This window comes from Onychostruthus taczanowskii, unplaced genomic scaffold (genome assembly GCF_017590055.1).
Source record: "Onychostruthus taczanowskii isolate IOZ18803 unplaced genomic scaffold, ASM1759005v1 scaffold14, whole genome shotgun sequence".
Classification (NCBI taxonomy): Eukaryota; Metazoa; Chordata; class Aves; order Passeriformes; family Passeridae; genus Onychostruthus; species Onychostruthus taczanowskii.
Window position 1 is genome coordinate 7,003,166 of NW_024498573.1, and position 137,547 is coordinate 7,140,712.

General features: G+C 46.0%; 5 protein-coding genes across 8 annotated transcripts; 2 read left to right on the forward strand and 3 right to left on the reverse strand.

Moving 5' to 3' along the window:
- Positions 1–6,533: 6,533 nt before the first annotated feature.
- Positions 6,534–57,474, forward strand: MGAT4B (alpha-1,3-mannosyl-glycoprotein 4-beta-N-acetylglucosaminyltransferase B). Its single transcript, XM_041397816.1, has 15 exons — positions 6,534–6,709; positions 41,801–41,980; positions 42,671–42,811; positions 43,640–43,773; positions 46,232–46,278; positions 48,359–48,472; positions 48,910–48,985; positions 49,359–49,473; positions 50,226–50,356; positions 53,223–53,330; positions 54,265–54,458; positions 54,845–54,923; positions 55,379–55,466; positions 56,304–56,416; positions 56,492–57,474. Exons 1-15 carry the CDS (start codon positions 6,613–6,615, stop codon positions 56,513–56,515), a joined length of 1,641 nt encoding a protein of 546 aa, XP_041253750.1. The 5' UTR covers positions 6,534–6,612; the 3' UTR covers positions 56,516–57,474.
- A 692-nt stretch (positions 57,475–58,166) lies between these two features.
- On the reverse strand, positions 58,167–65,378 carry LOC121332400 (leukotriene C4 synthase-like). The gene is made up of 5 exons (XM_041397830.1): positions 65,321–65,378; positions 61,182–61,281; positions 59,327–59,397; positions 58,571–58,652; positions 58,167–58,323 (listed from the first exon to the last, which is right to left on the reverse strand). The coding sequence occupies exons 1-5, from the start codon at positions 65,376–65,378 to the stop codon at positions 58,176–58,178; spliced, it is 459 nt and encodes a 152-aa protein (XP_041253764.1). The 3' UTR covers positions 58,167–58,175.
- A 3,990-nt stretch (positions 65,379–69,368) lies between these two features.
- MAML1 (mastermind like transcriptional coactivator 1) lies at positions 69,369–90,455 on the reverse strand. Of its 2 annotated transcripts, none has more exons than XM_041397560.1 (5): positions 89,612–90,455; positions 79,516–80,913; positions 77,304–77,564; positions 74,285–74,399; positions 69,369–72,209 (listed from the first exon to the last, which is right to left on the reverse strand). In XM_041397560.1, the coding sequence occupies exons 1-5, from the start codon at positions 89,978–89,980 to the stop codon at positions 71,218–71,220; spliced, it is 3,135 nt and encodes a 1,044-aa protein (XP_041253494.1). In that variant the 5' UTR covers positions 89,981–90,455; the 3' UTR covers positions 69,369–71,217. The 2 variants fall into 2 exon arrangements, with proteins under 2 accessions (XP_041253494.1, XP_041253493.1); XM_041397559.1 differs by having other exon boundaries at positions 79,516–80,916.
- Positions 90,456–90,750: 295 nt separating this feature from the next.
- Positions 90,751–110,607, reverse strand: CANX (calnexin). 3 transcript variants are annotated; one of them, XM_041397590.1, is made up of 15 exons: positions 110,583–110,607; positions 102,477–102,665; positions 101,944–102,017; positions 101,365–101,423; positions 100,992–101,133; positions 99,604–99,685; positions 98,279–98,471; positions 97,179–97,368; positions 96,784–96,897; positions 96,153–96,309; positions 95,625–95,840; positions 95,105–95,224; positions 94,862–95,000; positions 94,615–94,703; positions 90,751–94,038 (listed from the first exon to the last, which is right to left on the reverse strand). In XM_041397590.1, exons 2-15 carry the CDS (start codon positions 102,660–102,662, stop codon positions 93,985–93,987), a joined length of 1,815 nt encoding a protein of 604 aa, XP_041253524.1. In that variant the 5' UTR covers positions 102,663–102,665; positions 110,583–110,607; the 3' UTR covers positions 90,751–93,984. The 3 variants fall into 3 exon arrangements, with proteins under 3 accessions (XP_041253524.1, XP_041253523.1, XP_041253522.1); XM_041397589.1 differs by having other exon boundaries at positions 110,541–110,598; XM_041397588.1 differs by lacking the exon at positions 110,583–110,607 and adding an exon at positions 105,358–105,378.
- Positions 110,608–124,467: 13,860 nt separating this feature from the next.
- LOC121332393 (leukotriene C4 synthase-like) lies at positions 124,468–127,592 on the forward strand. The gene is made up of 5 exons (XM_041397820.1): positions 124,468–124,632; positions 125,418–125,517; positions 126,524–126,594; positions 126,827–126,908; positions 127,342–127,592. Exons 1-5 carry the CDS (start codon positions 124,575–124,577, stop codon positions 127,466–127,468), a joined length of 438 nt encoding a protein of 145 aa, XP_041253754.1. The 5' UTR covers positions 124,468–124,574; the 3' UTR covers positions 127,469–127,592.
- The last annotated feature ends 9,955 nt before the right edge of the window (positions 127,593–137,547 follow it).

Genomic DNA, 137,547 nt, shown 5'->3' on the forward strand with positions numbered 1-137,547 from the left:
TTCAGTTTCTAGGTATGACATGGCTAATATTTCCACTGTAAAGCAGTGGGTTAAAGTTTAAACACCAGCAGACTCAGGTGGAAGCATGGAGGATGCTGTGTAGGAAATGATTCAGCGGCTTTTACAGCAGGAAATATTGAAAGGTTTGGGCAGGCAGCGAAGTTGTATGGTGTTCACCTTCCCTTTTGCCTGTTTGCAGTGTGTACCCTTATGTCTGAAAATATCAGTGAAAGCTGATGACTTGACATTGTTGGATTACGTTTTTTCTCCATAAAATCTGATGTGGCACCAGGAGAAGCAGGAGATGCAGTACAGGACACTCTGCCAGTGTTGGATGTGCCTCACCAAGCAGCACCTCCAGCATGCCCATCTCATGTCCTGTTTCTGAGGACCCCAAGGGCCACTTTTGTCCCATCTATAAAGCCAGAGTGTGTGTTTTGAGACCCAGCTCCAGCACATTCATTCCTTAGGTTCCAAGCTGTCCCAGACAGCTCCAGTTCCTATTCCCCTCTCCATCCCTGCCAGTGTTTGAGGGGTGTTTGAGGCATGGGGGGTTGTCCTCAAGTTGCTGTGTCTTTTTACATCAGTTCTGTCTCCAGGCTAATTGATTGTTGTATTTATCAAGCAATGTGCTAAAGTAAAATCCGAAATCTGAGTTTTCCTCTGTGTCCACTTGAGTCCATTTCTCCTGGTGGGACATGCTGAGTCACGCTCAGCCTTCTGCCTGTGACATCATGCACTTTTACAAAGCATAAGGCAAACAGGCTTTCACCGGTCTGTTGTTGGCTTACCTCACCGATCACGGGACGGGGGTGACTCAGTGAATCTCCTCCTCCTCCTCGAGGTCGGGGATTTCCTCCTAGCACGCCCTTCTCCAGCTCACACCTCCCCCGTTACCTCCGGCCCCTGCCCGGTTCCTCACCCCCTGGAGAAGCCGTGTGAGGAGCGGTGCTCTATTCCCACATCCACTTGAGAAGTTTCTCCTTCTGTTTGTAAGTGGATCTGGATTTTGGCATTCTCAGCATCAAGCAGTGGCTGTGTGGATATTTTCTTATGATTCCTTAGGAATCCCATATCAGCACAGCAACCCCTGCCCAAAAAAGTGCCTTGTTGGCCCAGGGTGCTGGGCAGCCAGCTTCACAGATGGATGTAGCAAAGGAACAGTAAAGGGAACAGGGAAAAAAAGCTGTTAGAGTTTTAAAATTCAAGTTAGAGAGGAAAGGCTTAAAAAGGAGCAATTAGCATCCCTTCAGTGCTCTGCTTTCTCTCTACACCCACTTCTGCTGGGAAATGTTTAAAAATATTTGGTGAGGTTTTTGTTCTGAGGGCACAATCACCAGAAATACGCCTTCTGTCCAAACTTCTTATGTTTGCAATAAAGCCCTGGGGGGAAGAAGGTGGGTTGGAGGTGGGGAAATGTCCAATCTTTTCCTTGCTTGCAAACCACAGCAGAGGCTGATGAGGAAATTTTCCAGAGGAAATTTTCCCCCAGATTGCTCCAGCCTGAGGCTCCCATCACTGTCCCAGCACTCCTGGTGAGGAGGGGAGGGTTTGACCCCTGTGTCCCCCGGCTCTGCAGGACGTGTGTGGTGATGGAGTGACCATGCTCAGCTCTCCAGGCTGCACCAAATCCCCTATCCACACTCAGCAATCCCAGACGCTCTTCCAGAGGCTTCTGGAGAGCTACAGAGTGCTCCAGACACATCGGGTCGGACACCGGTGACTCAGCCCGGTCCCATGACCTCTGCTTTCCTCCTCTAGCCCAGTGAGAACCCTGCTCATGCCTCGGAAGCAGAACCCTCCTTCCTCCTCGGCACAGGCAGAGCACAAAGCCGAGCGGGGAGTTTTTGCTGTCTCATTTCTGAGGCTGAGCTTTCCTGAAGTTTGGCTGTGCCACGTCAGGTGTTTACACAGGCTCAGCAGCTCCTCACTGCTGTGGCGTGGAACTGTTCAAGGCAGAGAACTCTGGCACAGTTTTTTCACTGAGGCACAAGAAAAAATAGGAAGAATGGGTGGAGATCAGGCACAAGGTACAAGCACACTCAGAAGTGTCATGCAGCTCCATTAGGATTTTGTGTTCCTGGAGGTGAGAAAGAGTTTTTTGCAACCTATGAAATTGCTTGGAGCTAGTGTGGCTTTGAGAATCTGACTTGTAGCTTTTGCCCTGAATTAAAGCATCAATATGTCAACATTTTGAAGGTAAAGCACTGTGTTGTCATTTTCCTCTCTCATGGCTGAGGAGATTTGGAAACATTTATACTGCAGTGAAACAAGCCGTGGTGAAGTTTGAACACAGCAGCCTATGAAACACATAGAAAATGAAATTATTTTGTTTCGTGCATAAAGCAGCCTGGGGAGGATCAAGCCTAAAGATGGGCCAAACTCCAGAGCCAAGCTCTTTAGAGCACTAGATAAAATCAGCTATAAATCTGGATTACATTTTATACCTAGACCTAATAAATGTTTTTTCTTTCTAATTTTTGTAATGACCTCAGGACCTGTGGATTGCTATGGGAGTGTTTCCTATGAAGGCCCCTCATTTCTGCAGCACGCTCAGCATTGCAAACATCATCTGTACAAAGATCATGAGATCACCTGAAAAAAAAAAAAAAACCTAACCTTTTCTCTGTATTTGCCATTTGCCAGGGGTTTGGTTCTCTGCAGTTCACATTTTAATCTTTGCTCTGCAAAAGGACCAAAGCTCAAAAACTTGCTCAAAATTTGTTCAAAACTTGCTCAAAACTTTAAAAACAGAATAAAAGACAAAACTGGGAAAAGAGGAATGGACGTCAAGAATAAAAGAGACCTTTGCAGATCTGAGAGAAAAATGGCAGGTGCTACAATTTGGCTTAGTCCCTCATTTTTTCCAAGAGAACCCAAGGTTTCTATCATGAGAGGGTGGTATAAAGCTCATTAATTTCTTCAGACTTTAATGAAGACAAAGTATAACAGCAGAAATTAGATTAAACTTTATCCTTGGGAAAGAGTCTAATTAATTGTCTTGGAGAAATTATTAATGTTCCTCTCTTCTCTTCTGCTGCTGACACACCAGATAACCCGAGTGGTGGGAGCATTTTGCACCTCTGAAAACAATCAGCCAGCATTTAATGGAGTACAGTGTTTCCCCACCAGCAGCTCTTACTTGTTTGGCACCTTTAGGGAGGGCTGCCCTTAATTCCTGCGGGCTCGCTGCTGGCTCACACCCTGATGGGGGCAACGCTTTGTAAAATCCGTGTCGGGATGCGCAGGTCCAGAGCCCGCCCCGCGGGGTTTTTTCAGCGTTCCCGAGAGTTCTGCTCAGGGTATTTCCCTGCTCGGGGCATTTCCCTGCTCGGGGCATTTCCCTGCTCGGGGGTGTGCTCCGTGCTCGGCCCTGTCGCTCCTCCCCGGCTCCTGGCAGAGGAGGGAGGCAGAAACTTTTGATGCTGTCCAAAGGGCTCCCTCTGCCGATTTCCTTCCCGGATTTTCTGACCACCGGCAGAGGCCATTTCAAGATTTGAAAAACGTGCTTTATTTCATGAACTGAGGGATATTCTAAGGATGCAGTTAGGCAAGACTGCAGAAATGGGCGAGTCGTGCTTTTCCTCATGAACGAGGCACCCAGAGCGCCTGGAGGCAGCCCCTGCGCCTTCCTGAGTGCCGGGCTCCCTTCACCATCACCTTCCCGGGAGGAAACAGAGCGGACGCCTGAGCACCCATGTGGCAGATCTTCCTTTCCAGGAGAATTCCAGAATGTGGAAGATGTGCCCGCGGAGGGCAGCTGGCTCCCAGCTCCTCCCCGCCCGGGATGGCACCCGAGCCGATCTTCCTTTTCAGGAGAATTCCCGTGTCTGCTGGAGCGTTGCTGGGAGGGGATGTGCCCGCGGAGGGCAGCTGGCTCCCAGCTCCTCCCCGCCCGGGATGGCACCCGAGCCCTGCCAGCGCCCCTGGCACGGGCGCACGCCTCGCTGTACATCGCACCCCACCGGTCCAAACACTGCAAGCAGCAGACCTTGATTGCTGGAAGCCAGTCCTACAGTATTTACATGTCTGAGAAATGTTTACTTGCTAAAAGAGCTCTGGGGAATGGGAGATGACAGCTTTCGCTGGTTCAGGAGTCTGTACCCATGTACAGGGCGCCTGAGCTGCCTGACCTCGTGCCCACGCACAGAAACAAGTTCAGATGATGAAGGCAAACAAATGCCTGTGGAGCCTGACCTCACAGTACGGTCTATAATGAAATAAGCTGAACCCATTAACAGAAGAAAACAGAAGCAAAATAATTTTGTAATCGGATTTCTTCTGTCCTTCACCCAGGCAAGCAGCTTGAGGTCATAACCCCTGAATGCCAGGTGCTTTGGAAGAGGGATAACGTCCTTCCAGGCAGCAGCTTCCGTTTGTGATGTTCTTCTGGCATTGATTTTCTCTCAATAAACATTGGATGCTGTTTCCTTAACCAAGATGAAACACTTCTGTGGGAATGGCAGCGGGGGTGCACTGCACGGCTCCTCATCCTGCACCCCCAGCTGTGCACACCCCGTGGGGACATCCCTGTGCCCAGGGGCTGAGCACACACCTCCATCCAGGGCACCCACCCGTGACACCGCAGGGACCGGGCCATTCCCGGGGCTCCACGTGCAGGGGTGTGCAAAAGCCTGGCACAGCCACAGGTACTGCACACCCCCACTCTCTGCAGACAGATGGACCTGGTGCATGCTCACACATACAGACAGACAGACATATGGACACGGAGCGGCACATATGGACACAGCCACGCACACACACACACACACGTGTGCAGACCCACGCAGGCACACACAGGTACATCTGTGGCTTTGTAGGGACACATGGATGGCATGAGGAGGCAGGCGTGCAGCGATAGGAGCAAGCCAAGGTTACAGGTGTGTACATTGAGCCATGTAACCCGTGAACTTGCACTCCTGCACACACAGACACACGTACACGCATGGACACGGACAGACACACACACACAAGGGCACGCACACTCTTACACACACACAGACACACACACACAGACGTGTACAGAGATGTGCAGACACACACAGACACACGCACTTACAGTCACACACACTCACTCATGCTCATACTCACACACTCATGCACACCCATACTCTCACATACTCATACACACACGTTCTCACACACACACACACTCACACACACTCATACCCTCACATACTCATAAACACACACGTTCTTACATGTTCACACTCACACACTCACACACACTCCAACTCACACATTCTCATACACTCATATTCTCACACACACACTTACACTCAGATACTCATAAACACATGTTCTCACACACACATTCACACACACACACATTCACACACACTCACACACACACTCACACACTCACACACACACTCACATTCACACTCACACTCACACACACACACACTCTCACTCACACACTCATTCTCACACTCACACTCACGCAGCTCACAACTCTCACACACACTCACTCTCATACTCACACTCACACTCACACACACACATTCTCTCACACACACTTTCTCACTCACACTCACGCAGTTCACAGCTCTCACCCTCACACACACCCTCACACACTCACACTCACACACTCACCCACACTCACACACACTCCCACACACACACACACTCTCTCACACACACTTTCTCACTCACTCTCACGCAGTTCACAGCTCTCACCCTCACACACACCCTCACACACTCACACTCACACACTCACCCACACTCACACACACTCCCACACACACACACACTCTCTCACACACACTTTCTCACTCACTCTCACGCAGTTCACAGCTCTCACCCTCACACACACCCTCACACACTCACACTCACACACTCACCCACACTCACACACACTCCCACACACACACACACTCTCTCACACACACTTTCTCACTCACTCTCACGCAGTTCACAGCTCTCACCCTCACACACACCCTCACACACTCACACTCACACACTCACCCACACTCACACACACTCCCACACACACACACACTCTCTCACACACACTTTCTCACTCACTCTCACGCAGTTCACAGCTCTCACCCTCACACACACCCTCACACACTCACACTCACACACTCACCCACACTCACACACACTCCCACACACACACACACTCTCTCACACACACTTTCTCACTCACTCTCACGCAGTTCACAGCTCTCACCCTCACACACACCCTCACACACTCACACTCACACACTCACCCACACTCACACACACTCCCACACACACACACACTCTCTCACACACACTTTCTCACTCACTCTCACGCAGTTCACAGCTCTCACCCTCACACACACCCTCACACACTCACACTCACACACTCACACACACTCACTCACACTCACGCAGTTCACAGCTCTCACACTCACACATTCTCACTCACACTCACGCAGTTCACCTCACACTCACCCCGCCCCTCTGCACTCCCGCATTCCCCCGCACGAGGGCGCCCTTCACCCGCTGCCGCCCCGCCCCTCGGCCCCGCCCCTCGGCCCCGCCCCGGTCGCTGCGGCCTCACCGTGTCCGCTCCGCTCCGCCGGGGCCGCCGAGGCCGCGCCGCGCCCGGGACATGCGGCCGCCCCCGCCGGCGAGGAGGCGATGAGGCTCCGCAGCGGCACGGCGCTCACGCTGCTGCTCGGCTGCCTGTGCGCGCTGCTCTCGCTCTCCTGGTACGGCGCCTTCGGCGGGCACAAAGGTAAGGGGGGCTCGGCCGCCTCCGCGGGGACCCGGCCGCCGCCCCGCCGCCGGGGAGGGCGTGCGGGGACTCCGCGAGTCGGGCCCGGCTGGACCCCGGGGGTGCGTTGGGATCCAGAGCCGGTGAGCATCCTGCGGGAGCTGGGGGATCCCTAAGGGCAGGATCCTGCTGGAGCCCCACGGGTGCGGACTCGGCGGGATTCTGTGCGCCCCTGGCCCCGCGGTACCCCCTGGTCCCCAGGGGACCGTGACCCGTGGAACCCCCGGAGCGACTGCCCGTGCCCGGCTGGGCGGGAGGTGCCCCAGCCAGGCTTGCTGTGGCCAGGGGTGCCCACGGAGGGTCGGGGGGCTCTGGGTGATGGGCGGGCTGTTGTGCAGGTCGGGGTGCGCTTGGCTTGGCTTTGGTGATGTGCTTCTTTGCATCCCCATGCTTATGGCCAAAACCTTCATGGGCGATGGAGCCAGGTGGGTTAAATCTGCGTGGTAGTGCCAGCAACTGGGGGGAGCTCTCAAATGCTGGGGATTCTTTGGGCAAACTAGTGAGGGGAGATCTGAGCATCTCTGCCTTCTCTGCATGTGTCTCTTGTGGCTCCAGGCTGAGTCCGGTAACTTCAGTGGATGTGGGACAGGTGTGACAGCTGTGGCTTCAGCACACAAGTATTGGTGCTGGCTTTGCACTGAGTAGGCAGCTGCAGAGCAAAGGTGCAGGGCCCTGTCCCACCGAGGCTGCAGAAGAATCCTGTGCAGGTGTTACAGAGATGCTTGCTGCTGCTTTTTCCTGACAGCACAACAGTTGCTTTTCTCCACCCAGTCTCTCACTCAAGCAGTGCACTGGACTTATTCTGGCCTGGAGGACAATTGTGACAATCTCTTCTGGATTGTGTCTCTGTACTGTGTATGAGTGTGTAACCTTCTACACCTGTGGTAATTGCTCAGCTCTTCCAGTTCCTGCACTTTTAGAGGTCATTAAAGGTGTGTGCTCTGACCAGCCAGGCCTCGACTCTCTCCTCCCACTTGCTGTAGAAGCATCTCTCCCTGCTACAGGTGAGAAGCAGCTTTTGCTGAGCAGAAGCTGTGACTTGCTGGCTTTGCAGTCCTGTGGCACACCATGCACCATCACAAGGTGCAGCTTGTGTGTAGTGCAAGGCCGGCATCAGGGCTGGGCAGCTCTTGGGGAAGGTTTTTGGGGCAGGATGACATGAACGCACCCAGCCCCTTCCTTGGCAGCAGGCTTGGAGTGCCTGGGATTTTGTCCTGGCAGCTGCAGGTGTCTGACAGGTGGCTGCTTGGAATCCTCTGCCTCATTTATCACTGAAGGCTTTCCTGTTGTGCTGCTAAGGTGATTTAAATCCCACCAGAGCTGCCTCCTGCAGAGGTTTCTGTGTGGTGGGCGTTTGCAGCGCAGGGGTGCTGCCTCTGTACCAGCAGGGATTGCTTTGCTTCTGCTGGTGATATTTTTAACTGGCCAAAGTGTTTGCAGACTCAGGTGTTGCTGTTGTGTGTTGCTTTCAGACAGAAGTACTAGACCACAGTAGTTGTGCAGGGGCAGAGGAATGCTCTGAGAACTGCCCTGTGGTTACCACTGAGCAGTGGCTTTGCTTGCAGCTTCCTCCCATGAATAAAAAGCAGCGTGCAGTGCTGTGTGGGCTCTGAGCAGCCCCTCCTGCTTCCAGAAGCAGGGTGGCCAACCCCACTAGGCAGTCTGGGCTGTGTTGTCCTTTGACACACTTTAATTTTTTAACAAGCAGCTTTTCCCTGTGGCTCATGCAAGTGCCAAAACAGCACCCCTGGGTACCGCTGTCCCTGTCCCTCTCGGCAGGTCCTTCTCTGGGATGTGCCTTTTCCTCTGGCAGCAGCAGATTGTGGCTGCAGCAGGGCACGGCCAGCACGGCCGGCTGTGGCAGCACAGCAGCTTTCAGCTCTTGTGGACATTTACCTACCAGTAAATGTTTCAGTACAGAGCTGGAGAAGACCTTGAGAGGTCATTCAGTCCATCTCCTGCCCTCCGCAGGATCGCTGACAACCAGCCCCTTCCTGACAGATGTTTGTCGTGTTTGTTCTTACAAACCTTCGATGACGGCGACTCCTAAGCTCCCCAGACAATCTGTTTGACATTTAGCAGCCCTCATATTAGGCTTTTCTTATGATTTGTACTGAAATGTCTTTTTCTTCAGTTTAGTTTCAGGATTGCTCTTCTTTTTTTCCATCTGTTGGGAATAGGCAGAAAAGTTCCTTCTGTCCTTCTTTGCAGCAGGCCAGTAGATATTTGGAAGTTGCTACCATTTCCCTTACTGATACAGATTAAACCACACTGGTTCCTTTGATCTCTCTTTTTTAGGTCATGTATTCTTGGTCTGCAGTTGCTCGTTACTCTCTTCTGGGCCATCATCCTTAGTGAGGGGTGATGCTTAACCTGGGATAAAGGACCGAAGTTGCTGCTGTATTTTTGCTCAGAAGACTTAAGTGTTACTTTGTAGCTTTTACTAACAATTGTCCTGTTTATACGTCCACTGTGTGTGCTTTTCACTTTTGCCATAGGTGACTCATGTTTATTTTTTATCCCATCAGCCTTTCAACTATTCCTCTCCAGATGCTGTCCTGCTTTTCATTCCTTATCTTGTGTTTGCCTGGTTAATTATTCTTACCAAATTGCATTACCTCACGCTTGTCCTTCTTGAACTGTATCCTTTTTTTTTTCCCCAGACTGCATCTCCTAAATTATTGTGATTGTTTTGAATTCTGATCTTGTCCTCCTGTGTGCTTGCAATCCCTCTCAGTTTGGTGTAGCCTTCCAGGGCAGTTAGCCTGTTGTCTCTGCCATCAGCCAAGTTGTGGATGAAAACACCAATTGTTGTTGGATCTGGGATGGGTTCCACTGGAAGATGCTTCAGCAGAGCCCCCCCAGTCTGTGCTCAAAGAGCAGTGCCCCAATCACAGGTGGTCTCCCCAGCAGTGGTGGTCCTACCTCCTACCTTCGGGCAGCTCAGGCCAGTCCCTGCATCCCTGGCTTCATTGTGGGGATGTCCCATCAGACACTATCAGAGATATCTGAAATCTTTGTTTCTTCTCCCCTTCCTGCAAGTCCTGACACCCTGTCACAGAAATAAATATGACAGATTTGATGTGATTTGTTCTTGATGAACAGAGGTTATCTCTTGCTGAAGTTCTCCTTGTCTTCTAAGCATTTCGACTGAAGTTAACCTGATTATTCTATAAATTCCTGCTTCCTTATTCCCATACCTGTATTTTTCAAAGATAGGCTTTGTATTTGCCAGTCCTGTGACATCAGTCATGCCCTGTGAGTGATGAGACAGTTCCCAGTGCTCCTGAGTTGCTGATGTCGTTGAGTTCTGGGGAAGTCTGGCAAGGTGTCCGCATTGCCTCTAGTGGGGAATAATGTGATTTTAAAATGTAAGGCATTGCAGAGTCTGCTTGTCTTCCCACTCTTGTGTTGGGAGGACAAAGCAATTAATTGAAAGAAAAAAACCAGAACAAACCATCTCTAGAGCTGCTTTTCCGAGATCAGCTCAGGGCTTGTTTACCTGCTAATGGTGTTCTGCTGTGCTGTGGTTATTAGTAAAGTTTTGACCTCATGGTTTGCAAAAACAGATGCTGCCTCTTTCCTATTATAAATGGGGTTTGAAATAGTCTGCTGGAGTGGGAAGAGAAGGGCAGCCTCAAATAGCACAGCCACTCACCCAGGCAGCAGGTGTCCAGCATCACGTCCTGTTCGGAGGTGGGCCACGTGCTGTGCGTCATGGTGGTGGGTGTCTTGGCCAAAGTCTGGTATTCTCTCTTTGCTGATTTTAGATTTAAGTATGGTTTCACTTCCTAAAACTGTGAGCTGCCATGCAGAAAGCTCTTTTGTAACCTGGTGCCAGGTGTTGGATGTGTAGGACTTGACTGTGGAGGATGAGGCTTTGGGAAGGGGCAGGCAGGTTCAGGTGCCCAATGTGGGGACTCCGGGGGACTCAGGACTTACTGAGGGATTGGTAAAACCAAGAAAGTTTCATGACTTTAGGTGAGTCACAAGTACAGATAGGATGAAGGCAAACAATTTAACCTACCAATTAAATTGTTGTGGTTTTTTTCATTTCCAGTGGTGAAAACTGTTCAGTTCTCATCCATAATGTTTGTGCCTATCTTGACTGACTGACCAGCCATGTGCTGTTTATGCAACCCTTCTCTTTGCCCTTTGCAGCTTATGCCAGAGCCATAAATGCTGCAGGATATGTGATTTTTAATTGGATAGGAAATTTTAAATCTTGTGTTGAACCTCTTAGGAGACTCCCATTGGAAATGCTATGTGTGGAGGCTGGCATGATACCTCCTCAGTATGGCTGTGTAGCTCAGGGCAGGCTCTGTACCCATGTTGCCTGTGCAGGCTTCCCCTGGCAAGTTTTTTCTCTGTCAGCTTTTAATGATTTCTGGTTGCTCACTGCCAGCCAGCTCCTGGCATCCATTGTAAATCCCAGCTGCAGCCAGCTCTGTACCTGTAGGTTTCCCTGCAAAGTGGGGTTACTGTTTGCGTGGTGGCTTCACACCCCTGAGACAGTTGTGGCTATCTGGTATTTTGGATGCTGACCTTGTGGGAGCTGTTTTTCCTGTGGATGTTGTGGAAGTGCTTCAGAACAGGCATGCAGAGCTCCTTGAAGGACTCAGCACACGCATCCTGGCTGGGTGTCTCGGTGCCGGTCTGAGCACAGGGTTTCTCCCTTGGTCTGTGGCTGTGTGAGGAGCAGGATGCTGGGTCCCTTGGTCTGTGGCTGTGGTGAGGAGCAGGATGCTGGGTCCCTTGGTCTGTGGCTGTGGTGAGGAGCAGGATGCTGGGTCCCTTGGTCTGTGGCTGTGTGAGGAGCAGGATGCTGGGTCCCTTGGTCTGTGGCTGTGTGAGGAGCAGGATGCTGGGTCCCTTGGTCTGTGGCTGTGTGAGGAGCAGGATGCTGGGTCCCTTGGTCTGTGGCTGTGGTGAGGAGCAGGATGCTGGGTTTGGTGGCTGTGGGGCACTGGCTGCAGCGTGGCTGTTTCTCTGGAGCAGCAGGGAGGGCTCTGTAAGGAAATATCCCTCGTGCGGTGCCGCGCACGGCGGGATGCTCTGCTCACTGGGGGTGTCCTTTGTGGGAAGCAAACTTTGTCCTGGAGGGATGTTCCTCTGGGTGTGTTTACAAAGTCTTCTTCTATAGTGCATAAAAGCCGTGAACACTAATCCGCTCTGGAAGCAGCAGAGTCAAAGCTTGATATTGTTAAATACGAGCTGTGTCCTGCGGCATGTGGGGTTCCCGCTGCTTTTTCATTTCTGTTGCCTGCACCAGCTTGACTTCAGGTTTTTGTAGTTTCTTTGCGGTCTTGGGCACTGCCTGCAGTGAAATGGATACGAGTGAAAGCCCTGGTTTGAGCTGGGATCACTTCACGGCAACCCTTGCAAACGTTTCCCAGGAGGAGAGATGCCAGCAGGAGACCCAGCAAGGGCTTTTGAGGGCTGAGAGGTGCAGGCAAGGACCTGGCTGGGGAGCCATGGAGTTTGGAAATCTGTCATTAAAATGCATGGTGAATAAAAAGGAGTGCAGGAGCATTTCTGAGACTTTATGTGGCCTGGGTGGTGCTCAGCAGACATTGTGTGAAATCGGTGGCTGGAATGCAGCAGCATTTGCAAAATTACAGCACCTGTGACTTGAACAAATCCATCCCAAGAGCGAGGGGCACTGTGTAATCTATTGAAATGCATTTATTAAAATAAGTTGTTCATGGTCTGGAGTCACCTGTATATCTGTTTTCATTTATTTGCAGTTTTTTAAAGGCCTTTAAATGGGCCTCTTGACCTGTATTGTGTGTGTGGTTGCTGTGTCCCATTGCTGCTCCCATGCTAAGAGCTGTGGTTGTGTGATGGAGGTGAAGTTACAAGGGCTCTCTGCTAGCCTGTGCTCTCCAGCATAGACTTGGATTCATGTCCCTCCCAGTCTTGGAACAATTGACTGCCTGGTTTCATGCCTCAGTTCCCATCTGCTCTCTGGGGACAGTGACATCTCTTGTCACAGGGGTTTGGAGGACACTGCCATGCTTCTGTGACAGCAGGGTCTGTGTCAGTGCACAGAGAGGAGGAGTCAGAGGAGGTTAACACACACACCCCCAATTACATCAAGTACTTCTCTTGGTTTACTTCTGTTGCAGAACAAAACTCATTTGTGATTCCCTTTGATTCATCTAAAACAAATCATTGATTTGTACTTATATCCTGAATGTTCATTGATTATTCACTTAGTGTTTAATGTAAAACACATCTGTAGCTGGCTAATTTAAGTGAAGCTGCCAGTCTTTTCCAGAAAGCCTTGAAGACACTAAGTGCTAGAGAAATTGCTTTAGCAAGGCTGCTGCAGGTAGGCTTGGATTATCCATGGTTCTCCCTGTCCACAAAACCCAAACCAGTCACCAAAGGACCAGTTTTTGTGTTCATGGTATAAAGAAACACAAATATCCCTACTGGGGTGTCTGGCTCAGCACAGGCATCCACATCCACCAGGACCTTGAAGGAAGCCCTTGAGGCTGAGCTACCTGCCTAAAAATACTTGGAGATGATGCTTAATGTTCTGGGTGAAGGTTTTCCATATCATTATTGTGCCAATTCTAATGTTCAAGTTTTCTTTTTCATAAGACAGAGATCAAGAGGTTGGGAGATTGGGTGGCTGAAGAGGGCTGCTGTGGTGGCAGAACTCACTGGGCAAATTAAAGGATTGTGGAAAGTATTAAAATAATCAAAGAGCTTCAGCGGAGGCAGGAAGGTTAGCATTGTTAGGAGGAGAGGCTTTTCAGGGAGGGCTGATCAAGTATCTGCTTAGCAGCTTCCCAATACAGGCAGAGGATTGTTGTCTTTGATGGAGGGGAAAAAAATTTCTGCCTTTTCCATTTGAATTGCAGCATAGGGGGCTTTTTATTCAGCAGTGCCCTTCTTGGGTTTATTTTCAAGCTTATGTCAGGCTTCCCTTTCAAAGCAGGAAAGTCTGGGAGTGGTAGATTCCTGTATTAAATAATCTCTTTCTGCATTAATTGTGTCACTGGCCAATTCTCCTTCTGTTTTTGTCCCGGTGTCAAGTCACATTTGAGTCTCCAGGATCAGTGCATTAGCATGGATGCATCTCTGATGCACAGAGACAGCTCTATAACTCTGTCTTCTCTCCTGCCTGCCCCTGCCTTGCCAGTGTTTAAATATTCCATCCCTCCTGTGTTACATACAGGATAAATGCTTACCTAAAGGTTAATCTGTATTTTGAGGTGACCAGACATGCACATAAAAATGTCTTTGATGCAAGATATTTTAGTTTCTGCTTATGTTAAAGTGGACAGCAGTAGTGTTAAAATGTAAATCATTAGGCTTTAAATAAGTTTCTGGGCAAAAATTAATCTCCACCTGTCTTTTATGTTCATGATGAGTTTTGTTGCATCTCAGTGTCTATTTACTTGTGGCTATAGTCATCATTCTGGTGGTTTAGGAGTTAGTAATGGGATGGATGCTGAACTGTGGGAAGAGCAAGGTGCTGGCTTGTGTCATTGCTGCTGTCCGCTCCATACCTGCTCATCAATGAGTTTTTAGTGATCACATTTTCAAGTCTGCCTTAGGTTTTTCTTCTCTCCCTGTGATGCCAGGAGCTTTCTGGAAGGTTCAGCCTGGAGACCCTTTTTTGTCACTCACTGCTTGTACTTACGTGGCAGTAAATCCTCTGTGTGTTGTCAGTGTTCTGAGGAATGTCATGGCTTAGGGAGGAGGCCTGTAGAAGCTCTTGTAAATAATCAAAGAAACACTTCTAGTCCTGAGAAATTAGCTCCTTGAAGATCTCTGTGTATATATTTTGTGTAGTGGAAACATGTAGTGGTTTAGTTAAAGTGCAGTAGTAAGGCCAGCCCTGCCAGTACCAAGAACTTCATGCAGAAGCTGGAGATTTCTGAGGGAGAACTAAATTTCTTTATTCCTTCCCAAAAGACAGACAGGGGAGCCGAGCTGCTGTGCAGTGTCCCCAAGGTGTGTCCCCATGTGAAAAACAAGAGCAGTGTTTGTCTGTGTGCTTTGCTGGGTGAATGGACGGATCTGTGGTGGCTGAGCTCTCTCAGACTCAACCACAGACAAGTACCTGTCAGATGAATTATTCAGTTAATGCTGGCAGAAGTGTTGGGGTGGTCTCCCCTCCCTCTGCTCTGTGCCCAGACTGTGATCTTTTACTTTTATTTGATCTCACCTTTCATGTTTTAACTATTCCTTTTTCCTGCCATCTCTCATTGCGCTCTCTGGAGCTGGCTTTGATATCTTTTCTCTTTGTCTTCTATTTCCCTCAGTTTCCTCCCTTTCTTCTTCCTTTGATATTGTAGAAAATGACCAGGATGGAGATCTTCCCTTGTCTTCTCTCTCTTAATCTTGACCAGTTCAAGTTACCCACTTTTTGATGAACTTTGCCAGGTACTTACCTAATAGCGTGGCTTCGTTAACACCAAGCAATGATTTTGGCTAGAAGCTGGTTTAGGCTGCTGTTGAAGAAGATGGTGCTGGTCCTTGTACTGAGCTTCAGGGGTTGTTCTGGGTCCCTGGAGTGGTGGTGAGGCCAGGCACAGCCCCAGGACAAACCATCCTGGCCCCAGAGTGAGGATATGCCGTGGGGATGTTTCCAGGGGTGTCCCTGTGGGGGTCTGGTGCTGATGGGCAGCAGGAGCTCATCCTGCATTTCACAGAGCTTCAACTAAATTGAAGGAAAAGCAAAAACTGTGTTTAAAAGGAGATTAATTTGCTAACTTTGAGGAGTGAGGAGTATTTAGGGAAAAAAGCTGGAAATGCAAATTCTGGTTAAGCACAAGCTTTGTCATTTGATGGGTGAAATTCTCCACTTTGTTGTGCCAGTGAATCCACATGAAACATTTAGTTTCCCCGAGCTAAAGAGCTGACCTGGGTGGGGGAGGTAAGTACTCAGAGTGGTGGATGAGCATAATTAGGACATGGATTGTGGGCTGGCTCCGTATAGATCAGTTTGTGTTTCGTTAATGTCTGGTTCCACCCTGTCTGTCTGTTTTATTGGATTAATTTATTAGTTTCTGAAAGTGTCTCTCCAGTGAGCTAAAATATCTATTTACTGTAAGTATTTGGTTACCACGAAAAAGTGTATTTGGCATGTGTTTGGCAAATATTAAGTACTTTCTTCTGTTTCTTTTGCAATTTAATCTTCTATTTATCTTGGGTATTGATTACTGAAGGTCTTGGTAATTATTTGCTGATCTTGAAAACAAATGATTTTAGAGGCTCGAATTACTTTTGTAATATTAATCATTACCTTGGTGTGTTTGCTTTAAAGGACGGGGTCCCTCTGACAGCTCCAGGGTGGACACTTACTGTCTGAAACGATGCTGCCATCTTAAAATAACAAAATCATTAGTGGTGTTTTGTTCCCAGAACTAAGCAGACACTTGCAGAGATGCAGACCTGGCAGTTGCAGTCAGCTCATGAATTCACTGTTCCTCTTGACGGGAGGAGTGGCCAGATTCTGAAGTCAAATAAAAATATGGTTGTATTCAGTTTCCAAAATAATTTCATGGTGTGTCGGTGCAGGGCTGGGGGGGCGAGGGGCAGCCCCACTCTGGTGGCAGTGGAGCTCTGCTGGGAGGGAGAGAAGCCACATTCCAAAGGGTCTCACACTTGCAAGTGAATGTGGTGCCATACAGAGGCACATCTTGCTTTGGGGGAAGGTGAGAAATTGAAAAGTCTCTGCTGGGAGCTGAGTAATTGGCACCTGCTATTATTGTGTCCCTCCTCCCCCTTTTAATAACTTGTTTATAGAGATACCTCTCCTACAGATCTCATTACACAGCCATAAAGCACGATTCTTTAAAAAAATACATGCATTCCTATTCATGTCGGGTCTGAATACCTACCCCCTTCACGTTCCTTAAGGAGAAGGGATGGTTTTTGTGGTGCCCAGGCATCTTTCCTCACTGCTGGTCAGAGTCACAGCTGCCCATGAGGAGACGAGCTGTGTCCTTGCCATACCTAGATGGAGATGTAATTCTTCCATTAATACAAAAACTGGCAGGCAGGCTGGGAGGGGAATTTTGTCTTTTTGTTATTTTAGGCCTTGAAGCAAGGGGCTGTGTTGGGTGTTTGAGTGACGTTGGCCTGCTCTCCAGCAGAGCTTGCACAGTGCCATGAGGAGAGCACGAGAGGCGACGTTTGGCATGCGCCCCTGGGATCTCCAGTGCCCTGCATCCCAGTTCCTGCTCCTGCACCAAGTGATATGTTTAATTGGTTCTAACAGTTTCATCCTTGTTCTTTTATTAGCGGATCATGGTGCAAAAGGAAGCGTTTTTGGATCCTGCCCTGGGTAATTTGATGAGTAAGTCTCACTGAGCTTCATCTCTCTGCAGGTGCACTGATGCATCTCCTGCAGGGGATGCAATGGGAAGAACGTCTCCTACTCCTCCTCCCAAACACATATGTGAGGAGGGAAGAGGAGGAGAGGGCAAAATCATGTCCATGACAATTCTTTTCTGATTCTTTTCATCACCTTATAGAACAAGAATGATAAGGGGAGCCTCAGAAAAGAGGGCATTCCAGCAAGCCCTGGCAGGGATGTAATCTCTTTTCTTCATACTGAGGTATAAAGATAATTCCAATCGGGTTTGAAACAGCGGATGGCAAATAATTCTTGAGCAATCCGCTTATGGTGTTCCAGGATGCGAATGAAAACCACTAATGGGATAAAGAAGGATCTAGATAATTATCTCGACTGCATTAAATCCCATCCTTTCAGGAGAATACTCTTGTGTGGACACTGATTTCATGTGTATCAAATGCTAAAGCTGACTAGACATTTTCAGAAGCTGGTTGATTCCAACACAGCCATCCTCTCTTGGTGATCATCTATCTTTTATTTACCTGGTTGGTCATAATAAATCTGATTTCTGGTCTCCGCTGCCCTGTTTCCTTTTTTACCCCTCCCCACAGCAGGTTAAAGCTGTGACACACATTCTCTCCAGGACAGATTTGAAACCTCCTTCATCTTTTTCTCCTTTCATTTGGTCTGCTGTTTTGAGAGACTTCCTGGGGTTTTTTTCCCCTGTTTTACAGATGGTAATGCTGTTGTTTTAAGTCTGACAGAAGAACTGCATGTAACATTTAGGTGTGCAGGATATTTTTTAAATGGATCAATTTTTATCCCCCCATCAAGAACTCTGCCTTGCAGTGTGGGGGACAGCGCTGTGCTGCAAAACAAATCCAGTTGTACAGTCAGCTAATGAGGCTCTTGTGGTAGGCTCTTTGTGTTTGAATCTAATGGACACCCCATGGATGGAATGGAGGATGGCAGAAAGAGAAAGGAACAGTTTTGCAGTGACTGAGACCATGACATTTAGATGGGGTTGGCTCAGTTAACAGTGTTCAAAGCTTTGCATTATGGAAACTGCTCTCTGAGACCCCATGGTCAGAGGAAAGGGTGACACAAATGCACCTCTAATAATGTGGGTGACAGAAAAGCACCTGTAGGAAGTGGCTGATTCTTCATTATCCTCCAGCAGCTCAGGCAACTCCATTTTCCAGCTGTCAGAGAGGCATTTCTCTCCAGCCTCACATCGAGTGTTTCCCAAGTGAACTGAGGCATGTCTGAGCTGGCTGCAGCCTCTTTTGGTGAGCCAGGCTGTGTGTCCCACAATGGGAGCAATCTGGAGACTCTCAGCTGAGATGGCTGCCCACGAGCTGTCCTCCAGCTGGAAGAGGAGGATTGGCAGTTGGCACCATTCCTTTGCACTCCAGAGGACAGATGCTGTTCATGGCTCTTTTGTCAGGGAGAGAGTCCCATCATTCGTTTGGAGAGTGCCCAAATGCAGCTTCTCAGTAGCAGACCCTCTGAAATCACAAGGTTCCCATCTTTACTTGCTGGCATGGCAGCCTTGTTAAGGCTCAGTTGTCTTTAGAAGTACAGAAGGGTTTCCTCGTTCTTAGTCAGAAGTCAAAGAAGAAATTCTGTCTTGTCCAAGGTGGACTTGGGCTTCCAGCCTCCCTCATGTGGCAGAGAGAGGTTACAAGGGCCAGTTTTGTGCTGAAATCCGAGGAGTTGGTGTATCTCTTTTTGCTGTGAGCTCTAAGTTGCTCTTGACACCAGAATTGCTATTCACACCAGCGTGAGCTGTCACTTGCCTGTCCCAACTGGAGGATATCCTTAGAGGCACATGAGGCTCAGCCCTTCCATATCAGGCTTGGATTTGGGACAGGTAGACTGCACAAGGATGTGATGTGCAGCTGGGCATACCCTGATAAGGCACTTGCCAAACAGGTCTGTGTGTAGAGAAAAGGATACATGGGATCCTTGCAGCCTCTGGAAGGCTCTTTAGGAAACGAGTCATGTTTAAAAATTGTGGTCATTTTTTGTTTTGGTGGCATACTTCTTAAACAGCAACTCTTAAATTTAAATGCTCACACAGAAGAGTCAGTATCAAGGTTTCTTCACCTTCTGATCACAGGTGTGTGCCCTGTGGCTCTAGGAACAGGGCTGAACTTAACAGTGATGACTGGTGCAGGCTTTTGTCTAAAAATACTGACATTCTGCAAGAGGAGTCTGGCAAGGTCCAACAGCTGATTCCTTAAAATCAATTGGTTGCTGTTTAAAATAACATATCCATCCCACACACTCGTGACTTGCACAGAGATCTTGATGAGCATTTTCACCTGGGTCTTGGTATCACTGCACACCCTTCAGATGAGGCACTCATTAAGAAATCTCATTACTTGCTCCGTTAAAGGTGTCTGGTTAGCTGAGTTGCTAATTGAAGTGTCCTTTCTTCAACCCAGTGTTGTGATGGAGCTGTTCGTGGGGCTGTTATGCCAAGTGTTACCTCCACAGAGCATTATAAATGATCTCCTGCCATCTCCTGCTTGGGTGAGTGCTACCCAGAGAGAAACTGTGTTTTTTTCCGGATGTCTGCACAGCTCTCAAGTGACTTGCACGATGCACACACACAGAAAGGCAGATATTTCATGTCTCTTTGGAAATCTGTCAAGACAGTGGCAGATTGCTTAGCCTGGGTTGTGCTGTCTGCTCATAACTTCTAAAATGCAGGTCAAGGAATACTGCTGTAATAGTTAAAGGTCAGGCAAAATTACAGCCTTTAGCTCTTTGTAGCAGCTGTGGTCATCAAAGGAGGTGTTTTCCTCCTGGGATTGAAACTTTCAGCACTTTTCTGTTGTTCCAGAGTGCTGGTTAGTTGTTCTGCAAGCCTGCAAACCAAAGGTGGTCATTTCTGCACGTACCCCTGATGGTGCTCAGAGGCCCCAGCTGAGATCATGATCCTCTCTAGTGTGCCCTGAATGTCCTGGGTGCTCTGGGAACCCTCTCAGAGGGTTCACCATGAAAGGCTGGGCCAGGAGGAGTGCGTCCCTGTGGGTGAGGTGCTTGTCAGTGGCAGAATTTGAAATCCACATTGACTCATCAGCATTGTTTGGTTACCAAGGTCACTGCAGTGCTGGGATGTACATGGGGATCATTTGCATCAGACTTGAGGATTTCATGGAGAGCAGGAAAGGGAAGATGTTGACAAGAGAGCTGGTAGGTGGGTAGAATTCAGATCACTGCCAGCCAGTGCAGAAAAGGTCAAGAAATTCTTTAGTCTGCTGGTGTGTGGCGCAGCACACAGGCAAGGTGTGGATTCTGTACACGCACTTGTGTTTGGTTTGGCTTCAGGAGAAGTCCTTATCTCTTCTCCTGCTGCCAGCTCCTTTGGAGGTGTCCTCCTTCCCTCTGCTCTGCCTACATTTCTTGCTGTGATTTCAATTATTTATACCATTTCTCTTCCCCTTAAACTGCTCCAGTGCCTGTGCACTGTGGCAGCAGCTGTCGCTCCCCCAGCCTGCTCCGCTGATGTGTGAAGAGCTGATCCCTGTGCACACAACTCGTTAAGAGCATTTCAGGGCTCTTCAGTGTGGGCAACTATGTGGATGTAAAATTGCAATTGGGTCTTACCTTACAGAAGATTTTAAGTGCTGCTGGTGAAGTAATGATCTCCTTATTGATGTCAAATAGCAAGAAGGAGCTGCTCAGAGTAACAAGGGGAGAGGAGGAAGAGTTTGCAGAGGAGTATGTCCCCTTCTGATGCAAATGAAGTAGCTTAAAACTAGAGGTTATTCTTCTCTTGGTTCCACCTGTGTGCATTCAGCAGAACCTCATTAAAATAATTTCATTTCTTTTTGACACAGGCTGACGTCACAGAGGTGACAGGGAGGTGCAGCCTCACCTGGCTGGTCTGGATCCAGAGATGAGGCTGAGAGGGCAACTTCAGCCATTCAATTTAGTCCTCCCTCATTTTTACCTCTGCAGTATTAAGCTTGGAGAATGAGCAGAAAATGTTTAAATCCCTTTCCTCACTGCTGCCATGTTCAAACTGAATTAAATTTCATCCAAAGGCAGCCTGTGCTGCAGGAAACATCTGCCATGGTCCAAATTATGTTTTGAGGTCAGAATTAAAATGTATGTAACTGTTGAGCAGTGAGTAATGAATACTCAAATCCTGCTCTTTGCCAACAGTTGTTTTGCAAGATGTGATTTGTACACATCCTTTGTACCTATGCAGGTACATGAATGTGTTATTAGAATACGAATCAGCACAACATGTCACAGGAAAGAATGGTTATAAGGTGAAGTGGCTTGCTAGAGATTTAAATAATTTTTTATTTCAAGCTTGCATTTATTTATTTGACTTCTACAAATGTAGCTTCTGGAGTGTAATTGATGTGAGGATGCAATTGTATTCACAACACATGTGTCAGGGGCAATATTTATGTGCAATGGCTGCTCCATGAAATATCTGTTCTGTCCTCTTGGCTCCTCCATCCAATAAGTAAACGTGAGCTCTCAGGGAAAGTACAGACAATTTTTAGAGCTGTTCTAGATACAGTCCTTAAGGAATTTTTTGATTGTGTAACTGAAAAGAGCTTTTGAAAAGATAGAAGTCTCAAGTAGAGAATGGCCAGAGTGAGGCTGGTGCCCTACTGTATTTGATGGGCTTTCAGTCTGCTGAAGAAAAACTAAAGCTCCCTCTTCACAGCATGTCTGAGGACTGAGACTCTCAGGGTGTGTTTGAGTGCATGGGCTTCCTTTGGGTAGAGACCATTCAAGTTTGAAAAAATCGCTCAAGTTCCTTAAATTGTGTCCTGTCTTTGTGTCAGTGGGAATTGCAGAGATAATTGCAAAGTAAACTGAGGAGAGGCTGACAAAAATGAATGAGGCAGAAGGTTGGGCAGGTGTGCTGCAGTCATACTTGTGGTGCACCGTGCCCAGCGCTGGTGCCACGTGTGTTTCAGGGGTTGCTTACATGGTCCTGCCAGATTCCCAGTGGATGAATGGATGTGTCTGTTCAGAGTGAGGGCTCCTGAGGCCCCCCAGCAGTGGGGTGAGGGTGGGGTAGGTGACTCCTGGACAGGGAAGTGGATTGATGGAAAGCAGAGCCCTCTGCGAGGCTGTCTGGGTGGCATTCAGCCCGTTTCTCAGCTGGGCACAGGAGAGGTTCCCCACCAAATCCCTTTGGAACCTCGCTCTGAGCATCCTTCCTGCAGCCCCTCAGACAGAAGGATGGGTTTGCATTTCTCTTGCTGCTGGAGGAATGGCATTTATGGGTTTTTTTCTGGGAGATCTAACCTTGTTCTGGGCTGTCTGGGGAGTCTGTGGGACTCGGGGCAGGAACCTCGAGGTGTGCCAGGAGGGCAGACAGAGGGAGCATCCCCTCTGCAGCATCTCACCCTGCTCAGCCCTGTGTTCTTCAGCAAGGCTCCAGTGCCAGACAAAATACACATGTGGGAGGCAGCTGGTGCCAAAGCTGCTCGAGGAGAGCAGCCATTGGAGTGCTCAGAGCTGGGGTGGATTGACTGTGCTGCTGTGGAAACCCGGGGCCAGGGGTGGGAGGTCACACCACAGGCTGCTGTCGGCGCAGAAGAATGAGAGAGATTTTTATGTTTTGTGGCGCCTCTTTTCCTACTTTGGAAAAAGCTTTTATTTTATGTGTCTGTGTAAATGCTTTATAACCCAAGCGCAGTGAGTACTTTGAGTAATTGCTCAAAAATTGATGGTGAATTTTGACCATGTACAGACAGTGCCTTCAAGTTCCAAGGATTCTTCTCTCAGATTGTGATGCATTCTTTTTTACTGCATTTAAATGAGTTATTTTATATAAATTCTGAGTGCTGGCAGGCTTACAATAACTGGGTTTTTTTAAGCTTGTTTTTCCTAAGGGACTAAAACAATGCCCTTCTTCCCAACAGCTTTCAAAATCTTAGTCTCACTTCAGCCCAGTTAGGCCATGGTATGGAAACCCCAGAGGTGACTTAAAGTCCTCTGGGTATTTTGAAGGTAGCCAGGAGGGTAGAAAAGAGATCTCTTGATGGTTCTGTCAGGTGTGGGTGAATCTGTACAGAAAGTGTCATCTTCATAGCCCAAGCCACAAGAAGTTCTTTAACCAAAGCTTTTGGTGAGTGCAGGATGCCCAGATGTTGGGTTCCCCCCAGGGATAGGGCAGCATTCTCTGTGCCTGGTCAGCAGCTCAGCCCATCCCTCATAAAGTCCTGCCAGTGCAGAAAATAAACAAGACCGAGTTTTTTGTGCTTTCTCAGACTTGTAGCAAGAGTTAGAATTAATCACAGAAAGAAAATATTCGGGGGGGGGGGGCAGCATTGATGGGCCTATCCATTTCAGTATTCCTACCTATGGCCAGAGCCTCATTCTCTAATTTTGTTGCTCTGGCTGCTTTGTTTTTCTTTCATTGCAATCAAGATAATGCAGTACAATAGTGCACTAAGAATTCCAGCTATTCAATTACCTTTCAGAAGTTGACTTAATTGGCTCTTTAAGTGATAGCTCTCTATTGTGTGCAATCAGCACCACTCAAGGAGGGAGCAGGAAGAGGAGAAGGACTTTTTTTCTAATCAATAAACAGAGGTCTTTGAAATAATGCTGCTTGCAATTTGTATCACTGGTTAAATTACAATGAAGATGATCATCTGCACCTTCCTGGGGGAGCACGGCTCTAACAGAGTAATAAAGCTTTGCTATCCACAAACATGGACTATTTTACTCTGTGCTTCAAGTTAATCCAGTATTCTCCCCTTGAACTTTTATTTCTCCCCAAGTATTAAAGAAAACCAAAACCAAGCTGCTGCAGAGCCTGGCACAGATGGTTTAGGAAAGTCTAATATGGAGTGACTAATCATTTGGTTTTGCACCTCATAAAGTATGCAAATGAATGTGATACCTGATGATAAATAATTCAAAGTTGAGATGCAAGGCAAGGGGAGATTATAGAAGGAATAAATATATGTAAACCGACCTTAAGAAAAATAAGCAATCTGAAAAGCTTAAGCTCATCTTCCAAGCTGGTCCATAGAAACAGCTGCTTCTTGGTGCAGGTTTGCTTCCAGTGTTTGAATCTAGGGGATTTTAGGCCAGCAGAATTTCCAGTTTGTAGTCAGAGTTTGGCCAAAACTACAAATCTAAGGAGCTGCCCTCCTTGCTGTTGCCCTTCAGGTCACCACTGATCCTGGTTTAGGCAGCAGGAAAGCTTTGCCTAGCAGACCAGATTTCTTTTAGATATATGGTTTTTGGTTTATTTTTTCCTAGTTATGGGGTTAAAAGTAATTGTCTGCTTCATAGTTGCATTAAAGTGAAATGCTAAAATTACTAGTCATAATTAACTATTCAGTCATAATTAAAAATATTTTGAATCCAGAAGGGTCTTGCAAGAGGCACAAGACTGGAAGTCATGCTCAGACTCCTGGTGCTACCAGTGCCCGGGGTAATTCCAGCTCCCATCCCCTAATCCATCCCCTTCCATGGAGGCAGGTGAGAACTGCAGATGCAGATCTGTATGGAACCACAGGTTTTAATGGTGAAGCATCCAGCACACTCCTGGTAGGGTGCATGCCTCTCTGCCCTCCGTTTTCAGCACCTTCTATAGGGAATGTTGTTTGATTTGTGGGAGCAGCCATGGGATGTCCTTTGCAGGGACTGGCTCGCTCAGACCAAGCTGGGATTTAATTGATGAAAGATCCTTCTTCCCCACTCCCTGCCCCATCCTGGTAAGAGATGGATAATCACCCTTCAGAGCAATGTTCCTGCAGCAGGAGGGAAGGCGGTGTTGAGCCGGAGTTACAATCCTGCACCGAAGAACACCTTCAAGATCATTTCACCTGCCAGCTTTGTAGGAGCTTTCACTAAACTGTGGAGGTGGCTGGATTTTGCCCTTTTTTCAGCCAGAAATAGCGATGCTACAGTGCCCTGCTGCAGCTCAGCATTTGGCAGCGTTCCTGAAGCTGCCAGCAGCCTCCTCGCTGGCGGTGTCAGGCGCGCGACAAGGCAGCGTTTGTTCGCCGAGCGTGGTACGGTCCTGCCTGGCTGGAGGAGTGCAGTCAGTGGTCGTTTTGTGATGGCAGTAATTACAGCAGCCCTGCAGTTCCACCCTCCAAGTGTTTCACTGACGATCCCAAGAGAGCCCTTCTATAAAGACCTTTTTGGTTGCTTGGTTCCATACTGACTCCGCAGAGCGCCGTGGTGCTGGGACAGTGTGTGGCCTCTCTTCACCAGATGAGCTGACTTGATTTGCTCGTAATTTTGTCTGTGTTGAGTTAAACAATATAGGCCAAGGAGGGAAAGGAAGCAAATTTTTTGTTGCAAATTTACTCTGTGGCTTCTTCAGCTCCTGGGAGGGGCTGTTATGATAAAGTCTGATATATTTTCACATCTGCCTACGAAAAATGTAGGATTTATCTTTCAAATGAAATTTGCTCTGCTGCGCTGCCAGCAGGGTTTTTTTGAGTAGCTATTTTTGTGAAATAGAACCCGAGAATTTGTATTGGCTTAACACTTAAAATGTAGCCAGGGGAAGATGGAATATTCATCTTTATTGTATTTGTTTCTCCTGTAATGAGACGTTAGTGTCTGTCGTAAAGGAAGTGGTTCTCCAGCCCAGGGAGCATGCCCAGTGATTTTCTGTTTGCTCCATTAGCTCGTGTGCAGACCTCCTGATTTTTTATGTGCATGTGCTTTTCTACTTGTTTAATCCTGCCAACTGCTCTTCTGGTTGGAAATCCATTTCTATAATGCTGGGTATTACACAAATTTGTTGAAGCTCTTAATGCAGATATCGGGGAAGGGGGGTGAGCCTGCTTTGCCCGGTCAGCCTGAGTCAACTTTCTCCTTCCCATCAGTCATGTAGAGCTTTAGCTGCAGCTCACTGAGGGCACAAAATGCACGCAGCAAAGAAAAATAAAGTTTAAGGAACAGCTAGAGTGCTGTAAATGTCGCTTGGTTTTTGATTTATGAAGTCCAAGCACAGCACAAATTGGATGGCTCGCTGTGCCCTGTGGAAATCTCTTTGTCTGCCTTTTTTTGAAATATTTCCCTAACTAGTAATCATGGTATTGTAGCGGAGAGCCCTTCTGTAAAGGGATTTTTGGTCACTGCTGCTGTTTACTGTGACTCTGTACTGTGTGTTAATTCTCATTCATGGGAATATTCATCAGGAATTGCAGAGTGGATGCCAGCAGTGATGCTCTGGATTTTGGGGTTCTAGTGTGCATGATGCTTTGGGGACCAGAGCTGGAGCAGCGAGAGGCATCCTCCCTCTGTGTGTGATTTGCAGTGTTTGTGGAGCTGTTTCCAGCAGGACTGAGCACATCCCTGCCTGTTGTACTGTTCTGGTTGTTTTAATCTGTTGAATTCATCCGTGGCACTTTGCCTGCTGGAGAGTGGTGGGAATGTTGTCAGCAGTGGCAGAGAAGGATGCCAGGCTGCTTTTTTTTATTATTATTATTTGTAGTAAAGGCATACAAAGTCCATCCAGGGCCTCATGACGAGTGGCTGTCAAGCATGCATGTACTTTTTGTTTAAGCAATGGAGCAGGCAACCTGCTGGAAGTTTAGTGTGAGTTTATATCCTGGTGTTAACTTCTGACTTAACTATCCAGTTCTATTAAAAATAAAAGGAGTAAAATTATTCTGGCGCACTTTGGTAGCTACAGCATTTGGAACCTCTTCAACTTCTCTCTCTTCTCTTTCCTGATTTCTTCCCAAGAATAGTCACAACACTTTCTTTTTTAGGACTTTGCCCTAATAATTACATCTGCAAAGATCTGCTGGGATGGGCTATCCCACAAGCAGGATTATGTCCTTAAATGGAAAATAAGCCACCACAACAGCCAAAGTTTGGGAAAAAAATATTATTGTGGGAAAACAAGGTTGCTAAATGTGTTATTCCATGTTGTAGAGCTGCACAGTCAGGAAATGCTTGTTTGTGCAGAGGGGAAATGCTCATATCTTCTAAATGCTTCTTGCATTCCTTTTTAATTGTTGTTATAGCAGAAAAACGTGGCTCTAATAAAATACCATCTACTACCCCATCTGTAAAAGGGACAAGGAGGTGTGAGAAATTGGAGGGAGACAGGGAGGCCAGTCTTGCTTCATGAACTCTTTATTTGCTGGGTTCTGCTCCTCCCTTCCCCCCAAGCTCCTCTCCAGGCTGCCTGTCCAGCTCTCCAGCCCGGCTGCCTCTTGGCCAAAGGTTTGGGCTAAATAATCCAATTAAGCTTTGCAGCTTATATAACTCTCTTGGCTTGCGGCAGCAGCCGGGCTGACGGGGAGAGAGGCACATCTGGAAATGGAGTTTAAAGACGCTGCCGCGGCCGGAGCCAGAAGGGTCTGGACAAATCTGCTCGTACGCACAAGATGTCCTTTGAACAGCAAGAGGAGGGTGCACGGTCTCCTTGCTGAAGAAGTTGAAGTAAATGCTCCTACCCATAAATTGTTTCCCTGGCTGGGAAACTTAGCTGGCTTTTTTCCTTCCTCTCCCTTCTCCTTTGGAAGATCATCCAGCTTTTCCTTTTCAGCTCCAGAGGATCAGCCAGGCCCTGTAGTACACTGATCATAAATAACACATATGTTGGGGTTTTTTTATTTCAAAGGTGGGAAGGACCACCTCCAGCATTATTTAATCTGACTTCTTATCTGCTACCCATCCTAAGAGTTGCTTTTTATTTCATCTGAAATACAGCTTGGTGTATAAACTGGAACACAGCTCTGAAGACACAAGTATTTTTTCTGAGAATTCATTATAACCCTGGTAATTTATCCTAATGCTTAATGACAGTATTAAAACATGGGCATTTTATGTTGGCTTGAGGGTTGAGGAGAAAATAGAATTCAGCCATTCTGTATTTCAAGTAGCATGCCCAACACAAGCTTAGGGAAAAAAAAAAAAGCAGTGCATGTTTTGGCATTCTTGGATGTCTCTTCTTTTGTTGGTATCCATTACTGTCACTAGGGAAGTTATGGGCATTAACAGCAGAATGCATTTTCCTTCATGTGCAGTGATATGTGCTTATAGCTTCGTTTTATAGTCTGCTGTCTAACCTTAAAGAATTTATTTGTCAGGTGTGCAGGGCTGGCTTAGCACTCAGATCCTGCCTGTTTGTGGGTGCTTGGATGGCTGCTTGTCCAAACCTTCCAAATCTGTGCTGGGGGAGGGTTTTAGAAACATCACCTCCCTGAAATCTGATATCAAACATACACACACACGGAGTTCCTGGGCTTGTCCTCATGCCCAAGGAGTTGGCTGCAGTGTGTGCACTGGCCAGGCTGCCAATGAGCGGTGCCAGAGCTGCAGAGGTACTGGAGGTGGTTTGGCAGAGGCTGTGTTTTGGTCCCAAGAGGGGACATTGCTGTGGCACAGCACTGCTGAGGCAGCTCTCTGTGGCATCCTGACCCCTCTGTGGCTTTTTAAGTGGTTTAGCCACTTGTGGGTGGTGCACAAGGATATGTACCTTGGCAAAACCCTCCAAGCCAGGGAGGTGGTGCAGAGCACTGGGTGGCTCTGCTGGGGCTGCTCCAGTCTGCAGCAATGTAGGGCTAATATGATATTTGTTCCAGTGTATGGATTTATAAGGCTGTCAGAATGCCCCTGCTCTCACCAGGCTTTGGACATGGCCATGGGAACCTTGTAGGATTGTCTTTGTAGTCATGAATTCCTACGTGCAAAGTCGTGATGTTATAGTTTGCACATTTTGGGGTTTTCCATGGTCATAAAACTAAATAATGAGTTCCCCAAAAGAGGCTGTGTGTCTTGAACCACTCCTCCCAGCCCATGCCAGTGCTGGAGCTCCCCCATCTCCACTGCTCCCTCAGCTATGGGTTTGCTGGCAGTGATAACACAGCTGTGCTGCCACACTTCCACATTGCTGCTGTATCTGTCTGACTGCCTGTGCTTGATGTTTTATTCCTAAAGAAGAAAGAAATTGGATTAGATTTTTCTCAGCCATGCACAGCGGTGATCCTGGGTAACAAAGCTGATCCGTATGCAGGAAGCTTTGGGAAGCTGGGTGTGAGGATAGGTTATTAACTGGGGACTCACCCAGGGTGATTTGCTTGATGGATATACCAGCAAGGCATTCCAGGAGGTGCTGAGCAGCCTCCATGGCCCTTCAGAGACTGTTTCGAGTGCACCAGGGGTACCTGAAGCACCTCAGTACAGAAATTACCTCCCTGGACACTGAAGTCCAATAAACCTCTTTGTAGAGAGGGAGCAAAGGCTCGGATGTTGCTCTCCATGGTGGTGCTGCAGCTACCAGGGCAGGTTCTATGGTTCTGCTGTTTTCCCTGTGCCTGCTGTGCCTGGCTCCCCCGTGGTGGGATTTTCCCTGAGTTTTGATCTCCTGGCACCCCTGGGACAGGCCCTGCAGTCCCTCCTGGTGTAGTTTGCTGTGATTTCTGCACTTTAACTCCTTCAGTACCAACTGTGGCTTTGCTCGGCTGTGCTGGGGTGATTCTTGTGCAAAAGCCCTGTCCCTTCCATGCCTTTGCTGGGCAGCCGTGGCCTCTCCAGCCCTCTGTGCCCTCTCTTGTCCTTCCCTCACACCTCCCTGAGCTGACAGCCTGACCCGATGTCACCCTTGGCATGCTGCTGGGAGGATGTGCAGCTGCACTGGTGCTTTCTGGGCTGCGAGAGATGCAACTGTTCAATCATGGAAAACTCCCCGTGGGCTCTTAGCGCAGGCTGCTGGGCTCAGCTTCTGGCAGCCCATCTTGCATTCTCTTGCAGCACCTAGACATGTCAAATTTCTGTAACAAAGTTTCGGGGTGAAAGGGCTGGAAAACTGATCGGCAGCAGCCCGTAGCAATGAGGTTACCTTATGGGTGGCACCAGTGAAGGTAACGGTGTGTGAAATACTGAAAAGCCAAATCCATTTAAATAGACATGTTCGAAGGGAAGGTGAGGTGTGAACAGCGTGCCTTTGCTCACAGGGAGTGTGAAGTGTCTTCTGCCAGGACTCAGCAGCATTTTAAGAATAGTTGTGAAATTAAGCAGAAATACCATGGTCCTGTGGTCCAGGCTCCCGGAATCACACCTATTTTTGGAGGTGGTGAGCAGCAGGCTGCAAGGCTCAGTGCACTCACTGCCTTTAAGCCTTTAGGTAAACCTGACATTGCAAGAAAGCAAAACCTCCAGGGATGTGGTTTCACAGACACTTAAACTGTTCTCCTTTCGGGCTGCTGTCCAAAAGGGCATCCTGGTTCCCTTGTGCTTCCTTTGTATCACTGGCTCGGTCAGCAGGATGATCTGACCCAAAATTAAGCCTGCAGCAAGGATGCTAAATTTCCATCTGGCTCAGGCCATGGGACTGTGGGGCTGACTGGGTTTTGGTGCCCTCTGAGGAGGTTCAGGAGCACCCTGCACATTGTGGCACTCCTGGCTCGCCGAAAGCCACTCGTGACACCTTGCCTGGGGCTCGGCACAGGGGAGAGGGAGATGCCAATAACATTTCAGAGCAGCAGCTTGTTGAGAAGCTTTCAGGCATCATTTAATAAGCAACCAAAGGTCTTAGCAGTAGGACACCCGTGTAGTCAGCATCCTCCTCCCCTCCAGCTGTTTATTTTCTACCCTTGAAACGTCCTGCAACCCCCACCTTGTGCTGTGCCATCACCAGCATCTGTGTTGCCTCTCAGCAGAGCTGATCTGCTGGAATAATGCTGCTGCTGCTGCTGCTGGCACGGGCTGGCAGGCAGCTCTGCAGCTGGGCTGGTGTGGGGTGTGGAACCAAGGCTGTCTGGTTCTGGGTTAGTCCCTGCACTTTGAAATAGCGAAAAGTTAATTTACTTCAGGCTGCTGTTGGGGGAATTCTGTCTTTGTACTTCCAGTGATGTGTTTTCTGCAAGAGGAAGAAATAAGGGCGGGTTTTACGTATTCTAAAGCAGCTGGTCTGGCTTTGTGGAAGAGGGTGTTGACATTATTTGATAACCCTTTCTCATGTTTTCTTGGCTGGTCAATGACAAAAGGGAGAAGTGGGTCTTCCCACTCTTTTAGTGATATGTTTTTCTTCCCAGGAACTATCCTAGCATATAAAATGAAACAAGAGCCCTCAGATAGCATCAACAGCTATAGTTGGCCTAAGTGTGCTATTTTATGGCAATGTCTTGTTTTTTCTCTGGAGAAAAGAAAATGTACCCCATTAAGTGCTCATGTTACAAGTCTGCACCCCAGGAGATAAATATTTCAAATATTAATGCTGAGCAATTTTTAAAAGGTTCTGCATGCATTTTATTTTGAGCATTCTGCAAATTACTTGAGACTACTAAAACAAAATGCAATTTAGATCGGCTCACCCTGTGATCAGTATGTGGTGATTTTAAAATCTGCTCTGCCCAGCAGCACGGTCATGCAGCTGATCAGGCGTTGGTGCAATCGGGAAATTGGCATCTGGTGGTAGCTGTGGATCTGCAGGTAGACAAGATGTACAATTTACATAAACAGCGGAGTGAGGGGAGTGCTCTCAATATCCTTTCACTCCAGTACAGTCACATGCATTGCAAATGAGTTACTCCTTTGGAAAAAGAGCTCAAACCTGACTTGCATTGAAGTTCTCAGCTGTTAACAACAGTGGAGCCAGGGACTCCAGCCAGAACTTCTGTGATTTCCTTGATATCCCTCTTAGTACATCACTAACTTTTCCATATGTGTTCTCTGATTTATAACACAGCAATACTTTATTTCGCTGTTGTAAAATTCTTTCATACACTGAGCCCTGCCAAAAGCTTCATATGTTATTGATTAAACAAATTCCCACTGTTCCAGGATCTCGGCTGCTCTGAGTCTGGTGGTAACTTTAGTGGAATGATGAGTGCACTGGTCGATTGTACAGGAGGTGGGGAAATACAAGGCACCAGCACTTACTGCTGCTAATCAATAAATTCACCTTCAATTCGTAAAGTGGAGCTGCTTTTTCCACCGGTCAGTGCCACATCTCTCCTGAGATGGGCTGAGCTTGTCCATCAGCTGCAAAGTGCTGGTGGCTCAGGGTCATTTGTTGGGGAGATAATGATGATGTTTGATTTTAGTAATGTTGGGAGAAAGATTAACAAGACTTTCATTTCGACTCCTTCACAGGCAATTACCAACAGCTGCTGCTAGAGAAAGGGTGTGATGATTAACACAGTGACCTTTGCAAGGATTGACTTCCCTTCTTGGAGGGATTCCTTTTGGATGGACTTGTGAGCCATTAGCACTAAGCACAGAGCAGGATCCGTGGGGGCTATGGGTTTTTGTGGAACAAGGTCTCTGTTTCACTATTAACTTAATTAGGTTATAATAGAAAGGGTTTTCCTGTTGGACTGCAAGGCATTTGCTCTGCCTCAGGGTTTTCTGCTCCTGTAAAACTCCAGAGCTGGGCCTTGCCAGCACCAGTGGGGACATGGTCCTGCAGCTCCAGCCATCAGCTCTTCCTTTGGGGCTGTTTTGGTTCATGAGATTTTACTCACTGGTTTTGCTGCTTGTTGTGAGAACAAGGTGAAAGGGAGAGAAATGCAGTCTGGAGGGTTTGGCGAGAGCCAAGCAAACCCAGTTTGGGCTCTTCCTGCATTGTGATGGTTCACAGTCCAGCGTGACAAGTGACATGGCCCATGGCATGGTAAGTGCCCAGAGCTGTGCCTGGACCCCAGGGATGCACAGATGAGGCTGCTGCAGGCTCCTGCATGTTCATGTTCAGAGCAGGAGAACGACACCCTCCCCACTGCCAGGCTGTTCCTGCTGCCCTTAGGTGCATCCAAGAGCATTTTCCATGCCCATGCCATGTAAGGAAAGTGCATCAGGCAAATGCATCTCCTTTGAAACCATACACAGGTTTGCTTGGTAGGATTGGCCACATGTACAAGCTCCCAGCTTTTCCCAGTCCCCTTTTCCCTCTTTCCTTTCCACCCCTCGCCCAGGTTTGGCTGTGTAATGTCCTCACTTAAAAATCCTGTCGAGCTTCAATTATTTCGAGGTTTAATGACTCATGATTTCTATAATGCTTTATTTTGTTCACTTTCAGCATGTTTTTACTCCCCAGTCAAATAAAGGCTATTAAAAAACCCACCAAGTACAAAGCCTTCACATTTCATTTGAGAGAAAAATGCTTCGAAAGCTGTATTGGTGCTACACAGGTAAATAATTAGATTGCTAATGAATTAGCTTTGCTTTGAAGACAAAAGCTTCAGTGTTCCTAATTAGGTTGTGAGGAGAGACATAGAAATGCATGGTCTTTCTCCCAAGGAAAAGGGGAGAAAAGGGGGCTCCCAACCCAGCTGAGACCAGGGACCACTGGCAGGGCAGTATTTTACCTGACCTTGGGCTCAGCACCTTCCAGCTCTTTGATATTGTTTAAATTCCTCAGTGAATTCAGAGAAATAATACACTTTGTCTGTGCAACGCGTTTCCTTTTCAGTTTCAAATTAATATTTGAATGAAATGGTTACTTAGTGCTACGTTTTGAAACAGGGAGAATGGAAGCCTGTGGTATATTTTCGTTATATCACTCTATTATTTATGCTTTTCATCATAAGCCCTATTATCATGCCCATCCTAAAATGAATTATGTCATATATTTTTTTCTTTCCTCACAGAGGAGGATTTTTTCCCAGGCCTTTGATCATTCTTATCACCCTCTCAAAAGCCCCTTTTAAGTCTGTATTAATACTCTTTTTCAGATGAGGTGAAAACTATTTTGGGATTAGGCAGCATCATTTTAATAATGTTATAATCTTCATACTATTATTCCCCATCCTGTTCACTAACCACACTAACATCTTGTTTGCCTCCCTCCCTATCCCCCCTTTTTTCCCTGGATTGCTGCAGATTGGGCTGCAGACATTGATGCTGTGGTTTCCTCCCTAGCTAATATTGCTAATTAAGAAACATGTGAAAAATACCTTGATTCCCCCCCCACCCCCCCTCAGTTAAATTGCATCTATCAGTTTTGGTGTCACTTAGCCATTTGGTTGACTTTTCTCCTGGTGATTTGCTCCTTTTCTGGCTTTGATGAGCTTATCTCCATGTCCACTCTGTATTTGGCTACTTCACAAATTCATCTCCTTCCCCAGATCCCCACTAAATCTATTAGCTGGTGAGTTTAATACCAATCCTTATGGCTTCCTCTGGGTAGTTAACCTTTTGCTATGATGAAAATTCACTGTTTAATCCCATCTTTTTTCTCTTTAGATCAATGGCAGCATTTGCCCTCTTCCCCTTTCCTCCTTAGCTTTTTGCAGCAAAATGAATTGCCGTCTGATTTCTTCATCTCATAAATCCCTTGAATGGGTTGATAGAACCCCAGGACAAATTGGAGGGACTGGTTCCTTTGTCACAAGCTGATGGTGGCTTATACCTGCGGGGAATTTCCTTTCCTGCCAGTGCTTTTGTTTGGCAGGTGAAGCCCAGGGGATTCAGGAGCCCTTTGTATCCTTGACTGTGATTCGCCCACAGAGAAAGAGATCCCAAACCTGCTCTGCAGGTACCCAAGAGCAGTCTGACAGCTTCTGCTGCCTCCTCTGCCCTGATCCAAGGCATTTTAGGCAGAGGTGATGGGCATTGCTGTTTACGTTCCTAATTTCTGAGTTTCTACATCAGTGCTTTGGCGCCTGCATCCCCCCTGGGGAGCCTTTGGATTTGGGCACAGGCGCCCCTGTGCCTTGCTGTCCTCCTTGGAATGGGGAATTGGAATGCTCACCATCTGTGTTGTGTTTCAGCATCCCCATAATGGGAAATCTACTCATCCCCATCTCTGAAAACTTACTACTTAGGACTTTAGAAGCAAAACAAAAAGCTTATTTTTTGAAATATCTGTGTGTGTGTTGTCTGAACTGACTCTCCAATGCAAACAGTAGCTCATACTTTGGAATAACAAGGCACCGGGGATATGAATTTTCCTCTCTCCTTCTGATGACGTATGTGCTGATACAACATTAAGCTCCAGCGAGGAGGTGCACAACAGAAATATGATCAACACCTACTGCTGCAAAAAGAAATGGTGACTTAAAGGTGCCTGTGTTCCCTGGGGAGGGACCGTCAGTGGAGAGATGCATTGCATTTCTATCTCATTACACGGAGCTGCTGAAGGTTGAAATGCTGTTAAATATACCACAGGCTCTTATTAAATGGCCATATTAAAGAAAACAACACCAGACTGGAGCTGGGGAAAGCTCTTGCTTTATTTGAGGATCATTTATTCAGACAGGCTGACTTTTAATAAGCCTCTTGCCCTGGCTGATGAGTTCTGTCAGCATGACGCTGATGCCGTGGGATGCTCAAACCCAGCAGCCAGCCCAGGGGCAGCACAGGAGCCTCCACTGACTGGGAGGGATCTTTCCTGCTGCCATCACCCACCTGGGCAACCAGTACCTTTTGCTGGGAGTGGAGGGTGGGTACTGGTTTTTCTAACATGCTGTAGACTCTGGTGCTCCAGAACAGCTCTGCATCTGCTCAGGACAGTTCCTGAGCACAGGCTCCAAGATGGAGCAGAGTGGTGGCACTGAGGGGTGCATAGGGGTGGGAGGCATCAAAACACATTATTCAGCCCCAGTTCAGGAGAGCACCTGCTGTAGGTACTGACTGAACCGAAATAAAGAGTAAATAAAGGGCAGAGGATGAACACAAGGAACTAAACCATAGCTGGGTTTTGACAGTTCTTTTCACCACCAGTGGCCATTATGCCCCTGGATCCCTGGCAGTGTCTGAGGCCAGGCTGGATGGGCCTTAGAGCAGCCTGGTCTAGTGGAAAGTGTCCCTGCCCATGGCAGGGGACTGGAATGAGATGAGCTCTAAAATTCCTTCCAACCCAAACCCTTCCCTGGCTCTGGGCCTCCCTGTAAGGGCCAGTGCCAGCACCACCTAATCCAGCCCGATTGCTTTGAGCTGGGAAACCCACATGCCACCCCTCTCCTTCCCTAGTCCCTGTCCTGCCTGAAGCTCTTCTCACCTGTAGCTATTTTCCCAAAAATCATCAGCTTTCTAGTGGTACTAAAGATTCTACTTTCCATGTTACTTTTTTCCTTGGTGGTAACCACAAATTACAACATAATATAATTTTATAAACTTGAAAAAGTTTCTTTAAAAACTTTCTTTGCCTTAAAATTTTTTTTCTTTAAAAAATGATGTAAAAAAGCTTAAGATTCTTGGGGTGTACTTGTAAGCAGCAGCTAGAAAATGTCTGCTTTGACTGAGGTGGTTTGGGACACACTGGAGAATTAAATGTCGCATAATGTTTACTGAATAGAGCATCCGTGTTTGCTGTGTGGTGATGGCACTGCTGAAACACACTTTCTGTGCAGATGAATCAGCCCCAACAGGGTAATTGCAACTGCTGGAGCCTTTTGGGAGCCCACCCTGCCAGATACCACCCACTCCCCAAACTCTGTCCTTGACAGTGTTTGTATTGTTGCTCGGCGTGTCTTGGTGCTCAGATCCTTAATGCAAATCAAGGTTCTCAGTGGCTGCATATATCCCACTCTGCCAAAATATTTATGTTTTTAAAAGATGAGTCTGAAACGGGGAGCAATGACCTGCTGGCTCACAGAAGGGAAGGTGATGTGTCTCTCAGCTTTCTCATCTCACAGGAGCACTGTTTGTGTTTCTTTAGATCTGAAGGAAAGATCATCCTGCCTTTGGTGGGGGGGTGAGGAGGAGCTGATATTTGGATATTTTGGATGCTAAACTATCCTTTCTGACTGCTACTTAAAGAGTCCTTTTGCAGTGGTTTTTTGAGGGGTGATTTGGGGATTTGTTTATGGTGAGTCTCTAGAGCTGGTTTCTACTTTTTAAAGCCAGATAAGCAAAGGGCAACATTTTGCTTTTAATGGTATAAATGGGTTATTGTGGGGTTGCTGCAATCTCTGTGTACCTGTGTGCAAAGTGCCTCACACCTGTGTGCTGCACCAGCCACCAGATTTCCATGTCCAGCAGGACTGTTCCTTTTGTGCATCTCACGAGCAGAATTTAATTCACTGATACAGCACAGTAACTCCTTCTCTCCATTTTAATGGTCCAGTGGAATTCTGTTAGCAAAAGACCTAATGAATGTTGCAATTCAATCAGGGCAATCTAGAGTGTAATGTGTGGAGCCGTGCCAGCATTATATAAATCATTAAACATCAAAACGTAAAAAAATAAAATAAAATGCCCTAATCATCATCTAACTCCAGGAGCTGCTGGGAATGGCTGGGGCTGGAGGCAGCTGGGGCCAGCATGGATGGGTGCGTGGCTGGGGTGGGGACAGTGGCTCACCAGCCCGGTTCCTGTTCTTCCCTCTTAGCATTTTTGGATAACACAGATGCTCCAGCATGGAGAGGGTTGTTTGTGTGCTCTGCAGTCCCCTCAGGCCCTTGCAAGTCCTAGAGGGGGAAGCATTTATTTCTTAAAGGGGTGCTTTAAATAAAATGAGGGAGAACAGTCATTACAGAGATGTTTTCTGTAGGCAGATGAATTTTCTGCTCCGACTTCATTTACATTGTAAAGGAACTGCGCTTCTTGCTCTTTTGGCTTTGGGAATTCGTGGAACAGCGGTCAAAAGGTGCAGTTTTGCTCTAGAAGCCAAGATTTTGTAGAGATAAACAGTTTAGAGGTTTGAGAGTTGTTTTTAGTTTTTAAACCAAGTCTCTTAAAAGTCTTCCTAATGAGAAGCAAGTCCAGCTAGCAAAGACTGTGTGTTTGCTTTTGAAAAGATTGAGTTGGAGGGAAATCTCTGGCGTTAGCCACGGGTCCACTCTACTGGGAGAGGTTATCAGCAGTGAACAAAACCAAAAGTAATTGGAACTGAAATATGGACATGCTTAAAATGCACTGCAGACTCTCTGGGAGGCTGGAGTGTGATTGGAAAGACGAATGCAAAATACAGAATTATAACATTCCTGGCTCTGTGTGTGACAGTACGTGTGTGTGTGTGTGTATGTATATGTATATACATCTCTGTGTGTGTGTGTGTGTGTGTGTGTGTGTATATGTATATACATCTGTGTGTGTGTGTGTATATGGATGACTGTGTGAGATTTCCATTTCAGGGTGGGGGTTTTATTGCCACTGGTCTGATTTTGTTTCTCTCTTCTGGTTTAGGATCAGATTATTTTGCTTTCACTCAGAAACTGAAAATGGATGTGGATGCAGTTGTCCCAGCCCTCACCTCTGCTAGCAAACATAGTTTGCACTTAAGAGTCACCTGAATAAGAATGAAGACACAGACTTCTCCATAATGGAGAAATACTTTTTATTGAGGGGTTGCTGTCTTTGATGGGTAAATCCTTTGGGGAGGCTGCAGGAGCTCAGCTCTGGGGAAGCAGCCCTAAGCCCCACCAGCCTGTGCCCATCCCTTGCATGCTGCTGCTCCCAGCTGCTGAGAAGTCACAGAATGTTCTGGCTTGGAAAGCACCCACTAGGATCATCAAAGTCCAACCCCTGAAAGGGCCTGTTCAAGCCATCCCTGCCTTTTGCTTCCCCAGTGGTTTGTGTTGCTCAGCAAACCCAGCCCAGGTTTCTCAGCTGAAGCACAAAGCCTGGCAGCTGTGTCCGGGCACAGGAGAGGGGCGTGGGGGGACATTGGTCACTGAGTGATGCTCAGCCAGACACTTCTGTGGCCACTGTCCCTCAGCGTGGGGCTGCTCCCCCCTCCAGGGATCCTCTCTCAGAGCTGCTGCAGTGGGCATGGCATGGACAGATGGTGCCTGGCACTCAGCTGTGCCCAGCGCTGCCTCCCTGCCCTGCTGAGCACTGGCTTGTATGAGGATGCCTGATTTCCACGTGGAGCCTCACAGCCAGCCTGCTTCTAAAAACAGACTGTGAGAAACCATTGAGTGCAAATATGGGCCCTGGCAAGGTGAGAAATGAGTTCTTTGCACATGTGTGCTGCAAGTTTGAGAGGTTTTGGTCTTCCAGGTCAGTCCTGCAGCCTGTCACCTAAGGCTGACTTTCTTTCTTTCTTAAACCAGTATATTTTAAGCCCAAAGCAATGCATTATCTCTCAAAAAAAAAAAAAAAAAAAAATTTTTTTTTTTTTTTTTTTTTTTTTTTTTTTTTTTTTTTTTTTTTTTTTTTTTTTGATATAGCTAGGAGTTTCTGTCCTGCAGTGCTTGAGTCTAGGGATATTTTAAGAGCTCTGTTATCTTGTGCTGGGAGGGAATACAATACATATGTAGATAGGGAGTGCTGCTGGTTTGAAAGGTATGTAAAGGGTCTGTGCTGAACTGACACTAGCTGAAAAATTTGTTCAGCCTAATTAGCAGCAAATCACTTCTGTGTCCAACCTTGCTTGTAGAGATGGGAGCCAGTCCCCCCTCCTTATCCTCTGCTGCCCTTCTTGGGTTTTCAGAGCCCTCCCTGGCTGAGAGGTGAGGGTTTTTGTGAGGACACAGATCTGCAGCCATGTGTCATTGCAGGGCAACAAGTGCAAAATTACTGGAAATTCATGGGAAACTGTACACCCATCTCGGGCTTTGTCTAGGATTGTTCAGGCTGTCATCAGAACCAGTCACGATCGATCAGCTTTTATATTTAATGAAATTTTAATTAAAGAATGGAAAGCCTACGAAGACATCATATGACAGGAGAGCTGGAAGCAAATACAATTTCACTTCCAACCATTAACCAGAAAAGCAGCAAATGGTTGACTGCACATCGCCATGCAGTCTAAGGAAAGTACAGCTCTTGGCTTCGGCAGGCAGGTCATTAGTGACTGAATAATCAGTGACATTTCCCTTCTAAATCTGACACAAATGAAGTGCAGTGCTCTGGAAAAAGCCATTAAGTGCAAAGCCTCGCCTTTACTCTGCTCCAGGTATTGCAGAACAAGACCTAATGGCAGCCTTTAGCTGTGATTTGGCTTTGATAGCATCCACAGGATAGTAACCCCCCCCAGGATGCCAAGAGCCAAATGCTTCCAGCCTTGCACAAGCCATCATGTTGTGCAAAAACAGAAAGTGAGACTTGTTCCTTGCTGGTGTTCCCAGATGCAGCCAGTAAAAGATACAAGTAGGAAAAGCTATAATGTGGAGCATTGGGAAGCTGAATGTGGCTGTATTTTTATGTCTGAGAGGTACCAGCAGGTAAAGGTCTCACTCGTCGTGGGATGAGTTTTTCGAGCCTGATATCCTCTTGAGAATTCCTGTGGCAGCTCTCAAAGCTGGGTGTTAACTTGTTTTTCTGCATATTTGAAAATGTTTTTTCGATGGGAGTGGAAAGCGAGCAGCACTGCACAGGAAAAAGGAAGGACTGGTCTTGTTTATGTCTCTCTTTGAATTTCTCTGAATAACGTGTTGTCAGATGGACAGAGTCATCAAATGGGTGTAACTTCCTTTGCTCCCTCCCCTTGTGCTGTGGCTTTGAAAATAATGTCAAAAGGTTAATGGGAGCCAGACTGCCCTGGGGGGTCCCTTGTGCTGAAGCAGTGAGTCTTTAAGGAGGTTTTTCTTGGGGGAAAGACTGAATAGGGGAAACTTTTTCTAGGCAAAAGCATTACCAGTACCTGGACTGGGAAGCACTGTTGTCTTGGAAACTCTGTGCACTGAAGCTGGATATGTCTGATTTTCAAAATTCCTTTTGCTTTTTCTTCATGGACCCCAAAATAGAAGTTTTTTTATGCAGTCAATGTATCTTTTTCAATTGCTTTGATTTATATTTAGCCCTGTGTTGTGAAGTTCCAGTGCAGTATTTTTGATCATTAACTCTCCTAGTCGTGTTTGGGTTAAGAGTCTACTATTCAGTGGATAAATCTGCTTTGGGTATAGTCTTGTCAGTTATAATCTTACTGAAAACAAATTAATAACCACAGATAGAAGTGTATTTTTAATGAACAGTTTCATTAATAATGGGAAAAAATGTCCCAGGAAAGTTCATTAGTGGCTCACTGATTCCACTCCCAGCTGTTGTATAGTTGGTTCTGACTGAAAGCTCTTGATAGTTTTATTGCTCTGTTTACAGAGCATGGAATAAGATGTTGTTTCAAAACAAAAAGTTTTGTTACCCTAGCAGAAGGGATTTTTTATACATTTATGATGCATTCTAAAGGTGTATGTCCAAACACTTGCATTCATATAAGCATCCAGGCAGCTGTTGCCACGTGATTTTCTTTATCCTGACGTGTTTTGGAGAGGTTAGAGTGCCAAAATCTCTTTTGACTGTTAAAATTTGGGGTTCTCTTCCAAAGCTGGAGGAGGTGCTGTCTGCACCCTTGTCTCACTGCAGGGCAGCATTCCCCCTTGCCAACATCTCTCTTTCCATCACCCATGATCCTCCAGGAGGTGGTTGTATTTGTGTGTCCAAAGAAGGGCAAACAGGCTGGAGAGGGCTCAACCTGAAGAAAAGGATAGACTGGATATTAGGAAAAAATCCTTCAGGAGAAATCTGCCAATCATTCACACAAGCTGCCCAGGGAAGTGGTGGAATCACCATCCCTGAAGAGATGTAAAAGACGTGTAGATGTGGCATTTGGGAACGTGGTTTAGTGGTGGTCGTGGCATTGCTGGGTTAATGGTTGGACTCAATGATCTTAGAGGTCTTTTCCAGCCCAAACTTTCTATGATTCTATTTCTACCTGACCCAGAAACCCAAGCTGAAAGAGGAAAAATGGAAGTAGCTTTATTATTGTAGTTCTGAACTTAAACTGCCCTCCCTGCGACCCTTTCACCAAAGGTGTGTGGTGGACTACAGCTCCCTAAATCCATAATTTAAGGATTGGGGAGGCAAGGGAGGTATGAGTAAAACCCTTCTGAGCACAGAGGACTAAGCTTCTCTCTCTCCTCCATCCTCAGGTGACGTTGTGGACATCTACCAGCGGGAGTTCCTCGCGCTCAGGGACCGGCTGCACACGGCCGAGCAGGAGAGCCTGAAGCGCTCCAAGGAGCTCAACCTGGTCCTGGAGGAGATCAAGAGAGCCCTGTCGGAGAAGCAGGCCCTGCGGGACATAAACCGGACCTGGAGCAGCTTATCTGGTGAATAAACAGGCGTGGAGGATCTGGGGCTCTGTTGAAGCTGTTTGAGGATGTAGAGAGGTGTGTGTGTGTGTGCGCGCAGGGCTGCAGACAGGACCTGCTCTTCTCTCTCCCTGTGTGAGCAAATTGTGGAGTTCAGAGAGACTTGGGAGCTCTTAAACTCCTGTTTAATTAGAGGTGCATAAGCATCATTAAGCACGGATTTGCCTCTGCCAAGGATATTTGCCAATTTGCTTGCTTACAAGCTTTTTTTTCTCCCTTGCAAGTCATACACTGTTTCCTATGGCTGTATTCAACCCATATGGGAAATGGGTATCCAGAGAGAGGGGGGAGGAAGGAGTTAGGCTGGCTGAGCACCCCTCACCAATTTATTTGTTTTTTTTGTTTGGTTTTTTTTTTTTTTTAAGTTGCTCGGTTGAAGAAAATTGGATCTCTGCAGAAAGATCTGATTTGACCTTCATTTTATCTTCATTCTCCCCTCTCCTTCCCAAATATTTTGGGACTTCTTTAAGGCCCTCCTGGCTCCTGCTGAACTTTAATTGGGTTTGTGGTAGCATGTTAAAGGTTGGCCTGATTTTTTTATAACCCAGCAGTAGTCTCAGGTGGCCAGGCTGCTGTAAAAAGGCTTTTTGCCTTGCAGTCTCTTCCTGCCTACCGTGCCTTGCAATTGATTCCCTTTTCCTTTTTAAGACGAAACCAAGTTAAAACTGTGGAATATCACCAACAAGAATGTGCTGCACCTTCCCACCATCTTCCATCATTTGCCACATTTGCTGTCAAAGGAGAACAGTCTGCAGCCAGCCGTGCATGTGGGACAGGGGCGCACTGGAGGTAAATGGGAATTAGTGCTGCTTCTGGTGCTCTTCCTCACCTTGGTGCCTGTCCCTCCCCTTTCCTCCGGGCCTGGCTGTGGCACAGAAACGAGCAGGACTGGAGGAAGGGCTGCATGCATCATGCAAGCTTCCTTGGTTCTGGTGACATGTGGGGTGGGTGAGCCATGTCACGCCTGCAAGTCTACAGGGGAGTGCTGTCTGTGCTCTTGACTGGCCCTAAAATGTTCTTGATGCTTCTGCCAGATGTTGTTTGCTGCTTTCCATATCCAGAGTGCTCTAGACTTTGTCTGGAAGGGTTCAGATGAAAGCTTAGTTTGTAGGGTGTTTCATGGAGACTGTAATCAAACTAAGGAGACAAATCCCAATGGTAACAGGACTTCGGTTACTTGATGATTCCCCCTGCTCCCAAATCCCAACCCAATGCCAAAGACCTGACTTGCACCTGCCAAACTGGAGTGCTTTTGGCTGTGGGAGGGGTTTGGAGAACAAGAGGTGGTCTTCAAGTTGCTGTTCACAAGTTGAAAAGGCCCCTGGGAGGGGGAGGGATTTCTGGTGTTCCCTTAGAGATCATTCTTTCAGGGAGAAAAAGCAGAGCATATCTGACTGCCCACGGGTGCCCTGCCAGCCCGGCACGCTGGGCTCTGCTGGCTGGCACTGGGTGAGGACAAGAGTGTGGGAACCCTGCGTAGCCCAGGAGCCCACCAACCTGCTGTCACTGCTGGTTTTTAATGGCAGAGCCTGGCACTGACCAGGTGAACTGTCATGGGAGCAGAGCAAAGCGTCCAACACAGCCCCTTCTCTAAAATCTCTCCGTGGCCCTGGACAGTGTCCGTCGTGATGGGAATCCCCAGCGTGAAGCGGGAGGTGCATTCCTACCTCACCGACACCCTCAACTCCCTCATCTCAGAGCTCACTCAGCAGGAGAAGGAGGACTCTGTCATCGTTGTCCTCATTGCTGAGGTAAGACAGAACTTTGCCAGTTTGCCCCCTTTCCCTGGCCCCCATCCCCCTGTCTGCCAGGCTTGGTGCCAAACAGGATGCTGCCCACCCGGACACCAGCTCTGCCACTTGCTGGGTGGATAAGCTTGGCCTTGGGCTGCCATCCAGCAGGATCAGCAGGTGTGTCTTGCCCAAAATGAAATGCTGGTTGGGCCAGAGAGGATCAGGATCTGAGCAGGCAAACATGTCCTGTTAGCAACTACCACTGTGGCACAGCTCACCTAAACCATGATGCTTCCTGCAGGGTGCTTGAATGGATATCTACAAAATGAGCTGGAGCAGCCCCATGACCAGGAGAGCTCTCAGACCTGCTCCTGCAGCAGATCCGTTTCTCCACATACTGTAACACAGCACTAAACCCCTCTTGAAACCCAAGAGTTGGTAATTTGGGATTGAGACTGATACGCCTCTTTGTATTGGTGCCTGGAGCCCGGAGTCAGTTGCTGAATCCAAGGGCTAAAAAGCCTTGATACATTAATCCACAAGAGCTGCTTTTATCTATGGGTTTAGATGGTTATTTTTCTCCATGGCTTTCCTCTCAGGATTATTTTCTTGAGCCTGAAGTGCATTTGTCTTAATTTCCAGAAATCCGGTGAGAAAGATAAACCTCAGTAGCCTGTTACTGGGAGTGGAACAGAGATGAATGTCCGGGTTTGCTGCCTGTTTACCCGTAATTTGACATTTTGAGTAGCATTTGGCCTTCAGCGCTCTGGCTGGTATTTTGTACAGGGAGAAGGTGTGCACAGATGGGTGCAGCCCAAGGGGCCCAGGACAGGGTTTGGTCCTGGCTTTCATTTGTCTCCCTTGGAACCAGGACAAGTTTGGTGACTGTTTTTGCAGTGAGTAAGTTGAAGCCTGAGAGGTTTTAAGCAACTTGGCCCTGACCAGCTCCTGTTTTGGACTGCAGTAATACTACTTTAGCTGACTTGAAAATAAGGTGCGTGCTGTGATGGCAGCTCCTGATTTTCAGAATGTAGCTATGATGGGAAAGTGGACAGCAAATAAAGTTGTTGCAGATTCCGTTGGCCGAGTTTGGTCTTGGAGCTGCATAACATCCTTCTGTGCAAGTGTCTGCCACTGCTGTGCCTGCTCTGCCTCTTCCCAAAGTGTTTCTCCACCTACCTGCACTTGTTAGAGCTCCTTGGGCATGGGATAAAGAGTGAATAGTGGAAAGGCTGGCATGAACCTGAAGCAAACGCTGAGCAATTTGGAGACTCAGCACAAGTGCAGCAGCTGAGTGTCCTCTCTGGGATAGGGACTTCTCATTCCCAAGTGTCACTGCTGCCACTGCAGGTGTCACCCACGGTGGCTGGGCTGCCTGGGAGAGCAGGGGCTTCCTCAGCTGCGTGGGGGCAGCCCTGGGGTGACATGGCTGGCTGGGCTGTCACCAACCCACTGTTTCAGACACTTGGAGTGGAGCTGCAGGGTTCCTGCCAAAGCCAGGAGCATCCTTCCTGCTTTTGTTTTTCCCATTGCTGTTTTCTTGGCACGCTGAGGTAAGAAATCAGTCCAGCACTGGGACTCCGAGCCCTGTTTAGGAAAGGGACCTTTTCCTCTCGAGAAAAGCCTCCCTTGTCCCCGTGCCAGCACAGAAGTGCTGTGCTCAGCCTGTGACACACGTCCCGGTGTCTCATTCTCACCTCGCCCGGCGCCGAGTGCAGCAGCAGCTGGTCCCGGCTCCGGCAGTGCTGCATTGGCAGATCCACCCAGGACGTGCGGCCTCGTGATCCATCTGGCTGCCCAAATCCAGGAAACAGGAGCAGATTTTGCTCGTGGGTCCCTGCCCTTTGTTCTGGGGTTTTGTTTCCCCGTCGCTGTGCAGACGGTTTCTGTCCAGTGCCCGTCCCTGTGCTTGCACTCACCTCACCCGCAGGCAGCAGCGAGCGGCGCTGGCGACCTTTGTCTCCCAAATGTTATGGTTGCCACATTGATTGTGGGAACAAACTGGGGCTTTAGGAAGAAAAGTGTCAAAATTAACCTGAAATTAAAAACTCGTAAATAGACCCTTCTTTTTCGGCAAAGAGTACAGGGTATTTGCTGCCAAGAATATTCTCTTGGATGCAAGCCAGCATGTGTAGGAAAAAATAAATAGCCCAGAGGTTAAAACTTGTGCAAACACTTGGTGCTGGCAGGGGCAGAAGTGCCAGGAGAGCACATGGGACAGATGTGCAGGATCTTGTGTCCTTTGGGGTGAATTTTGGTGTGTGATGCCTTTGGTTAACACTGACCACAGAGCAGGGCTCCGGAGAGCCTGTCAGCATGGAAAAGCAGTAAAGCTGGATAAAAGGAGACATGAAGGTGAATGAAGATGGTACAGATGTGCTGACAGTACCCTGGGGTGTGTTGAAGAAGATTTCTGAGCCATGGGGGACACAGGCTGAGGCTGAAGGGTCTAACACTGCTTTTCTTTTGTTTTCAGACGGATCCACAGTACACAGCCGGAGTGGCAGAAAATATCAAAAACTTGTAAGCACTTCCAAGTGGCTTCAGTGTATGGCCTGTGCCTGCAGCAAGGCCAGGAACGGCTTCATTAAGGAGAAACACACTTTTCTGCTTCCCTTTTGTATTTTGTTGTTGTTGCTTGGGGTTGTTTCCTCTTTTTAAACTTTGTGCTGTCTTTGCTAATGCTGCTTCCACTTTCTGCTTGTTCTAAAATGCATCCCGTATGTAGCTTCCAGGAGGCTGCTTTGTGCTCAAAGTATTTAACACACATGGTCATTTCGTTCTGTTTTGCTCCTTCTGCCCTGGGGCACTGTGAGGAGATGGATTGTTTAGATTTCCAGCGATCCTGGCAGTTGTTTCAGTGTCTGCTGCAGCCCTGTACTTGCTCTGTGCAGTCTGGGCAGTGTAGCAAGCACACACTAATGCTCCTGCCTTATTTTGCTTTAAAATCCGTGATCCATCTTTCTTCCCACTCCAGCCTGTTTGTTTTCCCCTTGTTCCAGGCTCTGGTTACATTTGTCTCTGGTGCTGGCTGCTATTTATGTCCTGCAGCCTCAGTGGCTGTTGCAGCTTCGGCTGTGGCTGTTTGAGCAGAGGCTGGTGATGGATTATTAACCATGATTATTAACCGCTCCAGGCGCTAATGGCACCAGAGCTCGGAGGCAAAGGGAGAGGAAAGGTGCTGAGAGGAGGGGCAGGGACTCCCATCCAGCTCCTGGCCTTGCTCCTTGCCGAAGGATCGCAGTCGCCGCGCGAAGCCGGAGAGAAAGGGCAGCGCATCCCTGATCCCCGAGCCGGTGATGGCACAGGGGCTGGACCAGCGTGGGGAGGGTTGTGCTCCCGGGCACTGGCAGAAGAGCTGGAGCAGAGCCCTCCATCTTGCAGAGCAGGAGCTGCAGGGCTCCCCTCCCTGTGCCTGCTTACCGGGGATAATGGACTGATTGTCCGATGGCTCCTGATGAAATTACCGGGCGCTGCTGCAGAGAGTGCATCTGCGTAGAAGTCCTGAAACTTTAATTGACTTAATGATTTGATTTCTCATCATCCCCGTCTCCAGCGCCTCCTGCCCCTCCCTGAGTCGCTGAAATTATTTTTCTTCCTAATAGAATTGAGGTGGTGTGGGGCCAGGGCAGGCTGGGCTCTCGCAGGAGGGAGGAGGCTGCTGCTGCTTTACTGCAGTGTTTTGTCAGCTCAGTGAGAAGCTGCTGTTTCGCTGCTGCCTGAAGAAGGGAAGATTTGAAAATGTTAGCTGAAAGACCTGCCAGTCCCAAGGAAGGAATAAGGAAGGGAAAAAGAAGTGAGAAGTTTTTGGCAGTGTCACTGCTTTGTCTCCCTTTGCCCCATCTCCCGTCCTCCAGGCTCTGCACAAACAAAGGAAATCAGCCTTGCACCAAATGTTCTCGAAAAGGCAGTGTAAAAATAACTGGTTTTCCTGCTTATCTCTCACAGTTAGAGCAGTCCCGGGGTATTGCTTGCAAGGCTGGTGTAGGTGCCTGCTTTTCAGATGGTGACATTATTTTCTTTTGGAGTTCGACTCTTTAAAGGTTTCTTAGCCACATTATAAGAAAAGTAGATGCTGATTTTATCAGCGTAAGAGAGCTAGGTAGACTTCCTGCTGGCTCTCTGAACTACAGCACAGCAGTGTTTTAAGGAACTTAGCAGAAATGTATAGCACAACCTCGGCAAAATTAATTTTAATTACTGATGCATTTGGAAAATCTCTAAATGCCTGTAGTGCCAAGTCCTTTCTTTGCTGAACCAGTTTGCAGGTCATTTAATCCTGTAAAGGGAACATGGTGCTCAGGGCTGGTCTTTAAAGCTGACCAGTGTGTGTGTGCAGGAGGGAGGAGGATGCTGGTGGGGAGCACGTGCACTTGGGGCTATTAGAGACTGTGGGAGGGAGAAGATAACTTTAAAAGTCTGTGTCAGGCCCTGCTGATGTCTTCTGATGAGGCCTGGAAGTTCGCTAGATACCAGGGAAGTTATACCTTAGGGGCTGTGTTTTTTGTTTGGTTCTGTGGCTCAGTGTTTACACAGTGATTTGGTCTATGAAATGTTGTGTCAGACTTGGAGGTATTTGTTTACTGCTGCTTTTCTCCCTCAGATTCCCAAAGGAAATACACTCAGGTCTCCTGGAGGTAATTTCCCCATCTCCACATTTCTATCCTGATTTCTCCCACCTGCGGGAATCCTTTGGGGACCCCAAGGAAAGAGTCAGGTAAGAATGAGTGACCTTACAAACAATCAAGCCCTGAATTAAGGAGCTATAGCAAGTTCCTCACTGACTCCAGCAGGGAAAGCTCTTCTGCAGGGCCAGGCGAGGACTTTAAACTTGAATTATCCAAGATCTGGAAGGACATGATTTGGTGACAGGAGGATGAACTGGCCTCAGCTTTGCCAGGCTTTTGCCTCATGCTGTGGTGTTTCCATCACAAAGCAAGGAGCTCATTTTAACCCAAATTGTCTTCATTTTGGAAGTCCTTGAGATTTCCAGTAACTCTTAGCTAACAGGGACCAAAGGGAGAGGCCATTTGCCATCTCCTCTGCCTCCCAGGGCTGTGCCACCTTCCCATCTCCAGCCCAGCCTGGGCAGGCTCCCTGGAGCAGCCACTATCCCAGCAGAGACTGATGCTCCCATTTCTTTGTCTCTTGCAGGTGGAGGACAAAGCAGAACCTGGACTACTGCTTTTTAATGATGTATGCCCAGTCCAAAGGCATTTATTATGTGCAGGTGGGTTTGGTGCTGGAGGGAAGATGCATGTACCTGTGAGTTCACTGTACTGGCTTGTACCAGCTGAGAGAGAGCACAGAGCATATCCAATTCTGTGATGCAGCAGAGTGGGAGAAGGTTTTAACCACCTGGTTTAAAAAAAGCTGGATTTTTAAAATACTTTTAGACTTGGAAACCTCCCACTTAGGAAAGGCAGAGGTCCTTGTTTCTCTTACCTGTTAGACTGAGTGAAAAAAAGTGCTTGGAGCACCTTCCAGAATAAACTGGGTCTGTGCCAAAGCTTTCCTCTAGTGTATGGTGTGATTGCTCTGCATAGAGAGACTGTTGCTGGGGCCTGGATGGGACATTGGCACTGTGCCCTTCTGTCTTGCAGCTGGAGGATGACATTGTGGCCAAACCAAACTATCTCAGCACGATGAAGAACTTTGCCTTGCAGCAGCCCTCTGAAGAGTGGATGATCCTGGAGTTCTCTCAGCTGGGGTTCATTGGTAATGTTCTCCCCCACTCACCCCAGTCCTACCAGGCACAAGGGCAGGCTGGATCTTGCCAGCACTACAATCTTGGCCCAAGAAATTGTCCCCACAAGATGGTAAAATACTTGGACTTGGTCCCCTCCTATTTTTGCAGTGACCCTTGTGTTTGCACAGGGGAGAAAGATCCTCACAGCTGGTACTGCTGATGCTCACTTTAAGTAAAAATAAACCTGGTGAGTGGCCCAGCTGAGAGCCAAACAGCTTAGATATGGCCAGTAGCTTTTAGGCTGGATGGGATCTGGATTTGCCTAAGAGTGTGCAAAAGGAAGTTTGCATCAGCCCAGAACTATTTTGGGAACGGCAGTACATGGTTGCAGTAGCAGCTTGATCTGTTATTTTGGATACTGGTTTGATTTGCTTAAAACTTGTAGTTCTCGGGGCAGGAAATGGTCTGTCCTGCAGCTGGCTGCATTTTTCATCCTTGTTTCTCTTTACTGAATGGGAGAGTTTTAGACCTTTTGATACTGTTATGACCTGTGGGACTCTAATGCTTTCTAATTCTGTGACAAATATTAAATCCGGAACTGTATTAGCAATGTCAGCAGTGCTGGTACATAAACAGGGGCCACGTGTTGTTTCCTTCACACAGATAGACACATCTAACCTCCACAGCCCAGTCTCCCAATTTTTTTCTTTCCCAGCTCTGATTCTAGACCATTTCATACCGTAGCTCCTCACTCTCTCTTCGCTCTCTCTTTGTGCTCTAGGAAAAATGTTCAAGTCTCTGGATCTGAGTTTGATTGTGGAGTTCATCCTGATGTTCTATAAGGACAAACCCATTGACTGGCTGCTGGATCACATCCTCTGGGTGAAAGTCTGCAACCCTGAGAAAGATGCAGTACGTAAACAGCCTCTGTTGAAGGGAAATGTTCTGTTGTGTGTGGGCAAATGTACACTTGGCTGTGCCTCCAGAGGATCTTTTCTGTGAGCTCTGGTGCTAACTGACTTTGCACCGAGCCGTGCCGTCCCTGTGGAGCATGCTGCAGGGTGTCCTTGTGGGTTGTGTAAGTGGAGACCTGGGAGTTCAGGCTTTTGTAGTCTGCAGCTGCCAGGAAAGGCATTATTTCTGCATCTAAGCACTAATAGGGTATTCCTCCTGCAGCCCTTGAGGGCAGGAGTCGTTCCCCATTCTTGTGTGTTGTTTTGCATTCCTGTGTGCTTCTCTCCCTGAAGCCGTTTCCCACTCGCTGACTGAACCCCAGAATTTGACGTGGATCCATGGGCTGTGCCTGCCTGGAGCACACATGGAGACTGCCCAGAGAGCTCATCCCAGGCGACCCAGAGCAAACCCTCCTTGCACAGTCTGCCAGAATGAAGCCAGATCACACAAAGCTCTTGTCAGGATTTCTAGGAGGGTGCAGAGAGGTGAAATGGGCTGTGCTTTTGTGCTGCCACTCCTTTTGCAGAGCCATAAGCCCCTGTGCCATGTGGAGGTTGTGTTTGAGCTCCAGCAGCAAGGGGCTAAAGTGAGTGGGAAGGGCAGAGGAGGAGTGTCTGTGGCAGCAGATGTAAGATGAGCTCAGCACCAGATACTCTCCTGTCTTCTCTCTGAACATACTGTATTTACTCAAACACTTGCTTGCCCTCCTCCCCGGTGGAGAGCAAGCAGCAGAGTGGCTGTGCAGAGCTCAGAGCCAGTGGCTTAGAACAGACTTCACGGTGACAACCACGTTGTGGTGATAAATGCCAGAGCAAGTGGTCACTCTGGAAATTAGTCTTGTATTTATGTGCTGGGGGGGTGGACCACCCTCAGAGCTCTGCAGAACTGGGGCAAGGATGTGGTTTAATTGGGCCTGATCCCTGGCAGAGGACATGGCATCAGCTCCAGTACCCCTTGTGCAGCAGGACCAGTGTCAGGTGGTGTCCACTGAATCCTCCTGGCAGTTCAGACCATGTGCTCAGCTGTGACAGAGCAGTCCCCAGGACTGTCTGGCACCCCCACAGTCTGCACAGCTGTGGGTAAAGCCGGATGGGTGGGATGCTGGGATGGAGCTGGGAATGATGCTGCTGTCTGTTCCCCCACCTTCAAAATCCTCAGCTTGAGCACTGATTAAATGCAGATCCTGCTGCGCTGGATCATCTTCTCCTTAACTCATCTTTGCTCATCTTTTCCTACCTGATGGAACCAAGGTTTTCTCAGGGGAAATCGCAAACCTCTTAAACATGTTGCCTTTTTAAAAATTAACCTACTTTCTGTGTGGATTTCTGGCTCCTTTCCCCCACTGTTTGCATGATTAACTCTGCACAACGCCCTTTCAAACATGACTTTCTCTTGTAAATCCCACTGTGCAAAATCAAATTGGTAGCAGGAAGGATTTGTCTTTTTGATTGAAAGTTTGTTTGACCTGAGCTTTTGGTAAGTGCTTTGCCTGCTCTGGGTATATTCTGCTCTTTCTTTTTTAACTAATTTTAGATTTACCTGGGGTAGACCTGTGTGAAAAGATGACCTTCTTACCACCAACTGAGCTGTTCCCCCTCCTGGCTTGTCTGTGGCAAGGCTGCTTTCAGGAAATGTTTCTTTAGCAGTGGAGGAAAAGGGGAGAAAGATAAATTAGTAGATGCTGTAGCTGCTTTCATTCCCCTTCCTCCTCCTCTCCCAGAGTGAGATAGCCACGATGGAGTTGCATCCAGAGTTGCTGGCAGTGAGTAGGTCTGTCCCATCAGCTTGGCTAGTTTTAATTTTCTAATGTAACGTGAGCTGGATTAGGGGATTATCTCTTTTGCAGCTCGCAGGGGTCATGCCTGGAATTTCCCAGCTCCTGGCCCATGGTGGGGGCTTGGTGTGGCACCCTGTCTGTTCCAGGCAGCCACCATGGGATTTCTGCTGGGTGGGAGGCTGCAAGAGCAGATGGCATTAAGGATGTGCATGCATTTCTTTTCTTGGAAAAAGCCAAAGTTGGATAACAAATATCCTCTCCATACAGCTTTTAACCTGTATTTTTGTCCTGCTCCCCCAAACTGAGAAATGAGCTATTTTAAAATGCGAGTTCTCATCTCCCCACGCTCTCAGTGATTTTCCCTTTTGTCCTTTATTCCCTCTCCATCGTCTCTCTCCCTCCACTCCATGGTAAATCACTGCCAGGATCACAGTTGCATCTGCAAGTTTATTTGTGTGGTGGATAGGCGTGAAACAGCCCAGCAGCTCTGACGATGGCACGTGCTGTACATCTGCTCACAGCTCCTGCCACCAAACTGGCGGCATCCAGAGAGAGCCCACACTTGGTACCTGTTCACCTGGCTCTGAGCCATCCCAGGATTATTGTACCTTCAGACATCAGGGATCCCAAGCTCTGAGTTGTAGGAAAAGGCTTTCCCAATAAGCCAAGGGGCAAAGGAAACTCAGTTCTCCTCCCTGACAGCACAGAGGGGATTTGCTCAGTGTTCTTAGCTATGCTTGGCAAGGAGAAATTTGGCACTTAAACCTGGACCCTATCAGGGATCCCAAGCTCTGAGTTGCTTGGCAAGGAGAAATTTGGCACTTAAACCTGGACCCTGCCCAGCAGAGCCTGGGGGGCGAGGGGCTGAGAGTCACGGTCTGGTTTCTCCAAAGCGTGGTTAAAAGCCCTCTTGCCAGATTAGAGCCTAAATACCACAGAAAGGCACAGAGATGGAGGACTTGGCTGTCACTCCTTGTGCCCTTGTCCCTCGCTCTCAGTGGCCTGAGGAGGTTGGAGCCTGGGCACTGTGGGGCTGTCTCATTTCAGAAACACTGCGACAGGCAGAAGGCAAACCTGAGGATCCGCTTCAAGCCCTCGCTCTTCCAGCACGTGGGAACCCACTCCTCCTTGGCTGGGAAGATACAGAAGCTGAAGGTGGGTACCAGCTCTCTGTCCAAGCTGCAGGTGGCCTGCTCTGCAGACACCCAGCAGCTGACTGCTTTTGGGTGGGGACATCAGTGACAGCAGCTGGTGGCAGCTGGATTTCTGTGACGTGGTTGTGTTTTATTCTGTATTACAGTGAGCTCAGGCAGCTCCTGCTCCTCAGAATGGCAGTGACATGCACCAAGAGTCACTGCAAGGTTATAAGCCTTGGTACCAGTCCTGGCTACCCATCCTGAGTGCCAGGCCATGGTCCGGGCAAGTGACTTCAAAGAATCTACTGAAAAACCTTGGAGATGACTCCTGGGTTGGTCTGACTTCCTTTCCACTCCACTTTATGTTCCTGGGATTTGGTGATAGACAAATTAAAACTCACTGTATAAGAGCTGGAATTGTTGATGTGTGTTTAAACATGAACAAAATGCTCATGTTCAGCTACAAGTGCAGAATCCATGGACAGACATCCCTGGGCTCTGCTGTCTGTGTGATCCCCGGGGAAATGGGTGGTATAATCCAGTTTGTATGTGCTGTCACAGTGCAGTGCTGTCAGGCCATGTAATCCAGTCATTTTATGCTATTGTCAGCCTCCCAGCTGCTTTCTCCTCCAGTGTAAAGACTGTTTCCAGAGCTCCTGGGGCATGGACAGGCATTCAGGGACATTTGGACCATGAAAGGCTCCTTGGTGAGCTGGATCAGAGCACAGAGCAGAGGTGTTTCTCTGAGCTGCCTCTCCTGAAGCAGTGTCCTGGGATCCAGTCACACATTCCCCTGCCTGGTGCCTTGCCCAAATTACATCCATCTCTCATCCTTCTGTGCCCTGCAAATCACAAAAGTTTAATTTGCAGTGCCTTGTAGCTGGGGCCCTGGTTCCTCACAGGCCAGAGCAGTTCATGGCCCTTCTCTGCCCTTTTGCTTTGTGCTCTCCAAGGACAAGGACTTTGGAAAACACGCACTGCGGAAAGAGCACGTCAACCCTCCTGCTGAGGTGAGCACCAGCCTGAAAACCTACCAGCACTTCACCTTGGAGAAGGCTTACCTGCGGGAGGACTTCTTCTGGGCCTTCACTCCCACTGCCGGAGACTTCATCCGATTCAGATTCTTCAAACCACTCCGTATTGAAAGGCCAGTGCTTGAGGGGTCAGGGGGGCGTGGGGACAGCCCAGAGCATGTGGAGACACTTGACTTTTGCTCTTCTGGCAGTTTAAATCAAATTTCTTCCCTGTCTCCTGCTTGGCTGCCCAGGAGGAGAGAGCAGTGCTCTTCCAGGGGGAGGATAATTTGACCCTTTCTCAGTGGGGCCCCCTTTGCCAGAGCCCTTTGCTTTCCTGCGCTTGTGAGCAGTCCGTGGTTTAGCTGATCTGGCACAGAAAGTCTCCTGCCAAATCGTGCTGTGGGCTCTTTGGGAAGGTGCCTGTTAGGTTGAGCTGTTTGATGATTCAGATGGGGTGAAAGCCATCATGTGCCCCCTCGCTCAGCGTGCCTCTCTGTGGGTTTGGTCTCTGTCACAGGTTCTTCTTCCGCAGCGGGAACATCGAGCACCCAGAAGACAAACTCTTCAACACAACCGTGGAGGTTCTGCCGTTTGACGTAAGTGTTTGATTGAGATTTGAGGTGAGGGTGGAGTGGGAGGCAAAAGAGGTTTGAGACGAGGGAACTGCTTAAAGCCATCAGGAAGATCTTCACAAGATTCGAGTGCCTCTTACAGGTGCTGGCAGGGAGCCAGAGGGTCATGCCTGGTGTGATGCCACCTCGGGAGCAGAGTGCTTTGCTGAGCACAGCTGTGTGAGCCATCCCTGCCTGGGGATGCTCCAGTGGGTGGGATGGCTGCAGAGGAGGGGATGAAGCCAGAATGGTGCAGTGGAAACAGCAGTGTGAGGACTGCAGCTGTCCTCTTGTTCTTTGGGCATGTGTCTCAGGGTGCCAGGTATGGGATGAGGTGACAGGGTTTGCTGGCAAGGACAGCTCTGGGGTTGCTGCTTTTCCTTGGGGCTTTTGGGTGACTCTTGCCTCTGGTCTTGCAAAAAGCTCCTCTCCTTCTGCAGAGTCTACAGTCAGATAAGGAAGCCTTGCAGGAGGGAAGAGGCACAGCTGTCAAGTACCGCAGGACAGCGGATGGCTACATCCAGATAGGTACAGGGGCTGTGGGGAAAGTGCCTGCTGGCTCTGATAACACAGCCCATGTCCTCACCTGCATGTCAGTCAAGAACCTTAGAGCTGTTTGCTTGGCAGAGAGTAATTTCTGCTTGCCAGGAGCCAGGTTGGAACAGGATTTGTCACTGTCTCCTCTCCTCCAGTGCCCTCGCTCTCAGACCACGTTGTCCTCCTCAGATCATTTTCAGTCCTGCATTTCTGCCAGTTCTGCTCAGAGCCGGGACCAAATTATGCTGATTATTTGTTTGCTTACCCTGGGGTTAAAAACCTCCACCATGGGCAGTTTTGCCATCTCTGTACTCACACCACTTGCAGGTCAGACTTCGTGTCTTGCCACCTGATCTTGTTTTAGTGCTCGCCCTGCCCTTGGACAAGAACGAGCAATTGCAGCCTCCCGAGAGCTGCCAGTGTGTGATACAGCTCTGGTGTCCCTGCTAAGATTTTAATTTTTTTTAAGTAGACAAATAAAAGAAAGATTTCCTGACACATGCGGTGTTTTGCCATTTTCTCATTCCTCTGAATGCTAGCTGGTTTCTCCCAGTTGCATTTTCAAAAAAAAAAAAAATCAAAACCAAAAAGTATATCAGGCCACTCTGTCCCCTTTCGCACAGCAGTAGTATGTCACCAAATACTCCAAATAAATTTTGTTTTGTTTACCTGATTTGTGTTCTCCGAAGTGTGGCATTTTGCACTGTATTGCCATCCACACTGCTGGGTTTTAGCCTGTTTTGTGCTGGGGATGTTGGTGGTGCCCTGGGGGAGAAGGAGCAATGCCAGAGGGCCATCCCTGTGTCAGCCACGTGCTCTCCCCACCAGGCTCATTCTCCAAGGGCGTCGCAGAGGGTGAGGTGGACCCATCTTTTGGGCCACTGGAGGCCATCAGGCTGTCCATCCAGACCGACTCCCCGGTGTGGATCATCCTGAGCGAGGTAAGCCAAGCTCCCCCGGCGCCTCCCCACCCCTGCCCTGCTCATCACTCTGATTCCATCCCGCTCTTCTTCCAGATTTTTATCAAAAAAGCAGAGTGAAACAGGCATGAGGCAGAACGAACACCCTCGTGGATCCCTGGTCCTGCTCCCTCCCTCCCGCTCCCTCCTCGCCGCGGCGCCTTGCCCGGACCAGGACAGCGCAGGGCCGGCTGCCGGGACTCGCCCGCAGAGCGGGCAGAGCTGCTGCTGCTGCGCCATCCCCGGCGGGGCTGCGGGGCCAGGACGGGCACTGGCTTCTCCAGAAGAGCAGCAGAAAGCAGAACCCAACCCCCTGTGCAGAGGGGTGGCTTTGCTCCGCTCCCTCGGCCCCTCGGGTGCTGCTCGGGACACACGGGACAGTTTGGGGCTGGGATGAGCTTCAGCCAGTGTGGGGAGGACAAAAAGCACCTTCAGCCCCAGACAGGGCAGTCTTTGGCTGTGTTTGGGGACAGAGCAGGTCACGCCGAGTCCTGCCAGCTGACCCCACTGGCGCGCTGGGATGGAGGCAGCAGGGCCAGAGGTCTGCCTTGCCCTCTCCCAGGCAGCAGTCCTGGCCACAGCCGAGGATTAAGTGAGGGCAAAGACTGACCCTCCTTCAGCAGAGGAGGAACGAATCCGAAGGGGTTGGAGCTTATGATTATGGCAGGGAAAACAAAAAATTAAAATATGCCACACTGTGCCTGCCAGCATTGAACATAGCCCCTTAACTCACGGTGAAGTCTCCAGTGTCTTCATGCCTTGAGATTGAGTGCAGAAACTGTCTTTTAAATAACTAATTCAGTTATTGATCGATGTGGGTTTTTTGGGGACGGAAAAAAAAAAAAAAAACCAGAGGTAGCCCAGTTCAAAAATAGTAGGGATTAGTGTAAATCCCAATGTCCTTTCAGCTATACACTGGAATGCATTATACTACTTTAATGTTCTGTATTTTTTATTATTGGATACATTTGATTTTTCAAGTACATCTCTCTATATAAATATATAAAACAATGTGCACTGTAATAAAAGCTGAATTTAAACCTTTGGTGCAGTAGTGGAGTCACTTGCAGCAGGGCTGCTTTAGGCACCTGTGAACCCCAAGTTCACAGTGGAGGGTGGAATCTAGGGAGGGCAAAGTCCTTTTGCAGAGTTGGTGATAAGTGAAGCTGGGGTAAAGTAAAGGTCATTTAATCAATGCCAAACTGACTTTAGTACTTGGGCTAGGGTCAGGCTTTTCTCCCAATATTTGGATGTGGTTTTAGGCAAGCTTACCCATCATTTTCAGTTAATCACAGCTGCTTTTCCTATGAAACCCAGTCCCCAACTCAGATGTTCTTACATCAGTCTCTGAGTGCCTTTGACAATCACAGGTGATTTCTAGTGAGGAAAAAAATTTATTTTTTCATATCCAGGGTGTGATTCTTCAACATAGATCATTACAGCAGTAAGGAGGAGAGATGACAGCATGTGGGTCAATCTGAGCTCCATGAGGCAGAGCCAGAGGCATTTTAGAGCAGACAGTGCTACAAAGCCCAGCAGTGAAGCTCCTCAGCAGGGGCAGGGGCTGGAAAGCATTTGCTTTCTAGAAGGGAAATTATCTCCGAAGAGCAGAGGAGTGCCAGCATCCATCTCCCTTCAGCAGGGAATGCAGAGCCAGGGAAATATTCTCTCTGATGGTGCCACATGACTGGCTCCCCTGTGCAGGGACAAAGAGTGGGTTTTGGGGGATCTGTGGCCCCTCTCACCAGGCACCACGGAGCTGGAGAGGCCACACCAGTGCTGCCATCCACGTGGAGGAGCTGGGCCTCAGGAAGTGTGCCAGGAGCCCAGCCAGTGCCAGCCCCAGCAGCACCCAGAGCAGCCAGGCACTGGCATACAGTGGTCCCAACCTGGGTGGAGAAAACGCCGTCAGGCACTGCCAGCCCAGCCGGGCACGAGGCACTCCGGCAGGGCTGTGGGTCCCCACCCACCCTGGGGACAGTCAGGGAAGAGGAGACAGAGCCATGAGCACACGGGGGCAGGAGGAGAGGAGGAGGAGGAGGTGAAAATCTGCCTGCAGCCCCAGCCACAGGGAGGAAGCCTGTGCCAGGGCTCCCCGGGCTGGTTTGGGTGCCCCTGGTCCCGCTCTGTCCTTACCGTCCCTGGGCAGCCCCGGCGTAGCCCTGGAAGTACCTGAGGCGGGTGTAGAGGTACAGCAGCCCACACGCTGCAGTCACACCTGGGGGGACAGGGCAGATGAGCTCTGGTGGGGCTCAGGATCCCTGGCACTGCTGGGGCTGCATCCCAGCACATCCCCCCAGCAGGTGGGCATGACCAGAAAACAAAACGCAGAGTGATTTGGCTTTAAACCGCTGCGGGAGTTTAAATGAGTTTTCTTCCTTCCCTTTTTGTGAGGGATGAACTTCTCTGCCCCACAGAGTTGTCTTGGGACTTGGGTTGGCAATGCTCCCTTACGTGGTTTCTCCTCACAAATAAATGGTTGCAGCAACCAAATCCCCTGAGCTCACTTGGTAGGGCTAGACAGTGGATAAGTAAATGTTTGGGTTATGGTTTCTTGTTCTGACATAGCTCTGCCTCAGCTGCTGACACCTTGGCACCCTGGGACAGCCTGACCTTGTCCAGGAGAAGCAGCACAAGGGGACAGCCAGGCTCCAGCAAAGGAGCAAGGGCTGCCAGTGCTTCCTCCTCCAGGCAGGAATGGGCTCAGCTGCTCCCAGCTGGAGTTGAGGCACTTCTCAGTCAATCCAGCTAAAGGGAAATTTGCTTTCCTTGAACAAGAGCCTCACAGGCACAGAGAGAATGCCTGAATCACAATGGGACTTAAATTGGGGCTGGGTTTTTTTGGTTTGTTCACATGGTTTGGGTTGGAGTTCCCCCCCAGATCCCTCTTACCTTGATGGAAGAAGATTCCAGCAACCCAGAGGAGGGAAATGAAGATTGGGAAGTACTCTGAGCAGTTTGCCCTGGTGAGAACCAGAGATGAGAGTTAAAACTGCCTCCTTGTACATCAGAGCCTGGATAACCAAAGCTGGAGAAGGGAATTGGAAACTCTCTTCAGAATAAATTAAAAGAGCTGATGAGAACCATCGCTGTGCTGTGGGAAAGAAGCCTTTTCTGTGAACAAGCACACCCAATAATCTGTATTGTAGAGAAAAAAGCAGCCAAACACACAGCATTCACCTCTCCTGCATTCACATGGCCCTGGAATGACAATCTGTGGCTGAGATGGAGATTTGTGTCTGCTGGACCCTCGACAGAATAGGCTGCACACACAGCAGCATCCCAGACAGCTGCTGGGGGAGAGCCTTGTCAGGATTTAAGGAGCTCTCTCTTCCCCTTGGGTGGACACTGCCTAAATTTGGGAGTCACACAAGTCACACACTAAGAAGGAGCCTTCTCTCAGATAAAATTCAGCAAGAGGTGATCAGATTTACAGCCAGGTTTTCCTCCTTTTTGCTTTAGTGATAAAAATACAGATTTTCTGTAAGAAGAGTAGGAGCTGTGATATTAAAGACATTGGTTTTGTTTCTCCCACATTTTACCATTCCCTAGGCAATTCAATCTTAATGTTGGCCAAAAATATACAAACCTTTGGAGAATAGAGCCAGACTGGGAGCTGGAAAAAGTCTGAAGAACCTTATTCTGTAAATGCAGTTTGAGCCTCAGCGAGGGGAGGCTGCCAGGTTTCAAGTGAGTAATGCATCGATACCACTTTTTCCTTTTTTTTTTTTTCAATATATCAAATTATCCATTTGTATACTCCTCCATGGGGAAAAGAGAAGAAAAACCCACAAAGAAGCAGTATCTTCTCAAGTCCAAGCTCCCCGAGGTCACCTTCCCTGCTACAGCCCATGGCATGACTTGGTTAACACACATTTAGTAGTTAAGTATTTAATTAAAAGCCGCATCAGCAGCTCCCCAGCTCGCAGAGGCTGATGTCTCCAGGCAGGCTGGCCTTCCATGGTCCCACAGAGGGACTGAAGCTGCTGTTTTTGTCACTCCACAAACGTTTCCTGTGTGCTGGCAAGGGAACGCAGCTGCTTTGTTCGGGATTTAGTGCCGGGCTGGAGCTACCCTTCACACCAGCTCCAGCCAATTCCTTTCAATTGCTTACAAAACAGAATGACTGAGATGAAAGATGGAATCTGGTGCTTGCTGGAAGCCGAAGGGATCTGTGAACGTTTCCAGTTTAGCTCCAGCATTGCTCTCTCCATAGGAACAGAGCAAAAAGAAACAGCCCTCAGCAGGGGCCCACGAGTGCTGATTCTCACAGTACAATGGCTTCTGAAAGGGAAAAAATTAAAATGTCCTTGTAGCTGGTTCTGCCAGCAAGGCCCTTTGCTTCAATTCAACAGCAAAACATTACAAGAAAATATCAGGTTATTAATAAAGCTTTGGCTGCTCTCACCATTTGGAGCCAATGGTAATATTAAATTTAATGATTCTAATTGTGAATGCTCTGCACCTCCTCCATACGGCCACTAATTTGTAATTTGGCTGCCTCACAATGCCAGAAGGAGAATTATCATGGATGGACAGGAACACCCCAGCCAAGTGCTCCAAATCAAAATGCAGACCTTTGCACACAAAGCATTGAAAAAAAAAAATTATATATATATATATATATATATATATAAAACAGGAGCAGTAAGTGGAAAGGTGATTGAGGGAGACCAGTCTCTCCCAACAGTGACAGCTGACTCAAGTCTTATCTAGATAAAGTCATCACAAAAAGTTAAAATCTTACTGAGCTCTGAAGGTCCTCTCAAATTCAGGGTGACCTGTTGTTTCAGGAGGGGAAATCTTGTACTTCCGACGGGCGTAGATCACGTGCATTGCAAAATAGGCTGAAAACAGAACACAGGAATGGAAACAGCCCAGCAGTGTTTATTTAGCCAGGTGTTATCTGGCTTGGAATCAAGCAAGTGGTTAGAATGAAAGAGCTGATATGATCTGGGTCCATAGTCCAGGGCTGTCACACACGACCTGTAATAAATGTGCCATTTATTTCACTCATGCTTTAAATGCAGGTTTGGTTATCCCAGCTGAGTGCTAGTGCTGGATGGCTCTTTGCATCATCTCACACCCAGCAGAGCCCTCAGTGCTGCTCCCTGGCAGATCAAACACACAATAAAACCTTACCAAGTCCACACTGAGCCACAGAATTACTTCTTAATCTTGCACTTTGTGTCTAGAGGACATGTGAACCCTCAGCCAGTCTGATGGGAATGATGTGCAACACTTTCTGCTATTCCCAGTGGTGCAAATTATGGCCCATGTCACAGAGCAGCATCCAAACTGTCAAGCACTGGGATATCATTAAGTCAATTGGAGATGCTCCCAATCATGGCAATAAAAGGAAAAGGGAAGAGGATGATTATTTCTTGTTCTTCACTCCTGCAGGACAGCCCCAAGGCTGTCAAGGAGCAGAGGTGCTGCCCATGCCTGCTCTCAGCCTGTGCCACATTTGAGCCAAGGCACTGACTCAGGGTCTGCTACATCAGTCCTTTGTATGTTTGTAAAGGATATGGAAAGTCACTTCAAAACAATGAAAACTTGCTAACTTGAAGATTTGGACTGTTTCACTATTTATTGAAAGCTCCCACTCCCACAGGCAATTGCTGATGCTCTGTTTTATTTAGGTACACTATTACACTGCTGTCTTTATTGAAAATTCCTATTTTCATATAGGAGAAAACTAAATTATAAAAACAATTACTTTGGTGGCTCTGGTGGTGTCACTGAGACACTTCAGTGAGCAAAGCCCTCACATAGCAACATTTCCAGAGCATTGCACAGAGAGACAAGGAGCCAGGGTGCAAGGCCTGCCCTGGGGACTGTCCTATTGTAACAAAGATAAAAGCAGAACAGCAGGAGAGAGAAGGGGAAGTAGGGACAGATGTTCCAAGATTAAAGACAAGACATGTGCCTGCAGAAAAGCATTAGTACATATGTAGAAGGGAATTAGAAATGTAAATAGTCTGATGCTACGTGACTTGTGTATCACAAGGTTTTACTAACATAAATACAGTCATTCCTTTCAGAACACACGTAAGAACAATTAAGCGTGTTCTAGTACCTTCCACAGAACCCAGACCTAAATAAGAGGTGCTGACAGAGCAGAGTGGGGAGAAACAAGAATGTTTCCTCCTCTTTGATTCATTTGTAGCAGGTCGATCATGGGGGAGGGTGTCACCCTTCTGCAGATCCAGCAGGACAGGACAGAGCGTTCCCTCTGTGAATCCAGAGAGGTGTAACACACAACTGGAATTCAGCAGCTGCTGGAGAGCTCTGGGAATAACATGAAACCACAACCCATCTTGTTACCTCTCCTCCTCCCTGATGCTCTCAGGGTTTCACCCATCTCCTCTCCAGAAATGGGCTGAGCTGAAGTTACAGCATCATGAGCAGATCTGGCTTGTGGCATCAGCCCAACTGCACTGGGCAATGCTCTTCATCCTGCTTTGTGCCATCTGCACCTTCCCTAAGGCAGGATTCTTGTGACTGATGGGTGAGCTGAGAGACTTCACATCAAACCTCTCCACCAGCTCTACACTTAGCATCTTGCTTCTAGACACAGGGGCTAATATTCAGACAAGTCTTACACAGACCCCTGACACTCAGGGATGGGTGACGTACAAAACAACCACCCAAGAGGAGCAGGAGCCATGTGGAGAACAGCTGGCTGTTCCCCAAACCTGGTGTAAGGGTGAAGAACTGAGGATGAAGAACCAGTCCACAAAAGCACTTCTCAAAATGAGGTGTTGAAAAATCCTACACTGCATGAGCCTTCTCAGCAGAGACTCTTAGAGAAAAAGAGATCGATCTGCTCTGCAGAACCTTTCAAAGCTTTTTTTTTTTTTTTTTTTTTTTTTTTTTTTTGTGATTCATGTCTCGAGGTTAATCACCTGTGTGGATTCCCATGTGGCTTAGGGGCTTAGGGGCTCAGCTCTCACCCAAATTTGCCCCTCAGTGGAAATATTATTCATTCTCTATTTGATTATGTCCACAAACTTGTCAAATCATATCATAGTTGCTATCTGCCACATTTGAGTGAACCTGGCAAACAAGCCCTCTGGGGCCTGACAGTGACATTGCATAAGTTTTCTTTCCTTTGTAGCTGTAAAATAAAGGAGTAGTAGAATAATTTTGCTCTATGGTACAATGTTCACCACAAGGCTGGGGCACACATCTAGAGAGTGCTAAACTCAGGGGTTCACTAAACTGAGAATGACTAAATTAAAAAGGGGAAAGTTACTTGAAAGAACACAGAAACTGCGGGCTCCCAGAAAATCCAAAAAGAAACATAAAAATCAACCAACACTGTACCAAGGTCAGCCATTAAATTACATCTGCTGCACCAGGATGTGATGGAGGAGTGACTCTAGGGATAGCCCACGTCCATGCTTCAGTGCTCCCCTGCTCAGAGTGAATCCCAGACTGTAACTCACCTACAGAGTGTCCTTTAAAAACATGCAGAGAAAGCTCCTGCACAGCTCTGAACCCCAGTGACACTCGCACATGGATTTCATAGGACTAGATGGAAAGGAAACATACAGTATTTTGCAATTGCTCCTTGGTTTCCCATACAGAGATCAAAAAACCAGGATACTTCATGTGATCGAACAGATAGGAGGGTGCCAATGTCAGCTATTTATCTGCTGGCTTCACACCTGGCTTGATATGGCATCAAAGTAAAATGCTTAATGCTGCAACCTTTAAAAACTACTTGAAATTCTCATTAAACAAAAATATTTGAGACAAAACTGCTATCTAGGCATTTGCTACTGAGGGTTTCCTAAAGGAAAAGGGCTCAGCAGCATTTCTGTAACTCAATTTCAAGTTTTCTTCACGTCTTGCCTTTGTACACTAAACACTCGCTCCTCCTCCACTTAGTTTAACAAAAAAAATTCATAGTACAAAAGTTTCTTCCATTTGTAGTTGTATGTCTCTGTAAATTGAGTGGAAATTACTGAAAATTCAGAAGTCTTGAGCTCTATTTTTAAAGTGGCATATTTTGTTTTAAGTAATGCTTATATTAAGAGATTTATCATCTGACAGCCAAAAGCACATGATGCTGCTCAGAGATTCACATCCATTTGTAAGCAGAGGTGTGATAGCTGTATGGTGAATTGATACAGTAATAATAAACCCCATAAACGTTTCCTTAGAAAATGGTGAAGATTTTAATAAAATGGGGGCTCTGCCCCCATCCCAGGCAGGGGAGTGACTGTCCTGAAGCTCAAGGGGGAGAAACTTTGATCCACAAATAAATAGAGCTTGTCACCAATGCTGCTCCTTCTAAATGGTCTAAACACAATGCATCTATTTAAATTAGAAGTCACTGAGTTCCTTTGAAGAGCTCTGTGTCTGTTTCTGCCCAGAACTTGCAACTTTCCAAATTACTGTGCTCTCAGTCCATCTTGTCATCTGCTCTGTGCCACACGAACATGCAAGGATATTGATCACAGAGAAACACTTGTGTGCACTCTTTCCTACATCCACACCAGGTCTGTCTGTACACTGACCTCCCCACCAGCACATTTACTAACCTGCCTTTATTTTGGCTACCTCCAGCCACTGCAAGTTACAAATTACCTGCTAAAATTCAATCACAAACTAGTTTACATCAATAACATCACATTGAAAGTGCTTTAAGTCTAAAAGTTTTACTTGCTGGTTTTGAGGATCATTTTAGTCCCTGTTAAATAATGACCATCCTCAGACATGACACTTCTACCATTAACAGCCAAAAATTTATATCATTTTGCCATGTTGGAAAACATGACTTTCACTCCACAGACGCTCCAAGAAAAACACAGGAACCACATCCCACGAAGTTTAACATAATTAGCTGAATACTGGCATTGTACAAAGGACATTTACCTTGCTCCAGGACCCCCAGAACTGTGACTGTGGCCAGCAGGTCTATTTGATCTCTCATGCTTGCTGACTGGGGAGCAAACCCCAGTCTGATGTGCTGGGTACAGCTGGTCCAGCACTCCCACCACCACCCACTTGCACAGAGCTGCTCTGAGCACAGGTGTTTCCTCCACCACACCTTAGCTCACCCTAACTCTCTCCACACCACGTGGTTTTCCAAAGCAGCCACCCCCCAGAAAATGTCTATTCCATTCAGCCAAGTGCCTTTTGCTGAACAATAGAGCAAGGAAGAATTTTACATGAGCAAACTGTGAAATTCTTCTAATTACATTTACAAACTTTATACCATGATTGAATTATATGCTGCCGGCAATAGAAAGATGATGGAATTATTTCCAGCCCTTTTGTTGCTAGTTTTAATGAGCTCTGAAGCATCTCAATTATGTGCAAGGTTGTAAAAATTATTAACAAGCATTTACAAATTAATGACTTGACCTTCTGCTCTTATTTCAAGTAGTGGAGTTGACCACATGAAAGATTCGATAGACTCCAGCTGGAATAACTTAATTCTGTTCCCAGAATCTGTGATTTAACAGAACATTCAGATACTTTATCCTACTAATTACCACTCTTCAGTTTACCAAAGAGGAGTACAGTTCTTTCTACCACTCACTCACCCTTAGAAGTTTTCTGAAGTTTTTAAGCAATACAAATCTTTTCCTGGCTAACACACAAAAGAGAAGTTCTCAGTTCTGATGTCAGCAGAGGATGTAGAAACATACAGACCCTGAGAAATGTTACACTGACACAGAGTTGTAATTGTAAAATGTAAAACTGAAAAACCAGGAATGTTTTAGACCTGAACTTTTCCCCCGCTCCACAAAAGTAAAACTGGCATCAGTTCAAAAAGGAACCTTATGTTCTTGGGCACCTTTATATGGATGACTACTTTGACTTTAAAATTTTTAAAATCAAAGAGAAGGAAGGTTTTCCCTTAATGTTGGTGGCTGAGCCATTGCAGTTCTCTCTGTTGACTCATACACACAAACCCTCACTACAGAATTTGGGCATGTACCAGACCTACAGTCATTCCCAAGAGGGACAGAGCAAGATGTTTTTCCAGTTTGGCTCTTCATTGCTTCAAAACCCTACTGTGACAGCTCATCAAGTTGAAAATTCAGTTAATCAAAAAAATTAAAAAATCAAACATGTTACACTTTTTATATATAACCACACATGTAGAATAGTGAAACCACTCCCTTTCTCTAAAAACCACTCATATGATGTGACTTCAGCCTCCAAGGTACAGCAGACTCAGACGAAATAGAACTAAAACCTAAAAGTTAACCTTAAGTGAACCTACTGGTGACCAAAGATTTCATCTGTGGTGTCCAATATAAAAGTCAGAGGGGAAATGCCACTGGGGTCTCCTTACAACATATTTCAACAAACAATGCAGGCTTGAGAAAATTTTCATTACAGATTTCCATTACTGTCAGGAAAAACACTGGCATCAAGAAAATAAAAATCAGATTCTGAGCAAAGGTTTGTGACAAGCTGCCACTGACTCCTTAAAATCTTTTGAAAGCCACAGCTGTCATTTCAGTGGGGGGTGGTTTGGGAAATTTGTTTCACTCAATAACCAAAATGGAGCATTTTTAATGAAACAATAAAGCAAAAATTAATGCAACTTCATGGTTCCCCATGGGCTAAAAGCAGCTGATTCTGGTACTGCTGTTGATTGCTACACTTGGTTCTTTACAAACTTCTGAAGTTACAGGTTTCCTTCTCTTCCAAACAGAACACAAAACTTGTAGAGTAGGAATACATTAAAAACACACTCTGGTAAGCCAGGGGCTAACAACACAACTGCACAATGACACCAACTGCAAAGCTTACAGAATGAGCCACCAATGTCTGAAGCTGAGTCTGAAGCTGGGGACTTCAGCAGCCTGAAGCCAAGACCTGCACACACGCTGCTGCCAGCACTTTGTTCCTTGCTCAGAAACATCAGCTCCTGCACGTGTCCCACGTCTCAGCTGGATTCCTGTGTGTGCCATGTGCCTGCAGCAGACAAGTCTTGAGGAAATCAGTTTGAACCTCTAAAGGCTGTTATTCTGAGGGATTTGGCATATTTTGGAACTCCACAATTTTGCACATGTGAGGTCGTTATTAACATCTTTTTCACTATTAACAACCACCTCTGCATTGAGGTGGTTGAATTGAGGTTGAATTTCCCAGCTTAAGGTCTACAATGCATTCCAGAAAAAAAAACCCAAAGCCCGGAAGCAGTGGGAGTAGCATAAAGCCCGATTTTCAAAGTTACAATTTCTAAGGCCCCTTTATCCAGTTTTGGCCTGTTTAAATGGACTTTCTGAAACCATAAGAATTGTAAGACACAGCAGCAGAATTTGAGCCTTAGTAATAAATAGGCTGAGCAAAAACTGTATGTTGGGATGAAGGGAAGAAACCACCTCACTAAGAATGACAAAGCTGAACTCTGCTAGGCTCATGCAAATGTATAAAGTCACACCATGTATATTTAATACACTAGCAAAATATTTATTTTATAATGATAAAACAGAAGTGAAGGATTTCTTTTTGGTGTGCACCAGTAATTGTAGTAAAAGAATAAGGGGATTAATGGACTCTTTATACATTTCAATGACAAAAATTCATAAAGGTTAGCATCAAATTCAACTGTTCTCCATTTACAAGCATAAAACTTACCATAATACCCCCCAAACACATATATAAAGAATTATAGTTTTAAAATCTATAAAAAGTAAAAAATATACAGTCAGAAGATCTAACTCTTATTCAAATCTTTAATATAAAATTGTAAACATTTATTTACACAAAGGAAATGTGTATAACAAAATTTTGAGCACCCTTTTCAATTGGATCGTGGTTTTTGGAAGGCAGTGGATGTTGCACAGTGACTCTCTCACCTTGCCTGCCCAACCAAAACCGCAGTTTATAAATAAAGCCATGGGCGGCCGGCTGGGTTCAGTTCAGGGGAGATTGGTTTTATTGCTCTGAAGCTGCAGCAAATGGAAAGCCCGAGTGCAGACACAGCCAGTGACACATTACAGGGCACCAGGGCAGAGCCCAGCCCTGCCCATGCACCCATGCACATCAAAACCGTATTTTCATTTCCATTGAACTGTTCCAATCTTGTTCCAGTGGCACCCTGCTCTGTGCACAGGGACCAAACCAGAGCCAGGGGCTGTTTGGATCCTGTTCACACAGACACCAACAGGCAGTGTAAGCCAGTTTGTCTAGAATCACACCTAACTGTACTCCAACAGTACCATGAAAAGGCCCTGTCATCAAACCCAGATACCTTCCTGAACAAACCCTCTGGTCAAGCAGAGCAATATCCACCTTAGCTTCCAGAAACAGTGGAGGAAAGAGCACACCTGCCTTTTCCTGGACATTTCGCTGGATTGCCTTTTTGGTAGTAATAATGCAAACAGCAGATGTTCTTTTCCTCCAATTAAGAAATCACAACTGGATGGATTGTATTTTAACTTATTCAGAACCAAGTCTGTGTGCAAAATCTACTGGAAAACAGAGCAGATTTCACCACAACCTAAACAGGGAGAAAGAAAAGCTGAATCCTACTACCCTGTTATTTCTGTTAAGTGTTTGTAAGGGGGAGAAAAAAACCAGTGACATGGAAGGATGTCACTTGAAATTGAGGTCCCAAGCACCCCCGACAGGAAGGGAAGGCACACTGGTGCAAAGTTAATCCTTAAAATTAAAAATACAGCAAACACTCCTTCCCCTGACATTGCTAGTTTATATCTATACTCTTCTAATGACACTTACCTTGGACCAGTTTTTGGTTTAACTTAACAGTAAACCAAGCTCACTAGCTCTTTTCTTAGATTGCCAGTATGAGAAAAGCTAGCTCAGTTATTTGCATCTCAACTACTTATTCTAGAAAATATCAGAAGTGTCAACAACCAAAGTCACCAACACCTTCGTCTTCCCATCCAAAGACAATCTTTATGTTATCTTTTCAAAAGCTCTATGAGGAATTAAGTCTGCTTCAGTGAAGTTTTATTCACTGTTTAGAGGTGGGATCCACTGATCAATGCACATCTTTCATCAACAGTTCAACATGATAAAATAGCAAATCTGATCAACAGAGCGGAATTCATCCACACTAGCTAAGTGTGCTGGACAAACCATGTTCCATGCATATTTGGAAAGGGTTAAAGTATTAGTGTTAAAAAAGCAGTTTTCAAAAGTGCAAATTGTCTCATAAAGGAGCTGCAGATACAGTAAAATATCTTCCTTCTCTGAAACCAATGATATCTTTCCCTTCCCTTCACCCCCTCTGGAAAAAACCCTCTCTCACAATTCTGTAATGCAGAAAACTCCTGGAGAAGCCAGTCTGTGTTGAAGAAAATTGCTTTTAAATCACAATGCTGGGTTTGGTTAGAAAGTTTAGAGGAGTTTTCCAAGAAAGTGGATTTAGAAAGGGAAGAGGTATTTGTGCATTTAAAACAAAAGCTTTCAACTTTATTTTCATTTTAAAATAAACATTAAGGCAAGGTGGTTTGTTGGTGGATAAGGGATTTTTTTGGTAGAGAGTCAGGAGTTTGGAACATTTACTGGTCCCATTGTGGTTTTTGTCCTTTCTGGGACCAACCCCAACTTATGGATAAGAGGTCTCCTTGGGCTGAGCTGAAGAACAGCATCTGCTTCAAGGGATATTAAAAAAGTAAATCCACCAGTCTATAGAAAGATTATCAAACTTGTAAGCCAGTATTAAAAAAAACCAAAGCATTTAAAAGGGGAGACTTCCACATTGGAGCAACCCTGATACAAGTATTCTCCCAGGCTGCCTGTGCTATTATTGCTAATAAGGACTTTCCACCTCCCAGCCAAATTCTTTTTTCCTCATTTTTATCCTGAAGTGACAAAGTCTTGTGCTCATTGCTAACTTCGGGGGACGAACTGTTCTCAAAGGTTAGTTTTACTCTTTACAACAAAGAAAACTAGATGAGCTGTCATGAAGCAAAGCCTTCATTTAAATACAACTACCTTTGGAAATAAGTTATGAAGAAACAGGTGCAAAGTAAATGGCTTTACAATTCATGTTAGACCTACTATAGTTTAAAAGTTCTCCCATAAGAAATTCCCCCTTTAAACACAGCAAGGTACAAGCCAAGAACTGTGCCTCTCTACAACAGAGTGCAAACTGCAGCTTAAAAGACTAAATCTATGAAGATGACTATCTAGACTAACTGGCCAGGTTTTAATACTTTTTCTCATCTATTACCAGCATCTAGAAATATTTACTGTGAAATATCACTTGCTTACTGAGAGTACAGGCACATGCTTCAGCAATGGGGAAAAGAAACAATTCCAAACATTTTGCAAGCATACTCAGTTGCATACAGCCTCTTCTCAAACAAAAATCAGAAGTTTGATGGACAGTACTATAACAGCATGTCAAGCTATGAACAAATAATTATTGCAAGTAATAGCTGCAGACTAAGCCCTAAACACAATTTGTGCAACTATTTGCGTTCTTTCTGCACTAGTTCTGTGGAATTTTTGTTTTGTTTTTAAATAATTAAAATATTTAGTCTTAGAACACTGCAAGTGAGATTTGTGGAAGGCTGGCCAGGACACAGTATTTTTTGACCTGTTCAAGTGTGCGACTCCTCAGAGACCGCAGCCAAAGCGCACTCCTCCTGCAGACCTGCTTGGTGCGCCGTGACCACGTGTCAACACTCAGTGAGAAGCAGCTCCAGTCTTTTTCCCAACCATTTACCTCTAATGCCTGCAAGTCTCCTCAATGCCACAGGTTTTTTGGTCCAAGAGTTGTTTATATCTCATGAAATAATTAAAAAAGTAGAACCCCCGGCCCCAGCCCCATTTTAATGAGTTCCTAACAACTCATCCAAATCATTCATCCACTCCTCTGAAGTCCTGTTTTTCAGCAAAGAGTCTATCAGATCTGTGTCACCAGTTAAGTTCTGAAGTCCATTATTGCCTGACTGGCTGCTGTAGGCAAAAGGCAGCTCCTGACTGGTCGTCCTCACAGGGTACCCTTGGCTACAGTGCAGGTTTCCTCTGTTGGGAATTTGCTGAGTTGGGTTCTGGTTGAAAGCATTCAGGTCTGGAACAGTCTGGTTGATGCCAGGCAGGACTTGCTGTGCGGGTACCTGCTGCTGTGCGGGTGCGTTTGTCCGCGGCTGCGCTGCCAAAGAGGACGACAGCATCTGCCCAGAGACGGCAGCATTCATCGAGGTCATGGGCCTGCTGGTGCTTAGGCTTACCTGAGGCATTCCCTGGGCAAACTGCTGGTTGGACATCTTTAGATGTGTCTGCTGCATGTGGAAAGAGGAGTTGGCAGTAAATGGTCCCAAGCCACTGTTTGCTTGCGTCTGGTTGTTAATATTAGGGATACCTTGGTGTTGCCAAGATGGATTTTGAGCCCCCATAGCAGCTGGTACTCTGGCCATCTGTGGCTTAGATAAGGTTGCATTCAGTGCACCTTTATTGTGCTGCTGAGAAATATTTGAGTTTGGTAAGGTGTTCTGCCCGTAGGCAGCAGGAACGGCAGCGCCCTGGCCCAAGCTGCCCTGTCTCTGCATCGGGGTCTGTCCGTTGGCACTCGGAGTCGTGTGCTGGGCAACCATCTGGCTCATGCCACCTGCCAGGTTGTACAGCCCCCCACGCTGCATGTTCTGCATGCTGGGGTACTGAGACACCCCCCGCTCCTGCTGGCTGGAGCCCGACTGCAGCGGAGCAACAGGAGCGTGTCCAGGTCCCATGGGAATCATGTTCTGGCTCTGAGGAAACAGCCGAGGACTGCCGGAGCTGGACTGTCCTAAATTACTGACCCCGGGCATGGCTGAAGATGACCCTGAAATACAAAGAAATATTTTGTTCATTAAATACCTCAGGTTCAACCAGAGCCAAGTCAGGCTTGTAGGCACAATAACCCACAAGAGAGATGCAGCTGCATTTGTATAAATTGACCTCTGCAAGCAACACACAGAGAGCAGGAGTTTAATTAAAGAGTGTCAACTGTGGCTCCAGTTAGCACCTCACCTTGATCTCAAACACAGATATGCCAATGTCCTAAAAAAATCTGAATACCACTTCTAAGAGTTCAACACCACTAATTTAAAAAAAATTATGACTTTAAAGGCAGGACTCTGATATTTCTTTGTGAACAGAGGTAAACACATATACTTTGAAGTGCATGCACAATTTACTAAGCTGTTAAAAATACCTCTTACTGCACACACACACACACACACACTGTCAGTCATCCCATGCATAAAGAGTGCATCTCTTATCATACAACTGCAGAGTTGCCAGTTCTGCGTTTTCCCAAATCTAGGAATATCTTCTATTTATCTAATACAAAAATATCTAATTCAGAAATTTTTGGTCAAGTATCTTTTGGATTTTCACAGTCAAGTATTCACTATGTTAATTTGCAGTGCTGACAGCCAAGCAAGGTGATTTGGAAAAATGTCTTCTCAGCAAACCAAATACAGTCCTTTGTTATTGCAAATTCTGAGTTCAAAATTTCTTCTTGTAGAAGAAACAGCCCCCTATGTGAGGCAAAAAAAGCAGAAAAGCTCCGTAAAGTGTAGTGCATGTAACACCCCCCCCCCCCCCCCCCCCTTTTTTTTTTTTTTTTTTTTTTTTTTTTTTTTTTTTTGATTAAGGGTTTTAAACAAGCCATTTGGGAACAACTAGTGAAGATGAAGGTGCAGAAGGATCATAGAATTGTTTAGGCTGGAAAAGTCCTCTAAGACTTTAACTCAGCACCATTAACTCAGCACCACCCCCCCCCCCCCCCACTCCTTGTAGTTGGCCAGGGGAGCCTACCTACACTAATAATTTCTCTAAAAGTAAGCTGCAGAATTTTTTCATATTTTATGATAGCTGAGGAATACTGGATCTCCATTATTACTAACATTCTATCTGAATAAAAACAGAATTATCAAAAATGAATTCAAATCATACTGAATTAATTATCAACAAAGTACATAATAAAAACATCAGCATTGAAGGAATGGATGGGTGGGGGAAGAGTCTTACATAGCAAAACCTACTCTATTTCTAACAGTTGTATGCCTATCTTTCTGTAGAAAGGTGGCAAGATAAAACACGTTTCAGTGCTACAGCTGAAGGATGCTCCTGATGCCTGTGTTAGCACACAATCCTTTCGTACTGGCATTGAGTTTTTTCAGTTAAGTAACAAAACCCAGTTGTAGCTGCACTTGACACTGCACAGGCACAAACACTGTCAGGGTGAGGGTATTACATTTCCATTTGCATCTTATCCCTTCAGTATTTATTTCTGCAGGAACACGGAAAGTAAGAAAACAAAGTGAAGGGAAATTTAACAGAATTAATACACTACAGACATACTAAGCTGCTTCTCACACCAAAAACCCCACACAGGACACTTCACATGTAATCAAGAGAATTCAAATTGCATTCCCTTTTAAAGGTAGAAGGGATAAAAATGTTAGAGACTTTTAAACTCATCCTAGAAATGAGAGAAATAACACACCACTTATCTTTCTTTAATGAGGGCCTGTGATAGATACAGGCAGTAGTGACGTCAGGCTTCAGAAAAAACCCCTCTGAATCTTAATATATCAAAGACAGAGAGAATTCCCAGCCTGCACAACTAAATAGACGTATAAAAAAGGCCTATAGAACAATGAAGGTACTTAAAAATTTTACTAATTTCCCAAACAACATTAAGAATCAGAAGCTTAAGTTGTCCCAGATACCTGCAACCAGGGAAGCTGTTAATTTGTAACTGAATCAGAGTATAGGTCAAGAGCTTTTAAGGCACAGTGACACGTAATAAATTAATTAAAAGCTATCCGATCCAGGAAATTTGAAGACACCTTGTTTTTCACTCCTGGTATTTTTTCTGCTATTGTTCCAACTGCCATGTTTACTCACCTGTGAACTGCCCAACCTGCTGCTGGTACGGGTTCTGTGGCTGATCCTGGTACTGCGGAGGAGGCCGCGTCAGGTGCCGCTGCAGCTGCTGCTCCTGCTGCTGCCGCTGCTTCTCCTAAAAAACACCCAATGCAAGGTTGTTTGAAAACAGATCAAGCTTTTTCCAAGGGCTAGCCTGGAGAAAAACAAGTTGTCTGCATACTTTTATGCACAGCTGGTAATCAAAGGGGCTTCTACAGTCACTTCAGACTTTGTTCTCCAGGCTCAAACACAGTCAGTTTAATCTGATGAGTGACAAGACCAGGACCTCAGAGACAACAGCATGTACTGCAAGAGTTACTGCACTGCATGTGTGAGCCTTTCAGAGATTGAAAATCTGAGATGCTAGTCTCCTAATCAGTAACATCATCAACAGGCATTTTTAGCAATACTCTAAAGACAAAAAGAGGTACAGATACAGAAAGAGTAAAAGTGAGTGTATAAAAAAACCCCACTTTTTTTTTTTTTTGGTCTTTATTTCCAAATCAATATATTTTAGACCCCTCTTTAGAAATCAATAAAAGTTCAAGTAAGAAATATCAAAAACTGAACACGTAAATATTTTCTAGTCCTTGTCTACAAACATGAAAAGATACACACAAATCCATATTCTCATATATCACAGGTTTTCCTAGAAGGTTATGAAAAACTGCAGAACTAAGTCCATAATAGGAGTCATACAGGTTTTGCAAGCATTGTTTCAAACCACTTTCTTAGCAACTCACTGATAACTGAAACAAACCCTACTCGTGGCACAAAATAATTGTACCTCTTTAAAATAAAAGTACATTCAACCCACACCTATTTTATGCTCAAACCATTTGAAAAATAAACCAAGCAAATTTTTTATTAGGAAACTTTGGGGGAAAATGAAATTTAAACTCTTGAGGGGAATGTAGATGTAGTGACAGTAGGCTCGGATTTTGACTCTGTTAGCAGCCACCTGACTGCTTTTACAATATGAAATGTATCAGGTACAGCATTTCTGTCTCCTTCCATAGATACCTTCAGCCAGACTGAAACTCTGACCTAATCAAGTAGGGACACAATGCACAACTACCTACTTATCCAAAAAGTTACACAGAGCACAGCAGGGGACAGCAAGTTCCTTCCAAGAGTATTGGGGTAAAGACACAAGGCAGAAGCCTTTACAGAAGAGACTGCAAAGTAACAAACACCAGATACAAATCGCTACCACCCTTCCCAAATGTCTCCAGCTGCGAAGCTGTTGAGACACGCACAGGAATGAAGAGGGCAGGCTGCTTGACAGAGGACCTGCTGCTTGCAGGACCAGTCAGACCTGAAAGAGGCTGACCACAGAAGCCAACAAGAGATGCCATAGCTCTGAGAGAAACCAAGAACTGCAGAACCTGGCCTGGAGAAGAAAATGAAAAAATACGCAGAATGCCAAGTGAAAAGAAATTTATAATGGCAGGGAATGGCACTGGAGCTACCTGAAACTACAAGTTTCCTGCAAAGCAGACATCAGCAGATTCAGAAATCTTTTTGTAAAACTACATCCAGTATCATGTGTATCCAAAGGAACAAGTATCAAATCAGAATGCTAACAAGACCTAGCTTGACTAGGCAGCATAAGGCCAATAAATGTGGCAAATGCAGTGTCTAAAGCTGTTCAGCTCCAAGGCAAAGCCACTCCTTTTATTTGGGACCAGAGTCCCAACATCACGATAGAAAAATGGAAATTACAGAAGTTAACTACAGTTACCATAACTAGGACACAAGTGAAGTATTTTCATAATACTGGTATTTACTGCAGCAACACATACTGGCAAAAAGGACGCAAACAGATAGGAAAATAATATTTTAATGCTATGTTTGAGATATGCTACTTATCACCTCCCCACTGTTCAGAGAGGTCTGACACCTGTCAGGTTCGTTATTGTTCTAAGGAAACCTACTGGGCCACAGCTCCAAGAGCCCTAACAAAGCTCTAATAATCACCATCCACCAAACATGCAAAAGCACAAACAGGTCACACCCCATACTTCCTTTCTCCCCACCTGCTCTCAAAGAATACCTGTTTGTTAACATTCTGGAGAGTAACGATTACTCATCTTTGATATTTGATATTAACATACAAGTCACCAAAGACTGATTGATTTACTAAACTATTCTAAGCTTACAGATCACATAACTCATAGAGAAGATGTGATTTTATTGATGATTTGGGCATTTTTGTTCAGTCTTTAATAATATAATTCCCCCACAGTATTCCCTTAGTTCAAATTGTTTTAACTGAAATATCAAAAACTTATCTTTAGCAACACTCATACACTGCCAACCACATTACTAAGTTTTGTCTACAGTGGCTTCAGAACTGAGGGGGTTTTTCTGTCACCTCTATTGAGACCTCAACTTCATCAGGACGTCTCCAGGTGACAAAAGACCCATTAGCTAGGACTTGGCACAGCCACAGCTCCACAATCCTGCATGTTCTACTACAACCTTCCCCATAAAATGGGCTGTCATACATTTTCAGTTCAGAGGAGACTGTAATTTCCTTCTTTCTTAAAGATTCTGATGGGCAGATGATTCAGGGAGACCTTAGAGCACTTTTCAGTACCTAAATGGGGCTTATAAGATGGCTGGAGGGGGAAGTTGTCTCAAAAGAGCATGAAGTGACAGCAATGGGGAATCCAAGACCTCCATCTGGAGGAGGTTAGGTTCAGATTAGATATTAGGAAGAAATTATTTACTGTGAGTGTGGTGAGGCATTGGAACAGGCTGTCCAGAGAAGCTGTGGCTGCTCCATCCCTGGAAATGTTTCAAGGCCAGGTTGGATGGAGCTTGGAGCAACCTGGTCTAGTGGAAGGTGTCCCTGCCCATGGCAGAGGAGCTGGAACTGAGGTGATTTTTAAGGTCTTTCCCAAACTATTCTCTGATTCTAAAACATCAAATGCTATTTCATGACCAAAGCAAAGCAACACAAATTAAAAAACAGATAGATGGCCCCTCTCACCTGTTCTGCCAGCAAATGCTGCTGCCTCTGTTCCATTAGGAATTGCTGCTTCTGTTGCTCCATGAGCAGATGCTTTTGTTGCTGCTCTCTCTGTTTCTGCTGGTCCATCAGCATTTGGTGTTGCTTCATCACTGCTGCTTGCTGCTGATAAGCTGAGTTGCTGTGGTTACCTGCCATGGAGACATTTGGAGCCTGGGCACCCACCCCAGGGCCTGGGACCGAAACAGGAACACGAGGAACAGCAGGAGCAGGGTTCTGATCCTACAGAACATAGGAAAAGTGACAAAAGTTACAGAAATGCAGTAACTTCTTCACATCTGTACAGTGCCAGACACAGAACTGCCAGTCTGGAGTTAGGGTCAGAAGCTCCAAAACATTTAAGAATAGAGGCTTTCACTCCAGTCTCCAAGTTCTTCCCAATTTCCAGCTCAAATGGGTCAGTATAGCTCTGTGTGCTGTTTTTCAGGCACTTACAAACTGCTCTTCAAACACTCCAGCTTCAGTTAATTTTGGTAGCAGTTTTTCAAACACTACATTTTATATTTTTGTAATACAAAGCATTTACTGAAATCCTGCCTACTCTGTCAACATTTCATTCTGCAAGTGTTTATGTCTCCCAACCTAAAGTTGCTTTTTCTTAGTATCACAGAATTTACTATTTGCAGGTGAAGGGGAGAAGGCTTCCACTGGTCAAAATGGGTCTTAAAGTATTTTTCCAGCAAGCCAACCATCACCATACACCACAGACAAAAATACTACTAGAGATAAGTCTGATATTATTAATTTTTCTTAAGTCAGCATTTTTTGTAATTTTTTTTGTGACTGGAATTCGGGATAAGCAAAAATAACATGGAACATTCAAGAGCTGATACTGCCCTCTTAGTACCAGTAAATCCCTTTGAAATTTGACAGTTTTCATCATTTTAAAGCACAGTTCAGCCTCATCTCTACTTAAACAAATGTTATGTTTAATTTAAGCATTCAGCTAATGGGTTTGGCTGTTGGTTCTCGCTTTGCAGTTTCATAAGGACTCACCAGCCAAATACAAGGAATGCTGCACGAAGTCATTCTGTGTGCAAACTTTTGAGAAATTCTCCCAAAGCTTTCATCAGTATTTCTGTTAGTTCAGTGCAAGTGTGGCAGTGTGCACACAAGGTCACCCTCATATTTTTCAGTGAGGGGGAGATATGACACACACAATCATCTCTACTGTTCTTCCATCAAAATGCTGTTAGACTGTTACTGCTGCCAGCTTTCAAAGAGGTTCATTTTTTTTAGGAAGCACACATTGATCTCAAATTTCTATTTGTACACCGGTGTGGTCTTTATCACCCACTAATCAGAGCTTTTTCACACGTTTTCTGTTTTGTCGAGGGAACATATGACTAGAGCTGGATCTCAAACAGTTTTTGCTGGAGGAACTTTAATCAAATACCTTTGCTTTTCAACAAGCCCTCTTGTATGTGCATTGTAGGTACATGTTACAGAATCCAATGAGTCCATACTTCCACCCACTACTGCAGAAATTTTCACCTGCAGCATACCTGTAGTAACAGGTAACACAAGGCAAAGGAGCACCATCTGGAATTTTCTGTTACAGGAAAACCTGAAGCATATGCTTCAAGCAAACAAACATTACCATTATTCATTCTTAATGATATATTTCTCTCCTATGCCATGCTTTCCCAATGCCCAGAGACTTAACCAATAAAAATCCATAGAACTGAAAGGCTCCACGGAACACCCAAGAAATCAGGAATGCAGCCCCCACTTCCACCTCTCTGCAAAAGTAGGTCTTTTAATAGTAAGCCAACTCTGACACAAGTAGGGACTAAAAACAACGTAAAGAAATCAAAGATTCTTTGAGAACACTATGTAACACTACAGCTTTATACAAGTTATTTTAGTCAAAAGTTTACAAAGCATCTATTTATCTTTGTAAGTAGAAGCTTCTGTGAAGCACGACATAATTTGTTGCCCACAAAGTATATTAAGCTGCAAATCACACGTTACATGACCTAGAACCCAGTATTAACAACTGTCCCCAGTGGAAAAAAAGACCTCATGATTCTTGTAAGATTCTTGTATATAGGATTTTTCTCTTTAAAATCAATGAAAACATTTGAAACTATACCAAGGAATCTGCACTCCAGCCTTACCTACCCAACAACCTTAAATCTGCTACTGAGCAAAGGTAACTCAGGACATTCACCTGACCATGTGGCAGTCGGTAGGCGATGTTTCCCGGCTTGGGTTTCAACAGGATCATCCCATTTTGGTCGTCACCTACGTGGGACAGTGGTGGCTGCTGGCGCTGCTGGATGTATGCCAGCATGGGAGTCTTGTTCTGCCCAGGCACTGCCACCCCCTGCTCACACTCTGCCTTATAATGGGAAAGAGGTTTGGTGTTCCCATAGTCCAGCATAGAGCTTTGACTGTTCACAGGGTTCTGGTTCAAGCTGTTTTGCTGATGACCCAAAATGTTCACATGGTAATTGCCTCCAGCTCTTGGGGAGCTTTTATTGCCCAAATTAGGCATCATGAGTTTCTGATTGTTGAAGTCTGGCTGATAAACCGATGGGCTAGTAGGATTTTCCATGGTATATGGGACAGCAAGTGGACTATGGGAAGGCCCAGGCTGTTGCCACGTCGACATCTGATTTGTTTGGTGGACTTGTGAAGCTTGCTGCTGGTTCTGCAACATCTGATCTCTCTTCTGCTTGGCAGCAATCTGCTGAAGTTGATGAGCAGAAGACATTTCTTTGGCACTTCCTGCACACTTCCCAGGTAACAACACAGGCCTCTGGATGTTCTGAGAGTGGTTTGATGCCTGCAGCAGGGGCTGATTAGGATTTTCAGTCATTGACTGACTGGGAGGCTGGAACATAGCCTGAGAACTAACAACCGTTGTAGAAGCGGCACTTACAGGTACAGAAGCAGCACCAATAAATGCTGAACCTGAAGAAGTAGGTCTAACCTGGGGAGATCCCAGCTGTTCTTGTTCAAAGGGTGCTGGGGAAAACTCAGTCTTTATGTTAATATCTTGTGGTAATGGAGTCTGTGCAGCTGAATTTGAAGAATCTGCATCTTTTTTGTCTTCAAAGTCGTCATTAAAGAGATCCTTCATGTCTTCATCAGGCACTGATCTATTGAGCTCCTCAATAAGTTCCTTCCATTCTTGCTCGTTTAGATTAAGATCAGGCATCAAGTTATTCTGAGATATAGAACCCCCTGCTACAGGATTCATACAGGGAAGCTCATCTACAGGCTCCTGCTTCAGCTCTTTGTTCAAACTCAGAGGAAATGAATCATCAGCATCACCACCTCCGTTCATCTGCAGGCTGGAATCTGGAAGACACTTCTTGCTGATGCCATCGAGCCCCATTGGATGTTTCCCATTAAGCTGTAAGGTGTCACCAGTACCAGATTTCTTGTCAAGGTGATGAAGTGGAGACACAGGGGGCATTCCATTGGAAGAACCACTCACTCCCAGACCATCCTCACGACGCAGTTTCTTGGACACAGAAAACACATCACCATAGCCATTCTGCTGGTCTCCATTCTGAGGGGAAGCAGCACTATCAAGCTTTCTTTTCACAGTCTCATGGAGCTGCTGAAAAATAAAAGGAATATTTTAGTTATGTAGTTCTATGTTACACAGATCTGGATTTTTATTTCTTACCAGAACATTGTCTTGCTCTGAACAAAGCATTTCAGAAAAAAAATCAAAGATTGCATCTTTGTTTTGGTAACATTTTGTTTTACAAGTCAGCACATGAGATTACTTCCTCACTATAATCTCTTACAGAAATTTTTCAAAAAACACGTACTACTTTAAACAGACACCCCCTCCTTCAGACAAAACCAGAAGCTGCCATATACTCTGACAACAAGAAGTTGAAAAATGGCTGTGAACTGGAATATGTTATGATTTCTCCTATTCAAAAGGAGAAAAACATTAAATAATTTTAAGAATCAAATTTCAGATGAGAGTAAAAACCTGTATTCTATTTGATCTATGTACACATACAGTATAATTGTTCCATTAGACTATTTTATGAAAGTCTCACATTTAAATATTTATAAAGCAGTCCCACATTTAAATATTTAGAAAAAACCGAGTCATTCTCTTGTAATAATATCTTTCAGAGAAGAACTGTGTATATAAATTTTGTACACAATCACACTTCTGGCACTGAAGCAAAGCCAATTTGTCACTTAGCGACCATTGCTTCACACTTGTGGAAAACGCAATTCAGAGTTCAGCCAGCTCTATCACAGCAGAGCAAGTTCATTCCTTTCCTCTTTTCTCCTGAAGTATTTGCCAGCTGCTCTGACCACCAGAGCCCCAAGCAGCTCCACAGTTGGCCTCTCACAGATGGTGAAGGCACAGATTCTCTTTCTCGTGGTGCCACCTAGAAGCGACCAGCGGCTACAGCAGCAGCTTCACAGCCAGAGCACCTTTGTTCAACTTCTCCTTCTTGCCAGCATTCTTGCAAATATAAAGTTCTTTCTATTGACCTCAAAAGCATCTGAAAACAGAATTCCTGCACACATCAAAGGTGACTATAAACTTTTCCTTCCCTCAGGTGCATTCTGTAAAAAAATTTGAGCTTTGCTGGTGCTGGAAGGCTCCACCAACGCAGACAAACCTGCAGGGCAGAGACGCTGCTCCAACAGCGTAGGGAGCTTGAAGAGGGAACTGCCATCAGCTCCCAGCCTGGGCGAGACACCCCGGTACATCTCAGCAGGACACTCGACAGGAATCTCCACCAAGAGCCACCTGTCTGAGGTGTGGGGTCACTGAACAACAGCCCTCTCAGATGGCAGGAAAGCAGCTCACCAAACAAACCTCAAGATAAGTATGGTTCTTTTTGTATTACCTGCAGTGCTCACAAGGCAGTCCACTAACCCCTGAGGAAAACTCTCATCCAAGGATAAACGAGAAACCTCAAGATCTCAGCATTCAAGCAAGAGGCTGGATGTAGGGCCAGCATAAATTATCACAAGAATTTTACACACTTGCCTGAGCAACAGCATTCTTTGATTTACAGACAGAAGGACCGGTTCACAGTTAATTGTTTCTATTTTTTTTTAACCATCTACAGTGAGCTGATCTTCGGGGGTAAAGAAACCCCAGCCCATCTGTTTAATTCCTGCACAGGTAACAACAAAAAACCCCACTATTTGTTTAATGCTTGCATAGGTAACAGCAAAACCTTATTTTTATCTGTGGAACAGACTCCAGCTTCCCTGGAGACTGTGATCTTCTAGATGGCTCATGGAAATAGCAGCAGAATAGCAAGATCAGCAGAAGACTGAGTAGGATGAGGTGAGGTGTACATCTGGAGACGAGGCTGGAACTTGAAATCTCTTAATTTGAACATCAGGTCCTTAGCTTGGAGTAGCAGCTCTCTAGTGAATTTTTCAAATACCAACTTGAAAAAATAAAGGAAATTTACTTTCTTTGTAAAAAGACAAAACAACAGAGAGCAAAAAACCTCAACTCCATCACAACATTTGGCTTTCAGTGCTTCCCATTGTTTACTTCATACTCCCACCATGAAAACTGAAGCTCACGGTGGATGAGTAACTTGCCCAAGGTTATATGATGAGTCAAATTACTCAAAGTTTGGGAATGGGTCCTCCTTAATTCTAAATAGTTAGGGAAAAACCCTACTCCCTGAAAACTTACATCAAAATAATGGCTTCGTTTTGTGAGCTACACTCACTGCAGTCTAGGAAAGGACACAGACCCCTAATATCCAGCTCAGGAACTCTCAGACCTCTATGGATTTTAACAGTCATAACACTCAGATATCTGATCCTTGGAGACATTTTGACTGTAAGTTGCTTGGGACAAAATCCTCCTTTCACCTAAAACTGTATTCCTTTGGTGAAAAAAGGGAGATTAAGTTCCTCCCCAGTTTGTCTGTGTCTATCCAAATAATCTGGTCTGAGAGGAAAAATAACAAGCTGCATGTGAGATACAAGTCAGACTGCAAGCTATCTACATATCAAGTTGCTCCAACAGAGTTCTCAAGGCAAGAAAAACCTGTTCTCTTCTGCCAAAACTCATGAAAAAACCAACCAACACATGGATGAAGTAAAGCATAGCTTGCTACTTGCTAAGAAAACCCCTTCAGCTTTAATTTTTTTGTTCATTACCATCCTGTAAGGCACAGTTTTCCTCCAGTACGCTGTCCATGGTTTCCTTAGCAGAATCAACCAATTTTATATATAACACTGAGCCAATCATTTCCACTGTCACAAGATCAGATATAGAAGTGTCCTCTCATTTTCTCAGCCTATTCAATTTTCCAACAAAAGATGAACTTTCTAGATCACTACTATCTAGCTATGCCTAAAAATATTACCCCAAAAGCACTTATCTGAAGTATTTATACCAATATAGGGTCAGTGCAAGGCAGGGGATGTGAGCTGGCTTCGGTCCTTTGCCCAGGACAGGACAGAGTTTGTCAAAGAGCCACTGAGGGCCACAGGCGCACTTCCTCCATCACCTGAGCTGCATTTTATTCACGTGAGCAGAACACACAATCCTCATGACGGCCATAAACACTTCCTTGGCAGGAGCACACAGGCTCAACTGTGCATTCCTCATGCAGAGAACACAAGCTGACAAAACCCAGGTGGCATCCCTGACAACAAAAGGTGTCCAACACAGCAGCCTCTGGCCATGTAACTCACACACTGACAAGGACACAGGCCTGCAATGCCAGAGATGGATGCACGCCCAGACAAATGACAAAGCTTCCAGCAGAAAATGGAGAACACAAAAAGCATTTTGATATATTCCATCTCTGTCTTAAACCCACCAGTTTTACCACAATGGTGCTCAGCCCTACTGTGGTCTCACTGCAGGGGCAAATTGACTGATTTCATAAAAGCTGTCCAAGAACTACATCAGAAGTCCAACAAGAAACCAGAAAAGCTTGAAAACTTAATTTATTGCTTGTCTTTTAGCACTGGCAGAGTTCAAAACTTCAGAGGCCAGAGCAGTGCTCTCTTACGGCCTTGGTGGAAAGGGGCATGAATCACTGATCAAAACACTGGTACAAAGCTGTTCTGATTGGTTTTGTTGGGTTTTTTGTTCAGGTTTTTTTGTTTGCTTGTTTTGTGTTGACTATTTTGGTGTGGACTTAATACCTGAAACTAGATTTAGATAATAATCTGAAACCAATGACATTTCAATGCATTAGAACTTAACAGGCATGAAAGCTTAGATCACATTATTTGCTTGAAAGCAAAAAACCCTCTACCATTCTGAACAGCTGAACTGAAGACAGTCAGCTAAAGTCCCTTTGCAAAAATCCAGTACTTTGCTATACTTTGAGACCTGTAACTGGAGATGGTACATACATATAACACATGGATATATATATATAGATACATATATACATATGTATATATATATATATACACACACAAAATTGTATGCAGGTTTCATTAAAAAACAAAAACAAAACAAACAAACAAACAAACCACCTCAGAAACACAGGAGAAAAGAAACTCCTTAAAAATCTGGTACTCATAGTGTGCCTTTCAGGCTCTGTAATGTTCTTATTTAGCTTTTTAAAGCATCTGTTACAGAGATTTAAATATTCTTACAGGATTCAGTAGATCTTTAATATTTTGTATTTTATTTAAAATTAATTTACCATTTCAATATCAGAATTAAGTCTACCAGAACTTGTTCTGATTTACTAGCAAGAGAAACACAATGCTGGACATTTTCAAAGAAGAAATGTTATATTAGACTACAAGCATAATAAAAAACTAGCTCAAATATGGCTCCTGGCATTCTCAGCTAGAAGGGGAAACCAAATCAGAATACATCCATTTTTCTGCCATGGAAGTGGCAGTATTGCAGCACAGATAAGCTCCCATGTACCAGAGTTCACAGTAGGTGCTCTACAGACACTGATTCTCCTCTCCTGCCTCACTAAGGACAAGAGCAACAAAGATGACAGCTCCTTAAGCTGGACTAACAATGCAAATACCAGACATTGTAGTGTATGAATTTTGGATAGAAAACTACACACCACAGTAAGAGCTCCCCCTTTACTGTGCATCTACCCTCAGCTTCCAAAGTTGCATTCCCCCTGCAAGGAAAGCATTTTATTACCCAATGTGATCCTGCATTCCACTGTGCTGTCAGAACCAAACTGCTGGACTCATTTTAATTTTTACTTCAATTCCAGCAGACTTTTGTATTTGGGTGACTGCCTGCTGGAGTGAAGAAGGGCTGTGGATAGGCATGTCTATAAATATCCCATGCCTGCATTAGTCACAAGGGGCAGCTTCTGCTACAGGAATTGTTCTGCTGAATCAAAAAAACTCCTGTGCCTTCAGCTGCAATGCCGGATCCTCCACCTCACTTGAACTTAAACAGCAGCAGCAGCAGCTCAGTCACTCCCAGATCCGTACAACTTAGGAAACATCACTGCATATCTAACTAATCTGGTAAGGGAAATGTTTCAAACATAAAACAATACCTCACAGAGAATTAAAAGGAGACAAAGAAAAACCTGTCTGAGTTGTTGGGCAACAAACTATCAGACTTGTCAGCAAAAACAAACAATGGTGGCAAGACTACACTGCACCATGGCTATATATAAATAACATGTAAATAATTTGCTATCTTTGTGGTAAAACATAATTTCACAATTTAACACCCCTACACCACAGCTTACACAAAAATGAGGTCTTCTGAACTGTTAGAGCACCAGCCTGAGCTTCGTTGGAGGAACGTCATTAACACTTGCCAGTACACTATGGGCAATCTATTCCCTTTAATTTATTACTTCAGGTCTTTCAACCAAGAAACACTGCATTGCTCTCCTTGGATTTCAATTTCATTGAAAACTGTTTAGTGGTGCCTTTGCTTAATTTAGTATTTAACTAATATTAATGCGAAACATCTATCACTCCCAAATAAATGCTGCTCTTCAGCTTTAACACAAAGCCTTCTCAAGACAGGCCACTGACTCGACTTCTGTGCTCATTCCAGAAATACTGTTTGTGGTTTTGTGGCAGTCCTAGACAAAGCAAGCTCTCTGCACAACAACTGCTCTCAGGTGGGGGAAAAAACCCAGTAAGAAACAGGGAGCAGCTCTCCTTCCAAGACACCACATCATAAAACAAGGAGTGGAGATGAAAATCCAGATCTTTGCCATTCTCCTCATTCACATGTCAATGAAATGCCTTCTGTTCAGCCCAGCCATACACTGCCTTATTGTCTACCACAGAAATGTAAGGAAGCCAACCCTTCTCTTGCAGAAAATTTAAACACCATTATTTGATGAACTTTCATGTATCAGAACTGGGCAGAGAAAAAAATGTTCTAGGAGACAAGCCCCATCTCTTTCCAACTTCCCTGTTTCTCAAAAATGGAAGATGAACACAGCAGACACGTTATCCAAACATCAAGCATCTTCTACTTTGAACACAGCCTTAATAATGTCATGTTAAACAACAGAAATGGGAAGTAGATGTCAACATTTGGATTTCCCATTAAATAATGGTCTGGAAGTTTTTTAGAAGTAGGAAGCTAGAAGGTTTTTCAACATTTTTCTCAAATGAAAGACAGGCCTACATGATGAACAAATAATCCAAGGTATTTCTGTATCAATGCTGTATTCTCTCAGTTTCTGTAGCTCAAATTTTACAGCTGCTTAGTAAGAAAACAAGGAAGAATCTACCCCTTACTTCTGTCTGTAAGCAAGATCCATCTAACTCCAGGCTCTAAACCAGAGAAAAGAGTAAAGGAAGAGAAAATATCTGATTTTGTCCACGTGACGAATCACACAAGACACCAAGGAAGAAGTGGTGGTGCCACCCTGTTGTTACTGTTGTGGATTTACAGAGGGTGCTCTGCAGCACAGCACCTGGCAGTGCCCACTCTGCCCACAGCTGGGGCAATGCAGCTTCATGTCCTACTGCTACAAGACCTCACAAAAGCCTTCACTTTTACATGAACTGCTCTCTCCTTCAGGGACCACAATAAATGCTTCATTAACAGTCAACATAAAGTACCAATTTCCAAGAGCAGATTGATGTGCAGCTTCACAGAAAAATATGTTGCAGCAGCAACAGCTGATATAATGCATGTTGCACTGAGCTAGCAGCATTCTTTAGAAAGGATGTGTCCAGGACGTTTTAAAAGATAGTTCTGGTGTTCATCCAAACTTTATTGAACACTGGAAATCAAGCCCATATCCTTCCCATTCAAAGCACATGCTTGGTCTTGATAATAGCAACATGGTGGGTAGAGGTAAAATACCAACCTAGAGAGGGACCTTCTGGGCCAGAGGAATTAAATTAGCAGCAGAGATGATGTTGTTGTGTTTTTTTTCCAAGACTTGAATTACTAAGCAAACCAACTTTATACCCCAGTAACAAGGTGATGAATCAGCAGCTGCAATTAAGCTCACAGTCACGGATCCTAGGAAGGAAACAGCAGGCCAGCCCAAGGAAGAGTCATTCACACACTAAACCCCTCTTCTGTTGTGCAAATTGGCCACTGGCAGCAGCTTCCTGTACAAGGGCTTCCCCCAAGATGTGCAGTGCACTTCAGAACCTGCTGCTGTTGAGAGCCCTCATTATAATGGATGCTAATTAGATCAAATCCACATCCAAAGTGATTTAAGAGAAACAACACCAATGAATTAGAGATCTCTCTTTCAGAAGATCAATATGAAGTCGTGTGGTGGCAGTTTAAGCAACAGGATTTGACATGCTAAAGAGCCTGGAGTGTAATGAAAATACACATTATTAAGGGGTAGAGCCCCATATGCAAAAAGCCCAAGAGCCCAGCAGGAAATAAACAGAACCTCCACCAAGGTTTTAGATAATAAGAAACAAGTATGAGTAATTTTTGTTTTGACACAAGTTTACATTCAAGATCAGTCTGCTAAACAACAGCTAACTGTAAAGTTTTGTAGAATCAGTGTCAGGAATGCTCAAGGTTTCCCCTCTTCCTCAAGTACCCTTCTGTAGTTAGTGCTCTAACTGTGTCACAAGGACCTCAGTCTTCTCAACAGTCAGCAAGTCCTCCAGTCTCATAGGTGTATTAGCAAGAACAGAAACAATTCAGTCAAGTAACACTTTCAGTTCATCTTGTAAAGACTACAAACTGCACCCAGGCTGCCTAGTGCTGGTCACAGTAAAGATGACATCGATAAACCCCGCGTTTCAGTATTTCACATTATGTCCTGGACACTCAAGCACACATAAAAGCTCTATCGTGATTCTATTTTATAAACAGTAAATGAGGTCCAAGACAGAGAGGAGTATATCCTCCTTCCTTTCTAATCCAATCAAATACACAGAGCACCCTAAAAATATTATTTACTCTATATATTAACCTGGGAATATCTTTGTTTAACCCAGTGTCCCCTTTTAAACACACTCAGAGTGCTACTGAATCACTTTCATGCAGGCCACCATTTAAAGATACCTGATTTTAAGGCAGACAGGTATTAGGACAGGCAGCCTTTAAGAGGTTATCCTACTAACCTACATTACTGACACATTAGCACACAGCAGTATATTTAAAGGGCCCAGAATAAGTTAAGCAATAGCTATCTTGATATACAGACAGGACTATGTGAATATGTCCCGACAACCAGAAATGCTAGAGAAGCCAGAGAAACATTAAGATTTTGAGCTAAGCCAGTTTTTAATGGGTGGAGTGGGATTCTCATAGTGTTCACACCCACCAGAGTGAGCGGCAAACAAGCAGCTGCCTTTCCACTGAAATTCTTTCCAATATGAACCAGAATTAACAGACACATTGTCTTAAAACTCCCCCCCAGTAATAAGCATATCCTTATCAAATGACTCCACAAAACCCTGACACCCCAAACCGAAGACTCAAGCAAGCAAACAAAAATCCAAAGGCACCACAGTATTAATACCCCTCTAACAGTTTCTGCAGGGGCATTTTAGGTAAATTAGCCAGAAATATGATTCACAAATTACTCTGAATGATTTAAGCATCACAGAAATCCTGCCACTATCCGTATCCCACCACGCCACAGTCTTCATATACTCTTCCAGCGTGCAGAGGTGACGAGCGAAAACAAAACAGCCCTGATCGGCTGCGAAGTTGTAACACAGCAGACAGGCTACTCTGCCAAGCAGCCCTCGCACCGCAGGCCACCACAGCAGCCGCGACAGCTTGTCTTCCTTCCCCCATGCAGCTCCAAACGAGAGGTCCCGGTGCCAGCCGGGCACGACCGCCGGTCCCTCCCCGGCCCCAGCGCCCGGCCCCGGGCGGCGCTTACCGCGATCAGGGCGCTGCTGCGGCCGTGCTGCTGCTCCGCGCTCGCCGCCTCGCCGTCCAGCCCGTTGGCTCCGCTCCTCTCGGCGCTCCCCGCGGCGGCGGCGGGCGGAGGGGGAGCGGGCGGCGGCGGCGCCGGGGGCGGCTGCCGGTGTTTGCCGGCCCGCTTGGCCTTGGCCTGCAGGCAGCGCTGGTGCAGGGCGAAGGTTTGCTGGCGCTCCAGCTCCAGGCGCTCCGGGGACACGGCCTGGTAGCGGGACTCGCAGGCGCTGTGGTGCCGCCGGCAGAGCTCGATGCGCCGGCGGAGCCGCTCCATCACCGCGCTGTGCCGCGGCACCACGAACTCCGCCATGGGGCAGGGGGGCAGCACCATGGGCCGGGCGGCGAAGGGGCGGCCGCCGCCGCTCACCGGCTGCTCGCTCCGGCGCCCGCCATGGCGGGGCCGCCGCCGCCCCTCCCGCCGGCCTTACCTGCGCTCCCCGCCGGGATCGCCCCGGGTCTTCCCCCCGCCCGGCCCGGCGCCCGCTCCTCTCCCCCCCGCCTCACTTCCTCCTTCTGCCCCGAGCTCGGCGCCGCTCCGCTGCCCCGCTCTCCCTCAGCCCTGCCCGCCTCGCGGGGCCCGGCGGAGCCCGCCGCGCTCCCCCCGCCGCCGCCCTCAGGCGCGGGCCGGCCCGGACCCCCGGCCCCCCATTGTTGTCCGCGCCGCCGCCATCTTGAAATTGTTTTTCCCCTCCAGAGCCGAGTTGAGAATAAATGGGCGGAGCTTCCTGGGTGGGGGGGTACGTCACGGCGCGCGGCGCGTCACGAGCCGTGACCGACGCCCCTCGCAGCCAATAGAAGGGCGCGGAGGCGCGAATTAAGCAGCGGAGGCGAGCTGGGGGCGGCGCTCGACGCGGTTTAAAGGAACAGGTAGGGAGGGGCGGGGCGACGGCGGCGCAGCCAATCAAGAGCCGGGAGGCGGAGCCGCAGGTGATTGACAGGGGGCGGGCTGCTGGAGCGGAGCCCGGCCCGGCCCCGTGTCCCGGGCACCGCTGTAGGCCCCGCTCGGCCCCGCCGCGGCAAAAAACCGCGAGGCACGGGTCACCGCACCCTCACCCTGATGAACACTGATCCAGCTTGGCTAATTAAACAAAGAAAGCCAACCAGATTTAAGTTTCTTTATTGATTAGTTTTTACATTTTTTTTTTCCAAGTTGCTTCTACAAGTACCTGTTTGAAATGGACATGAAATCGCAGTAGTTGTGTCCAGCAACACCGAAAAAAAAAACCAAAACAAAAACCCAATCAACCAAAAACCCCTTTCACAAACCATGAGGCAAGAGGGGTATTAAGGATCAGTTTGGGATGAGCAGAGCAGTCACAAGCCCCACGTCTGTACCCAGAGCCTCAGTGGAGGAGCTGAGTTTGTGAGGGAGGAGTGAGGAAGGAGCCAGAGGAAACCATGGACACGTACAAGCAGTCACTACTTGCAAGGAACCCTCCTCAGGCCCGGGCGTCAATCGCAAAATCACACTTCATGAGGGAGTAGAGAGGTCACAGGCTCAAGCTGTGACAATTCAGTACCCAGCAGAGCCAGCCAGGGGAGAGCACAGCCGGGCCACGCTGGGAGGGGTTAGTGGGTTAGAGGCACCCTGACTACAGCTGCCCCTGAGAAAAGCTGCCCTCAGCACTTCTGCCTTGTGTCAGAGCCCACGGGCTTTGTTTTGATTCGCCATGCCAGCCTCACACCCCCCCTCGTCAGACACAGCAGCTCAAGCTCAGCATCCTTGTCAAGAGCTGCCGCCCTTGGCTGCACAGGCACAAAAGGCCCAAATACACCTTCAGGATCTGTAACAGTTCCAAACACAGCTCACAGGTTACTGCCAGGTGGAGTTTCACTACTCCAAAAACCACAGCTATGCTTCATGCACTGAGGATAAGCAGGTAGCTGGATTTTTCCTCCAAGACTTTAAAAATAAGAGCAATTCTAAGGTCAAACTGAGGTACCCAAGCCAGAAAGCAGGATAGGATTAAAAAGTAACTTGTCTATCCATTTTGGAAAGTCTTCATTTATTGTAGTGATTATTTAAAGCATACACTATGGTATCAAAAAAAGCCATAACATGCAGACAGGACTTTTTCAGGAGAATTAGCAGAAGCAAATGTAGATTTACAATTAGCTTTAATATAATGCAATTTAAAAGCTGATAGCAGATCTCAAGTTCACTTTTTGATGCTTTGAAAGAACACGTATGCACAGGGATTGTTTGGGAGTTTAAGGCAATTTGCATATTAAGATAAAAAACCATTAGATTAATTAGATTTGTGTTGTGCTCAAAACATTAGCTGAATTGAAACCATTTACATATACTTCATCTCAAAGGACTGAGAGTCAAATAGCAGCTGCTCCTTGATAAAAATACAGTCCTGAGAACAAGCTAGTAGCAATGCTTAAGCTATGACATCTTCCATGTCAGAGTATAAGCTATTTTTGCAATAAGGAGCAGTATTGACCAGGTGTTCAACAGGCAAAGGCATTCTAAACATGCAATAGCTCCCAACAGAAGTCTGAAATTACTTCCAGTATCTTGCTTACAATAGTTTATTTGTACACTGCAGCGAGATCAAGAAATCCTGCTATGCATTTGTGATCACTAATATTTCAAACACAACAACCAAGGGATACAACATAAGGACAGGAAGCAAAAGCTGTTTTACAAAAAAAAAAAAAAAAAACAAAAAAAACAAAAAAAACCCCAAAAACCAACCCCAAAACAAGAGTCTTTTAGTAATTGGTTAGATTGTTTGCAAGGTAATTGGAATACTCTTCCCCCCCACAACCCCTGGGAACTATTCCACACACTATACCTATCATATGACCAAACACTGGAGTGTTTAAGTTCAGTGCAAGAAGAATAATTTCATGACATTTAATTTCATTCTAAATAAAGGCAAAAGTTTATCTACATAGACATCCAAATGCAAACATATTTGGTACAGTGTAATGAATTACATCCATCTCACCCTCAGAGGTAATGCTCTTGTAGTGCTCACCTGCATTCCACAAAAAAAAAGGTGTTTGAAACAGTGTAGTATGGTAGACTCAACACTTTAAAAAAATTTATTCAGCTGGAATTGGAATTTCCTAACATTCACAATATAATTTAGAATGCACTTGTTACATGAAGAGCAGATAAAAGGACTTAAACAGTTTCACATACCAGTTAAGAGATTCCACATGCTCCTTCCCCACCTACAATACTGACATCTTGGTTGTGGTTTTTTTTCCCTAACAAATACTCAGTTCAACTTGTTTCCCTGCCTACCTCCCCCATTTCTACAGCAGACATACAGTGACAACAGTGAGAGGATATGGGACACTGTCTTATTCAGTGTTTGGACCCTGGAAAGGAGCAGGCCTAGCTATGAAATCGAGTTTGACAATGAGCTGAACATGAAGTGCTTCAGCAACTGAGGCAAAGCTGCTCTCAGGAAGAGCTGTATCATCACAGAGGAAAACACCGGTGGCTGAACAGAGGGCAAAGGGGGAAGTAGCCTAACCACACCTCCCCAGCAACCCTCAGCTTTACAAAAAGAGCTCAAGAACAAATAAACCTGGTTGTCTGCAAGCTCTGCAGGATTAAATGCCACATTAGGATGACCCACTCCAAATCCTAGATCGTTTGTCAACATTTAACAGGGCTTTAGCCATGCACAGTATGCATGTATTTTATAGACTGCCTAACCCCTTCCTTCCACCCCTTCTTCCTCTTTTCCCTCCCCCCAAAAGAATGAAGTTGATTGATTAGAGAGTTTCACTACTGGTCTCCCCGTACATCTCCCTCCAGCTGTCTTTTCTTTTGAGGGCAGGGGTGCTGTCAAATGCATTGACAACTTTGCTTTGAACAATTACCACATTTTTGGGGTATAAAGACATTGGTGCATTTAGGAATTTACATATCTGTAAAAAAAACTAGTTATAAAACTGCATTTTTATCACCTAGCACTTTCAAGATTCATCGTTATATTTCACTAATTAATATATTAAATTAAGCCAAGGTTTGAGACTGGAAAAATTCTACCAATCTATTTAACTTAAGAAAAGAATATTTAAAACCAAAAATGAAAAGGTTAGTTATGTTACATTCCAAAATCCACAGCCCATTATATTAAATGCTTTCTTTCTACAGGAATGATGCTCTTTAAAACAGATGATTGCAAATATTTTACTGCTAGACACTCCATTACATTGGATCGTGTGACTGGAACCTGTGGATGGTGAAATCTTGAGGTTTGTCCAAGTTTCAATGTAAGGTGTCCAAGGTCCTCTCCCAGAACCATGTTTGAAAACAACAACAAAAAAAAAAAGAAATCACAGATCAAGTTCTTATGACTTTTTTCAATCTTTCCTTGGCTTTCTGTTTCTGGGTGATCTATTCACAGTTTCTTCCTCCTGCAAGAAAGTAATTTATGTAAACATCAATAAAATAAAACCTAAATATACCCTTCATAACCATTTTGAGAAAACCCATGAAAAATAATCTACTTTCACTTCTAGGTTAGAATTCAGTTTTTGAAAGGACCTACTGCTGAAAGGACTTTGTGGCAAACAGGTAAATTCTTTGTTTTCACAGTGGATGTACACCATTTGTTGGGAGTGCTCAACAGCTCCTGCTTGCTGGGAGAATCCTTTAACTTCAAGCAACACTCCACCCATTTTTGAGTCATTGTGCCAGTGTAGAGCACTTAAGGTCACACTGAGTAAGCCTTTTGCCTCAAGAAGCTGCCTTCCAAGAGTCCCAACTCCCCTCTCAAGGCAGGGGCTACAGCAGTGCTTTTAGCAGGGTCCCAGACCTGCTCAAGTCAGCCACAGCAATTCCTATTCTTCAGGGGGATTAAGTTTTCTAAAGCTCTGAACTGGGAGGGAGAGTCACATGAGCCAGGTTAACTTTTAACAGTGTAGAAGGGCCAGTTCTACACAACCTATGAAAGAAAATGCATAAGCTTCCTTCAAAGATTAGGCACTTACCTCTGATGCAGGTTTCCTGTCTTCGTCCTCCTCCTCTTCTTCCTCCTCTTGACTAGCACTTCCTAGATCAGCATCACTTTTCTGCTTCTCTTCAAGGGAAAATGGGAAAAAAAATTAAAAAACGCCAAAAAACGTTATCCTTCCTGACTTATCTTCAGTTCACCACTGGCTTTATTCCGTATCTGCCAATCCTACTGTTTTTTTTCCATCAGGAAGAACATCATTCAAGATTATCTAGTTTACCTACCAAGCTTTTCCTCATTTGCATCCTCCTCTTCCTCCTCCTCTTCTTTTTCTCCTTTATCTTTTTCTTCTTCTTTCTCATCATCCACCACATCAGGCTGAGGAGCATCAGTCTTCTTGTATTCTGCAGCACTTGGCTGTTTCTGAAAGACAATGACAAACCCAGGCAATTAATTGTGACATTTAGGCACATTTTACTGAACATCCTTTTAAACATGAGGCTAATTATCAGAGGAAATGCATTTACCTTCCCAGAACAGCAGAAAAGGATAACAAGGAATACTGGCAAAGCCACAGTGAGGATGTAGACTACCCAAAGCCAGGGACGCTCTTCAGCAGCTGCCATCATCTGGCCCACAACACCAGGCTGTAAGACCAAAAGAACTGTCAAATTCCACCTCATACAGGAAGCTACAAAATTTTCAAACAGGCTTTTTGCAACTTTAAACACTGTATTTCAGACCTCAAAAAAGAAAAAAATCATAAAGCTAACCTGCAGAAGTATTTTTCCCATAGCTTAAAAATTAAGAATTAAGCTAAACAGTCCAAATATCAGAGCAAAAACTCAGAAGAGAGCAGTGAGTACTCTTAATTACTTATAGCAACCATTAACATCCTGTAATTATGAATGGAGGCTCCCACCTGGTTTAACAAAACCCTCAGCCTTAGCACAAACACGTATATATTGACAAAAGCTGAGAGAGAGAACAGCAGAAGTGCTTCTACTGTTCCACTCCACAGCACACAATTAAACCTTCCTCTCTCACCTCTGCAGCACCATCAGCTGCTTTTTTCAGTCCCCAGCCATCACTGGCCCAATCATCAGCCACAGCTCTATCAGTACAGATGATAAAGTTGTCAAAAAAGATGTCAGATGTCATGGACCATAACTCAAGTCCCACAGCACTGACAGGAGTCATCTTGAAAGGTTCCAAGTCTTCAAAAAAATCTGGGTTTGGGATCTTTCTAGGTTTCCATATACCCTAGAAATGACAAAAGACATTGAGCCTCATCTACTAGAAGACAAATTTTAGTTTTCAGCCCATTATGAATGGAGAGATATAACAATCCATTGCACTTAATTACAACATTTACAGGTGCAACTCATCGATCTTTGGGAATCAATACAATGAAGTGATGCCTGGTAAGAAAGCATTTTGAGTCTGTCCACTTGAAACACAGCACAGTCATGACTGCACTTGAATTTCTAATTACATCTGCTGAATCTAAATCATTCTGCTTTTTGTGAGAGAGATGCTTTATCAGTCACCAGCTTAAGCAATGAAAACACAAACCTGATAGTTCACGTTATCAATCATAGGAGGCTTCCATTTGCCTTTGTAGTTTGGATTGTCAATCATTGGGCGCTGCCAGGTACCACAGCCAGGAGCTGTCTCACATTTAGGATTTGCAATCTGAGGTGCCTCCCATTCACCATCCATATCTTCGTCCCTGAAAAGGCAAACTCAGTTCTGAAGTCCATCCCTTGCCTTCACACAGAATAAGGCTCAGACAATGTCCAATTTCTGGGAAAATCTAAATTCCTACCACTAAATGAAGACACTGAAACTTTGTATAGCATAAGTCTGTCGATAAATATACTGCAGAAGGAACAAGGATTTCAAAGACTAACTGTGAAGCACAGATCAACAAAAGCCAGACCCTGAGCACAGTCTCCCCTGCTGCCACTTCCAAGTAGGTTCTACTTCAAGGTGAACATCCCTGCCCTGTTCTGCTTACAGTCACAGAAGAGTTGAAAAATGTGGAGGTGAATGCAGAACATGAGTCCTCAGACCACTGCCTAGTTCTACTTTTGAAGAAAAATAGCCTGAACAGCAACTTTGTCAGCAAGCAACAATGCACTGCAAACGTCAGTACCAAAGTAATGAAATAATTGCTGCCATTTGCAAGAGGTAGCAAACTTACCAATCTTCAGGTTTCTCAGCATCAGGGTCTGCTACATACTCTGGCTCATCATCCAGCCAGCCCTCTGGTTTCACCGCATTTTCATCCGCGATCTTTGCAGGAGCATCCTCATCCCTTGAGGGCAGATCATTATGTGTTAACATAGACACCATGTCAGTTCTTAAGCCCAAGGCATGATTCTACAGACTCTGAACAAGCCCACTGCTCTAGACAGCCAGCCACCTTCCCTTCTGTCAGGGTCACTCCATGATTTCCAAAAGGAATTGCCTTGCAATCCTAACACATGTGCCTCATGGCATATCAAGGTACTAACTGCAAAGTACTACTACTAATTTTGATCAGGACAAAATTATGGGGCTAAGGATTTCCTCAATTCCACCCTTCCAACACCTTACCAGTCATCTGGTTTAACAGCATCTGGGTCTGGGATTTTTGGCCTCTCATCCCAGTCCTCAGGCTTCTGGTCATTGGGGTCCTCAATCTCTCGGGGTGGATTCACAGGAGGTGACATATCATTTAGCAAATTCCCACTGTTGACAACTGTTTGATCAACCAGTATCTCAAAACTATTGTCAGGATTCAAGACTGTAAGGAAAAAAGTTGATGTAGTCATTGCATGTACTACACAAAGCATGAGTCATAAAGCATCACTCTTCCCCACTGTACAACCCAAGCTACCACCTACCCATCAACTGTTTTAAAGAACTGCTAAGAACCTTTCTCCTTACACCAAAGTGCAACTAGTGATGATGCACCACATCTCACCCTGTGAGAAGGCAGACTCCTGGCAGAAGTCCTATGTGTGTTAAAAGCATGGAGGTTTGTAAAGTGATTTAGCAGTTACCACAACAAGTTGACTTTGGCACAGGAAGTATTGCTTTGGTAGTAAGAATGTATATACTCATATTCTACTCCAGACTAAGACTTCCTACTACTGACTTACAGGATTTTAATCTCACTTCTTTATCTACTGCTGTCTCTGTAGTAGGAAAAGACAGAGACACTCCTAAGTACTTCCTGAAAGATTTAGATCATAGCTAATATACCAGAAATATCCTATTTCAAGAACCCTTGAGTTTGTCTGGTACATGAAAGCAGAAAAAAACCCCAGATAAAACTAAAACAAACTATGATGCCTCCACATCTAAAGCTTAGTGTACCCCATGTTACCCAGAGGCAGCATTCAGACAATTTATATATGCTGATAATTATTTCAAATATACTTAGTTCAAGTTACTTAAAACAGCCCTGAAATTCAGTTCTCCTTTAAGTATTAAGTTCAAGTCACATGACCTCTCTTACATGAATCCAGATTTCCTGGAAGGATGAAATAAGCCTTTGCACAGACAATCAGTTTTTGCATTTGAAGCTTTCAAGTGGTTCTTAGTGGTATGGTGCACTGGCACAAATATTCACCTGTTCATCTGGCTCACTTTGAGCTTCTGCTGCAGAAGATGTAGTGATTATTAATATGCATAGTGAGCAGCCACCATACCTAGAGTATAAAGATGAGTCTTCTTATCAGTAAAGTAAGACTTCAGATCTGCATCTGGGCGCTTTGCATGCTTTTCCTCGTATTTGCCAGTCTTTGGGTTTTTGTGCCGGAAGATGAAGTGCAATTTATAGTCCTCTCCACATTTGTCAGGGCCAAACATTATTGTATATGGAGTTTTGTCATGGAACTGATCCTATAAAACAACACAATATCTCACTCCATTATTTTGAAATACAACTTAAGCCATTGCCTGGCCTAAGAATTCCCAATTCATTAAAAACTATTCTGCAACCTGAATATCAAGCCCATGAAGTCTCCACACAAAGCTTATGTTCCTCATATAAGCCTCCAGAAAAAATAATATGCGAAGAACTATCCCAGCTATCTAATTTTGCACCTTTGAGCTTCACTTTCCACATGGAAAACGCCAGCTATTCAGGTATTATCCAAAATATTAGTGTGATACCCACAACGTTTAAACATCTCTACAAAGTATTTTAAAAGCTATCAATTAGAAGTATCAGCTACTGGCAATAATGAAAGGCTAGCAAGGCCACTGAGTTTCTTTCATACAAAGTGATAAGCAGCACTAGAAGTGAAGCAAAGCTGCATTTAGTCTACACTTATGAACTGGGGTATGCCTCAGTCTAAGCTCTAACTAGATATAATCATCACTGAACTCTTCAAGTCTGTTTGTTTGTTCTTGCTAATGTTACCTGAAAATTCAATGCACATATGAAACTGATTAGGCAGCCAAGTTGTGTTCTGGGTGTTTGTGGTTGTTTTGGAGTTTTTTAATAGTCTGGAAATTGTATTAATAATACAACTCCAATAAGACTGCAGAAAAAAAGGATGGATAACAAGTCATAAAAGGTACACCTTATAAAGTCTAGGAAAATGGCTAAAGAAAAGCCATAGGCTACAAGAGCCTATGCAAGGTTACCCAGCATTCAGCTTCATCTGAACAGGCTAAACCACTTCAATGAGAGGACAAAATGCAATTCTTAGGCCTTAGGAGCTGGCCACTCTCCTAAGCACCTCCTTTTTCATTCCAGAACCCAGGAAAATCTGAAGTACTGCAGAGTTTGGCAAAGGTCTACAACTGCTCAGCTATTAGGGAACTTCAGTTTCCACTCAAGTGCCGTCACATTTCAATACTTATCCTCTCCAGCTGAAAGCACTGGGAAAATGCTGAGTGCAAAGTACTTGGGCAATCAAGTGAAGGCCCCACCACCTTCACCAAAAAGGTTTCTTCAGAAAAAAGCAAAGTGAAAAAGCTTCAGGTTCTTTCCCAGCTAATACCCAAAAGTAGGAGCATTACTCACCAGGTTCAACTCAGGGGTTTTTGAAAGCAATTTCACATAGGCCCCACCACACTCTATTCCATTCTGGAAGTTTACTTCATACCTAATTTTAGTTTTGGATAGAAGAGAGGAGAGCACATGTTATACATTAGGAAAAATTATTTTTGTAATACACAGTTACAATTTTGTCAGTACAAATTAACAGTAACACTGCTTTGTTGTTGTTTGCTTTAAATCACTTACCCAGTGAATACTTAAGATACCATCATACAGCTACATAAAGACATGAGGACTAAGAAAATATTCACAAGAGCCTGAGAAACAGTTAAAAAATTGAAGATTTAGAAGAATTGACCTGACAGAAGAGATTAAAGAAATTGAGTACTGGCCTAGACATTAATGACCTAGAAGTAGAGAGGAGGAAGAAAAAACTTTCCAGTATATGACACTGCAACAGGAATTGAGGCAAACCAATTCTTTTCCCCACAACTACTACAGTAAACAGACAACTCAATTTGCAAGACTACAAAGCAAAATCAGTTGGATTTTAGGAGAAGCCCCTTTAGGGTTATAAGCATACAACAGTATTTAGGGATGCCAAGCAACCTGAAAAAGGCAAAACATCTCTGTCAGGAATAAGCTCAGCGTGCTTGATCCTCTCACAATGCCAGCAGCTGGACTGGATGACCACTGGGCTTTATTTTTAGCCTTGTATTTTGAACCAAAACTAAACAGTGCAAAGCAAAGTGATCAATTCATTATCTTGTGCAAATACAAATTAATTTATTCTTTATTTAAAATTGATAACATCACTAATAGTGCACAATTCAAGTGTTCTCACTGCATTATGTTTTTCCCCTGGCTTGTTAGTCTAACACACATGCAAATAGATTCATCTACAACAGTTGTGACTTAGGTAAGCTGTTCATCTTCCATGGCAAATGAACTAAGACACAGGAAGGAGGAAACAAATGCATCTTTACCCCTCTGTTCACTTCCTCTCAGTAACAGGGGGCAGTTTACTGTACAAGAAAGTGCACTGACCTACTTACAGACCAGCATTCTTTCAAAAGGACAAGGACTTCCACAATTAGCAGTACAAAAGTCAGTTGCCTGACCTTGTTACCACAATTAAATCAAGTGAACTGAAGCCACAAAACAGGTTACCAAGACTAGTTTGCAAAGACTTCTTCCTTTTCCAGGCTTCAGAAGGACCTATGCTGTTACTAACTCCCCACTTTGGGAATCTGTGTTACTATTTTACTCTTACTCAAAACAGTGTAATAATATGTTACAGTATCTTGTGTCATCTAGACCCCCAGTCAGCAAAAGCTCAGTTATGGAGTTAACCTCAGCCTGATATCATGTCACCCTGGAATCAACAGAACATCAAATTATTCTTTACTTACTGTATAATAAGGGGTTTGGTATCAAACACAAATGGCTTGGAAAGTTTGGACGAAATTGCATGATGCTTGGCTCGGGTTACCATTACAAGCCCTTTGTCTCCTGGAAGCTTTGTTTCCTTCATGTCTTGGACTTCCCACTTACCTGGGGAGGAAATTGACCAAACACACATTTATCTTAAAATCTCCAAGTGGATATTTTGTTTAAATCAGAACTACATTTTATATTATTAGCCAGGTATATGAACATCCCTCTCATTTTCTTCAGCTAATATAATTTTAGCTGAGAAACAGAAAAGAAAGATTTGCACCTCTTTTTCATACAGACAAACAGCATTCAGAAACATTTATAATCCAAAACCTGGGTTGGACTCACCATCATATTTGGCAATCTCATCATCTGTATCATCTTTCTTGGCTCTGGAAAGGACCCATCTAGAAGACAGGCATCCAATGGTTGGAAAACCGTATTTCCCACCACCACACACACACTAAAAATCCTGCCCTTAAGCTAAGGTAGCCCTTGCTGTCTCATGACTACACCCCAGAATCATGATCCCTGGAGGACTTCTGCTCCCAAGCCTGCAAACTTTTCTGTGTTTGCTACTTCCCACCCCAAGGTAGGACCATGGCCCCATGAGCAAGTACCTCGCTCCTGCAAAAAAACCAACCAAACAAAAACAAACAAACCAGAAGTAGCACCTTACCATCCTGAGGAAAGTAAAAAAGCCACATGTAAAGGCCTCACCTCCCCTTTATTACTAGAACTTGAGGAAATACTGATTCAACTCAGCACCTCAACACCTAGCCTCAAGAAGTCATTACTGTAATCCCAACTGAACAGGGGCCTTGGATTCAGTTTTGAATAACACAAGTTCTGCAGGGAGGTTTCATTGCCTTTCACCAAGATTTTACATTATTTGCTGTACCAAATCATCCTTCAGATTATACTCACCCATCCAGAGTTCCTTTATCAAAAGATTCCGCAAAATACACTTCACCAGTTGGGACAGGGGGCCTGTAAGTAACCTATGGGAAAAGGGGGGCATTTATGCAACTTCCAAGACACGTTCTTTATTCTATAGAAATACAGGCATGTAAAGCTCTCACTCCCTCCTACATTCAAGTACAGCTCACCTGGACACTCTTGAAGCATAAACACAGAAATTACATAAATATTGCTGCTCGTGCCAAGTTGTTGTGCTCTTGTCTGCAACTCAAACTCAAGTATATACCTAACTGGAAATTTTAGCATTAACTCCTGATACTCACATCACAGATTTCAAGGATAGATCTAAGGCTTCTGGAAGGACATGGGGGACATGAAAACAGGAACAAAGCAGCCAACCTTAATTCCAAGCCCTACTCCTAGATAACATCTTTTATAATATTACAACAGGTTAAGAAAATAAAGACAATTCTGATCAGACTCACGTTAACCAAAACACAAGCAGTAATTCAATTGTTAAAAGAAATTGTATGTCAAACCTTTGGAGCTGGAGGAGCACTGCTTGTTTCAGACTTTGACTCTTCTACATCCTCAATACCATCATCCAAGTCATCCTCAATATCAACTACATCATCAGCTTCATTGTCTTCATCTGTATCATGTGTCTGGACAGCAAAGATCCCAAGGGCTAGCAGGGTCACCCACAGTAGCCATTTCAGCTCCATGTTCTGAATAAATAGGACAAGGCAAAGTGGTCAAGCCAGCACTGCACACAGAGCAACACGATGCTTCTCAGTACAAATCAGAGCATCCAAGGCAACAGGTGAAGTGCAAACTTATCTCTCCAGCTCTGTTAATTTACAGCATCTGCCTGAGACAGCTCTAAAAGCTGGGAAAGAACACAACATAAAGGTAAGTATTTAATATCAAACAGACATTAACTCAGTGGAGAACCACAGGCACATGTTCTGCAGATCATGCAGAAGTGTCATAATTTTGCTCTTACACTGTCACAGCCCACAAGCAGGACAGCAGACACATACATGACAGCAAAACATACGTGGCTGTAAAAGCCTAAAAAGAAAACCTATTTCATGTATGAAGGACTTTAAATAGACCATGCAGGAACTGAAACTTCCATTCAGTCCAGAAATGGAAATAAAATTTTCTATTTTATTCAAAAATAATAATTTTTGCAGAGTACCCAATCCTCAACTCCTGTTCAATATATTTTTTGTCCTTTCAAATGCAGAGTTCTGGGGTTTTCAATAACCAAACCCCCAGGTTTTACTGTAGAATTACTGCCAACAGTTATTGCTACTACTGGCAGATGCTTATAAGCAGTTGAAGCTCCTGGAAACTGCCACTTGATTCAATTCCCTTCTTTCAATCTCTAATTTAACAAGATGATCAAGGAAAGAGTAGCTGTTAACTGAAGCCTCACAGAATTAAAATATCACATGTAAACTAATTCATAAGGTGCTCAGCACATTGTCACACCTAAAACAGGATAGATATTGGCAAGCTGTAGCTTAAAATATCTTGTAAGTAAAACAGGTTTCAATTTGACTTTCCTCCTAGAACAAATGACAAGATCACTGCATCTTTAGGTTGATACAGAAGGCACTATTCCCAGAACTCTACTCAGTTTTATCTGCCCAAAACCCTCACAACAACAACCTGTGCTTTGCTCATCTTTTCTCCTTTGAATCCCACTCCAAATCTTCCTGCCAAAACCAGAGGTATAACTGAGACTGATTTTTTTTTTGGAAACAAGTATAAAACCAAACATCCCTTCCTCCTTCCCTTACAGTCCTACCTCACACTGCAGCCCTGCAGACTTTCAAACATAACTCAAGCAGAGTTAACAGTGCCTGTAGGGGTTTAAGATCATGCTAGGAAACAAACTTTCAACTTTCCAAAGCATGTTTAGGCAACTAAAAGAGTTTACACTCTCAAAAGCTTATCAGCATTATCCAATTTTCCAAGACTATGCGGCATACTAGATCTACCATTCTTAGATTATTCTTTAACTTAATTCTAATGACAGAGAGGATTTTAAAACTTTACAACTGCAGTTTTATAACTACAACAAAATTGTATTTTAAAGACTTGAGCTGAGGTCATGTCCAGTTTGTCACTACAGGAACAAGCAATTGCAGCCAGTTTTCCAACAATAGTGATGGCCTTGAGGATTATAGTCCAAATGCATGTACACAGACCTCCTTTACTCAGTTCAGGCAACTGCACCCAAACAGCTCTGAGCCAAAAGGACAATCATTCCAGAAAGAACAGCTGACAAAAACTTCCAAGGGCTCTTATATATGAGCAAAGCTTGTTTGCTTAATGCACAATGTACAGCCAAAACTGAAAACAGTTTCAGACCTCAAAACAGCTCTTATTAGTGTGAGAGCCACAACACAAAACCAAGGACTGAAAAGGGTCAAGCAGACATCAGTACCCTTGGAGCTGCAAATTCTTGCACAGATAACATGTTCTTTGAATAAACTCATACCCAGCAGCATAAAAGCAATACAGAAACAGGAGCCTGACACTTCATCTGAAAAAGTGATCTTTAGAACTCTGGATGTGCCCTGTGTGACTGAAGCAGCCATGGATGAAATGGCACAAAAACACCTTTCCATGGAATGGGTTTCATTTTGTCTTACCTTACCAATAGGGCTTCACTAAATATTTTTAAAATAGAGCTAAATTCATGAAGATAATACAGTTTTATAACTGCTTTCAAATTATATTATGCAGACAGAATGAGCACATCATGATTTGGAATGTGATACGACAAAGTTAATCTTAAAAATATACCATGGCTAAAAATGAGCCAATTCTCTCCTTTCCTAAAAGGAAGGAGTTTCTGCACCCCTCCTCCCAACCTTGTGCAAAGGGTATTAAAGGTTTAGCATGCAAGTAATCCTTTAAGTATTCTCACCAGTAGCCAACCAGCATGAAAGTTTTGGTGAAAGAATTAAATCATCCCCCACAACTTTCCTGCCAGTACTGACTCCATATGTAATAATTACCTGCTTCACAATCCCACCTCAACTACAACCCTTCAAAAATATTTGTCAGCAGCAAATGGACTTTGGTAAATGCTCACACCCAAGTGGCAAAGGCCCATGGCCTCAGAAATTCTTCTGTCAAAGCATCTTAGTGGAACCAGACAATTCCAGGGACCACACAGCAGGGGCAGAAGTCTGCGGCTGCTGCGTGTCTGTGCTCCTGATACACCCACAGGTGTCTACCCTGCTACACTCATCAATTAATGCTCTGAATTTGAGGTCTTGCTGAACCTCATTTCAAGGGAGAAGTATTTCATGGTCAAGCCAACTTCATCACCCTCCATCAAAAATAAAACCAAACTAAAATGTCTGAAGAGAAGCTAATCCAGTTTCATGTCCTTACCTCTTTTACAGTCATTGGCAGGCAGTTGTCACAAGTTTATATCCCTGCAGAAAGCTGCTTAGGACACTTCCTACATATTAAATCAGCCCCAAATTCAACATAAACTACCATTCATATACTTTGAGTACAGGCTGGTAGCTTCTGCTGCAACTGCCAGTTATCATGCCAAACTCCTTATTCTGTTTAACCTGAAACAATATAAAAAGCTGACTAAATTATAGAAAAAAGGCACTATGTTCTCAGAAGAGCAATTTAAGTGAAGCACACATTTTTGGTATTTAAAAAGCTACTTCTATCCATAATGGATGTACTGCTACAGGAAAAAAAATTCAAATTCACTTTACACAATCCTTAGGGACACAACATAAACACAATTATGCCCTAGTAAATTAGGTTATTCCTAAATAGAAGAGGAGGGGAGGGGGAGAGAGACACAACTTAGGTTTTATAAAAAACAGGCATAAATCAATGTTTCAGTGGAACTTTAAGTTGCTGGCAACTACAGGTGTTCAGTTAGCCACCTCAAATGTAGTCTAACCTTCAGACACTCTCAGCTACTCCATTATGATCTACTTCTTCCTTAAAAAGTGTCCAATTTCCAAGCAATTACCATCCTTAGCCATTTTTCACTCTGCCTGCACCTCCCTTCTTCAGGTTAAACTGTGCAGTATTTCTGAAGGTTGGTGTATTTCTGATCATGCAATTGCCAAAAGCCATTAACAAAGGAACACTGCCATAACAGGTGAGAGCTTCTGACGTCTCAATTCTACTTCAGTGTAACCATCACTTTCACCATAACAACGTTTCAAGTCAGAGATAACAACTCCATGTACTCTTTTTTTTTAATAAGGTCTTCAGTCACTTACAGACATTGGCACACCACTCAGACTGAAGGGGAAACTACTGCAATCTCAAAGTTTGAGACTGTCAGTGCTACAGATTACTTGTTCTCTCTGCACACCCCATAGCCAGCTTCTACCCCCGAAAACTTCAGAGCTGACACTTAAGCACTGTGCACCTGATTGCCAAAAGGTTGAAACATTTTATCGAAGGGGAAACTACTGCAATCTCAAAGCTTGAGACTGTCAGTGCTACAGATTATTTGTTCTCTCTGCACACACCCATGGCCAGCTTCTACCCCCGAAAACTTCAGAGCTGACACTTAAGCACTGTGCACCTGATTGCCAAAAGGTTGAAACATTTTACCCCAGTATTTGTCAGATCTATAGCAGAGCGCTGGAAATAGTCTCCTGGAACATCTGCACTACAGACTTTACTTTTTCACAAAGTAAAATCAAAACCAAATTGGAGTGGGATTCAGAAACAGAATCAGGATCTTACCCCAACAGTACAACTCCCACCATGTAGGACTAAGTGACTGCTACCTTTGGAGTCCAAAGCTTTCAAGAAAGTCGTGCATCTTCAAAGATTAATTTTTATTTAGAATTCCCCTTTTTCTGGGCATAACGGAGAAAGTGCTTTTTTATTATTGGTACAACACTGGAAGCACTCATACAACAGACAGTTGTCACTACTGTCCCTAACATACCTGTCCCCTGGAAGAGAGTCAAATTGCCCACAGAGAGGATCTTCAAGTCCCCTGCTATCATTCTTCCAGAACATACTGTTTAGTAACTCCCCTGTCAGGTCAAACAGAGCCTGCAAAACCAGTTTAATCATCTCCTTGGTTACTAATCTATTTCAGTGGTTCATCAAGCCAGTTCTTAATACAGCATATTTCAGAATATATAACTACATTTGAATGGCTACTGGCTATCTGGTTTACTACTTGCTCTTTTAAAAAAATAAAGAGTCATACTAAATAGATCCTATGAAAATAAGACACTTATTACAAACACCTATGCAATTTAACCTGATGAGCATCAATGGTTTCTCTTTCAGCAGTACCTGAAGTCTCAGCTGAGCGACTTAAGCAAAGGAAGAACAAAACCCACTAGCACAGCCCTGTGCCCCCAACACTGGGGTTCAGTGTGGCTCACAGCAGAAGCACGCCAGTGAAAACAAGCAAAGCCCTCATGCAAGGCAAGAATTAAGGAAGAAAAATGTAAAGTCAAACATAAAGATGATTCATCACAACACAAAAAAAATTGCAAGGAGACAAGAACAGGAAGGCTGAGACACAGATATACATTTTCCCTCTCAAATGAGAGTTCTGTGGGTTTTGAGCAAAGGCTCAGTTACCCTACTTGGTAGTGCACTAATTTCCTAAAGTCAGAACTACTGAAGAGCAGAGGAAATCTCTTCTACATCTCACAATCCCTCTGCCTTCCACATCCTGCCTCCTCTGCGGTGCCAGGGTAACTGTTTACACAGCCTCATGATGAACCAGCCGCAGGTTTAAGATGGCTCCAAGTCCTTCTGCCATGTTATTTTAACCCTGAATCAATAGCCCAGGCCAACCCAGCAGCAAAAGCAAAAAGAGTTGCAGCAGTACCAGTGAAAGTAAGGAGCCAAGGATAGAGGAAATAAAACTGTTGGCAGCAGAGCCAGCTCAATACCACAGTTTCAAGTGGTAGGACTGTGCAGTCTGTCACCTGCACCTGCCTGATCTGTCTTTAGACAGATTTGGGGGATGGACACCACGGTGAAGCTAAAAACAGTGAGGCCAAATACTGTAATTTCAACAACCAGTACAGTGCCTCAGCACCCCTCGAAAGGGGATACAATAAAATTATGTTCATGTATACACAACAACTCACATAATGCAGACAACCCTTTTTCCTCTGAAATACTGTTTTTCTGCTGGACAGCTTCCAGTATTGTGAAGATTCTGCCTTTAACATCCAAACTCAATGAACATAACTCAAGGCTAAAGAAAACCACCTTACAAAGAAAAGAAGAGAGGCAAGAACTCTCCATGGTGGTGGCTTACCCTCCTACACCCTTTTTTTTTTTCTTCAATAAGGAGTGGCTGGGATATACATGAGGAAGAAGTCTCCTGGAAAGGATTAGCCAAACCTCTCTTGGAGAGCCCCACAAAAAAAGCTGCCTCCTGTTTGGGTTGTAGAGAGCACAAACCAGGCAAGGGATTAGGTGTGAAAAGGGACAGCAACAAAGCTTGCTTTTAATAGGCATTTCAAATATGCCAGTTTCTAAAAATAATGTACAACAGTGCAGATACAGTACAGAAGCAAAAAGCAGATACTGTTTGTCAGCACAGATATCCTTCCTGCAGAACTGGAAGTCCTTGGAGGGTAAGACAGAACCATGAGGCTTTTTGACCTCAAAAAACAGATGGGCTGCTAGGAAAATTATATTAGTGGGGGCAGATCTGGAGGGACCCCAAGATCTTTGAGACCATCACACCTAGAAATCAATTCAAGTTTGCTCTGCTACAGAACTGATTCCAGCAAGAACACGCTGCCACCATGATCACTACCAGAAGCAGAAAATCAAAGGCCAGAAAAGGAAGCAGAAGACAGAGCTAAGTACAACTCTCAGTGCATTCTCTGTAAAGGATTTATTCATTTACTCGGGGGGTAGTGCTACAGCACACCAAATGAGGGGGTAATCTGATGGAATTTCAAAACTTTCTTACTATTTTACACTAGAATCCCTTCCTAGGAGGGCAGTTGACCCCAAAAAGCAGTTTACATATCATACACAGCTTGTGATGCTGCCTGTAAATTGTACAAGTATCTTCTTCATAATGTTTTTTTTTTTTAACTAGAAATACTAGAAGTTAATACAAACACAAAGTTTTACTCAGACCTTTCCCTAATTTTATTAAGTGTTTTGCATAAGCCCATCAAATGCAGTCAAATTAAGAACAAAGCAGTCTTTGAAGTCAGGTACTTCAGTGTGAACCTAGAGTAATATATATACCAACCTATATTTAACCATTATTTTATCTGCATTAGCTCATACATTATTATAGTTCTGCTATCTCTTTGCAGTACTTTAGCAACGACCAAAATCACAACGTGCAAGACTGTCCCCTAAAACCCATGTGATAACTATGCTTACTTGACGACGTGAAGTCAACACACTACATTTAGAAATACATTACATGCCTAGAGACCAGTTTTCAGACATCTAACATACTCTAAATAAGTTCCAGAAACAGTTTTCCACGATGATCTGCAGAAGCTCTGCAGCATTAATTATGTCAGCACTGATCATCTTGAGGTCTGGACCTTTACCATTACTACTGCCATTAACACATGCCCATTTCCCTTCACAACCAAATCACCTGCAGCATTTCTCTTTCTGCAGCCTAGAAAGTTCTGAACCACAAACCTGCATATGAAAGTTCACACTTTAGAATCAGTACAGATAAGAAAGCAGCGTGCTGTACACGCTTTAATTCAAAGGTGTGGGGTTTTTCTTCTTTTAAAAGCACACAATACAATCCTCAGCCAGAAATGACAAATGAGATGTCATTTATACACTGTTTTTAAAGACACCCAATGCGAATGATATTTGGGGGACAAAAATCAAAGCAGTCATTTCAATTCCTTTAAATTCTCAGATCTTCCTGCTGCAGATTGATTCCTCGCCTGCACTTCACCTGTTGGGACTCCAGCTCCGCGCCATGAGCTCCCCCCTTCCAGAGGCTTCTCCTTCCCCTCGCACAGCCCCAGCCGGGCCCACGCCATGCTCTGCACCCCCTCCTGATCTCCCTTTGCGGGGCTTCACGGGGAGCACGTTCAAGATTATTTCCGACACGGAGCACGTAGCCAGATAAAAGCTACACCACGCGCTGCCCACATCTACGTGCGACCCTCGCCTCCGTTCCCGGTTCCACCACGCGGCCCTAGCGCCAGCCGCTGCCCGGAGCGGCGCTGCCAGAACTTACCAGAAGAGCCGCCGCTCCCCCAGGCCGCTCCGAGCCCTGCGGGAGCCGGGCGGGACCCGGCGCCGCCGCCGCAGCCCCGCGCCCGCCCCCGGCCTCAGGGGCCTCCCCAGGCCGGCCCTCTCGCCCCGATTCCGGGGGGTCCCCGCCTCCTCCCACCCCCGGGATGGGGCCGGGACCACGCACGGGCCGCCCACCCCCCAGGGCCCAGCAGCGCCCCGCCGCACGCCCCACGACAGGCCGGGCCCCCCCACCGCCTCACGCCGCGGGCGAGTCCGTTCCCGCTTCCCCCGCCCCGATGTTCCGGAGCCGCAGCGGCTGTGAAGGGAGGGCACGCACGGACGGACGGACGGACGGACACACTCACCCTCCGCCGCCCCGGCCACCGCCGCCGCCGGGCTCCCCTCACCTCCGTCACGTGCCCGCGCGCCCGCCGCCGCCGCCCGCCTATCTGCCGCGCGCCAGCCCCACCCCCGCCTCACGGCGCTCAGCCTCTCCCATTGGCGGAAAGCGCGCCCGTCCGCCCGCCCAGCCGCCGGCTTTGCGCTCTGATTGGCTGATAGCACCGCCTCTCAAAAGCCGGCCCGCCTCTAAACACGCCCCCAACGGCGCTGCCCTTCGTGGAGCGCTGTCATTGGTCGGCGGGGTTGCAGGAAGTGTCCGCTGATTGGGTGGTTGCGGGCAGGCCGTTGGGATGTGGGCGGGGTCCCAACGGGTCTCGGTCCAGGGGCGCTGCGGAGGCTGACAGGGCGCTGCGGGCGGTAGGGGGCGGTAAGGGGCGGCAGGGGGCGGGGCCAGCCCCTCACGCCCTCCCCGCGCCCCCCCCATCCCCTCATGCCCCTCACCCTCCGGCCCATAAAATCCCGCTGTGTTAAACGGCAGAGCCATCTTCTCGTTCCTTAGAAAGGGTGTTCAGGTTTTCTTGCCTATTCAGCAAATTCAGTGTAGCCCGTGGTTCTTTTCCTCAATAACAAGCCGAGGGTTTAGTAAAACAGTGAACAGTGACAGACTCCAGTGTGTTTGGAACATGGCAGTGCTGCCCGGCAGCTGCTTGCCCAGAGGCCTTGTGCAATTCCGGAACCTTTCACCTGTGCTGTATTTTGAAAATGAAAGTAACGTCGTTTTGTACAGGTGAAATATTGTGTAAATGTTGAACGTTTGTACATCGAATGAATAAAGAAACACAGGGAAATACAGAAAGAAGTGTCCTTGGTGGGCCGATGGGACAGACAGGCTGAAGGAGATGCCGGGTGTGATGGGACCATGTCAACAAGGTTGAGATTACACTTGAGGAATCTCCGTGTCCTGCCGCACACACAGCCCTGTGCGAGGGCAGGGAACACAGCCCCACGGTGAGGAAAGCAGGCTCTGGTAGCCTGGAAGTTACAACACCTTTGTGTTGTCTCTGGGTGCACCAGCTGAGAGCAGTTCCACAGAAAGCTGTGTCTGAGCCACCCAGTTCAAAGCGAGCTCCTATGTGGTCTGTGGGCTGCAGCCTGTTCCAAGAGATAGCAGGTATTCTGTAGGAATAACAAATCAAATATTACTAGGGAAAAGTAAGAAAGAAAAGGGTGGTGGTTTTTTGCCTTTGTAAACATAAATCTGTTTTGAGTTGATGCAATGAGTCAGCAGTATAAGTTTCCCCACAGAGAAAATTCCACCGTGTTAGGACAAAGCAAGCAGGGCCCCAGCATTCAGAAATAAGGCTCAGCATAAATGAAATCAGCAAATCCCTGCTTGCACTGAAGTTTGGAATCAAACACATTTTTCCAGAAAGACACCAAGCTGGCTCCTAAACTGCTCTGATGAGCTATACCCGGACTGAGCAGAAGATGCAGACAGGCAGGGAAACAGTCACAAACAGGCAGCACAGGAGATATCAAATGCTTAAAGAACCTAAAAACACTATGGAAAAATACTTTAACAAATTTAGCAAGTGCCCTCCTCAATCTAGGCAAATCCATTTTTCCACCAAATATCTTTCAAGCCTTTATTTTGAAACAGGTTATTAATTGCAACATGACTGCAGGACAGCATAATACTCCTGCTGAAATCACAGAAGAACCAGGAAGTCAAATACACACACACACATACACACACAAGTGATTCCCCTTTCTCTCCCATCCTTTCCCAAAAAAGAAAACATTCCTTCCTTTTACAACCTGCTGAATCATGGCACAGGCAGGCAGCCCTGGAGCTGGCTCCTGCCTGTGCTGCTTTGTCATCAAGGAGAACAGCACACTGTAAGTTACAAAAAAAAAAAAAAAAAAAAAAAAAGAAAAAAAAAAATCTGCTAAAAGCTTATCCTATGCGGGGATTTTCGAGATGTTTGAACTTAGATAAAAGAAATACAGAATGAGCACAAGAGATAATCCAGAAGGAAAGCAAAAGGGGTGAGTAAAGGAAACAGAAGAAACATGCACAGAGCTTTAACTGCTTTGGCAGCTGTGAAGGTGGTATTTTTAGACTCTAGAGTGCCAGGACAGAGAAGATGAAAGAAGGAGAATGGCAGATACCACAAGGCAAACATGACATTGTCAAGGAAAAACATTTTGGTGTGTTCAGGCTTTATTGCAGCTTTGTCCCACTGACAAACACTCAGGAAGTGTGTTGCTCTCTGACTTTAGCAGTACCCTTGGAAAGGCAGAAATCAGGCAGTGTGGTGAGACTGGCAGAGCCAGAATATGCACACCTCAGAGGTGAGAGGCAACAGTCAGTTTATTAGTGCACTAGAACTTCAAGTAATTCCATCCTGGGGAACTTTCTTGTCGTGAGTGTTATCAGACAGAAACCTCATGTGCTTTCCACTGGTATTTTCATAATTCCCTCTAACTTGATCTCCAAAGTGTTCCTCCTTCCTTAATCCCTTCAGGGCATTGCCACATTGCTAGAGTTCTCCTTGCATTTCAAGCACTATAGTACATCTTTTCAAACTCATCTCCTCTGGAAAACTGGCAAGAAGTGAGTGGAAAATCCAGCAGGTCAGCGTGACAGGAGGGACACCACACTGGCAGAGAGCAGGCAGCCAAGGCAGACAACCAGTGAGAGAACACTGACTTTTGCTCTTTCAAACTTTGAACTGCAGGAGGGAAGGCAAGCTCACATCACTGTACAGAGCAATGTCCATGTACGCTGGAATGCTTTCCATGGAAAACACATTTTGTTACAGAGACATGTCTGAAGACAATGCTTAAGAGAAGGATCAGAAAAGATGCATGAACATTATCACAACGGGGGGGAGGATAATAGTCTTAAAGGGAAATAATGAAGTCCTGCCATTTTCAGAGGTGATAAACATGAATATAAAAAGTGTTATAAATTAATTGTAATAAGATGAAGCAGATAAATAGAAGAAAAAATCAACACAGAAGTAGTAACAGAACATTCATGGATGGATGGAAAGAGACAGGAAGACACAGTACTGATCTACTAATCTATCAACCTGATACCATTTGCACAATCTAGGAAGTGTCCCTGAACTTTACAGACAACTTCTGGGACACAGAAAATCAGAGTCACCCAAGACAAGACAGTAGGTGCAGGTTTAGTCTGGACATAGGTAGGGAAATCCTGATGGTTGCACACACCTTTCCTGGCTCTCATAAGAGTTGCACCAGTTTTCTGGGCACCATTTGGCTTCTACTGTGCCCCTTTCTGCCAGTTCTTTCATGGACCTGGTGTAGGTTTGCTTGAGAGTGGCCCTCCTACATCCCCAGAATTGTGTCCTCCCTGAGGATCTCACACTTGAGGCGTTTGTGTCCAAGCACGGCTGCAACACGTGGACAGGAGTTATTCCTCCACTAGGGAAATGCAGGTTACCCTTTGGATTTAAACACAGCTGAAGGCTTGCCAGCAACAGCAAGAGGCTGCCAACACCTTGGTGTCCTGAGGGCATCAGCAATGCCCAAAACCTTTTGCAAAGAAGAAATGCTCGATCCCCACAGCTCTCTGAGAGCCAGGGCACAGAAAGGGGCTGTGAGTGTGATTAGCAGCAAGCCAAAAGAGAGACATTGTGCTAGAACAGAGTCTTTTCACTTTAGCTCACACGTTTCAAATTCACCAGGTCAGAGACTGACTGACAATAGCTGCTCTCCCCCAGCTGCTCGTGGCTCACTGATAATTCCTCAATGATAACCTTTTGAGTCGGTACCACCTTGCATGGTACTGCTGGGGGCTGTCTGGCTCAGGGCTTGTGCTTTGTGTGCTTGGAAGCAGTTGTTTGTACTGAGGAACAAAAACAAACCAAACAAAAAACAAACAGAACCAAGAAACCCCCCCCTCCAAAAACCCTCACAAACCCACAACAAACAAACCCCCCCCCCCCACCCAAACAAAAATAAATAATTTTTCAATGGTCAAGTTTCTGAATGTCTAAAGTTTTAACAGATTCATTGAATGTGATTAATGGCAACTGAAATTCCATTAAAACATAGAATATCCCAGGGAGAAAGGAAAGAGGCAAACGGGTTTATTATTTAGGGGAAAGAGGGGAAAGAGGGGAGGGAGGGAGGGATGAATGGTAGTTGTTGGGCTATTTAGTTGTATTATTTAGCAGTTTATAAATTAATTATTTCTCCCATAAGAACATGTGATTGCTCTGGGGCACAGCAAGGTCCCATGGCCAGGTTTGCCCAGGAGCTCCCTACCCACATCCCACTTGCCCTTTGGCTTCAGGGGACAAGAATTCCAGCCCTGCACAAGAAGCCAGGCATCTGGAGCCAGATGCAACCCTGGTTTAACTGACCTGGCCTCAGGACAGTGCTCCTCCTCAGCTCTCTGCTTCATCCTCTTAAAAAACGCAAAATCATGGCAGAGTTGCTGCATTCCTGACATGCCACATAAACAGCACAAGGCCACCGCCTGGAGCCCCTGGCCCATCCTAATCCCAGTTTACTGAAGTCAATAAACAAGGAATTAGTAACACTTAACTCAGTAACCTCTCCAGACTGGCCACTCTCCCACTTGCAATCAGCAGCTGCTGGAACTGAAGAGGCTGGATAACAGAAAAACATACATTTCAGCCATTTCATGGGTCTTTGTGTCTAAAAAACCCTCACCACTCTCTTCTTTTAAGGAAGACAGAAACCCAGATGTGGTCAGTACCCCGCATGCTGTCTTTTGACCCCTATTTTTTACACTTCCCTACTGTTTTCACTTAAATCTTGCATGTGGTTTCACACTGAGCCTCTTTCTATTACTAGCGTGCCACCCTCCATGTGGCTTCCTCCTGTGTGCTCGTGTGGCTGTTCCGTGGCTGGTGTTGGGTGCCTGCCCCAGCTGAAAGCAAATCAAGTAAAAGAGACATTATTTGATCTCTGCTGGATTAGCAGAATTGGCTTTTTTGAGGAGCAGCACGGATGTAGATGTGCCTGAATGACTTGAGGAATTGAGCCTCTAACATCCAGTGCAACTGCTGATGAAGGCAGGTTGGTGCTGAAATACTCCACTGCCAGAACGGCCCAGATGGGACATACATCCTATTCAGCTGTCCCTGCTGTGGAGCATCATCTTCTGGTGGATGGCCCCCGTGGAAAACTGAGACAACCTATTAAATTCCCATTAAGAGCCCTGAAAGTTAGAGAGCTCTGTAATGTGCAGAAGGGACTTGCTCCTGAGAAACAACTTCCCCAAGGAAAACCTCTTCCCAGTAATAGCTCCTTCCCCATCATGTATCAGATGTACAGAGGAGCAAGTGCCCACAGGGAGGGTCAGGCACAGCTGCTCTGTGGCCACGGTGGCTACAAGCAGCCAGCAAGGAATTCACTGTATCCCAAATAACCACTGGGTCCATAGGTTGGAGCTGCAGGCAGAGGGACTTTGCACCTTTAGCTCCTTCTTCAAAAACAACAGCAAGGGGGTGGTCCATGCTGGGGCGGGGTCCACGCCTATGCGCACCCCAGGAGGGTTTCAGCAGATGGGAGGGCAAGGCAAGTCTGATGCATATCTATTTTCCAAAGAAAACCATAAGAAAATTGCTTTCTCTACACTGTAGTCCCTGTGCTTTCCTAAGGACAGCGAAGGGGGCTGGACGAGGGAAGCGTAACAAGGCAGGTTGTAGTCAGCAGAGGGAGAAGCTCCTTCTGCTGTTCTCCCTGGAGCAGGTCCTGCGAACACCAGCTATTCCCAGCCGCAGCTCCCCGCTGCCTTCTGGTGGCAAAAATGCATTGTGGATCTCTCTCCCGGCCCGGGATTCTCCTCCCAAGCTGGCGCCAAGGCACTTGCACAGGGCGTGTGGTTTGGGGCCCCGTCTCACACCCTTCCTGGCCTCGCCTGCCCTCGCGTCCCTGCAGAGCCCTGCTGAAGTTCCGCCTCTTTTCTGCAGAAAAAGGCCCCATTCTGTGCCAGGAAGGAAGGGGATAAACAAACCCTGTGTTTTGAAGGATCCAACTCTGCCTCCAGAAATGAGACATGTCTCCAACGCTTCTCTCCCACACCGGAGCTCCAAGATCCTGGCAGCCTTTGTCAACATCCCCAAAAAAATGCAGGCACCTCTGATGCTCCAGTTGCCCAGGGTTAGCTGGTCAGAAATGGTGAACAGATTTCCACTCCTGGTTGCTGGGAGGAAACCAGCCAGCAGTCAAGGGCTTATAGGATTTGCTGCTGCTTCTGTTTTGTGATAGACATCTCCTAGGAAAGGATTAGCTGCGGGGTCCGGAGGTGGTCCCGCGCCTGCCTGGCCTCCGAAGCCCAGCAGGAACAAAGTGTGTGCTGAGGACTTTGTCACTGCCAGAGTGCCCGGCTGCCAAGCTGCGCTGTGCCCAGGGGCAGCAGGGAGTGGCACAGATGTGGCAGCACCATGAAGAGGAGAACCATGGCAAGCCCCTGCTTCCAGCCCACTGCAGGGGGCTGTGTGTGGTGGAACTGACCTTGGTGGGTCCAACCTGGTGTTCCTCCAGAATTTTCTGTGGGATTATGCTGTGTTTTCTTGCATTGCTGTGGCTGGCAAAACCAAAATAACGTTACAGTGAGGTGTGCATTCTCTCCCTTGGTTACAGAGGAAAATTTACTGTCAATCACTTGTTGTCAGTCTGTACTCTTGTCCAAAAAGTGTCTGGAAACAGGCAAAAAGTGTGCACTGTGGAGATGTACTGGAGATTTCTTTTATGGGAGTGTCTGTGTTTTTAATGTATCTCACCCAGGAGGCCCTTGAAGTATAGGGTGAATCTGAGACACAGACTGTGCTGTCCTTATTATCTTTACAGACAACTGAAAACCCTTTGGGAAGGAAGCCAAGGCTGTCCACATCATCAGCAATCACCCTGAGAACCCTGCAGTCCTGGCTGGCTATTAAAGCAAGCAGAAGTTGGGATTGAGAGGCTTCCTTTGCTTCTTGGACAGATAGGGAAATGAAGGTGGTCTAGTCAGTCACAGAAAATGCTTGGCACGAAGGGAAAGGAATGGTTAAGGTTGCACAAGTGAAACATGACAACCTTTGCTTTCATTTTTAAGTCAAATAGCTCAGAATGAGATCTTATCACTCAAGACTTGAATTAATCATGGGGCAAGTGTTTTAACTGAAAGAAATAGATCAAATTATAAAGGCAAGCTGCTACCAAGTTCAATGGAAACTCAAAAGAATGAGGAGGAATGAAGAGAGAGATCTGATTAAGATTAATAAAAATATTATCTGCACCTTAGGGAATGTTGGTATTCTCAAACACAAATTCCAAAGTCAAGAATATAGTGTTTTAGTTCTCCATCAGGACACTGGGCTGGGTAAGAGCTTGAGTTCTTTCAGAGTGGGCTAAGTCCTCCAAGATGAAGAGACTGACCTGAGCTGCCCCCTCATCTGACTTTGTAGAAACTGTGGTTATAAGTATTGGGTGCATATCGAATAAGCTCACTATTTTGATTTTACATTTCCAGTTCATTTCTTTCATTGACTCTAAATGTTTCCCCTTTAGACTCTCCTTTTTGCAAGTGCATATATGTGGAACTGGAATTAGTCACTGACTTGCTTTGCAGAAGCTCAACATTCTCTTCATTATTTTGGGTTATTTTAATCTAAGACTTTGTCTTGGGAATGGGTACATTTTTAATCTGTCCATCAACTCAGTGACAAGGGCCTTTCCTTTTGTTTCTGCTGGACAAGCCCCATCCAAGGTAATAGAGGTCTGAGCTGTGAGCTTTCTGCAGTCCTAGACAGACTTTTGTTAGAGGATGTGTTCTGATTCCTTTTTACCAGGCAGCAAAAAGAATCAGAGATCCTTCTCCCTTTATGAATATACAGATGTAAATCAGGCAAACTCAAAAATCCCCAAATTAAATTTGACATTAAATTTGTTTCTAATTGTTTAGTAATTTTTGTAACTGATTACAAGCCAGGGTCTGCTTTCAAGCTCTTCATATATATGTTATATATATATATGACTAAAATCTATATGTAATAAAAATATATATAATAAAAAATCTACCTGTATGAGTCTGGTTAAGAAACCCTGTATTAAGGATGAAGAAGATCACTAGTATGAAAAATTATAAATTCTGAAATTGTTGATCATTTGAGGACTTTGAGAGTGATTTTAACAAATTTTCACTGGAGTAAAAGAAGTGTTCTGCAGATAGTAGCTGACTGTGTTAATCTATTGTAAATATTGATCCTCTGGAAATTATAGGTGGAGATTTTTCTGTTTGCTTTAGTAATAACTTAAACACTGGTCCCTGATAAGTGCTGTACCAACAGACTGGATTAGTTTTGAATCTCTGTAAGTGCTGAACAAAAGCACTAGATTTTGATGTAAAACAGCAAATATCAGCACTCCCTTTCAAACAGCACAGCCCAGGCTCCTGTGTGCTGTGCTGAACCTGCTTTGCCTCCCCAGGCCCTGGATAAAGGCTGCTCCAATCCTGCAGCCTGGGAGGCAGGGAATGGATGCTGCCCTGCAGGCTGAAGCTGGCATAGTCAGGAGGCATAAAGCACTGACTTGGCACTGAGAATTCTCCTAACAAGAGTGGTCACCATCAGGACATGTCAAGTTAGGCAGCATCCCAGTCCTGTGCAGTATGGAGCACATAGGTGGTTGTGTCAGAAAGGCCACAAGAAATGATGGCCAGTAACCAAAAACCTGTCTGCTCCCACACTCACATCTTGCTCCCATGATCTGTAGTTGCTGCTGTCTCCCTGGTCTTGTGCCAGCAGGAGATGTGGAGGCTGGCTCTGTTTAATTTCTGCTTTGGAGATGGGAGAAGGAACAGAGCCTGTTTGTGTTCCTCTGTGCTCAGTGCTATGTGACCTCTTCGCTCTGCTTCCACTGCACTTGCAGCCTCCCAGCTGCAGCAGGGGTGTGTACCCCTTGCTGGGGGTGTCCCCCCTTCTGCCTGGGCTCCATTCCCTGCCCAGCACATCACTTGGGGCATCTTCTGGGGGCATGACAGTGAATGAATTCAAAGAACAGTTCAAAGAACAGTCCAAATGACGCTCTCATCCACAGAATTTGCCTTTGATTCATTCTCAAGATGTATTTCAAAACTTTTTGATGCTGCTGACATCAATAGAGCTCTACTGACATCAGTAGAGCTCTACAGAAACATTTGTCAGTTTCCTGCCCTCAGTGCCTTCTGCTCTTGCACAAGTTTGTCCATGGGCCTCTGTGGTCACTGGGCACTGTGGTCTCACCATCTGTCTGGCTGGGCTGTGCCCCAGTGTTACAGACAGGGTGACAGAGGGCAGGACACTCAGCAGGACTCAGACTGGGGCACAGTCCCGCAGCACTGAGCAAGGAGAGAAGAGCATCTCCAGTGAGGACCTATGGCAGATCTTCCCCCAGACCATCTCCTTTCCCTCAGCCCCATGTGGGAGAGAACTTGGGTGTGAAAAGTCAGCACAAGGCAGAGTGACCAGTGCCTTCCTGATTGCCCCATCCCTGAACATATGACTTTGCACAGCAACACCTCTCCACTTGAGGTGAATTCCCTGACTTTCCCTGTTTCTTACAAGCCAAGGGTCTCTTCTTTGCAGGACACCTATTAGGAATTTCAGCCTTTCCCCTGGAAAATGTCTCCTTAGAGCTGCCCTCACTCTGCCCCTCTCCAGTGCCTTGCCTAGCTTTATCTCGTAACCAGCTAGAGCCAGCCAGCATCTGGGTGTGCTGGTCTAAACAAGACAGAAATGCTGAACAGCTCTATTTCTTCACCTCTGTAATTTAGGAAAAGCAAAGCTGCACTTCATGACCACTCTTCAGTCTTTGATGTATTCTGATGTACCCTGTATACTTGCAATTTTTCCCCACATCATTATAGGATAATACTAAGTATATGTTAACATAAGAGCTTCCAAAGATGTTTGAGAGGCTTGTTTGTCCCTCTGCAAAGGGAAATCCTCCCCCTCCCTGACATATGCACTTATCTCTCCAGAGATTTATTCTTCAAGCCAGCCACTTTCTGGCATTGTTCCTTTTTGTTTATTAGCTATTCCTGACTTTCTGTTGAACAGGAGGTAGGAAAATTGGCAAAACACATGGAAAAGGCCTTCCTTGTGTGACAATAACACAAGACAAGGCAGAGCAAGAGAGACATTTAATTAATATTTTTAACAGATGTTGATCATAAATGAAGCATGTACCAGTGCCTTCGGATGATGAATTAAGTGGAGAGTTTTGGCATTGCTTTTATACTGATGTGCCCTCCAGTCAGACTTAATGTGCATATGGATAAAGCTCACTAAACTCCATTAGAAGAAAGCTTAAAAAAATTCTCCAAACTATCCCTAAACAAATGAGTATATATATTCATTTATGTGGTTTTCCAAAGACTCAGCTTTCCATCTTGCTTTCTAGAAAATTACTTTTTATGTTTTGCCTTTTGATCTCTAAAGTGTAGCTTTTCACCTTTACTGAGATGAGAGGTGCTGTCAATAGGTGCTTGGCTGTGGTCCTGCTCCATGCAGAAGCATTCAAGCAGCCCAGAGATTGGTTTGGCCCCTAGAAATTTTGCTATAACTAAATATTTGTGAACATTTATGTGACTCTTTGATCTGCCATAGATATATAAATGCCAGGAATGTGATCTGAAATCGGTCTGGATGAACAGGCTAAGGCACATCTCCAATATAGACTGAGTTTGTACTCAAGAGATGAGTTGTATAATGCCAATCTGGATGTTGCTGACAAAACCAACCACCTGCTCTTTTACTTTGTGAAAGGAGGACCCTCTGGATAGATGCTCATTTTAGAAAGACATGGTAATTCTTGTCATGCAAAGTTCTTATAGTTTTTTCAAAATGCAGAACCCAGAACATGTTTCAATGTGCTCAGGAGATCTGATCCAGCTTATGCCTTGCTCTGAGTCCTGTTGGGAATCACAGAGCACAAATTGTCTGCAGCTGTCCCCACTTCCTAGGAACACGTGGCCAGCTTTGCCTTCCTAATGGATAAAAGAATGAATTCTTTTTTCTCTTGCCATATTTTTAGCGTGTCCTTTCTTACCCAGATGGAAAATCCAAGAATTCCAGTAAAATCTCAACACATGTAGGTCTGAGTTTAAGAGAAGTCTCCATGGGAATGGGAGGTCAGGAGGGCGTATCACCAGCCCCACCACCTCACCCCGAGGAGTTACATTTAAATAGACTGAGTTGCTCGGGGCTAGGCTCTCTTTCTCTCGAACTAGAAAAATTCTTTCTTCTCTGTGAGAAAAAATTCTTTTTAATGAACCCTCCCCTCTTTTTTTCTTTGTGGTTGCTACAAAGACAGTAACTGTTCTCACAAGCAGTCCCACAGTCGTGCGTTTGGATGTACATAGTGGCTGCAAAAGGATTCAGAAGGACAGGAAGCACAAGTACGACCTTCATTAGAAAATATTTCCATATTTGTGCAATAGGATTGGAAGAAGGAGGCACCTCCATGCTTCACAGCTGAAGGGTGAGTTTCTCATCTGCAAGATGTTCTCCCTTGCACTGACAGAAAGCTCTTGAGCCGTTGTACGCTCCTGAATACATTTCCAGGGGACGTTACTGAGTGTAACGGTGCTGGACTCAGCACTGCTGGCTTCTCCTTTCCCTGCTGGTCCAGGCAAGTAATAGGTGCTGTAAGCCCCCTGGATGCTTAAAAACTCCTCCAAGGCGTTGTGTTGATAATTTTTTTTCCCAATATTATTTTTAATCCCTTAATTATTTTTAATTTTTAATTGGTGTAATAGTCCAGCTAAGAGTGTATCCCTACAGTGAAAATTAGGAAGCAGAAAGGATTATTGGCTGCAGGAAGAGGTGGCAGAAGCAACCATGGGCACAGAGAAACGCCTGCAGTACTGACTCAGTGGGAGGTGTAAGGACTTTGGTCTGTGCCCTCTGAGGCAGGGCCACATTCACACAGCATACCCTGGAGTGCAGAGCCAGAGAGTGGCAGTGGTGTACAGCATTTCAGTAGCTCCTGCTCAGCAAATCCACCCTGAGGTGCACCTGGGACTGCAGGACTTGTCTTTGCCTAGAAGGGAACTTGTCTGTGTCAGCCTCGGAGGATGAGGTATTGCAATATGCTGCAGTCCATGGCTGCAGAGGCTGCCCACCCATGACAAGTCTGTCACCCAGCGGCATTTGGTGCTGGGACCGGGGTACTTGTGCATGTTCCTTGTAAGCACTGAGGGAGATTGGAAAATAAAGTGAGTTCTGATGTGAAAAATGGGGACAAAAAAGGTTGTGCTCTTCAGGAGTTTAAAAACAGCTTGAAAAACTATGTTTATGGAGCAGGGAATAGGAGGGGGGGAGACATCTGTGCTTGTTTATTCATTCATATTTCTATTGGCCTTTATTATATTTAGACCATGCTAGATGATGACACAAAATGATGCTAGAAGTGTTTTGTGTTTACTGATGATCTGGAGAGCAGGAATGCTCTGTGGCAGCCTCTGCAGCTCCTCCTGGCCCAGATTCCATTGCACACATTTGACTCTGTTGATACAGCTCACAGTGCACTGTCATCTGATGGGAGTGTAAGCTCAAATCTTTTCTGCTCAGTTGTTTTCTTTATTTTCTTTCACTAGCAGGCTGTTATCAGACAGGAGCAAAGGGAAATCAAACATCATTAAGCACTGCAAGACCTCTGCCCTTCTTGAGCTGACACAGGGGAGTTCTTAATTTCTTTGACAACTAAATAGAAACAAAGTTCCTCATATTTCTAAACAGTCACTGCAATGAAAAAGCTTCAGTTCTGAAATAAAGGAATTAATCTTAGAGCTGGTGTTTGAAAAACAATGGGGTGTGTATTTGATATTTGGAAAAACACCAAGCTGGGACATTGTTATGGCCATTTTGGGTGTCTTTATAGCTTATAGAGAGGCAGAAAACCAGAACCAGCACATTGCTTCTTAGAAAGCCTATCAAAGACATCAGGTGTACAATGTAGTTTCTGTAAACTGCTTTAATATAACTTTCTATAACAGTGGTGTTCAATGATCACTTTGTCTTAACCTGCTTTCCTTTTTCCCTGGTCTGATGGGAGAATTCATTGAATGAAGAGAGAGGAAGGAAACAAAACTGGTGGTCCCAGCAGCTTCTGTCTGTCCCAGCTGTTGTGCTGTTACATGGGACCTAGACAAATGGGTCTATTTTAACACATGAAAATGTAATTTTCTTTTTGCTATGTCCTGATGAATTCTGCAGGTTTTTCCCCAGGAAGAACTCACTCTGGTGTTTATGGCGAGAATTGACTGGGCTGAGGATTGATCAGAAGCCTTAAATGCACATCTGCCAGCCTTTCTGGGATGAGGGCTGGTGCTGAAACCCCCTTGGTGTCTGACAGTCATTCTGCAGGACCCATCCCCAGATAAAATATTAGTGTGCAGGACAGCTCTAGAGACCTTTTGTACTTTAACACATCCTCTCTTACCCCCTCAGAGTGTTTTTCACACAGGGTCTCAGTGTTGTGGCCATAAGTCATTCTATGTACCCAACACATGCTATCCATAGTCTATGTAAGGTTATGTACACAGGGATATGTACCTTGGAATGCTGCCTGTGCTCTGGTGTGACACAACAGCCCAAGCAGAGCTTTGGTTTCTCCTGCAACATTAGCAAAGGGAATGTGCCCTGGCCTAAAGCAGATGCCCTGGGGGGAGTGGATTAGTGGGCTATTGACTTTTGTCCATCCATTCAGCTCCATTTCCCTTATCTCTCACATTTGTGACTCTGCTGGCTTTTCCACTTCCTCTTAACTCTGTTCCTGGAAAAGGGTGGGTGGGAACGGAAATAATCCATTAAACCTGTCTCCACTGATTTCCATTTCCACAGTATGATAACGGCACCAGGCTGCTCCTGGGTGTTGGTACCACGGACTAAACCTTTGCTTTGTTCAATTAGAACAAACCTAGGCTGCCAGATACCATCTCAAACTGCCACATTAGCAAGGACTGAACCTGGCCAGAGGAACTTCTGACCAAGAAATAAGATTTTCTAGGTTCTGGAAAAGTCAGTATGTTGGATCAGATTCATTGGCTGGCTGCCGTGACAGTCCTGGGAGTCCTGGAGCAAGGTAGGGACCATGGAATGGGTGTGCTCAAGTACTGGCTGGATCAATCTACTGTAACTCCACTGATTTTCTTTTGCTTTTGTATTTAATGTCTCCTGTTGCACTGGCACTTCACAGCTTTTCAGACAGGGAGCTGATATCTTGTCTGGGTTCTGGAGAGCATTCAACCAAATGAGTGCATGGGAAGCCCTTTCTCTGAACTGACCTACCCCCTCCTTTCAGATTTTTTTTTGGTAGATCTTTCCCTCTGCAAACATGTAGAATTTTCCTCTTTGGGCTTACAGCAGCTCCCAAAGTGCATGTAGATGTGAGCATACAAAAAGCTCTGCTGTGTGAAAAGGTGGAAGTATGGGCTGTGGTGGGCCACATGGAACATCTCCCAGCCACAGGTCCACATTGCATGCCAATTTCATTCAGTATCTGGTTGGCTTATCTGTGGCATCAGTTCCATCCCTACACAGACACCAGAATTTAGAAGAGCAAAAAATTAAAAGAATGAAAAAGCCTTGAAATTGTCAGTAATAAAGTGCATCTGAAGTGTGTAACAATTTTACCAACTGCTGATTATACAAGAAAGCAGGTAACACTGGTAGTACATTACTTGCTTCACTATAGTTCTGGGTCATTCCTTTTCTAAAAGGTACCTGGGATTTTATTCTAACTTTCTCTGCTGTGTGTGGGCTTAGGAGGAGACTGCAGATCTTTTTCCCCGGGCTCTGGCCAGCTCCTGGCTCTACCATGCCCAGCCGTAGGACTGACCACTGCTACTTTTCTCTCTTTTGCTGCAGCCTACTTCTTCCTCCAGGTGATCTATGCTAGGAGGTTGTTTGGCATTTCACCTCCAAAGATCTCAGGCCCTCCTGAATTTGAAAGGATCTTTCGAGCACAGTAAGAAATGCCTCTTATTTGATTTTTGTCAGATCTCATGTAGCGGCACTGCCTTTCCCCTGCTTTGCTATTGTTTTCTGGAACTGTAATTAAGCAATTACCTCCCTCGAGGTTAATCAATTGAAGAGTCAACATCAGAGTTGGGTTGGCTCTTGAGTCCTAAAGCAGACATTGCTGATAGAAACAGCACTGAAAAACACAGAGAAAACTCTGCTGCACAGTGAAGGGCTCTTAAAGACATAACCCTTGGTGCCTAAGACTTAGACTGGTTTTATCCAAGTGGTGCCAAACCTCAGGCAGCTTCAGTCCTGCTCTGAATCTCACTCTCTTAGAGGACAAGTTCCCAGAGAGATCTCAGCTGGTGCTGGGATGAGGATAACCCAGCATCTCTGCCCTCCCCGCTGCACTAGGGCTGCAGCGGGGAGGGAGGAGCTTTCATATTCTTGTAGCTGACCACTGGGAAAAAAGTAACTGAGTAGCTTGAGCTGGATCCCCTCAGCCATCCCCTTCTTGCTCCTTCACTAGCCTAGACTCAGCTTCATCCAGCATCTTTTGGTGCTACTGTGCCTTTGGGAGGACAGGGCATAGCATGCAAATAATCCCAAGAGTTATGTGCTCCCTCCAACTCCTGCGCGAAGCCCAGGCTGCTCTGGCTTTATGTACTTGAGGGACAGACCTTCCCTACAGCTTGGGGCATCCACAGCAGGATTTGAGCTGCAGCACTTGGGAAGCAGCAGTGGGAGTGGTTCATGGAGCCTTTCTGTGCACAGTCTGACCTGGAAATCTTTTACTTAATTTCTTGTAAGCTGGAGACCCTGTTCTTTCCATTGTTTAATTTCTGTGAATAAAGCTGGGACAGCAACTGGAGCCTGGAGGCTTTTTATGACAACATTAGTTCTAAAAAGCAAAAGCCTCCAATGTCTGGAAACTGCCAGGGGAAGCAAAAGAGGAAGAGTTCCTTCCTTCCTTCCTTTCCCTGGTTTATGACCTTTCTCTTTCCTGCCAGGGTGAACTCCTCTGAGTATTTTCCCATCTTCCTGGCACTTCTGTGGCAGGCTGGACTCTTCTTCAATCAAGGTGAGATTATCCCATTACCTAGTTTGTCACTGGATCTGTTCCCCTGCGTGCTGCTTCAGTCCTCAGGTCCTGCTCAACTTCTGAACAACAAATTAAGCAGTAATTCTGTCTCTGATGAGAGGGTAGAGCCAGACAACAGAGTCTCTATTCCTTCACTTTGGGCTACCTCCTTGGTTCCAAGCAGCTCTGAAAAGCCTTTGGAGATGGTTACTGTGGTCTCTCTTCAACACAGGTCTGGCTGCAGCCTTGGGTCTGCTCTATCTCTACGCCCGCTACTGCTACTTCAAGGGATACAAGGCATCGTCCTCAGAAAGGTAAACACACTCTCACACACTCTTGCACACTCTTGCACACTCTTACACACTCACACAGTTACACACACGCACACTCACACACAGCAGCCCTCAGGGGACTGCATGGTAACCCCTGGGGGGTTGTTTTTGGAAACATAACGTGCCTTGGGAAAGCTCACGACCCTTGGTGCTCCTGCATGACTCAGCCTTGTCTCCGAGGCATAAGTGAACATGGATACAGGGCTGGGGCAGCAACACAGATACTGGGCAATGCTGGGCTGCCCCAAGCCCTTTTGGGTGTGTGTGTTTGCTCCCTTGAGGCGGAAGCAGGGCATGGCACCCCACTCAGGGGGCAGGGGACAGCCAGGGGCTGCTTTCCACCCACTTCTGCAGGGAGCAAGGGGCTGTTCCCAGGCGGGAAGCTCGGTGTCAGCAGCTGCCTCTCTCCCACCAGACTCGCCCCGATATACTTCAGCGCTGGAGTTCTCTGGATTCTCATTGCAGTGTCAGCCCTGGGCATCCTGCATTTCTTCCTCTCTCACTATGTGGGGCTGAATGTCCTCCAGCTTCTCACAGCATGACCCACTCCTCTGTGCTTCACCACTGTCCTCATCTTCAAGTCCTGCTCCCTCCTGCCTGCCTTAACAGACTGGCTGCAACTCAGCAGCCCTCAATGAGAAAGCCACCTTCACCCAAGCTTTTAACTCCTCCTTCCTCACTGTCCAGCACTGGCAGGAGCTGCTGAGCTGTTTAGGAGATAGTTTTCCTCCGTGGCATTGGGTGTGCCCAGTGCTCCACATCTGGTGGCTCCATCGTGTCTGATGTGGAAACACCAACCCCAAACAAGGACAAATAAAAGCAAACTCTTCTCAGTCTGAGTTTCCCAGTGAGTTGCCAAAGGGAAGTGCCATGTGTTCCCCATTATCCAGTGGCTCTGCCCTCAGCCCAGGCACAGAACACAGATTCATGCCAGTTTTCCAAGGCCCACACCTAAGAAAGGCATTTGTTTGGAACCAGATGTGGGCTGAGACATAACAAAAGAGGTGAGGGATAAACTGGAGTAGCCACCAACATGTTGTGCAAAAGTCTGTTGGTGCCCTCATGCTGGTTATCAGCCACTGCTGTAAATCAGACTGTGCAAACTCATCACCACTGCTGTGTGTGCCACTTTGAACTCGTCCCAGTGACAGCAGGCCCAAATAAAAGGTCACTGAACTTGCTGTACTGGGTGTCTCTTTGTGAGTCTGCAGCTAGCAGAGAATAGAAACATGAGTGTGTGAGTGCAAGGTGGCTGCCTTTGTTTCCCTGACATGCAATTCAACAAAGCCTGCAACCCTGTGTGCCATGGGAGGAGGGAGAAGCTGATTTTTGGAGATGTTGAGCTCATGGATTGGGTACTGAGCCACTCAGCACTGAAAAGTGGTTACCCAGTGCTCAGGTTCCTCCTGCATCAGGAGGGGCTGAATTTTCATGAGTCCAGTATGCATAATACTGATGCTTTTGGCCACTGGTGCCCTCATATTAGTGCCACAGGAAATGCCAGCAGTGCTCCGTGTGTCATCATGGGGGGAATTCACACCAAACCCAGAGAGTGAAAATAAATGCATGAGCATGATGCCAGTCCAACCACATTGTAAAGGCCACTGCTCTCCCAGCAATAGGCATATCTGGACTGTAAGAACAAAAGGCAGGGGCTTTTTGGAGGAAATGATTAATTTTTCACATTGTTTCTTTTCCTTCCATACATTTTAAATTGGCTTCTCCAGCAAAGCCCCCAGTCGATTTCCCTTTCAGGCTCTCCTGCCTTGGAGTCATGCTGCTGCATTGAAACTGGCAAATGCTGCGGGGTAAGGCTTAAAGCCAAACAAAAATAATTATACAACACTTGTTTCTGCAAAGCTTTCAGTGCATCAGGGCCCCATCCTCACCAAAATTCTCAGGTGTCACAGCAAGATAAACAATAACTTTTTCTCCTGGCATCTTTGGTGACACATTTCAGAAAAGTCTGAGCATAGTTTAACCCTGGCTGTGCCTTAGCAAAGTCAGGGAGGAACAGATTTCACAGAGAGATTTCACTTAGCCTTTGCATTAACAGGTCCTACCATCTCCTGAAGATGTTCCCCAGTCCTCACCTTTTTACCAGTATAACCAGTCACCTCCCAGAGGGTTAATGCAGAAGGACCAGCCCCAGCTGGGGTGCAGGACCTGACTCTGAATCAAAACTCTGCTTTCTGGGGTCAGTCCGAGTGGTGCTCACTGGTTCTGTAGACACAATCTCTGTCTTTATCCTACATTCAGATTTCTAAACCCGCTGTATCAACCTGGAGCTGCTGCCCACCTCAGCCCCGCTTGTGCCCGCTCTGTGCGTGACAGGGCCGCAGGATGACTCAGAGGAGGGAAATTAATGATTCAGCAGTGAGATTGTAGCCGGCTTCTCCCCTTGGATGCACAGAAGACCATTAAAAATCCTGGCACGGCGCAGTCAGGCTCTGGCCTTGGTGGCTGCCATCACCACCTCTGCCACAGAAAATCTGACGGGCACATCATCAGTCCTTCAAACCTTGTCAGAGGGGCTATTTCAGGTGCCCCGAGCAGAAGGGAAGCTGCTCCCCTCCACCAGAGCTGCTATCATTGCTCTGCTGCTTCATCAGTCAAAGAAAACCACTTTACACTGATCGATGGTTCAAACAGTCTATGATTTTGGGATTTACTCGATTCATGATGCTGCTGCCCAGCACGCTCTGCTGATGCTGTATGGCACCAGTTTGCCCGCCTGAACCTGCTGCAGAAGTGCTGAAGGCACTGGGCTGGGCTGGGCTGGCACAGGGGGTGCTGGGGGGCTGCACCTCCACCCGAGTCACCGTCCCTGAGGTGTGAAAGCCACCCCAGTTTAAAGGTGATCCAGCCGCCAGCGGCATTGCTGCGCTCCCGAGGGCTCCGGTCCAGCGCTGAGAGGGAAGGTCCCACCGCTGCCCCCGTCATGGGGACCAGCCGAGGCCGTCAGCCCCGCTCCCCTTGGGATTCGTGTCCCCGTTCCCCCCGAGATGCTGTCCCCGCTCCTCCCGGGATTTGTGCCCGCCCCGGCCCCGCCGCTTCTCCCCGTTGTCGGGAGAGGGCGCTGGCGGCCCGCGGCTGAGCCGGGCGGGCCCGGGGCCGGCGGGGGCCGGGGGGTCCAAGGGCAGCGACCACCGCCGGCCCCGGGCCCGCCGCCTGTGCCCCAGCACCGCTGGCTGCACCCCGAGACGTGCCCGGGGCGGCGCTCACCGGGCAGCCGGCACAGCCACGGCACTCATCCACGGATCTGCCTGCTCCGAGTTTGATCCGTGCTGGGCCAGGCTCTGGCTTTAAGGTATTGGGTAGGGGAGTCCTGGAGCCTCGCAGGAGTCTCCTGAGGACGCTCACGACGGACATAAAGCAAAGCGCTCTGCGGACTCCACAGCTCCTTCCTGCTTCCTCCCCTTACGGCTGCCAGTTCATTGCCAGCAGCGGGGAGAAAAAGCGTTTGGCGCGTGCAAATCCACCCTGATAGTGCCACAGGCTCCCAGGATAAGAAGGCAGCCGGATGGGAGGCCAGCAGAGAGCAAAGGAAACGCGCAGAACCAGCGAGAACGTTTTTATCACAAGAGGTACAGAGGCTGAACTTGTAAACAGCCTCTGTCCCCGGCGGGGCGGGCTCCACGCGAGGGACGGGGGAGTGCAGAGCTCTGGCTGCCCCCCGCCCTAGGCACAGCCGGAACGCAGGTGTTGCCACCTCCGCGTTCCCAAGATCCCAGCCAGGTTCCTGGAAGGCTTTGGGATCAAGGTGCAGGAGTCTGTAGCTTATTATCTTGAAAACTTCAAGGACACCCACTTGTACTTCCCTATCCGTGACGTGCTGGCCCTGCTGGATACGGTCTGGTGCGGGCAGCGGCGGCTTTACAAGCGGCCACCAGACCGAAATGCTGTGCTCTGGCATGAGGAGGAACAGCACCGGCGCCCCCAAGCCCATGGAAGAGCGCCCCAGTCCCTCCGGAGCACAGCCTGGTGGGACGGATGGAGGACACCCTTGAATTTCCCCGGCTGCTAACTTTCTTTGGGAGGGTGTTTGGGAGGGAAGCTCCCGTGGGGCCGGGAAAGGAGGGTGCAGCTGGTGGCCCCGGCTTTGTGGCACTGGCATGTCAAGCAGGTTTCCATAGCACCAGCATCCATAACACGGGGCCGAGGGGAGGGAGAGAAGTAGGTCAGACAGGGCTAACAATACTAAGACGTGTCTATCTGTGGCTCAGCCTGACCCAGGAAAAGGGTGAAACGGAGAAGAATGGGAAAGGAAAAAAAAAATAAAGAAGGAAAGAAAGTATCCACAGTCTGAGCAATGCATTTCTTGCCTTTAGAAAAATAAGGACCTTTTAAAGCCACCTTTGTGTATCAGCGCTGAGCAACCGAGACTAGCACCCACCTCCTGCCCATCTGACAACAGGCTACAAGGGAATTCAAATGCTAATGTGGAGCCAGACTTCTCAATGGGCCTTTATTTCTGCAGCAGCGCCAGGATCGGAGCTCTGGGGAGCCAGCCCGCAGGAGCTGTGAGGATGCAGTCTCCAGAGCAGGACTGTGGGACACTTCCCTTTCCCCTCACCGTTCCTCACCGTCACTTTGTTACCCCTTGTCTTAGTTTTTCTTGTTTACATGCAAATGATTTCAAGGGCAAGGAAAGAGAAAGGCGGGCACATGGAGCTGTGTGAGTGAAAAGCCCCCGCTAGTGACCCGTTTTATGTGCTGAGTCTGCAGAGGCCTCGCTGTCATTGTCACAGCATTTTGGGGTTGCCTGCTTTGCAGTGTGGTCGTTTCGAGCTTTGTGTCCATCAATGCCAAAAGCAGGAAGAGCATTATGGGCAGTGAGATCCAGAGCCCTCGTGATCTGAGCAAACAGATGGACACACAGATCTGCTGGGTGTAACAGAGCAAGGTCAGGGGAAGGAGTGCTTTGCTCAGGGGGAACTGGAGAGTGTGGGTGCAAGAGCACAACCCTCAGTGGAGAGGCTGAGATGGGCTGGGGTGAAGAGCGTGACTGTGGCTGACCTGTGTCATACCTGCAGCTGGAGAGTGCCGTGCTTGGCTTGAACATCACCCCCACACCATCACGGAGCAGATGCAGCAGTGGATGCAGGCACAGGATGTTTCAGACAGGCCAGTGAGAGCAGGACCCTCACCTGCAGGAAAGTTCTTCCTTCACATTCCTTTACCACAGGCCACAACCCAGTGCAGTAGAAACTGTTCCTGCACTTGATAGTGCGGTAAAGTCTAAGCAAAACCAAAGCTATCTGCAACTCTGTCTGTTAGCAGGCTGGGAGGCCAGGAAAATCCACACTCTAAAGTTACAATTTGCCCAGTCTCATCAGTTTTCTACCTCCAGCAATTACCACTTACAAGAGAGCTCCAAGAATTCACATTTTCCCAGATAAGGGCAGAGCCACTATATATATATGATGGACAGGGTTTAACATGGCCCTTTGTGAATGCCCTCCCTGCAAAGGAAAACTGACCACCTACTGTGGAACCTTAGGGAAGAGCATGCCCAGCTCCAGCTCCCAGGGATGCTGTGCCAGACTCTGTGCTCAGGGACTAAAGGTAAAAGTTATGTAGGAAGAGCCAAAGGGTCAGCACTCAGGAGGACTCACAGAGCACTTCTGGAGTGAGAGAATGAAAGAAGATCTGTGCCTGAGCACATGCATTTGCTGTGTTGCTTTGATGTGGCACTGGTTAGCAAGAGAAAGGTGGGTGACCCCAAATTACTAAGGCAACATTGCCTGCAAGGGGTGAAAGTCGGGGATCATCATTCCAGTGAGGTCGAAGCCAGTGAGCTCTGCTTCTGAGCATGCAATGGGCGAGTGGCTAAAATAGGCTCCATTTCATGAATGCTCTTGGCCAGGATAACAAGAGCTCAGGACTGCTGTCTGCCCTGACACAGTACCACAGCACACTCTCCCAGCACTGGACTGAGTCACCCCTCTGTCCAGTATCTACATCTTTACAGCTGGCTCTCCACTTGGGAGGGCGTGAAGAAATGCAGACCTTGGAGGAATGTGAATGGCCACTTCTCTCTCCTGGCTTCTCACCGATGAAGTGCCAAGGTGCTGCGAATGTTCCGCCTGAGTGAAGAAACCTTTCCCGGGAGCAGCCTGATGAGCTCAGCACGGCGCTGCTCAGCCAGATGGCTCCCGGACCAGAGCTGACTCATGCCCACAGAGCTCAGGCAGCAGAACTGGCAGATGGCTGCAGCACGCTGTGGGAGACACCTCACCCCGGCTGGCCCTGCACTCACAGTGGGGCAGCTCCAGCAGAAAAACCAGGTGTTCAGCCCACTGCTATAATTCTAATGCTGCAAAACTGAAACGGTGACAGGCCTGGGTTCCACTGACAGAGAAGAGCCAGGCTGGTGAACTTTTCTGAGCCCTGAAAGGGTGCAGCCATCGAGGGAGCAGAACTCTTCATCTCACAGAGGCAAAGGATGGTGAGCACAAGCTGTGGATAAGCTGATGGCACAAAGGGAAGGGTGATAGCTTCTAAAAGTGCAGAAGAGGCCTCAGAGAGAACAAGGGACTTGGGTATCTGCTTTCCACTAAAACAGTGTTTACAAACCTCCCCAACTGTTTTCCAGCTTGGCTTCTTAGTGAATTACAGTTTAGGAAAGCTGGGAAACATGAGATACATCCAATCCATGCTGCAGACCACCATTTTCAGAGAAATTAATAAAGGCAAAAAACAAAGGTGAAAAGGAAGAAAGGTGAAGTGTAGCAAAAAATCTTCTTAAATTGTCCAAATCAGACATGGGAGGGAGACTGCATTGGAAAAGCTGTGAACTGGCAGCATTAGTGGGTGATGAATGTGGCCATGTTATCTAATATGGTAGAATGCACATCATGAATTTTTAATAGCATTGTTTCACTTCTATTTGTCACAGTGTCACAGCTAGAGGCTGTTTCAAAAGGCATGGGGAATAGATAAAGGTTATGATTGGATGGTAGGGCTTTTGACTGGAGGTCACACACAGAGAAACATACAAAGCATCAGTAGTATAAGACTTCCATGTGTTCCCTGTTTTCAGAGCTCACATGAAAAACAAGTCAGCTGCAGCAGTGTTTACTGAGAGTTAATCAGGTTTGCAGATTAACCATAAGATCCTGAATTATAGGTGCTTATATGCAAATATGAAGCACATGCAACACATGTAGCTGAGACATGAAAAATGGACTCTGTGACGGCAGCAGCAGAAGAAATGGCTAACAGCTAAGGAGGAAAGGGAGGGCACATACAGCGATGATGGACTGAGTTCTGTCGTCTCTTCAGAGCAGGTATTTAAGTTCTGATCAATTCTCCCTGTAATGGTCAATGCTGATCCGTGAAAGAATCATTGGCAATTATTTTTTGCATTGCAACAGTATCTCCAAAACCTACTTAGAAATGAGCATCTGCTTCACTCCCAGACACACAAAGTGTCTCCATATGCTTGGATGACTATGGAACCCTGAAACCAGAGCTGCAGATTTTCTTCATTATTTTCTTGCCCTGGAAAGAAGTGCAAGCAAGATAAGAAAGAAAGACTGGTATAAAACAGAAAATTCTTGAGCAGGTAGCAGGTTTCAAGAGCTTTACTTCAGTCCAGCTTAACACTCCACATGTGTACTCAGCTTTATGCATCTCTCTGCAGGCTGGACTGGGGCTCCTCTCCATGAACCTGTAGGGAATTTGGGATGCTGCACAGGGGCTGTGACTATCTGGCAGATTTCTACTCTGGAGGCCACCTTGATGCCTCGGGTTTTAGCTTTTATATTTTTCACATTCTGTACTGCTTTCGTGTGTAGTTCTGAGCTTCATATTAGGGGATAGTAAGTTCTCTTCAGAGTACAAAACAATTCCTTTTCTAGCTGGGAACCAAGGACAAATGATCCAAATCTCAGGCACAAGAGCATAAACAACAGTGGAGTGAAGAGAGAAAAACAAGAAGGATGTGACTTCATGGGCTAAAGCTATAATTGGACAATTAACTCCAATATGCTAATGGACCAGAACTTATAAAAGTATGAGACCCGGGTTGTCCATTTTGAGACCATTTTGTGACCATCTTGGGTGGACTCTTGTGCTGCCCAAGGCAGATCCATTGAGGCCTTCTAATAAACACCTACTTTACTCTTTAACTCTCTCCAGTCTCTGTTCTAGGTCAGCCTTTGCAAGGCATCAACCTCTTTGCCCATTTCCTACCTGATGCACTATCACACCCAGCAGGCTGAGCTGGGCTTGGCTTACAGCCCTCACTCCCCCAGCTGACTTGAAAGAGGCAAAAACACCTGGGAATGCAAACGGGAAAAGGGAGCAGCTCCTCTCTCCTGCTGTCTGGGCAGCAGGTGTGCCTTTCCTCATTGCAGGAATGAAACTGTGAACTTCTGAAGTAGAACAAAGCCCTTTCAGGAAAAAACATGTACCCGGAGCTACAGCGTGAGCTGTGACAAACACACTGGGGTTTGTCCAGCGGGGTCTGTTGGAGGGGAAGGTGCAGGTGTAAGGCTCACACCATAAAACAAAACCAGGTAAATGTGATGCCTGAATCCTAGAAGAAATCACAGAAGGAAGAAACTGTACCAATGTTTTCAGGAAGATTTTTATTTCCTGTCTCCCTCTGTGCAAGTGCTCACATACCATGAGACCACCCCCAGGTACAAAAGCACTTAACCAGCCAGGGCCTCTGAGGAAAAGGGTTGCTCTGTCAGCAATAATTCCATTTGAATTGTTAATTATTTTTGTCTTTCAAACCAGCATATACATTGGCTAATCACAACTCTTCTGATAACTATTTATGTCTTTGCTTGCCCCTGCAGCTCACAGTCACGTTCTTCCCTTGGAAGTGGCTGTACCAAACTTACTGTGGGTTATGTCAAATGCAGGCTGAGTTTTTTGCCTAAGATTAGTAGCAGTTACATATTTGCAGGAAGAAGTCATATGACCTTTCTTCTAACACTGGAAGGATATATAAAACTTCTTGTCAGTGTGAACACAGGATGATTTTAATTTCCTAAGAGACCTCTAAAGATAGGCCTTACATCAGAATCCTGTTTAACTAAATAAACATAAGATCAAGAAAATATTAGGCAAATCAGGCTTCATTTCTCACTGTAAATTAGATAGCAAGAGAACAGCCATTACAGCTCTCTTTAAAGCCATTTAATCACGTGGATCATGATGCATAAACAACAGAAAACCCATTTTCTGTCCTTTTTCAAATGCAGCAATGGGGACTAAAAATACCAAATAAGACTAATAAAATGACATAGTAAATGTACCTCAGTGTATGAAGAGCTGCAGCGTGAGCTGTGCAAACACACTGGGGTCCAGCTGGGTCTGTTGGAGGGGAAGGTGCAGGTGTCAGGCTCACACCATAAAACAAAACCAGGTAAATGTGATGCCTGAATCCTAGAAGAAATCACAGAAGGAAGAAACTGTACCAATGTTTTCAGGAAGATTTTTATTTCCTGTCTCCCTCTGTGCAAGTGCTCACATACCATGAGACCACCCCCAGGTACAAAAGCACTTAACCAGCCAGGGCCTCTGAGGAAAAGGGTTGCTCTATCAGCAATAATTCCATTTGAATTGTTAATTATTTTTGTCTTTCAAACCAGCATATACATTGGCTAATCACAACTCTTCTGATAACTATTTATGTCTTTGCTTGCCCCTGCAGCTCACAGTCACGTTCTTCCCTTGGAAGTGGCTGTACCAAACTTACTGTGGGTTATGTCAAATGCAGGCTGAGTTTTTTGCTTAAGATTAGTAGCAGTTACATATTTGCAGGAAGAAGTCATATGACCTTTCTTCTAACACTGGAAGGATATATAAAACTTCTTGTCAGTGTGAACACAGGATGATTTTAATTTCCTAAGAGACCTCTAAAGATAGGCCTTACATCAGAATCCTGTTTAACTAAATAAACATAAGATCAAGAAAATATTAGGCAAATCAGGCTTCATTTCTCACTGTAAATTAGATAGCAAGAGAACAGCCATTACAGCTCTCTTTAAAGCCATTTAATCACGTGGATCATGATGCATAAACAACAGAAAACCCATTTTCTGTCCTTTTTCAAATGCAGTAATGGGGACTAAAAATACCAAATAAGACTAATAAAATGACATAGTAAATGTACCTCAGTGTATGAGCATTAATACACGCTATAAAAAGCCAAAAATTATCTCACTGCTAGAAATGCCGAGGCCTCAACAGGGATTAGCAAAGGGATTTGCTTTACACTCACTAACACTGGGCCAGAAACAAAGCTTGGAGCCGACGCCACACCTCCACAGTCCTAAGGTCACCTTTTATCTGTTCAATCCCACAGCAAGGCTCCCTTGCAGCTATTTTAACCTGAAGCTGCTTCAGCTCGCGGTTTTTTGTGGAGACGGCCGGTCTGCCGGGGAGAGCGCGGCCCGAGGGCTCGGAGCGCAGGTGAGCGGCTCCCAGCACCCACTCGGGGCTGCCGGGCACGGCAGCCTCCTGCGCCAAGCCCAAACCGCCGCAGCGGAGCCCGAGCGGGGCTGCTCGGCCCGGGCCGCCACACGGCGGCCCTCGAACGGGCCCTCAAGGCCTCCCGGGCCGGGCCGCGCAGGCCCCGCCGAGCCCGGCCCCCGCCGCG

What these genes read in the sequence shown, in the direction of transcription:
- MGAT4B (XM_041397816.1), top strand. Translation starts at nt 6,613, where the DNA reads ATGAGGCTCCGCAGCGGCACGGCGCTCACGCTGCTGCTCGGCTGCCTG. An exon ending in AAGGCATTTATTATGTGCAG is followed by an intron (nt 48,986 to 49,358) that starts GTGGGTTTGGTG and finishes TCTGTCTTGCAG; the next exon opens with CTGGAGGATGACATTGTGGC. An exon ending in CTCTCAGCTGGGGTTCATTG is followed by an intron (nt 49,474 to 50,225) that starts GTAATGTTCTCC and finishes TTTGTGCTCTAG; the next exon opens with GAAAAATGTTCAAGTCTCTG.
- LOC121332400 (XM_041397830.1), bottom strand. Translation starts at nt 65,378, where the DNA reads ATGAGAGATCAAATAGACCTGCTGGCCACAGTCACAGTTCTGGGGGTC. An exon ending in GAGAGGACCTTCAGAGCTCA is followed by an intron (nt 59,398 to 61,181) that starts GTAAGATTTTAA and finishes GGTTCTCACCAG; the next exon opens with GGCAAACTGCTCAGAGTACT. An exon ending in TGGAATCTTCTTCCATCAAG is followed by an intron (nt 58,653 to 59,326) that starts GTAAGAGGGATC and finishes CTGTCCCCCCAG; the next exon opens with GTGTGACTGCAGCGTGTGGG.
- MAML1 (XM_041397559.1), bottom strand. Translation starts at nt 89,980, where the DNA reads ATGGTGCTGCCCCCCTGCCCCATGGCGGAGTTCGTGGTGCCGCGGCAC. An exon ending in ACCGACTGCCACATGGTCAG is followed by an intron (nt 77,565 to 79,515) that starts GTGAATGTCCTG and finishes TATGTTCTGTAG; the next exon opens with GATCAGAACCCTGCTCCTGC. An exon ending in AGCATTTGCTGGCAGAACAG is followed by an intron (nt 74,400 to 77,303) that starts GTGAGAGGGGCC and finishes GGTGTTTTTTAG; the next exon opens with GAGAAGCAGCGGCAGCAGCA.
- CANX (XM_041397588.1), bottom strand. An exon ending in AAACCCCTGAGTTGAACCTG is followed by an intron (nt 98,472 to 99,603) that starts GTGAGTAATGCT and finishes GTTGTTTTATAG; the next exon opens with GATCAGTTCCATGACAAAAC. An exon ending in CAGCTGATGGTGCTGCAGAG is followed by an intron (nt 95,225 to 95,624) that starts GTGAGAGAGGAA and finishes TTGGTCTTACAG; the next exon opens with CCTGGTGTTGTGGGCCAGAT.
- LOC121332393 (XM_041397820.1), top strand. Translation starts at nt 124,575, where the DNA reads ATGTTGGATCAGATTCATTGGCTGGCTGCCGTGACAGTCCTGGGAGTC. An exon ending in CCTGGGAGTCCTGGAGCAAG is followed by an intron (nt 124,633 to 125,417) that starts GTAGGGACCATG and finishes CTTTTGCTGCAG; the next exon opens with CCTACTTCTTCCTCCAGGTG. An exon ending in GAAAGGATCTTTCGAGCACA is followed by an intron (nt 125,518 to 126,523) that starts GTAAGAAATGCC and finishes CTTTCCTGCCAG; the next exon opens with GGTGAACTCCTCTGAGTATT.